Source organism: Oryzias latipes, chromosome 6 (assembly GCF_002234675.1).
Source record: "Oryzias latipes chromosome 6, ASM223467v1".
In the NCBI taxonomy this organism is placed as follows: Eukaryota; Metazoa; Chordata; class Actinopteri; order Beloniformes; family Adrianichthyidae; genus Oryzias; species Oryzias latipes.
Genome location: NC_019864.2, coordinates 28,180,111 through 28,324,289, shown reverse-complemented (window position 1 = coordinate 28,324,289; position 144,179 = coordinate 28,180,111). Strand labels below are relative to the sequence as shown.

Here is a 144,179-nt window from a genome sequence, read left to right as displayed (position 1 = left end):
ATGCTAACTCCAAAGAGTTCAAAGGGCTGGAAAACAACAGCAGCTGGTTGTTTTTAGCAGCACAGGCTGTTATAACCCACAGTTTGTTGTTACGACCCTTAAAAGTCAGCACAGGATTGACAGAAACCAGCGGATCTTCTCATGATGCAGCAAAAAAAAAAAGAAGCCAGTGAAGTGACACGCTGAGTGAAACTGAGTTCTCAGCTGTTGCCAACCTACAGCCTGTTGTTCACCACACCTCACATTTAACCTGTTGTTTCACATCCTCCTGCGTTCGGCACACAGGAACTCCTTGTTAGCTGCAGATCAGTGGCCATCACTGCTGCTTTGCTGTCTAAGCCTTCGTTTGAAGTGTGTTTTTTATTTATGGCCGTTAGCTGCGTGGCGGATTCGCTGCCTCTCAAATGCCCCACCCTCTTGATTGTGAGCCACACCGGTGGAAGTTCATTTGAATGATGAGTAAACTGAAATCCATGAGGTGTAAACCCTTCATCTTTTCACTGCTCATCTTTTCCACCCAAAGTTACAGTGAAATATTTATGTTCCACTTCAGTGAAAATTGTGTTTTTGGTGTTTTCTCTGTAGCATTTTTCTGATGATGGAGGACCTTAAATAAAGAAAATCAATTTTAATTCTGTTTTATTTTTTTTCCTCAGCTCGCTTCCTGGGAGCTCAATGAGCCAAAAAAAAAAAAAAAATCCAGTGTGGGTCCGTAGGCAGGAACCTTTGAGCTGCTGCTTAATCTAGTCCCCCTGTGCCTAAAAAATGCAAGATTGTGTCGGGAAGGGCATCGTGTGTTAAAAAAAACTATCTGTCGAACCACCTGTGGGGTCAGTGAAAGCTGATTGGCTGTGGTGGACGCCTGACAGGAAGGAGGGTCTAAGGGCAGTTTAGTTTAGTCTGTTTAGAGTCCTATTGAATTCTATGCATTTATGACACTTTTTGATTGTATGTCTACTTTACAATTACCGGTACGAAACCCATTGAGACGACTGTTGTTGTGAATTTGTGCTATATAGATAAAATTGAATTGAATTTAATTGAATTGAAATGCCAAAAAGTGAAGAGCATTTCTGAGGTGTTTTTTTAGTAATTGTTCAACTGTTTTTGAGTGTTTCTTTTTACAAATCTTTGCAAATCAGGAGCAGACAAAAAATGCTGTTTGAAAAAGCTTGTAGTCGTGACGTTAGTGTTACAATCACCAGACCACAAGCTCCGTGCTCCGCTCCATTCTGATGCAACCTCTTGCAGACAAAGAGATCCATGAACCTATTTTTTTTTTCTTGTCGAGCTGTCATCTGGATCAAAACTGTGATATTGCTCCCCATTTTTTTGGCGGCGGTAATGTTAAGTTGGGACTGTAAGCTTGTGGGAAAGCAAGTAAACAGATTGATGATGGCAAACGGGGGCGGGCTTGCCTCACTCCCAACAGTTCCATCCTCAACTCAGAGGTTAATTACAAATGAACTCCTCCCGCTCTGCAGAAACTATGTCCTGGACACAGGTTGTTTTTTTTCTACTTCGGCTTAAAACGACAAGAGACTTTAATCAAGCAAGGACACCCAACCAGATAGGCAGTTTATTCTGTTTATGGATCACCAAAGACAGAGTTAGTCTCCTACAATCTGAGCTTCTGTTAATCAGTGATGCAGCCTTCCGCTTGTTTAGGTCCAGTAAAATGCCCATTAACAGTAGAGACACAGATTTCAAAGAATCCTTCCATCATTCCTTACAAGGCAATTATCAACCAATCACATGGGAATCAGTCGCCTTCTTGTCATGTGGGCCTATTTTTCCTGACGAGGGTTAAAGTTTAGTCAATCCCTCTGGGAGTAAGAGAGAGTTTTTCATGAGAAACTCAATCACATGCAGGACCTTTTTTTTAAGCGACTACATGAAGAGGAAAACAGAAGAACATCTCAATCCAAAATAGCAAACAGCAGTGGACTGTTGAAAGGCATGCGGAGCGATTTCAGGTTCAGGAATGTCTTGTTGCTTATGTCACTGTGAGGGTACAGAAAGGCATTTTCAAAGATTTTCATATTATATTGTGGCAGGTCATTGATACATCATGGGCTGTTTGAATCAAGACTATTGAACCCATTGTTAGACTTCACAATATTGATATTCCTTGCAGGGCATGTCTTTGTCCAGAAAAGCTGCGCTTTCATAAGAATGCATCTGAAAATACTAAATATTTCTGTGCTGTGAAATATGCTTTGCGTTTTGTCTTTACAAAGAAAACAATATATGCATTGTTTTCTGTTATTTCTGCTCTGAATTGGTTTCTTTTAACACCCAAAAAACAACCCCTGCAGGCCAACAGCTATTCTCTTTCCTGCGGTTGTTTAAAAAATCTGAAACAAAAGACTGCACAAAAGCTGACCAGTGGTTTTTGAAGCAAAAGTTCAGATGGAAAAACCCCTTTAGGACCTTTTGAGCACTAAAACATTTAAATGGCTCTACTGGATGAAATATACAAACTTATTTATATAAACCGTTTTCATATTTTACTGATTACATGACAGCGAAGGATGCTTAAAAAACTGCAAAGAATCCTGGATAACTCCACCCATCCCCTCCATCAGCTCCTGGACCAATACAGCGAGACTAAGACCCTTTTTAACTACCGGTAGTACTGAGAACCACAGAAGGTCTTTCTTTCCTTCCTGTGGCAATAAAATCAAATAACTCTTCAAAAAGCATTGGCCTTAAGTAATAAACATTTTTTAGAATATCAGCAACTGAAATCCCTAATAAGTGCAAGGTTTATTAATCCAAGTCATATAAAAGGAGAAAAGATTGGAAACCCCAATCTTTTCCATCCTTGCTCACAGTAACCATAGCCTGGTCCTCAGGCTCACCGTCCCTTGGCCCCGTCTGGGGCCTCCGCTGGTCACCTGCGTCCGCCTTCCCAATCGGGCGGTCGGTTTCTGCCACTTCCCCCCTCTTGACCTCGGTGGGGTTGGCGGGCAGGTTGCACGGGTGTGCAGTGTGGGCTGTGCTGGCCTGCCTCTGGGGTTGGAGGCGGGATGGGGTCTCAGGACACCCGGGCATTGGGTATAGGCCCGGTGCGCCTTGGGGTGGGGGGAGTCCCTGCCGTGGCTCCGGCTCTGCGTATTCTCTGTCCCTCCTTCTCCTCGGCCGGGGGGCTGCTGGCTCCTGACCTCCGTCTCCGTTTTTCTGTTGTGGGGGTTAGGTGCACGGGAGGGTGGTTGCTGCACTGGGGTGTGGGGTGCCGGGCCTCCTGCCTCTGCTGGAGCATTTAGTTTGATCAAGGTACACTCTAACAGGCACACATTCATTCAACCCACCCGCTTACTCACCTATGCACAAATACAGGCATGGGTATTGTTTTTTTCTTCTTTTCTACACCCCTCTTCATGAATATCGGTAATGCCAATATTGTAAACTGTAAATAGCTTTCTCTCTTTATTCTATATCTGACCGTAAAGAGATTTGGTGATAGAAACCTTTCTATAAAGGCAATTTCCCCCTGGATAAAAAAAAAGAAAATAAAAATGGGATCCTTGTTTTGTAATGTCAATTTTTTTCATCAGTCCGTCAGGGAAAATTAAAGTTGTTTGAATTGATTTAATAAAAGGTTCATCTGTGACAAATTTACTGCTTGAATCACAAAATGCACGATTTGTCTGAAAGATCAACTGAAACCTGAGAGTAGAAAGGCTTTAAATAAAATTCAAGTTTATCTTGTAATCACATGTGACCCTTTAAAGGGTTGTTTTTTTCCCCGTCTTTTGGACCTTCCCATAGAGAGCAGTGATGTTTGGGAGTTTTTTGTGGATATAACCCCTCCATCAAATTCCTGGTTCTCAGTAAGCCATTATCCCTTTTTGCACCATTGCAGAACCCCATGTGAGGTGAAAGGAAGTGTTACGATGCCACTGCTGTTGCATCTCTGTCGCTTCAGCAGCCGGCTGGAAAGCCATGACAGATTTAGAGACAGGTTCTGTGTGAATGCTGGGCAACATTCATGCTCCAGCACATTATTTTTGACATTATTGTTGCAAAAGTGTCAGTATGTCCTTTCACATGTGGTGCACAGTGACTGAAAACAACGGCCACACCTCCTTTGATAACGACGTGAATAAATCCAGGATCAGTGTGAACGTTTAAAAGGAAACACTGTGGTCATCGCCACCCGCTTTGAGCAGTTTCTCTATGTGTAAGTGCCCCCTGGCTCACATTGGTACGACCCATCTGTGGAATTGGTTCACAGGACGGACACTCTACCAGTATCTCACTGACATGGTGCTGAAAACGAGGAAGCGAGAGTGAAGTGTGGGATCGAATTTGAATTCATCTGTGGTTTCTGAGACGTTTGCCTAACAACTTTTTAAACAAACAAGACTTATGTTACACATTTAAAAATAAACACTTTGAATGAAAGTTTTATGACAATACTTCCTTTTTTTTGCTTCATAATCAATGTTTCTGTATTTTCCTTCTATATATGACAAAATACAGGGAAGACTTTTTATTCAGTAAAATCATTAATGTTGTTATAAAAGAGATTTTCCTGCAAACTTGGTGACACATCAAGTCTAACTGTAAAAATAAGAAAACATTCAAACTGAATCCAATTTGGAAAATATATGAGGGTTAATGAAGACTTTTTTCAACGATACAGTTCTCAGTTTAGGGTTTTGCGTAAAGCCAGAAATGATTGTATAGTTTGATCTTTGCCAGTCTGAACTTACTAAAAAAACATTTTCCCACAATTCAGATGCTTATCTCTCTTCGTGACTTCTCCGGAATTAGGTATTTTTTGTTTATTAGCTCACTTGTGAAGCCCCAAACTTACTGAACAGGTTTCCACTGCTGCCGTATGGACTAAAATGGCGGCACTTCACTTAGAAACCATCGTAACCAGGCTGATTCTGGGCCGCGCCACGAGCGCCTTGGTTGTATTTGTCCAGGTGCCGTCACCAGAACATGTTGATTTAAGAGAACGTTAGACCTGTTTTGCCTGTAGTACAGCCAGTAAATTTAGCCAAAAACACAGAAAAAAAATCTACATGCACATTTTAATTATTTTAAACAGCAGATGTTGCTGTCTTTACTGTTGTAAACATAGATATTAACTTTGATAAGTTATTCTGTAAAATTACATTGGGATAAAATAAGTCTAATTTCTGAATTTTGGGTTGTTTTTTGTTGTTGTTTCATAATACACAAATTATATGTTGAACCAAAAAAAAACCCATGACCCAAAGTTTAAGGTTTGAACCAAATTCGTCTGAAAGTGAATCGTTGCTTCAATAATAATGACATGATTTTCTCACCTTTGGGGAAAATATCAAGACTCAAATCAAATATATTCTGCACAAATATCACACAAGTGCTGCTCTTTCTGAAATATTCTCTTCCTCATGACAGTGTTATTGATATTGTTAATTTATTATCCCAAAATCTTCAATGTTTTTAACCATTTTGTTTGTAAAAACAATGTGTTTTTTTCACTCAGTCAGTATTACACATTCATTCATCTTCTAAGCCGTTTTGTCCCTTCCGGGGCCACGGCTGGAGCTTATCCGGTCCACTTGTGGGCGAATGCAGGGGACATCCTGTCACAGGGCCACAATCACACACCCATGCACGCTCACATCTATGGACAGTTTAGAGTAACCAATTAACCTATGAAGTATGTTGTTGGACGGTGGGAGAAAGCCGGAGAAAATCCACGAAGATGCAAACTCCACAGAGAAAACCCCCCCATTGGTGTTCTGTTTTGAACCGGGGTCCTTCTCGCAGTGAGGCAAGAGTGCTAACCTCTGCGCCACCATCAGCATTCAGTCTAATGTCCAGAACAGATACAACATGATTCCACATCCTGTACAAATTTAGCTCCTAGTAATCCTAGTAGCCTAGTAATCCTAGTAGTGACAGGGATAAGTTGGGGGGTTTTAGATGCAAAAGTGACATTTTATGTGTCCATTTCTGCACCCCCATCTTTTCTCTTCGTGATTCTGTGGATATGACACTCGACTCGCTCCCAAAAGGGACGGCGTCCCAGGTGTTTCTGACAACAAGGTTCTGTCTCATTCTGATTTGCCTGAACAGATGTTGAAGCATCCACCTTCCGTATAAACACCGAACTTCTGCAAAATCCCCCAAGTGTCAGTCAAAACTGTATTAAGTTATTGGGGTGGGGGGGAAGGGGGGGGGGGGTAACATTTGACTTATGCACGAGTGCATAGCAATGGTGGATAATTATGTTCTGAATAAGCTCCAGCTTCACGGCTCACAGGACAGCAAGGACAGCTATCAAATGAAGTGGGAATTATTAAAATAAACTGACGGGTGATGCTACAACATTTACGAGTCTGGCCTGCACATTTCCCTGTGTCTATTTTCTCCCAAACATCTTGCAGCGCAGAGATGCACACCCCTCTCGATGCGAGAGACAAATATTTAAGGCACCAGAAGGTCATCAGGTTTCTCTGTGAACTCGGCAGAAACTCTCGGAGGACCACAGATCCATACAAGAGTTTTGCAACTTTGTTGGCAGCTTGTTTTGCATAAAAAGGCGAAGGGAAGAAGCCACACGTCATGAGAAATGAAAGGGTGAGCGTGTCGTGGATGAGGAATGTGATGGATTAAAAGGCAACGGGAGAAAACAAGGAGCCAAAAACAACAGGCACATTTAGGGTTTTCCCCCCTCCTCCTTCTGCAAGTAGAAATGTATTCAAGCCACACAGACCCTACTGTGTCATGGCGTGTGGCCTTGTGTGGGTCAGTAAGTGACTGGACAAAGCATGACTCAGCAGAAATGCAGAGCAGCAAAAAAATGCACTAAGTGTTCCCCTTTTTTTTGCACATTTCTCTTCACCTTTACTACTAGTCAGATAGATCTTGATCTGTTTGAAGAGCTACGTGGAGAAGGACTTTTCTTTCCCTGTCGAGGTGCGAAACGGCATCACTAACGGCATCACTGTCACAACCTGTGAGCCGTGATCAGCACGTTCTGAGCTTATATGAAGGGAAATTACTCTAGAGGGTGTCTTTCAGCTGAGTCAGAAAGTGAAGTTTCCCTGAAATGACTTGTTGTTTTGTGCCCACTCCTATACATCTTCTACACTAATGATCTAAAATATTAGTGTAGAAGATGTATATAATATAATATATATATTTCAAAATATTACTGATGTTAAGTTGCATTTCTATGGTGATGACACAGTTATTTATTGTTGTGGTTCAGCTCTAGTTCAGGACATTGAAACCCTGCAGAAAGACTTTTTTGTTGTCCAGAATTCACTTGTTCACTTAAAATTGGTCCTTAATGCTGATAAGACTAAGTTGATGTTTTGTAATTCTAAAATTTTTCCTAAAGTTCTTCCTGTAGTGTCCACCTATCATCAAGGTAGTTTATTAATATAAGTACCCAGGTGTCTGGATTGATGACTCCCTCACTTTTAAACTACACATAGAAAAACTTGTAAAGAAATTCAAACCAAAACTTGTTTTTGTCTTTTGCAATAAGCAACGCTTTTCTTTTGAAGTGAAAAAGCGACTTGTTGCTGCTACTATTTTGCCTGTGAGCGATTCTGGTGACATTCTGTAAATGAATGGCCCGTTATCATGTCTTCAAATGTTAGACGCAATGTTTCATTCTGCTTTGAGGTTCATAACTAACTGTAAATCGATGACACACCACTGTGACTTCCACACAAGAGTAAAATGGCTTTCCCTGGCTCTTCTGAGGCAGTCCCATTGGCAAACTTTTGTTTATCCACCTTTACATGTGCTCCTTACTGTAGAGGAAAAACATTAAATCTCACTCATTGAGATAGGATGAGCTGATGCTGTTGCTCGCACAGAGCTTTCTAACCCTACCTGGAACATCTTCCACAAAGATTGGAAGCTGTTAGATCTGCTGCCTTTAAATGCTTTTAAAATGCGACTGAAGGACTTAGAGACTGCTTCATTAACTTGCAAGTGTTATTTATAAATCATTTTAATGTACTGTAATTATATTGTTATCTTTTTTAGATACTGTTGCTTCTTTGGAAATGAGGTTTTTAATCTCTTTTAATCTTTTTAAATCTCTTAACCAGGGGACCTTCCTGGTTAAATGAAGGTTAAATAAAATAAAATAAATCAAAAACTTTTATTCAGTAAATTTTTCACAATCTAACTAGATGATTGTGAGGAAATACTTCAGAATACATCAATTAAACTCATTCTGGTCGCAAATATTTATACGAAAAGTAAAACATTTTAGACTGTTGAAGAATAATTATGAACTGGAGCCACTGTTAGAGGTGACTGTGAGCTCCCGTTTACACAAGCGTCTTCGACACAAGCACGTTACTGAAGCTACTGAAGCCATTTTACTCTTGTGTTGGAAGTCACAGTGGTGCTTCGAACCTCAAAGCAGAATAAAACATTGCGTCCAACATTTGAAGACATGATAACGGGGCATTCATACACAGAATGTCACCATGCAAATTATAGAGAAATCTCAAATGTGTAATCACATTTGATTAGGAATCGAAACATTTTGCCAATTTGCGACATAGAAAATACGCTTGTTGTCCCACAATCTCCCAGCAATGGGGAGAGGAATGGGGCTTACTCTGTGTTATCAATTCCACCAACGATTCAGAGCCAAATTTCTGCTGAAAAACTGCCGCTCTGCAGAAACCATGTCTTGTAAAATGAAACAGGTTTTTTTTATTTAGGGTAAAAACGGCATAACTATGACTAAAAGACAACTCGAGCACTTTGAAAAATGGATCAAAAGATGATCAGAATGTCAAAGTTTCAGTTTCTTGCTTTTGTGTTTTGAGTTCACTTCCTGTTTTATTTTGAAAGGTTCCTGTTTTGTGTCTTGGTTTCGAGTTTTACTTTTGGTTCCCCTCTGTCCTCGTTGTTTCTACCTGTGTCTCATTTGTCCGTGTGCATTTAAGTCTTATCTTTCCCTTCCTCCTGTGCTTGTCGATAGGTTGTAACTTTGACATCCTTCCTTTTCGAGTGTCTCACGTTTCGAGTTTCTAGCCTGCTCAGCAGTGGTTTTGGTTTATAGTTTTTGTCTATGTTATTAAAGCTCCATTTGCCTGGAACCTCCTGCCTCCTCCTCCTCTCTGTTCCTGGGTGCTTCCCTCAAACCTGTTCACAACACAGAAGTCCAAAAGCTTGTTGCGCTTGATTTCCAAATCTGACTTGATGAAGATTTTATCCTGAAAAGGGCAAAACTATGTGTACTCTCCATTCAGCGCTGTTGCCTTCAATACAATATTGTCAGTTTGTGACAAAATGTGTTAATCGTTGTCACAAATGGCTAATAAACTGTAGCATTTTATCAATAAGACCTGTTGTGCTGTCATTAAGAAAAGACGGTTTGCTATGAAGCACACTAACATTTCATTTACCTGCTTCCACGCCATGTGATCTGTACCTGTCACTCATTATTGCCATCTCAGGAAATTACAAGACAGTGTTGGATTTTAAAATATATTTTCATTACTTCTTTATCATATCTTGGTGTTCTTGTTTTTTGCCAAATGCATTCACATTTTTCAAATACTCTCCGTTTTTTTATGTTTTTTCCCCTTTATGTAAAAGTATACGTTGCAAACTTAAAATAATAATTTTTACATTTTGTAAAAGAAAAAGAAAAGTTTTATTTTTTCTGTTTTCATCCAAGAGCCAAAATTCTTTCATAAATCAATAAAACAAAAGAAAGTGAATTTAACTTTTTTTGGAGTTTTGGAGGCTTTATGGAAAAATTAACAGTGTGCAATTCTTAATTCACATATAAATTAAAAATGTCTATGTGTTTGCAATTGTTAGAATGAAGCATCAAATAGGCCACTAGTCTGTTGGGAGTAAAAATGATTTCAGTTCTGAGATTTGATTAGGATCCCTGGTCAAATAGTCGTGGCACTTTGGTCCAGGAGGTTGACTGTAACAAATCTGTCTTTTTAATAATCAATGAACAAATAGTTGAATGGGTTTTGTGTGTTGTCCTTCTTTCTTGTGTGTCCATTGGCAGGCGTGTTTGTGTCAAACACTTGCACTCGCAGTTCCTGTTTGGGGAGATCCTCTGCTCCTGGCAAACAGTGTTTGGTCTTATCTCTTGTGTTTTATGTTTCTAGCAAGCCGGGGGCACAAGCAGCCCTTTGTGGCCAAGGGGTTACTGGTCTCACTCCAGACAGAACCACGCAGCTGTTCACCACTGTTGGTCATGTCCATGTGTGTGCATGCTTGTGTGAGGAGCTGCTTTTGTGTACGTGTGTCTGCATGTATTCACTATGTGTGTGTGAAAGCACTGATGTCCATGCAGATTGTGTTTTAAAGTCCACGATCTGCTTTGGATCTCGTTAGCCTAACAGTTCTGACCCGATGCACAAATTAGTATTTTATTTTACACATTTCCTAACCCTCGTTCTCGAAACCTTCATCTACATATGTTTTAGTAATTTTTCTCCTCTACCAAACCTGCCTCAGATCCTGAATCAGTTTGAAGTCTCTGCTGAGCTGAAACACTTCAAAGATTATTTAAAAAAAAAGCTTTATTCACGAAGCATTTTTATAAGTTATGCCTTATAAATCACAACTAACCATATGGGTGTATACAGGGCAAAAAATAGGCAAACCTGCAGGTGGTCCACACAAAATGTCAAGGTCGTAGTCCACTCTGTTGGCCCAGAGAAAGAAAATGTTTTTGATGCTGCAGGCATGAGGTCATGGTGGACACTTTTACAACATGCAAAGGTAAATAAGGGTGAAGTAGGTGAGATGCAGGTGTGATGTGCAGATTCTTCCTTTTTTCAATCCCCCCAAAACCCGTGGATTGTGCAAGGAGCCCATTATTGCTGTTTGTGTGAAAGGTGCGCGCCCTTTACGTTCAGCATAACTGTTAGAAAAGAGGAAATTAGAGAAGCAGAGAGAAGTTTTTATAAATATGTAGAAATCACATGCACACCTCGTGCCTTCAGTCAGGAACCAGGACTAATTATAATAACTGTGTAAAGGACACCATACAACAACATCACTCATACGTCATAAGTGCGTGTGACTCACAATATTCTTTCAAACAGTACACTCACCACACACACGACAATGGTACGTTCCATTTTCATGACGTCCCATGAGGTGAGTGGGTGCTCTCTTTAAGAGGCGGCTGCTCCTCTCTACGACCCTTCATGGACCACGACGACCCAAAAACTTGCAGCCCCTGTACAGGTCAACCCTCCGTACATGTCTGCGGGACTAAGGCTGTAAAACAGCAACAAAAAGTGATTTTCAGAACAGAAACATCTTTCAAGCTAAAAACCAAAAGCAAAGAAAAGATTTTAACATTTAAATAAGAGAAAACTATAGAAAACACCCAACATAGGAAAATATAAAATGGCTAGAAATAGAAATAAAGATAAAAATATGGCTTGATACAGAAATTATATTAAGCCTGTAACAAAGCAGATGCTGCTGGCAACAGCTGAATAGCACAGATTCTGTATCATAGACTCTATAGCTGCGGTTGCATGCGCAAAAGATCTTGATCGGATCAATGGTCGGATTAAAATTGAACCGTGTACAGTGGATCAGAAAAACCTTTCCCATTTTGAATGAACGTTCACATGGTCACACTTTTGGTCGGAATAAATCATTTGGGCATGCGCAGTAGTGTTGAAAATACCGGAAGAGGAAATGAGTCCCACAGTAAACAAACTGAGTTGCCATATACATTTATGCAGCAGCTCGGTAATATACGAGATGTAGTCGTCCAATGCGGAGAACAAATTACACACATCTAGGTGTGTGACAGATAATGGGACTTTAATATGATGTCATACCTGATTGAAACAAGGAGCTAGACCTGGCAAAGACGGTGGTTTTGTAAGAGAAACATTTGGCCGTAAACTGCTAAAAGTAGATCATTTTAGCTCTTTTGTGTTTCTATTTCACTGTGAGCATTCTCTAATTGTTCTGGCCTGGTTCACCAATGACACACCAATGTGGTTCCTTTCAGGATCAGAATGAGAACCTGTGTTTATTCTTGAACTGTTACTGTTTTGGTGAAACTGGTGAGTGGAGGAAGGAACACCTGTAATAAAGATATAACCTTTACTAAAGACAGAAACTGATGGATTGGATTTTTGACCTCTGATCCAGTGTTGTCTTGTTTTGGTTTACCTGAATCCTTAGCCCCACCATAGTTCTGCATGCTCTGGAAAGTGTGTTTTAGCCCGTCAAAAACTCCTAAAGAGATGGGCTGCTGAAGCCAGCACAAAGCCACGTGCTGTGCTGGCAGCTGAATGCAGAGAGGAAAAGAATGTGGCCCCCACACTCAGCCTCTAGTAATCCAGCGTGTGAGACACAGAGACAAAGAGCGAAGAATATCAGGCATGCTCTGCAGCTTTCATGACATTCTGAGCCCAAAAGCTTCTGCTCAGACCCATCGACAATGTTCTTTATGCCCCTCTTTTGCAATCTCATGTTTCCATTAAATTGTAATTATACAAAGAAACACAAACCAACTCATGTAATACGTAAGTCATTCAAAAACATGGTCATGGATGTGAACAACACTTTGATTTACAGTAGATACAGTCAAATTTCTGCCACAGCACTAGCGCTCATCATCATCTATCAAATCGGCGTCTTTGAGCGGCGAGCTCCTTATACGTTGGAGGGGCTACGGATAGAGCCATTTTGGTAAATGGTGGTTGGTGATTTTACAGTAGCTGTGGATCCAACAATTCCATGTGAGACGCTCAACTTCTGATTAGCTGTGTGATGCTGTGGGACCTCTGTTGGCGCCCGCTGTGCAGCGCCCAAAGCGGCCAGTTTCTATCTAGAAGCGCTCTGCTGTCCGGTTGTTGGACAAGTCTCTCATTTCATTGGAAAAACTGTTTTCATCGCAGTTTTGTGAAATATGTCAATTTAGATAAACCTCAAAAACCAACTGGGGCAGCAGTGGCTCAGGCGGTTGAGCAGGTCATCCAATGGTCAAAGGGCTGGCGGTTCGATCCCCGTTCACCCCAGTTAACTGTCGTCGTGTCATTGGGCAAGACACTTCACCCTTCTTGCCTCCAGTGCAGCTCCGCTGGTGTGTGAATGTGTATGAATGATCCCGGTGATGGTCAGAGGGGCTGTAGAAACAAACTGGCAGCCACACCTCTGTCAGTCTGCCCCAGGGCAGCTGTGGCTACAACAGTAGCTACCATCACCAAGTATGAATGATAATGGACACACTGAGCGTCTGGAAAAGTGCAGATAAATCCAATCCACTATTAGTAACTCCTCCAAGTGCAAACACTTTTTTTTTTATAAATGCAACTTTAAATGCAAGTTTTTCATTTTTTTTTTAATTGTGGTGTTTCCATTAACCCTTGTGCTATCCTAGGCACTTTAACATTGGGAGTTGGGTCATCGAGACCCACTAGACAATGCTCTAAACCTTTTTTCTTCAATGATATGTGATCTTCACTGGTGTCCATGAAATCCTCTCCACCTTTATCCACCTTTGTCGTGGTAGGGAGAACACGTCAATGTAAGGGTGGGGTCATCTAAGATAGCACAAGAGTTAAGCAAATTTGTTATTGCAAATCCAATCTGTGCAATTTTATGGTCAGTGGAAACGCAGCTATTGGGCTTTATCAATGAATCGTCTGCAAGAGTAGCTCTAATTTAAGGTAGAAAATTCGGCGTTTGCTACTTTGAATTCTTCCAGAAACTTTTCTGGAAGAATGTGTGTTCTTCCAGAGGACATTTAGGTAAACAGTGCAATGCTCAGAAAAGTTAAAGGAAGACATAAAAATGTATTTCAGATTTCATGAGCATCAATGTTTACAATCAGTACAGATATTTATCTGAAGAAGCACTACCTCTTGATGAACCAAAGTATTTCTGGAACAGTTTCCTTTGGCCACATGAGACTACACTAAAAATGTATGGCGACATACTCTTCAGTTTACTGAAATATAGTCATCTCTGTACAGTGAAGGTGTTTTCTGTCAAATGTGCAGGTTAGGTTGGAGAATCTCAGCATCTCATCATTTTTTCTTTCTTCTTAGCCTATTTAAAATAAAACTGGAAGATCTCCATCATTTTGGATATGGTATATATATCATTATCATAGGTACGTGTGCTTTTTTTACTTTTTGCAAATGAAAATCAGCCCTATTCAGGCTTTTTTACCTTTGTATAATTGTGTGTTTTTTTTAAATTACACTGTCCCATTTTAAACAAACATTATTATTAGTAGTAGTAGTAGTAGTATGTGTTAATAAATTTCTTTACGTCTTACAAAAATCTGAGACTATAACGCTTTTGATCAACATTTTAATATCCTGAGGAAAATGAGTTTCTGCAAGTCTTTGGTGTGCTTTTTACTTTTTAAAGACATTTTAAGACATTTCTTTTTTTTTTTAAGTCTATGATTGCTGATGGTTTTATTTTGTGCACGTTAAGTGTTACTTTTATAGTTTTTATAGTTTTAAGATAGCTTTGTATTATAATGTGAAAAAAATTAATGAGTTTTTATTTCTTTTATGTTTTATTATTATTATTATTTTCACATCTCGTTGTAGCACTTTGAGGTTTTATTTAATGAAAGGCGCATTATAAATATAATCTATTATTATTATTATCATTATTATTATTAAGTGCTGGGGTGTGGAGGTCGGTGTGAGCGACTCTATCTGATCTTTTTTGATTGATTATATAATACCATAAATTCCGAAACATAGAAATAGGAGAAACTAATTCCTTCTAATGATCATAGTTGGTGTGTTCTGTATTGGCTTGGCTGCTCTATATATTTTTCTGTAATTAATACTTAATAAAGAAAAATTGATTTCTTTTGAGCTAAACACTTTGTTACAATTTTTTTCCTCAGTTAAATCAAACACAGATTTGTTTTTTGTTTTATTGAGAAAAGACAGTTTAGTTTGTATCTTATTTTTTGTTTAGACGCTTTCTGCCTCTTCCTCTGGATGTGGGCAGGTCAGTAATGAGTATGAAAAAAGAACTCATACAGTACAATACAGTTTGTGTGACAAATATGTAAACAAAAGTGTGAGTGGGGTTTACGACGGTTAAAAACGGATTCATGTTTGATTTTAAAATCATGGAAACATTGACAAGTGGGACCCCTTTCAAACGACTGTAAAGCTAAGTTCAACGGGATCATTGCCTCGTGTTTTATGCGTTATTATATCTCATTTTTAGTAAGCAAAAGTAAAGGATTGTGTCACCAGCTTATCTCAGTTTCTGAAACCACACCTCTGTAATAACGATGACTTCAACGTACATTTCTTCATTCCTTTCACAGAGAAGCTCCATGATGTTATTTTGCATAACAGTTATATTAGTTTGCAAGATTTTCTTGGTTCCTTCTTAAACGAACGTTGACCTTTAAATGACCCACAACAGTACTCTGTTCCTTCTGTTTTTGACCTTGTCCTTCTTTGTGTTGTCAAAATATTGTTTTATAATGTAGTGTGGGATTCTGGGAGTCCTGCTAAGCCCTGTGAACCTCAAACTCTGCACAAAAAATCTCTAAAAGCTGCACAAAAAGCTGCTTAATTGATTGACGAAGACACGTTATATTTCTTTAATCGTAACATTACAGGGTAATCAATAATTTCAAACGCTGAGATGAATTTTATTTACAGAGATTACATGAAAAGCCTTCAACATGTTTTTTTCTGTAACCAAAACGACACAAATAATAATGTTCCACATAAAAATCTCTTTAGGGACTTTAATGAAAGAATTCCAAAAGGGTTAAAAAAAGGAGATTTACAGCAAATCTGTCCATTTTAAAGCAAACATTGTAAATTAAAGATGTATATTTGTGTGTGGGTGGATGGGCACATCAATGAACATCGATATGAGGAATGAGAAGCAAAAAAAAAAAAAACAATCGAATGAATCAATAGAATAAAAAGATTAGACTCTTTTGCCTCTCAAGTGGCTCCTAAGAAGATTTTTAATTCCTTTTTATTACTTCAGAAAATATGTAAAATGAATTACACAAATTAAACATATGGATATTTAAAATTGATTTCAAATTATTAATACATGCTCTTCATAATTTTATCACTGAGACAGAAGTGATCTTCCCTGGAAATCAAATCTCTTCTAATGAAACTTTTTGCTCGGTTTATCTTATTTATCCCCTTGCAGCTTTTTTTTAAAGACCCGCTATGATTAAAAGTGTTTTGGGTGTTTTTAACAAGTTGTTGTGGCATTTTACTGACGGAGAATGGCATTTATAAAGAAAATTATTTAGAAATTCTGAGTATTTCTTTTTTCCAAACCATGAATCAGGAGTGACGTAGAAACTACAATCGGCAGACCACAAACTCTCAAACTCCGCTCTGATGCATCCACTCGCAGATGAATAGATCCACGTACGTCTCTGTTTTCCTCGACTGAGCTGTAATGTTAGTTTGGGGGTGTGAGCTAGCGGGGTAGAGTGTCTACAGAGAGTTCTCAGCAACAGAAAGGAGAAGGGGGCGGAGTTTCTTTGTGCCAAATGTCCCGCCCACAACTCAGAGTTGAATTTCCAAAAACTATGTCATAGAAGACAACACCAGTTGTTTTTTTGTTTTTTTTATTTTGGCAAAGAAACAGCATAATCATACTTAAAAACCACTGGGAACGCTTTGAAAATATAAAACGATGATAATTAAAAATGATGTCATTGTTGAAACAGTGAATGAAGTTTACAGGGACACTGACCTTAAAATTGCCAAACATTCAGTTTACACAGATATAATGCCCCCCCCCCCTCCCACACACACACACACACCTACACTCTGTCTCACACACTCATTGGAAAAGGTCCCAGCTTGTATATTAGGACAGGAATCCGTGTCTTTGTTCTCTTAAGTGAATACAACTCTTACTTTCTACCTCTTCTACTTTTCTTTTCTCCTTCTGCGGTCTTTATACCATCTTGATCCCACCTTGATTGTTAAATGATCTGAAACATCTCTGTCAACATGGTCCTGTGTGTCTTCATGCATCAATAAGTCATGCTGACCTCTATGAAGGAACATCTGTGTTGTCATGGGGGATGAATTCTTCACAGGTCCCCAAACAAACCGATTCACAAAGAGGAGCGAGAACGACACTGGAGTCTGCCAATCAAAGGGCTTTTCCTTTCTCCAGAAAAACCAGGGGTTGAAAAGATAGGTGAGCCTCCTTGAACAAATGCTAAGGAGACCAAAGGGCTGACTGAATGTTACTCTCAATCTTTTCCTGGGTGGCGACAGGATCTGCTGTTTGCTCAGGCTTAGAACTGACTCGCAAATCAAAGCGCGTCAGAATGCAGAGATTAGGGAGCCAGAGCAGGTCTGGGATACTACCTGCACCCGTTGTCTCTTTGTTGTCACCCACCTGGATGAACTGTTAACATTGTGTAACGAATACGCACACACCAAAAGCCCCACAGACAATAGAGCAACTTTCTAATACCTTGATAAAATGCTGCTGTTTTTATCTCCTTCAGCGAAGAGGCCCATGTAAAGGTTGTTTGAAGAACTAATGAGTGTTCAGAGAGGGATTCCCCTTCAACTCAGGCATTCGCATGCTCTCAGTGTGGCCTGTCCCTGCGGCGCTTGTCATTTTTAGGACACGATGCAGACCTTAAGCCTCATAGTACACTGAGCGAGCACTCAGACGTGAACCTGGAGGGAAAAGAAGAAGAAAAAACAATGTACAAACAAGATTACCTAGTTTTAAAATGAAAGAGGAACCTCTAAGAAGTAGCTGCCAGTTTTCAACTGTAATAAATATTATCACATGTCATCCGACAGGTTTAGATGGACGCAAAGCAAATATTCAAGGCAGTTGTTCCACTGAATCAAGTTTCCTGGTCTTGCGTTTGTTTATTGAAAAGTTTGTGAGGGATGTGCTGAGCCTGGAGCTCAAGTTTCAAAGACAAGCCTGGATAATGGAAGATATTTAAAAAGCCATCTCAGACAATACAGGATCTTAAGCACTGCATGTCTTACTCATCTTTCATCTGATCCCATTTCCTGACTTCTAAAGAATGATGGGTCTCAGTCAGACCTCTGCTTTTCACCTGCTTTATGTTCCCAGTGTATTGATTTTTTTTTTGACAACTTCACACTGCTCTCTTTTTTTCCCCCGCAATGTTGCTCCTTCACTCCTAACACGTCCGTCCTCATTCTGGCAGTGAAGCTGGCTCTGTAACACGCTGAGGTGAAAGGGCCGAAAGGCTTCCCTGCATCGCTTTTTGAGCCTGCATTCACGCAAAAAGCCCTAAAACAAAAAGCTTCACTTGAAAAATAGAGGTACAACGTGAGGTCAGTTTTCTCCTTATCTATAGTCTTAGTCTCATCTGCCCTTACAGGCAGATATGGGCTTTTCGGAGGCGAAAAATGGGCAAACCTGTGTGGGATACGCACTAAAACATCAAGGTAGTAGACTGCTCTGTGAGCCTTTAGGGGGAAAATGTTTGTGCATGTGTTTTGCTACATGCTGCAGGAGACAGGTGGTAGTAAACACCTATGCAAGATGGTGTGGCCTTCAGATTTTTCTTTTCTTTTTTTCTACTAAGTCTCCAACATTAATCCAAGAGGGGAAAAGTAAAAACAAGACTAACGCTAGAAGAATTTTATTTAAAATTGTCTTGGTGAAAATAAGAAAAATATAATAAAGTTCGGGAGAACCAGTCCCACAACAGCTCCCCTGTGTCTGCCAACCAGTCACCATCCCGGTGTTAAGGTAGCTGATTGCACAAGCTGATCGTGTCCCATAACACGTGACATGTCCAAAGATGAGTCCCTGATTGGTAGATGCAATGACCTATGACCTTGCCAAAGGTCGAAGATTTGAACTCACGCCGCCCCCAACGCTCAAATTGCGCCGCAGGATCTCAGATTACAGTAGTCGTCAACCCTTGAACGAATGCATGTTACCAAGGCTAATCTAATGAAAAGGCTGTGATTGCAAAAGTATTAGGAGAATGGCCTGACATCAAAAGACATTTGACAAACTTTAAATGTAATAAAACAATTGTCTCCTGTTTCTTATTGGTAATATTTGCTGAAAATTACTCTTTTTGTTCAAATATACTCTGTTCTGTACTGTTTGACTGCAGGTTTGAAGTATTTCCAGCATCCTCCCTAACCAATACTTTGTTTACTGTGTTTTAGGATTGGGATCACGCCAGGGAAGAATGCTCCGGAGGTTGTTTCAAGTGTTATCAGGTAAAAAAAACTCTGTTTTTTGACTGGGAGATGCTGGTTGTTTTATATCAACAGACTTATAGCTCTGAACCTGCTTTCTATCTTTTCACTCACATGATTTCTGATCAACGTGTCACCTGAATTACGGCCAAGCAAAGGTTGTCTCTGTGACTCCTGAGGTTGTGAGCATCATCTGAGTGATACCTGTGTGGTTAGCTGCGTGTGGGACTAATAAAGGTGATAGATGGGACAGAAAAGACCATGAAGCTAGTCTTCCTTAGATTTTTGTTTTGTTCTGTCTAGCCAAATCCCTTTTTTTCTGTAGAATAACACTGCAGGTAGATTTCTGGTCTTGTCGTAGTTTCTGCTTAAAAAAAAAGAAAAACATACATGAGGGTGGAGTGGAAATTTTTGCTCTTTACTGTTTGCACGAGGTAATTTTAGAAATGAAACTTAGTAAGACCGATCACACTACCTACAGTTTAGCTGATACTAACTAATTAACTGAAATGTCTGTGTTTTGTGATTTCACTGGATAAAATTGAACTCCTTTGACATTTAGCAGGTGAATACTCCCCGAAATTGAAGGAGCTTTCAGTGAAGCAGACAGTCTATTATTGACCTTGATTCTCCAATTTTCAGTATCACAATGAGGTGATACAGCTCATGCCTTTGACTATAAAACCCCAAGCTTGGATTCCTGTAAATGTTATCTGAGGTGTTTTTTCAGCTTCCATCATCTTGTGCACGATGACTTGCATTTCTGCTAAAAGCATCATCATTCACTGTCATGTTTGTATCTGTTATTGATTTTATGGGTGGAGAATATTGTCAACTGAGTGTCATTGCTTCAGTTTACTTGGGCTTGGAGAGGTATCTTGGATTGATTTGAGTTTCCAGTGAGGTCCTTGTAGGTTTTGCTGCAGTAAATGTTTGTCTAAAGAGTCTCCCCACCTGCACAACAAACGAAGAGCCCCATTGATGTCAGACATGTGAGGAGGAGACTTCTGCAAGCACACATGCAACATGCACCGATTCTGCCCCGGCTTCCTCTCCTCCTCATCCTGTTGTGTCGACTGTGCACTTTTTTCTCCAGGTTACCATGGCTGCTGCCATGACCAGCCCTGACAGCTGCTCTGCCATTGTAACCTATCTTTCCTGTATCTGCCAGTATGTAGGTTTTCAAAAGAAGGGATGAATGAATTTCATGCACAGATTTACTTTTTTTTGCGGCCACTTTAGAACCAGCAGCATTCGCCGCATCACCTTTACCATTAATGCAAAATCCTTGTAACTGTTTAACAATGTTCTTAAGGAGTTTTTGTGATGTCAGGAATGCTTGGCTTGCTCGCTCTTTAAGACCCCCATAAATGTTTTCTGAGGTTGAGGTCAACCGTCACTCGAGAGAAAGGAGCATTATACTCTGCCTGCTTGGTCTTCTTTGGTCTTTAAGTAGTTCATGCAAATCTTTGCGATCTGTTTGGGATTCTGCAGGGGCAAAAACGTATCTACACAAAAGCACAACCCAGATGGTGCTGGAGGCATTACACCCCTGGTTTGGAAGGTTCTCTGCATTTATTTAACTCCAGATATGAGAAACCCCATTGGCTTCCCTCATTTTCAAGTCTTTTTAAGTTGTCACTATGTGTGACATCAATGGCTTTTCAGTGTCTCTTTCTGTCAGCTAATAAACCATCTTTTTGTGACATGAATCCCATTGCATTCCATTTTTAGTGCAGCTTACATTACATCCATCTTTAACTTTCCATAGAACTTGTTTTCACATCAAACTGCAACTTGGTAATCATTTTTTAAAGGAATCATAACAAACTGATTAATGTATTATTTGTTTTGCATTTTGCTGCAACAGTATTTTTATGCCTCTGAGCAGGAAACAAACCTTGCACACATCAGTGCACATGTGCAGTTTACTTCGTTTGCAAGATTTATATTAACGAAATTCCTATTTTAAATTCTGGCTACAGAAGGCAACATTGAATTTAACACATAGGGCAGTTGACGATGAGCTCAAACGTACTTCTAAAACATCCAATTAGGATGAAAAGGAGGTTCAACCTGTATTTGAGACATAAATTCAGCTAAATGTTATAAAATTTGTTAGAATTTATCATTTCTACTGACACATGAGAGAGCAGGTTTGCAAAAATGTAGATCATAAGACCAATTTCCTTTTTTAACAACATCCCAAAGATGCTCAAGATGATTGAGATCTGGTTACTGTGGAGGTCATATAAAAACAGTCACTTCATTGTTCTATTCACAAAACCAGTATGAGACAATCTGAGCTCTGAGATCACGTTTTTTTTCTACTGGAAGTAGCACTAAGGTCACGTAAACAGATTGAAATCATTTAAATAATTGACACATGGACTGTAAAGCTATGTACACACAGGGCATTTAACGTGCGTTCAAGAGCGTGCTAAACACGTATTCTTGAACGCTCATTTAGCCCATGGTGGACAAGCAGGAAGGGGCTTCTTCATCATTTCTACTGTCTCCTAAAGCATGTGCGCTCCTACAGTTAGAAGAAGTTTAGTTTAAAATGTCAAACTGGTGTAAATCTGGTAAGTTTCGCTCAAGGCTTTTTCTTTCACAGCTCTATTCCGCTTTATGAAAATCTTGGGCTCATACAATTACAGCCAGGCACAAACGGCAATTATCAATTTATTTTCCATGATTGGTTTTCAAAAAGGTCGGCACTTCTGTGAATTAAAAAGGCACTTCCCATGCGTCACTTCCAAATCTGAGTCCCTGATTGGTCAAAGTGCGAGCTGGTTTAATGTGCGTTCAGTGGCCATGTATCTTGTGCATAATGCCCAAATACAGTTTTAGAAACTTGCGTAGCTACGCCTAAACATACAAGACTTTTAAACATGGAAGCCCAAAACATGTTTACATAGACCTTTTATTAGAAGTGCCCACTTCAACGCATGTTGCCAAGGGTGATGTGTACATAGCTTATAAGGCAGGATCAGGTCGCCACCCTCCATTAGAAAAAAAAAAAAAAACGTTCACCATCTTGTTTTTCACTCTTCACTCTAACGTGGAAACAATCCTTTCACTTTGTGAAGTATTTCAGTGATAGAAGAGGCACAACTCTATTATGAACAACATTGTTGTCATAGATGCCAATTTGATATCAGTTTTATGCAGAACCATGTCTGTGTTCTGTAGAATTACCAAAGGGGGAACATTAGCGATTCCAAAAATTCCCAAAAGGACCAAACCTCTTAGATTGCACATCATCATATCATCAGTCATACAAATACAAAGGCTTTTATAGCAAATGTTCTGCCATTGTGGGTTTTTTTTTATTACAATGTCATCCAGTTATATTTAGAGACATCAATGAAGGTTATGATGAATAATTTAACAGGAAAAGATCAGACCACAACCTATAGTAGAGGTTAAAAAGACAATGGTGGTGCTGCTTTGGATAAGACTCCAGTCTCACAGAAATAACTCCTCTTTAGACATTTCAGGAAAAAACCATCAACACCCGAAAGGAAAAAAAAGGCAGCTTTAACCCTTCGCAGGAAGTGTGTGTGGAAGAATTGATAACTTCCTCCATCTTTTTCCCTCAAGGGACATGAGGACAAAGTCTGTGTGCTATACTTAGTGTTCCTCTGATAAGTTCGGATCTCATTCCTCCTCCTACAATATGAAAGATTAATAATTTACATTTCCTCTATTCCTTCTTTTATCCAGTTGTATGTATTTTTATCCACAGTTTGATTTTAAGCCGCTCCATCAAAGGCGTGACAGTTGTGGGTGCAGAGCTGGGGTCCTGCTGGAGGGTTCAGTGGTAAATCATTCAGGGCTAAGGTCATATTTTTCACTAATTGGCAAAGCTGTTAACCTAAACAACAAATTTGGAGTTTGCCTTGGGCTAGAAAAGCCATTCATTCCGTCACTCTGCTCACAAAGAGGCTTTAAAGGCAGCCTTCAATTATCTCATTGTTTCTGAAAGTACAGGAAGCATCATGTCATCCTGCAGAACTGTTACAAAAGACTGTTTGGCAGCAAAGTCACTTATATTTTGAAGTGGTGGATGTTTTTAAAGACTAACACAAAGCAGTTTACAAGATGAAGTTTTGCTTCTTGAATGAATTTATTTTCATGTTCACATCAAAGAGTTTTTGTGTTTTTTTAACGTAATTTATAACAAGTTTGATAGCCTAAACTGCCCCAAATAAGTCCTTGAAGAGAGGAGCATGGGAAACAGTTGCTGTTGTGGAAACTGCTGGGAAAAAAGGCTTGATTCTCATTGGAAGCATTGGGGGGCACTGTGGCTTGTGAAGGAGTTCAGAAACTATTCTGCTCCCCCTGTGAGGAGGAGGAGGAGGAACCCAGACAGAGCAGAAGCAGCTCTGTGTAGATAGAAAAATGGATGGTCAGTGTCAGAAAGCTTCAAGAAGTCAGTTGGACTCGTGTCCAAACTGTGCGCTTCGACAACTTTGACCCCACCTTCTGTGACGTCAGCTCAAGCAGTGGTGGCCTGCATACCGACATACCAGGTTGATGGTGGCCAGCCCATTAGCGAGCCCCGAGTGGAGGAGCCCACCCAGGACTGCCGGCCCTCTCCTGCCCACCTTCTGCTCACCCTCCCAGCTCTGGCTTTGGATCAGAGGCAGGCCACACGTCGGGGGACAGGGCTAATGATGGCTGCAGCCATGCCATCTCTTTCAAGCTCCAACCCAAGAGTACAATTTTGGCTAATGCTATTTCCTGTAGATAAGATGAAAACAAGATTCTTTTGCATTGCTTTCCCAATCCGGGTTTTGGGAAGAGAAGGGCCGGTGAGCGCTAGCAAAGTGCACGACTAAGCCCCCGCTGTGTGTCTCCACCACCTGCTCAGATATTGCTAGGCGTTATTATATCCACCACGATATTTGCGCAGATAAGCGATAATGTAAATCAATAGAGTGGCTTTGGCCACTGGTCCGTCCGCAAAACGCAAACTACTTAAACGTATCAAACCATTTTGCTCTCATCAGCCCCTAAGTGGCTTAATCAAGCCTGTGTTACGTGATTATTTTACTCACCCAAGGCTTCTAAATTGTTTCCAGCTTAAAACAAGATTGTCAGAGATTTTTTGCTGCAAGGGTCTATTTTTAGGACTGTTTACACAGTTGTTTTTAAAAGCACCAGATTCTGGCTTTTCTTTAATCAGAAGAAAATTAAAGTGAAAATGTTCTTTATAAAGATGCCAGATTTGAAAAAGCACAAGTGGAGGTTATTGTACTTGCTTTTGCCAGAAGACATTTAGCTATACAGTTAATCATATCTGGCTGTGTAGTTAAATGTTGGTTTTAGATTCCTCTGTACTTTGATAAATGCCTAAAATGAGTGACCAAATATTGCCAAATTGCCCAACAGTAGTTGGGATAGGCTCCAGCAGCCTCATGCCAACGAAAGGGATTCAGAAGGGTCAGAGGATAGATGACTAGATGGATGACATCGCCAAATCAATACAGATCTTCAAAGGAACAGAAAAGTACGTTTAGGTGCTGTGTGTCTTTGCGGTTGACAAAAGATGCCTTATAAGCATGTTCAGAGGGACAAACTCAACAGAGAATACTCATTTGTACTCATCCCCTTCAGAAATTCACCCAAACAATTCTTTATCCACTGCAGTATGTCAGGAGTCTATTCCCCAAATCATAATGCGATGTCAGCTGGTGCGCATACCACAACATGTTTTTCCTGTCTCAAACAGTAATTCCATATTGTAGTTTTTTTCTCAGAATATATTTTCATATTTTTTTCCAAACATTATTCCAAGTTTCATTGCACTGCACTCAAAAGAGAACAGTTCAAATGTCCCTCTGTCATTTAGTCCGTAAAGACTGTAACGTACCAGAAAGTACACACAGAGCAGAGTTATTCACATTACTTCACCATTTATATTTAACTGAACAAGAGCAGGGAAGGGTGTGTCCCCAAAAATGAGTGCAACTCTTATCAACTGAACAAATGAACATAAATTTATACTTAAAAAAAACAAAACAAGTATGACGACATGCAAGAAGTTGTGTGTTTCCTTATTGTTTTAACTGCTGACCAAACTGAAGCTTTTTTTTCACAGTAAAGTCTTTTTGATCCTTTTCTTTTCCTTTTACAAATCACTTGATTTTTTAGCAAGACATGTACTTTTAATGAGCACTTATTATCACTGAACTTACGAAAATGTGAAAAATTGCTATCCAAAAAAATTACATTAGGGAATAAAATATTTTGAGCAGAACAAAGTGAAAAAAAGCTTTCTGAGATTGATTTGGAATTGGTTTACTTTAAGCAATTAAAACAAAAAATACTAAGGAAGTCAAACAAGATTGAGTGGGAGGAAGCAAATTTATATAATCCCACCTCTCTTACGCTTTACTTTTTCATTCACCTTTCAAAAAGAATCCAATACATCAATCTTTTCCCTCTTATCTGGTATATGGTCATATGTGCTCTGAGCATGAAACTTTGAAGACACCTCTTCCAGTTCTGCCTTGGAGACCTCAAGATGTGTCCAGTCCAACAGAGAAAGCCAGTCTGTGAGGGAAGTCCTAGAGGTTTGATTATTGGCCGGACTCTCCCCTCCTCTAGAGTAGATTGTACCAGAGAGGTTAAGTAATGTAATTACCTAAAGTAGAAACACATCGTCTGGTTCCCTTTCTTGAAAAGAGGGACAACCACCCCTAGTCTACCAGTCCAGAGTCACTGTGCCAGACTGTGGTTTGGCAAAGACAGACTCTCAACATCTATAGGCTTGGGGTACTTAGGGTGGTGGTCATCAAACCCTGGTGTCTTGTCACTGAGGATCTCTTGGGCTGGGTTCCAAGCCTCTGCTTCCTCAGGTGAAGCTGACCTGGTGGGATTCAGGAAATCCTGCACTTCTTGACTGTGTTGTTGGTCGAGGTCAACAGCTCAACCCCTGCACTGTAGACAGTACAGGCAAAAAAAAGGGACTTTCCCCTCAACAAGTTTGTGGCTGCCTGATACATAACATGAATCTTGGTTTTAAACATTTCTAAATGACATGTTTTATAAACCCTGTCATTTAGATTTGAGACTAAAATTTACCTTAAAGGACTGTTTGTTTTTTTGTTTGACTGTTTTTGATTGAGGCTGCGTGGTGGTGTGGTGGCTAGCACTCTCACTTCACATCAGAAAACACCTCTATTTCAAATCCTAGTTTGGACCTTCCTGTGTGGAGTTTGCGTGTTTCCATGGCTTTACCTCATCGTCCAACGACATGCTTCATAGGTCAATTGTTGTTTCTAATAAATCCATCTTTGTCTGTGCGGGTGTATGACTAAAGAGTTAAAGAGTGAACTGGAAAACTGTTCACCTTTACATTTCATTATTTTCGCTGGCTCCAGCATCCCCTGTGACCCCCAACGTAGATAAAGTGGGTTTAGAAAATACTTACCCTCTGTTAGACATTTTACAACAAGTTATTATCCTTTTTTACTTCACTTCATTTCTTTGGTTCATGAAGTGAACGGACCAGGACCGGGGTTTGCTTGTTTGGTCTGTTTTTTGGTCTTTTCAGGTGACTGCCAAGAAATACCGACCATCGAATCCTAATGCAAACCTTCCAGCTTGAATACATCCTTACTTTTGTCTTAAAACCGGAAACAGTTGTCCGTTTTAGCATATAAAAGAATGACAGATTAATATACTCCTTGTATATTTGAATCATAGTTTAACAGTTGTACATTTTACCAGCTCATGATGAACTTTGTCTTCATTTTCTCCTAGAAAAAGGTTAAACGCCATCATTGGGTAAATCTTTCCCAACATTCTCTGCTTCCGTCTTCTCATACATTGTTATTTTGCAGTTATTGCTTATTGCAAAAAAGCCTTAATCAGCACCTTGGTAAATGCTACATTAAAAATGAAACCACTCAGCAAATAGTGCACGGCACACTTATTCCTACAATGCAAAGAGGAATTGGATTTTTTTCCAAAAGTTTTTCAACATTTTCTTGTGTACAAATCCTAAAAGAACCTCCGTGTTTGTTTTAGTGGCGATTCTTGACCGTTTCCATGCATGCCTGTTTGTCACACAGGTACACTTGCACTTACACCAGCAGCAGCAGCAGCAGCAGCAGCGTGTTCGGTGCAGTCACTGAACACAATGACTCAGTAAAATTTCCACTGAGGTTAGCTGTCACCCCTTGCTCAACAGTGAACCCAGAAGCCCTGAGTCACACACGACACACACGCGCACCATCACTGTCCCTAACAGGATTATATGCCGGCAAGATTTATTTGCTGAATGTTTTCAACCTGGCCATCAAGAAACAACAGTTCCTTTTGCCTCTCTGTGATGGTTTTGGTGTATCGCCGTAGATACACACACACTGTTGTGCTTGGCCTTCTCCCTGTTCAAACAGCCCTTCCATAGTAATAGGCTACAATGGAGTGGATCAGCTCCAGCTAAGACACCCTTTCACACTTCCTCCCTTCCTTTCTCCAGAGCCCTCCCTCCTGTGTGACCGCAGGGCCTTCCTTCCTTTCCCTCTAACACAGAGGCCTGGGGGAGTCAGGATGGCCGGATATGTCCTGATCAGACAGACAAACAGACAGACATGCAGACAGGAGGATGCTGCTGCTACTGTGGACCTTGGGCTTGGTTTTATTCTCATCCGGAGCTGCTAAGAGAATGACATAATTCCTGTTTTGATAGGACAGCAGGAAGGTGGAAGGAGTTGGAGGCCTTTAGAGTGTGTTTGGTGACAGAATGAAGGGCTCTGGAACACTAAAGGAAACAAAAACACTGTTGTACTTGTTCAGAGAATGTGCTGTAAAACACAATTGCAGATATACTCAAACACAGGATAAGTAGCCCTAATCCTAATATCAGTATCACTTTTTTACATATGTTGATTATTTGCTGTCTTAAAATGTTATTTGTTAGCAGAGAGGATAAACACTTTAAACAACAGCTATGGCAGGAGTTTGCAGCAGTAAAAAAGCCATTTCTTACTGATCAAACCTAGTAGGGGTCTTATTTTACCTTTAGGAAAATTTGATGCTGCTTTACATTACATTGTTATTTTTATAGCAAATATGAATTATATATATTTTTGGACATGATAAAAAATAGAAATATACAGAGAAACTGGCATTTTCTTAAAATGTGAAATAGTTTTTTTTGTTACCTTTGACCAAAGCTCGTGTTACTTCCTTTCAAAATAAAAGACTTCCTGTGCCAAATAGGATCATCCCAGTGCAGCTAATGACAAAAAGGGCATTTTCTCTTATCATACCTTAGGTCTACTTTGAAGAGCCATCACCCTTTTTTGCATGTAACAAAGCTGTTAACATAAACATGAATTCACTGGTTTATTATCCAGAAGAAAAAGTACAGTATATAAGGAACATAGTCACCTTTCTCAGCAACAAAACAGCAGATTTATATTGATTACATAAACACGTCACTACTGTAAAGTGTTGCTGTTTTTCTCCATGTTGAATCCACTGGAATTACGTTAATTGCGTAAACGGTTGCAGAGTTACAGTCGTGGTGACACAGGGTTAAACTCATAGAATAAAACTCATCCATGGAGGTCAGACTTTTATTTCAAAGTTTTGTTTAGTACTGTGCTTTCTGGAGGAAGCATAAAGCGAATGAAGCTTCTTGATGACAGCAGGGATGCAAAACCTTTCCATTGTTTATTTTATTTTAGCCATAAACTTAAAAACCTAAGTTTGATTCGATTAATTAAATTTTTATTGAGTAACCGTTTAGAAAAATTACTTTTTTATTTATATTATTCCTGCAGCCAGAGAGGCTCTTCAGGAGCCGGTTTAGCTCGTGCTGGTTTGCGGTGCCTTCCATCCGTGAAACCCAGGTTCAACTCCAGGCTGCTCCCTGTTCCCCTCCCCACCCCCAAGCCCGGATGCCCTGAGAGGGCTGCGTCAGGAAGGGCATCCAGCGTAAAACATTGCCAAGTTTCTCATGCGACTCATTCACTGTGGCGACCCCAGATGGGAAAAGCCGAAAGAGAAACAACAACTGCAGCCAGAGAGGCTCTTCGGAGGGGCAAGGCAGCCACATGTGGCTCTGGAGCTACAGGTCGCAGTCCCCTATGGAACACTGAAAGTGTTGTGCTGTAACAGTGATGTTGCATTGTCGACATCTCAGAACAAGAGCTGTGACTGTGCCAGCATGCCAACATATTTTTATCTGTAAAACACTTTAATTGGCCTCATGTGCATTTTTTTATATATATTTGGGCACCAAGACAATTACCTCCTTTCCTAATCCTAATGTGTAAAGTAAATATGTTTTTTCATTTTGTCTTTGTTTTATGTCTTTGATATTTTATAACATCATTTCCTTGTTTTTGCAGATGACATTAACAGCATTTAAAACAGCCTGGGTAATATGTATTGTAATGCGTTCTCTGTTGGGGTTCGGTGCAGCCCACTTCCCACAGAGGTATGCCTTCTTAATGAGTGCAGAACGGGTTCTGCATTGTTGCATGTTGTAAAATGCAAACCGAAGTGTAAATTACCTTTGACTGGGGCGCTGACACAACTTCAAACTGTTAGCGATTACACTGTGGATGACCTTTTTTCTATCACTGCCCAGGAGCACATGGTGCCCCTCTGTTCAAAGAGTCATTGCATGTTCTGCAGTCGCATTTTCAGCTTTTTTCGGGTTTGGGTTTGGGTTTAAATGGAAAATACCAGAGTTGGAGGTGCAGGCAGCCACAGATATTCAGTCATTTTACATTTAATGTCATGCCGTTCTGTGCAGCAGCTATGCATCTAATCATTTTACAAAACTATTGCTCTCAAATTCAGACTTGGAGTTTCTTTCCTGCAAGGTGGCCATTCCTTGCCCTGATTTATGAAAGGAGCAAAGAAATGACTGTAGGGGGCAAATAAAAGAGGAGAAAGTGAGGATCATAATATTCCTCTTTTCCTCCTCTTCTATTTTTTTTTATTCTTGCTTGGAAGAGTTTACATTAAGTAGCAGCTGTGCAGCCGAGCTGCTGTACAGTCCAGGCTACTTCAGAGAAGTCAAACTCAATGCACTCCATCTATCCACCTCATTGAACTGCCAGCTCTGGTAATCAATTCTGAGCCTTGTGCTGTCACTGTGGGCCTCTACACACAGCAGCTGGCTGCAGGAAGACAAGCGCTCTTCCACAGTCTGTCCAAAAATCAGCTGCACCCAGCTGTCCAGCAGCAGCCCCACTATTCAGATTGCCGCTGCTGCCGCTGCCGCTGCCGCTGCCGCTGCTGCTGGGGAGGGAGGCCTCATTCATTCCTGTCACTGGTCTCTGCTGTCCCCTCCACCACACTTTCTTTTTCACTTCTTCCTTCCTAATTTTTCAACTGCACAGACACATCCGCTTCTTGAGCTGCACATATGTCTGTCTGGTCTCCCTTTCTGACGTTTTTTTTTTTTTTTTCCCCGTTCTGCACAAGTCAGATCGTCCATCTGTCACTTCGTTTACCAACTTTGTTACCATTTTCTCTCTGACTCATTTTTCTTACGCTTTTAAAGCTGAACCTCTTGGAATATATCTTCTTCTTCTTCTTTCCATTTGATTCATCCACATCCTTTTTGACTCTTATTTTGAAGCATTTCTCGTTGTCTCCTTTGTTGGTTGCCATGTCTCAGTTTCTCCCCTCCTTTCTTTGACCCCCTTTTGCCACTTACTCTTATTTCTGCACAATTTCCATCTCATTCTTTGTCAGAGTTGTGCAGTCTAAACTATACCCCCTTTTTTTCCAAATGTCACAATGCTGTATCTTTTCTCCCCCCTCCCTTTTCTTCAGAGTAACTTCTTTTTCTGTCCCTTTTTTTTTGGCTGTATTTTTTTCACAGGTGTCTGTAAGGCGGGGATTTACATTTTCTCAGGACAGGCTGCCCGTGGAGAGAGGCCTGCTGGCAGATCAAAGGCTGCGGCTGTAAAACGATCTGAAAGAGTCCGGCATTAGCATCCATCAGGGTACCTTGAAAGCTCCCTGATCAGCCGAGAGGGAAGCTGAGGGCCCCCCAAAGTGAAAGCCCAGTCTGAAGAGAGGTGGAGGGAGGGTAGAATGAGGGTTGACTGAAAAGGGAGAGGAGGAGAGGAGGAAGGGAGGAAGAAGGGAGGAAAATTCCCATAACAAGCAGCAAATGTTATGATTTCTCTGCTGGTTTCATCCTTCGTCTCATTTTTGTTTCTGTAGTTCTCAGTTTCCCTTTTCTAGATGTTGAGAGTCTCTGCATCTTTTCCCCTTCTCGGCACATCGCCTCTGTTTAGCGTCTTGATGTGGGCTCACATTTATTTGTTACAGGAAGGGGTGTGTTGGGGAAGAAGACTGAGAAAAAGTTAGAAGTTTTTCTTTCTATTGATAGATCGTTACATTGAGAAAGTGACAGGAATGCCATTTGTTTGGTGTAACTGATTAAATACTTGATCATTTAAAGCCACATATTTACAAACTGAACTCTCCTGAGAACTCCAACTATTAAGGGCTCCTATAAAGATAAAATAATAGTGTAAATGCACACAATAAAACCCTATTTTTACTAAGATTCTCAAGGATGCCTACTTTTTTTTACTGAGCATAAAGTACATCAAAATTGCCAAAAATACATATGAGTAGGCCTGTACAATATACCGCGAATTTATCGTTATCGCGATATCAAGCCGTGCAATATGCATATCGCAAAAGTCATCACAAATCCCAATAAATGGTTACCTTAAATATGCTAAAACAATCTTATGGCAGCTTGAAGCATTTAACGAATCAAATAAATCCATTTATGCATTTGACTAATCGGATGGACCCTTTTATGTTAGATGTTTGCATCCTACCTCGCCGAGGTTCATTTGGAGTATACATTTTAAACTGTTGCAGTGAAATGGGAATGAGGCTTTTGGTTGTTTTGCTATTTGTTTATTTACCGCAAATTATATCGTTATCGCAATATTGATAACCCATATCGCATATCGCAAGTTTTCCTCATATCGTGCTGCCCTACATATGAGTTTAAGTTATGATATGAGATATTATGATAAATCGTTTCGTACATTTGTAAATGTAAGTCGGACAAAAACAAAACCAATTTTGTATCATTTGACGTTGTCTTACATTTATTAGTCATCTTTTGCACAGGAGACAAAAAGCAAAATGTTTTTAAAAATACAAATTTTTGCAACTTTCCACTGATTTTGTCCCAACACCACCAGTCTCCTCAGTCTCCGTTAGGGTTTGAACTGTGGATGAACAGATGATGTGTAGAGAAACATCGTTTTGTTGGGCCTTAGTGAAAACTGGCCTTAATAAGGGATGTTAGCAGGTGAAAAATGGGCAAATGTCAAGGTCCTAGACCTCTCAGTGAGTAAAAATGTTCATGGACGCTATTTTTTATGTGGATGCTGCAGGCGACAGGTTGTGGAGAACTCATATAACATGTAAAGGCAAAGAAATCTTGTACAGATTTGTCAGATTTTCAAACCCAAAATCCTGCGGACTGTGCAAGGAGCCCGTTAGTGCTATTCAAGTGATACATGCGTGCTCCTTCAGCAAATGAGGAAACTAGACAATCAGAGTAGTTTGTGTGGATACGGGCACTTACGCTTCACGTGCATACCTGTGTGCGGCGTTGGCGTGGTCAGTGAAGGGTCTGTACTCACACCTTACTAACGACTAGAGTGTAGCACACGACAGCATCAACTGTACAACATAAGTGCGTGCAACTTCCAATAGCCTCACAAATACTACACGATACACTTGCTGCACGCACAACAATGGTACGTCCCATTTTCATGACGCCCGTTGAGGTGGCCGTACCAGCCTCAAGGGAACTGCAAGACGAACCTGCGCTACCCATTTGGTATTTTTATTTTGTGCATTCCTACACTGATGTACATTGTCTAGCTCAGTTCATTATAGTTGAATGATGCCGTGGTTGAATAATTTTCTTTGCCAGTAATCTTTGCAATGCCAGCCTTTTTTTAATGGGTTAAATGCATTAGGAACATACTGAGCTGCCTAACCATAAACTGTTTTTTTTGTTTGTGTTTTTATTTAATGTGTGAAGAGTTTAAATTTCTCTGATGTTTAGCTGAACATCAAACAGATCTGTGCCATCATTTCAAGTGCAGATTTAGAGCTAATTCCTGTGTTTGATTGATTTGGGAGTTTGAAGTGCAATCAGCCACGTGCAGAACACAAAACAGTTCATAGCTGGAATAGCTGCTGTGTTGGTGTGAACACGCTTGGCAGCCTGATCCCAGATCTGAAATCATCTCATGAAAAGTGGGCATTGCGTATGCCATTTTTCACTCACATCGGCGTGAAAAGATTATCTGTTTGTGTGTCTGTGTGCAGCTCCTCCTCCTCCTCCTGCTGCTTGCAGGGTCGTGACTTCACGCCACTGTCTCAGCTCAGTAACGGACGTCTCATTTGTCGTACACAGATAGACAGTGTCAGGCTACGCTTTGGCCGACCCGTTCGCCAGAAGATGAGTTCCTTCTCTGTTTAGGGAAAGGATGTGATCTCATTTACAAAAAATCCAACCTATGTCCCTTGCTACTCATGACTTAATCCAGGCTTCTCCTTTGTGTAGCGTTCCCTCCCCTTCCCTTCTTCTCATTTTAGCTTCTCTCTGTCTTCATGCCGCTTCTGCTCATTGATCCATCAGTCTGCCCTCTTGTTGACCGTTTTGATTGATACTTTTGAGAGGTAAAGTATGATTATAAGGGGTTTGTCAATTGAACTAAACTACTAAAATCATTTTCTTTTTGTTTTAAATCCCAAAAATATCTTTATATCTAAACATCTAAAGCAGGTTCCAATATGGTTGTTTGAGGTTAGGAAACCACATTTTTTTAGATAATCATTTACCTTCATTGACAAAATAGTCAATTTAATAAAATTAAAATACAACAAAAGTTTATACAAAAAAGAAAAAAGTATCATCTTTGGATTTAAGGAGTTTATAATTTGTCCTGCAAAGTTTTTATTGTGTAACGAAATATATAAGTTAACATTTTATTTTATTACAAACCAAATTTTCTTAATACGTCTGTCTTACAGCAAAGGTAAAATATTTGATGTTATGGTTGAAAACTTTCATGCCTTGCCTTTCTATTTTTTCTTCTTTTTTTTTGTATCTCTAATATCAAAATTAATTAATGGAATATTGTTTCATATCCTTCTTAACTCCACCAGACTTGCTGAACAAAAAACTGTTCCCACTGCACACAGTTTTGTAAAGTCACTGGGTTTGACACATTGTGGAAGAGGTCATTGAACTTTATTTGTAAAATACCTTGAAGATAATACGCCTTAAATTGATGTGTATATGTGTCCAATGAAATAAAATACATCTCAAAATAAACCCACTGTTGTCAACCTATTACTGAATTTGAGATTTAGTATATCAAGTCATACACTAATGTGTAACTTTATAGTGTTCAGTGTCTTTTTTCATCATCCAGTTTAATCATCTTTCTTTTCTACCAGCCTGTTGCCAAATTAATCTGAAATATCCCCGAAACGCTTTTGGATTGGATAGTTGATCTCACAGAGTTGAGAGCTATGAAAACGTTGGAACGTTTTGTTGTATTTGTCCAGCTTTTATGTTGATCTGTTCATTTTATAAATTACATCCACTTGGACTTTTCATTCAGGTGAAAAATCCTTTTTAAGACTCATTTTTTGCAGAATCAATAGCAGAATGAACATCAAAACTGCAACATATTAATGCAAATCAATTGGAAATGCAAATCAATAAATGCAATGTCCTTCCCTTTAAGCTGGTTTTCCTCTCTGCTGTCGCCCTTTGCTCGATAACAATAGAAATTACACAATGTAAGCTCTTGGGCATTTATATAGACCTTCATTAAATGACGATTTATCGTATTTCGGGCAGATACTCGCTGCAGTGTTTTACAGGTAAATACCCTAGGGCGGTTCAGTCAATTAACTCACCTGCTCAGCGTCCCATTTAAGCCCAGGTGCGCAGTCGTTCATTCTCTTTCTTACCTTCAGCGCTCATTCTTCGCCCCACCCTCCTCCCCGGCTTCCACCTGTGGGCTCCGTAAAGGGGGGGTTTTGTTACCCGAAAGTGTTATGGAAATTTCTCATGGAATTGAACGGAGCCTTATGCCAAACGAAAATATGTGAATGCCAACTTAAAGAATGTGGAAAATGTCAAATAAATATTTCTTACTGCAAGAGTTGTCTGACTGAAATTAACAAATTTGGCTTTATTAGATTGATCTGGACTGAATTGCTTTAAAACAATCTCTTATTTTTCTTTTCTCTTCAAATTTCTAGAAAGACCCTTTAGAACTTGAGCTGGATGGCTTTATTTCAATTCCTTTAAAATTCAAAATCTTTTACCAAAAATTTTTTGTTGCAAATAGACTGAACACCCTCTGTTTATGAATTGTTAAGCCGAGGATTAGGACTAAAACAACAAACAGTTTTTTCTTGATATTTTAAGAAACAAAAGTTTTTTTCGTTTTCTTTCTTTGTTTGTTAAAATGGAAAATCTGTGCATTTTTCTTTTTTAGACATCTCATCACATTCTGGAGAACAGGAAGCTGGGAAACACAAAATTACATTGTTTGTTCATTTGCATTTTGCATCAGAAAGTAACGTCTTCAGCACTCAAGAACTTTATTTACTTTATCAATATTCTAAAAAAACCAACATGTAATGTAGACCTTTTGTAATATAATCGCAAACTGCCAAAAGTAGTTCTTTTACTGCCTTTTTGTTGGGTTTTTGTTGTGTTTGACTGTTTGTTTCCACACAAATGTGTTCATGATAATAAAGAAATTACATTTGCATGCGTGAAAGACTGCTTGGTCAAATGATGCGTTGACCATTTAGTTAAACTCTTGTTAGATTCCAGCATTTTGCGTCAACAAATTGCATAAACATTTGAAAAGTTGTAATAGTTCAAAAAGTGTGTTTTATTTTGTGTTCCCAACAGTTCTGGTTTTAAAGGGTTGATATTATAATATAATATATGATATGATATTATATGATATGATATGATATGATATGATATGATATGATATGATATGATATGATATGATATGATATGATATGATATGATATGATATGATATGATATGATATGATATTATATTATATTGCCCAAGATCACAACAATAGTCATCCTGATTTCCTTTGCGTTAATATCCCAAATCCCTGTCAAACTCAGCTGTAAACTCAGCAAACGAGTATTTTTTACATTAGTTGTGAGTCTTGCATTGACCACACAGTGTGCCCTCATCAGAGTGCACACAGTCAGCTCAGGAATGTCTCTCACATCAGTCTTATCAAATGTTTTGTCTGTTGCGTCTGAGGGGCATCCGAAGAGGTCTTTGCGTTATAACTGATAGACGTTTTGGAATACAAAGCACTGCCTCTTCCTTTACTCATTCCCTTCCTTCCATCAAGGACTTGCCTCCTTTCCTTTTTTTATTCTTGTGTATTTAAAATTTTCATAGAAACAATTTAACTTTGAACAACTCCCAACTCTAAGCTGAATCCCCTAAACTAATTTACATGTGTGAACATTATGAGGATTTGCATTGTTTACCCTTCAATGGAATATAGCTATACAGTTGTATTTTCCAAATTCCCCTAGTTTAGACGTTTGCATTATAGATGCTGAATTCCACTGCAAATATCTTTATGTAAAGATATCCCATCCTATACTGTTACAAATGGTGCCTCCCAAACAGTGGATCTAGTTTTTTTTCCTTGCTTTTTAAAGACCAACTCTGATGAAACTGTGTTTTTGGGTTTTTTCTCATGTTCTTGTTGCATTTTGCTGATGATGGGGAACATATATAAAGAAAGTTAAGATTAAAATTGTATCTCTGAGTATTTCTTTAGTCAAATCGTTGTGAATCAGAAGCAGACTAAAAATGCCGTTCGAAATAGCTATTTCCTAGAAGCTGCAATCAGTGGGCCAAAAGCTTCCTGCTCCGCCCCATTCTGATGCATCCACATGCAGATCCGTGTACGTCTTTGTCTTCCTCATCTAAGCTGGCATCTGTTTCAGAATACAGCTGATAGCGCCAATATTGCTGACAATTTTTGTTGCCCCCCAAACATTAGGTTAAGGTTGTGAGGGGCTGTAAGCTAGCGGAAGAGAATGTAAAAAAAAAAGGGATGATGGGAATTCAGGTAGCTTACTCCACGCTGAGAGTCCCGTCCACAACTCTTTCCAATAAATTCCTGCCGCTCTGCAGAAACCATGGCCTCGATTTTGACAGTATTTTTCTTTTTCTTAAAAACGGGATAATCATGACTGAAAGACGACTGGGAGCGCTTTGAAAATACATTTAAAAATGATCCGTGTGGGACTTTAGCAACAGCAGAAAGGCTTTCAGGGCAGGAACAGCCTTCATAGTGGTTTAGGCAGCAGACCTGGTGATTTCTTTGTCTTTCCAACACTGAAAAACACTCAAAATAAAAAATAAAAAAGATTTTCACTTTGAAGATAACATTCAGACTATGTCTGCATTCATTTTTGGAGTTCCTGAAGATAACAGAAGTAGAAAAAAGGTGTACATGGTTGGGGGGAAAAACAGAACATGTGTCTTCCTTCTTTACAGTGCAAATAATTTATGCTTTATGCAGCCTAACCTCCCTGAAGTCCCCTTTAATCTATCCTGGTTTGTCTTGTGCTGCTAAAAGTTAACCTAACTCTGACTTCTGTGTAAAAAATCCACGATTTCCAATTTTTTTATTGATTTTAATCAAATATGCAAACATTTATATTGAGAATTCTTTATGTTACAGCATTAACTCCTGGTTTTATAGCTAAATTTAAAGCTAAATCCATTTTTTCAGCTTTGAAATTAGGTTAATAATTTACAGTAATGCTCATTTTATTAGATTGTTCGCAATTAAACTCATCAGCTGTGAGACACACACAATCCAAGTAGGAGTTCTGCATTCGCTGTGGCCAGGTTTACTTTGATTAGCCTATTTACTTGCTTTTTTGGTTAGTGTAGATTAAACAGGGGTGTGTGGGTTCAGTTTCTAGTCAAACAAATATATGTGATGACTGTGCAACATGCATTTTGTCACGCATTATAATTCTGCGTAATCTGCTGCACACCGGAGAATAAAACAAGAAGTAAAACTTCTGAAAATGCATTTATTTATTTAATGTTTCACATGGATGTGCCAGTGTTTGCTGCAAAGCTCATTTTGCAACTGACGCATGCGTCCTGCATGGGCGAGGTGGAGGTTTGCCAACAACAAACACCAAAAAATCATGAAATCAACAATAAAAATGACAATACAAAAAGAGTTTGGAAGTTAAACAGAGTTGTCTCTGCACAGTTTTAAAAAATGTACATAAAATTGACAAATTATCTACAAAAATGAAACAGTTTAAATGGTTGAAACGTACTCCAACACTGACATACAATTTTTTACAATGTTTGGATTTAAACCACATTTTGAGGTTGATCACTAAATGAATAAAATGTTTAACACTCTTTTTGGATGACACTGTTCCTGACATTAAGGCCCTTACAGGGCCTCTACCATGCAAAATCAAAAACCAGCTTCCTGAACACCAGCCCCTCCCATTCCATGAAAACGAGCAGGTTCTCACATTATGATCTCACAAAGTGAGGAACAGGAAGAGTCTGCGCAGCCAGCACCGCCCTGAGGCTAACACAAACACAAACACCCACTTTCTCCATGGAGCTAGCGGTGTTTGTCAAAAACGCTTTCATTTTATATTCATAATGTGCACACCCATCTTCGTAAAAGTTCAGATGTTGTTTGTTTTCGTGGGCGACACGCTGCAGAGGCCGACTCTAGGTTGACGTCATGAAATGGGCGGCACCCACACGGAGATCGGGTTGTCTTACATCCGGTTAGGAAAATGAACTGCAAAAATAACTAATATTTCATTTAAAAAATTGTTATTTAGTGTGCCAAAGGTAATATATTATCGTACATATGGATATAGTGAACTCCTGAAATGCTTAAGAAAAGCCTAATAAAGGCTTTAACAAGGAAAACAGATGGTCCAAAATTGATACGCCTGTAGGGCACCACACAAACTTAGCGCGTGCACAGCTGTAGATTTCAGTTCAATAGATTCCCTTAATGGAGCAGGTGCAAGTCCATGACGGATTTTTTATATTGGACATGCAAATCTAAAGTATTAATAATTTTGAAAATTTCAAAACCTTGTAAGTTTTCAAGATAAAACAAGAACGTGGATCCATTTTTATTTTATGTCTTTGTTTTGTACTGTTTTTTTTTGCACCTTTTAGTCTTTGTTATAAACATGGATAACAGCCTTGAGGCTCAATTTGACCTGAAACCTAATTTGGATTCAGAAAAACCTGCAAACTTGTCTTCCCCCTCACCTGCATTCATTGAATCACCAGAAGTACTAAAGGCACAGAAAGCCTTGGAGCAGCTGATTTAAATGCTGTTTGTCATAAAACCGTGTCAGCCTTTAAAGATTGTTCACATTTTTCTTTTCTGTTCAAAAGACCTCTTTGTTTTCCCATAACTTTAATTGGAGTAATATGGCTTAGTGCGTTTTTTTCATTACTCCCTCCCAACTTTAAAGAAGTCATTAAATGTTTTTGCTGATGCCTAGATTGGCACAAGCCCTTTATTCTTTTAAAATTCCACTGGCCAGTCTCTTGTTACCTTGTTCCCAGGCTTAACTCCTTGCAGCACCCGTACCCCTGACCCGTAACAACCAACTGATTTATCCTGGATTGCTCGGAGGCCTCTGGAGCTGTGTCTCAATTGGCTCCATATGAAAATAGTGCCAAGAGGTCATCTATACCAATCATTTTCAGTTGCTCATTATTCCCAAGCCAAACAACCCAAAGACTCAATTTCCTACCACACTGTTCATAAAAGTGACAGATGGCCAAAACCTGGAAAAGCTTTGCTATGATCGTTAGGGGGCTGAAGCGGCAAATACAATGCTCTTTAGTACGCTGACGGTTGCTTCCCACCCCCTTGAACTCACCAGTTTCTTCCACCTTCTCTATTCTGTTCAGTTTTTCCAAAGTGAAGAACGCGGAGGAGAACCCCGTGGGTTTAATAGCTTCAGGCCATATTCCACTCCGCTCAGCCTTAATGTGGCCCACTGTCAGGAGTCACATATTGCCAGGTAGTTTGTCTCTCTCCCTCTTAACATTCCCTCTACTTTAACACGGGACCACACTTAAAGTCACATGGGCGGACAGAGACCAAGACAAGGTCCCCTTTCATCCCACAGACCTGCCGCTCTCTGGTATTCAGGGTCATCTATAGTCACTTGTGCAAGCCTGCACCCCTCCGTGGCTGCCTGCAAGGGTCTTTTCTTCCCGGGCAAGTGCCTGTGTGATAAATGTGCGGCTTGGAACAACAGCTGAGAATAAGACTTGGCTCGAGTCCTCCTTCTTCCCTGTTTCTGACACAAGTGTGGTTTCCTCATATCTTGGCTCGTTTTCATGAATGACCTCTTTCATTTCCCCCCCACCCCCAACAATAACTAAACTCTTCTAGACAGCATTTAAGAAGAAAAACTTTTTGTCATATTTGTTTCCACTTCTGCTTTTTTGGCAGGAGTGGTATACTAGGTCATTCTGGAGAGGTTTTTTTTGTGAATGGTGCTCGGATAGTGAATGGCTAAAATGGTGTTTGGTAATCAATACCTTCCCTGTAAGAATTTCTTTTTTTTTTCACACTAACTCCCACTCTTGTGGCTGTAACTGTGTCCTCGTTTTCAGTTGAAAAACATCTACTTCCAGAAAAGCTTGATCTACCAGTGCGGCGTTCAGCTTCCAAACTTTTGTGCAGCATAAATCATCCACAAAAATTCCAGCCTACTCACTTAAACCGCTTGCAGGTTTACCTTCATTCAGTTTATTCATTGTGGTGCCACTTCAACCACTGATTCATCTTAAGAAAACAGGGGGGCCGAGCCCCCATCTCCTTCAGCCATCTTTCATGCCGGTTTTGCGGCTCTCCCGTATGTGTCTAATCTCTCCCTTGTGTCTCTGAAATGTCAAAGCGGAGGAGCAAACATGTATTTGCTCGCTATGGATTTCCCATGGAATGCACCATTTTCAGTTCACCCCCGCCGTGGATGTTGCCTGTTATGATAGGAGGTGATTATGGAGTATTTATTTTTCTACTGGGTGTGGGAACTCAACCTGTTGGTACACTACCATTGTGAGTTTGCTTCCTCTGAAGTTGTGACTCATGCCTGTTGATGCATTCTCCAACAATTAGATTAGATAGGATTAGATAATATCTGTAATTAGCATTCAAGCCCACACTGAAAGCTACCTGTGGTATTTTGTTGACGGTGAGCGATGAAAAAAAATGAAGTGCACCACTGGGATTGTAATAACTAGAGGAAAGAGGATAAATCCGACTACAATGCACTGTACGTAGCATATTTACACTTGCCTGACTGCATAATGGCGGGCGGAGGAGCGGTTCACGCCGTTCCTTGTTTGTGTTTATGCGATTGAAGGTGGGGGAGAAAACACAGCAAAGCCGCAGAGGTTAAGCTCCTACTATCTAACTCATTTGTGAATGGGGCTAGCTGAAGATTGGGGCTTAGTGGAGGAGGGGTTAAAAGAAACGGAGAGAGTGAATGGTGGAGGGAGGGGAAAGAAGGGAGGCCCCCGCAGGACAATTCCCCCGACGTTGGGTCATTCATAGACACAGGAAATGCTTGACCTCACACTCTGAGAAATGTCCACAGCAGCCCACTTGTGTTAAAGGTGTAATTGGGCATAATTAGAAGCTGGCAGAGAGAGAAGTAAAGATGGACTTGCACCCCCACATCTTCTCCATGCCCGCCTCCATCTGGCAGCCTGGGACACACGGGAGCCAAACCGTCTTACCAGCAACAAAAGCTCAGCTCAGCTGCCTTAGTTGGTCACACGGGGCATTCTTGAACGCCCTTTCAGCATATGGTGTTCACACTGGACTGCCGCTCCCCGATACTAGCGCTTGAACTTACATGTGGAAGAGGCTTTTGGTGCGACTCTCGTGAATCTTGCTCCAGCTCTATTCCAATAAATGAAGGACTTGGGGTAATAGAATCCCACCTGGACATGAACCGCAATCCTAAATTTCTCCTTCATGATCACTTTTCAAACGGTTGGCCCTTTCGAGTTTTAAAAAGGACGCTACCCATACACCACTACCATATCCAATTCCCTGATTGCTGAAAGCAGTTCACGTCCGTTTACGAAGACCTTTCATTGGAGGCGGCCGCTTGAACGCATGTTTCCGAGACTGATGTGAACATATTGTATTTTTTAAAACATTTGATACGGATGCCGTGTAATCTAGTTCAACTGCACACATCCCTGTTCGTTTGCCTCTTCGGTCTGACCCTTTACCTTGACATCAGCTTCAATCCCCTTATTGTGGAGTTCATAGGAATAACAGCCATATGTGGCGTGGGAGCGTCTCCGCGCCCAAACCTCCTGGGCTCAATTTCTTATGAATGTGTGTCTTCCTCCTCTCCTCGCAGCCTGTCATACGATGCCTGGTTCTTCCCTGCGCAACACGTATGTAAAACACCACGGTCTCGCATGAAGGAGCCAGCTGCTTCCTTTCAGAGCCGACGCAGGAATGCACTTTCATTCGGATCCTTCATTCATAAGAAATAAACCATCGACCCACATGCCGGGGTTTTAGTGAGAGTAAGGGCTGTCAGCCATTGATGTGATGGGGGTTGGGGTTGGGGTTGGGGGGGTGCTGAAGGGTAGGTGGGTGGGCTAAATCTTGGGAATGGGAGCTTGCTGCACTTCTCTGGGCAGAAACATGAGGCTCCTGAGACATGTTCCAACTGATGATTTGGCTCTCTGGAGCGATGGTAAAGTCTGATTTATCCTATCAGATTTAGAGGAACCACAAAGGAAAACTGTCGAGGTGTTGAAGAGCCAAAACAACCACAGAATGCCAAACGGATGTGTGAGGTGTGTCTTCTTTTCGTTGTTTTACCTGCACCAGCAAGTAAAAAAACCCGCCGTGGCGGTAAATCGGAGCATGGACGTCTGCAAACCAAAATATCTGTCTGGCCTCAACCTGGACATGAAAAAAGAGCTGAAAGGGGGGAGGAGGAGGAGGAGGAGGAGAGGAATGGTGAGTTTGTGGGAGAGCTGAAGGGTGGAGGGGGGCTAGGCATGAAGTCAGTGATCACTCAGGAGGTCTGAACCTCTGACCTCCGACCCCACAGCAGAGCGGATGCCACCATGGTGAAAATGTGAGAGGTGAGGTATGCGAGCCCCCTAAACCCTGGCGGAAACCCACCCCCCACGCCACACCCCCTCTACCCCAATGATGAATGGGATGTTAGCACTGACACAAATTGGCCCATAATAATGACACAACGCCGCTACGCACACAGAAACAGAGTGACAGAGTGAGAATTACAGAATGAACGAGCGAGCAGACAGAAACAGGAAGAGAAGAAGAAGAAAAAAAAAGATGGAAAATGGATGAAAAAGTCTTGCAGGAAAGCATTACTTTACCCAGAGGGACGGTGAATGAGGGGGGAGAGCCAGATTTATGGCCGAGGATGTCTTTGGTGTTTTCTCTCCACTCTCCTGAGCAGTGGGGTTGCAGAAAGAGCTTGTGTTCAGAGCAACACACAGAAGCTCACACAACCACACACACACAGACAGGTTGTTGGTTTTGCATTCTTGCAGGCACCACAGTTGCATCATGTTTTCTCTCCCCTCCCCCCTTCATTCAAAAACCAAGACTTCACATCACTTCCACAGCATACATTAGATGTCCTTCTAAAAATAGTGTCAACTTCCCAGGCTGAACCAGGAGAAAACTGCGGCATCCCTTTTTATAGCTTCGACATGACACAGCATGTTGATGCATGCTTCTCTTTCCCCCCTTCTGCTTCCCCAAACAAGGCATCCCTCTGTCTTTTAGGAAACACATGTATTAGATTAAGCATGTTGGGAGGCAAGGGTCACACTCCTGTCAGTAATTGAAATGCGATTATGTATGAGCTAACATGATTACGGGCCGAGGGGCTGACGCGAACGGGGGGCTGATTGAAAGGTGAATGCCACCCTGTGATGTGCGGCTGCTCCCTTATTCCACTGTAGACATTCCAGAGGTAATGGAACATGAATGAGTCTGCCGCCGTCATGCCAGTGGGGAATGAACACAAGTTGAGTTTGTGTGTATTCCTTGCAGTTTTTCCCAGCCCCTCAGGGAGAAAAAACACTTTGAAGAACCTACTGTGGAATTACATTATACAGCATTGCTTCTCTGACTGGTCCCTGTTACCCCCATGGAACCAGCACTTGAGCTTGGACTTGATTTACCAAGTCAGAACAATGAACTGAAGATAGTGGGTTATCTCCAATTCTGTACGTTCCAACATTTGTGATGACATATGCATAGGATACAAATGGCAGGGAATGAGTTCATCAAGGAAAAGGGTGCATAGTTTCAGGTGAGTGCAGCTCCAAAACACCTTTTGATTTTTCACATTCGACACCAAAGGCCAGTGGTTTTGTTTTAAAGTCAACATATTTTTTGCCCTTTTTAATTATCTTCATTTAAAGTCCCACTCCAACTATATTTTTTTCTATTGTAAAATTATTCCCAGTCGTCTTATAAATATGATTATGGAGTTTTTAGCCAAAATGGAAAAGCCTGGCATTTTTAAGACATATTTACCCCTACTCATTAAAAAATGTGCTTTTGGGTTGTGGGCGGGACAAAGTTAGCCTAGCTAACTTCCCTTTGTGGACACTTTCTTCCCCCTTAGCGACTAGCGCCTCACAAGCCCATGCTAACATTAGCGTATAAAAAAACGGCAAGCAAAATCCGAGTTTAGAGCCAGACGTTAGAGGCGACGTTAATGTATCGATCTGTCTGCAAGTGGCTGCATCAGAATTGTAGCGGCCCGCCCACAGCTGTAGCTGCGTCACAAGTCTGTGCTTTTTCAAACATCGGGTTTTCTGATCCAACACAATTTGAATAAAGAAGTACTCCAAAATGCAGTTCAGTCTTAAATTATTTTATACATGTGCTGAATTATGAATAAAATGCTACAATAGGTTAAAAACGCCAAAAACGCAATTTTCTTTGGAGTGGGTCTTCAAATAAATAAAGCAAATATGTGTGAATCTAGATACTTTTTCTGGTGCTATTTAAAGCCTTAGTCACAACAGCCCTTACGGGTGGATATGGGCTACCTGCGGGTCAAAAATGGGCAAAACTGTATGGTGCTAGAGCGGATAAATATCAAGGTTGTAGATTGCTCAGTGAGCTCGTAGTGAAAAAATGTTCATGTAGAGGTTATCTACAGGAATGTTGCAAGCTACAGGTCCCAGCAAATGCAATTAATAAATGCAAGGGTACAGTAAGGGTGTTGTAGGTGGGACGCAGGTCCCACTACTTGCTTTTTATGCCACATTTTATTCGAGTGTGCCGCAACGGCGTCGTACGACAGGAACACTAACGCCTCATAAGTGTGTGCAACTTCCATTAGCCTCACAGATACTTCACAATACACTCACCGCAAAAAAACGACAATGGCATGTTGCATTTTCATGACGTCCATTGTTGTAAGAGGCGACCGCTCCTCTCTACGACCCTCCACGGACCCGAACAACCCAAAAACCTGCAGGCTTAAAGAGTTTTAGGTTTTTGTTTATACTATTCTTAACCAACCACTAGAACTTGACGTCACAACCGAACCATCCGATCTATACCAACAGAAAAAAATTGGTGGGTTGTCAGAGCAGACCCAATGAGGCAGAGCTGAAGTTTTTCAAAGCCACCCAACTGTTGGTTGTTGAACTGCCCTGGCACCGCTTATTTTTGTAGTTTATTTATTTATTTATTTATTTATCAGGTGATAAAAGTATTGGGATGGGTTATAGCAAAATTTGCTAGTTCCACCTGTAGTCGCTTGGAAAGTAAAACCAAGTAAAAGCAAAACAAATAAAATCAACAATTGTCAGCAACTGTGCTTATAGTGGACAATAAAAAGGAATTATATGTTTAGAACCTATGCAGAATCTCGTTCTCTGCCCATTTAGGCTAAAAGTCTTCACTGCTTTGCATCTGGATTATATGTTATAAATTAATGGCAGCTTTCTCCTAAATGACAAAGCAAGGGACAGATCTTGATACGAGAAGGATTTAAATTCATCTTCGACCGTTTCTTCCCTTTCAGGGCTGCTGGAGCCTATCCCAGCCACTTGTGGGTGTAGGCAGGGGGCACCCTGGACAGGTCTCCAGTATGTCGCAGGGTAGAAGGATGTAAATGTCAATTAACCAGAAGTTTTAATAATGATAATGGATTGGATTTATCTGCGCTTTTCAAGACACCCAAAGCGCTTACATTGTGTCCATTATTCATTCACTCCTCATTCATACTTGGTGATGGTAAGCTACGATTATAGCCACAGCTGCCCTGGGGCAGACTGACAGAGGCGTGGCTGCCAGTTCGCGCCTACGGCCCCTCTGACCATCACCGGGATCATTCATGCACATTCACACACCAGTGGAGCCACACTGGAGGCAAGGAGGGTGAAGTGTCTTGCCCAAGGACACAACGACATTTTTGGCTGGTAGGAGCGGGGATTGAACCGCCAACCCTTCGATCATTGGACAACCCGCTCAACCACCTGAGCCACTGTCGCCCTCAAATTTTTATTTATTAAAAAGCTTATTAGGGTAATATAAAACAGAAACTAACAACAAATAAAGCTTCAGTTCTATTTCAAATCATCATTCTGCTTTATCTTCCCCTTTGTGCCAGTTAGTCCTCCATATTGTAAAGCTCCTGACCAAATTTAATGATTTAACAATACCTAACTTATTTTTGGACACAAAAGCCATTTTATTTCCGAGGAAGCAACTCCGTCAACACAAACTCAAACAGTGCAATTGTGATGCCACATACACACCAGGCATGTGATGAACTCGCTGAACTCGGGATCTTGAGGCGTACAGTTTTCACGCTGGACTGTTGCCACCCGATACTGGGTTTATGTAACGTCAGGGTTTATTCTGTGTTTCTGCTACAAAGCCTGGATTTCTGCATAAAGGGTCCAATGCCACAGCATCACGATTTCATCACTGAAAATACTCCAGAACAATTAAATAAAATGAAAAACATCAAACATTATTGATAGTTTTATTGAAACCAAAAAAAGGTTTTCTAAATGTGTTTAAAAATACATTTTCTGAAGCATCTTAATGTAAAAAAGAATGTGGGCCAACCGGAAAGTATGAATCAGTATTTGGAAACTTTTTATGTCAAACAACAAAACTAACAATTCCTCATTTGTTGATTAAAAGAAACAGAAGCGTCTCATTGGGTGAAAATCAGCAGAGGATGGGTTGTCATAGTGAAACAAGATTGGGACACATTTTCCTCTTTTAAGTTTCCTCACTATCTTCATCAGTTGCATTTAAAGCAACTCACTTGGGTTGCCATGGAGCAGCAATTTGACAGGTGTAGTCTTTACATGTGGAGCACTATTGCGCATGCATACATTTTGATTTGATTTTGATTTGAAATGGTTTATTTCAAGCAATCAAATAGAAATAATACACAAAAGCAATACAACATGCCACACGTGTGCAGCATAAACGGAGCATTTGCATTTTGTGTTTAGAGTGTGTATTGAGATGCAACTGGAGCTTTTATTGACTGTATTCAGAATATTGTTATATCACTCAGGACAGTTTATAGTATGCAGATCTAATTTCTGTCTGATTCAAAAAAGATAACCATCTAAACTTCCTGATGCCATCTCTTGTTCATAACCAGCAGATCAGCACCTGAGTGTTGACTAAAAAACAAACTGCTATAGATGTGGCTCAAAGTGCACCTCTGCTCATATCCGGCATTTTCCGAATCAATACCTCCAGCAAATGTGTGCTCCAGGTTATTCTAATTGGGTATAAATAGTTGTCACACTTTCAGAAGGCAGACAGAGAGAGAACGAGCACATCTGCAGAAGCACAGTTGATAGTCTGATAAGCAGAAGCTCCTCATCAGCTGCCGCAAAGCAAACAGGTGCAACCGACCAACGCATAAACAGGTCGTTTGTGAATGACCCCAAACTGGGTTCTCCTCCTCTTAACTGTTTGATTACACAATGATACCACGCTAGATAGTTATGTTTGTGTGTGTTTGGGGATGTGCCTTGTGCAGGATTCCCTGTTAGCTCTGAACGTCATTTTGCCAGCTTTATAATTCAGCTTTGCTATTAATTCATTCAACATTTGTTTCCGTTTTTGACATTTTTTTCCCCCCAAACTCAATATTTGCAGCACTTTAATGAACAGTTTTTATTGCTTCCCAATTTTTTCAAAAAGTGTGTTTATAAACACACACACATATAAATGTATATATACATGCATAGATTCTATTTAGCTTCTCTAATTGTGTTAGTTTAGGTTGTAAAGGTTTGAAATTAAATTACTCTGCTATTTTTTTTATCTATCCACAAAGTGGTAAGAAATCTAAATGTATGCACTTTGACATAAAAATGAACCGAATCCATAGTATGAGTCATAAAGTGGATGAAATTAAAAGTTATTTCTTTCTTTAACTCGTTTTCAAACTACGAGGTGGAAAGTTTGTGTTTAACAGTAAAAAACAACAAAATCTATAATTCTACAAGCAAAAAGTATTTTTTCATGTTATTATTTTATCAAAGCAGTAATGTCTTATGACTTCATTGTGTGTTTTTCTAAACAGAACACATCAATTTAAACATGTATATATATATATATATATATATATATATATATATATATATATATATTTGTGTGTATATATATATATATATTTGTGTATATATATATATATTTGTGTATATATATATATATATATATATATATATATATATATATATATATATATATATATATTTGTGTGTATATATATATATATATATATATATATATATATATATATATATACATTACTCAAAAATGTGTTTGTCAAATCCAATCTAATTGTTGATTTGTGGAAATAAGGAAATAAAAAATAAAATTTTGAATTGTAAAGCATTTCTAAAGTTTAAAACTTTGACCTAACTGCAAATAAAATTTTCACAGATATTTCAGATGATTTTGCATTTATTTTAGTACAAAAAAAATGTATTTTTCTTAGATAAATATTTGTAATTTATGTAATATATTATATAAATATATGTAATAATATTCCCTTGATGTTTGGGATAACTTTGTCATCTTTATTATTATATGTGTTTATACAACCTAGAGTAACAAAACTGTTTTAAGAAATTGTCTTTATTCCAGCTTCCACAACCGAATGCAGAAGTGTCCAGATGTTTAATTTTGCACCTGAAACATAATCATTTTAAACATATTTTGGTTTCCTAATTTTAATTTAATGTTTGATTCAGATTTGTTTTTAGTTTAAAAGCCCCAGGTGTAATCATACATTATTTCCTCTGTATAATATTCCTGAAATGAAAATACATTAAATTAAAAAAAATCCTAGTTATTTTAAATAACTAAAGAAAAATATTTTATCACAAGTTTCATTTTTGATCGTCATCATTTTAAAATATCAGCAGAAAAACATGTCTTTAAAAATATAATTAACCCCATTACAGGCATTCTAATGACAACAGCAGGTATTGTGAATTAAAAAATGTGACAGTCTGTGAATCCGTTTTTTAGGGGTTAAAGACAGAGAATGTCAGAATGACTGCAGAAGAGCAGGAGAAGGAGTTTAAGTCCTGGTGAGGATTGGTAAGCCAGGAGAGCAAAAGGCTGTCATTGTCATCCTTTAACCAAATGAAGATTAATAAGATAAATATATCAGATCTTATGAGCCAGAGCAGCAAGAAGAAAGATTTTGGAAAAGATTTATCTTCCTTACTGCTTGTTATGCATCACGAAATGATTGATCTGACCATTTAGAATATTATTGATACTGTTTATTTTCTTTTGAGTAATTTACTATGATTCTGTTCTGATTGATACCATTCACATATAATAGTTTCATTTTTCTACTTGCTCGAGTTATGCAGGAGTTATTGGAATGAATGAATGAATGAATGAATGAATGAATGAATGAATGAATGAATGAATGAATGAATGAATGAATGAATGAATGAATGAATGAATGAATGAATGAATGAAACATTTTATCACATTATTTTATTATCTAATTAGCAAATATGCAGCTTTAAGGAATAGTTTTGGTTATTGCAGAAGAAACTTTTCTTTTGTTCTTTAGAGCTAAACTGAAATTAATTTTGGGTTTTGTTTCCTCAATTTTTGTTTTTACATTACTTACTTCAGTGCCTTTTCCCCTGCTCTGTTCATTATTCTCAGTTTCTGTGCTTTTTAGTTGAATAGTTAACTGACCCATGTTTTTCAGATGTAGATATTGTCATGAATATTTCCTGTTTTGCACCATTTTTACAATCATTTAATTCAAATTTTTGCCCTAAATTCCCATAATTGCCATCACACACGAACATCCCTGGTTATAAACATCTTTTCTATGAATCACCAAAATTAAAAAAACATAAAATTTATGTAAATTTATTCTAATAAATTAAAAATGTCCAGCAGTTGATAAGTCATTTGTGAAGCCTCACAATATAAAGGTGCACGTATGAGCAAAGATAAAGGTTTTGTTGAGTTTTATTTATTATTATTTCTTTTCTTTTGACAAATCAAATCTGGAATGCAGTGGACTGATATGTTTGTGTCAAATTAGGTCCTAAAGTCCTGAAGTGAATTAACACTTAGATTGGAAAATAAAATGTGTTTTAAAATCTGGGATCCCTTTTTCATTGGGAGAACTTTTTTAATGTTTCACATTTCTTCAAATAGACTTCTTAATCTCAGTTTACTCTTTAACAATACATTTGTGTCAAAAACACACATTTGCAAATAAAACTTTCACTTTAAAATACATTTGAAATAATAAGAAAAAGCCAAACTAAAATGTTTTCATTTTCAAAATACATTCGGTCAACAAAGGGCAAACATAAACTTTATTTTTTTAATGACCGGAACCAACTAGTAAACTGAACTGCAAACACAGCGACACGTTAAGAAACAGCAAAGCCTTTGCAGAACACTGGAGTTGTTTCCCTGTTGTAGCTCCTATTTTTTTATCCTGGATGAAAGCTCACCTGAGCTCAGGTGACAAGCAAACGAGCAAACCTCAGTGCTCATTTGGTTGGTTCGACAATCCATTTGATCAAAACCAGTAAGTGACCTCGATTCTATAAGAAGAATAACACAGAAAACATAAATAAATAGCATAAATGGAAAAAGTTGAAAAAATGTCTTCTTTGTAAAGGAAGAAAGTAAAGACTGGTCAGGTATCGAACCAGCGTCCCGCTGGTTTTCTATGGTCAGGTATCGAACCAGCGTTCCCGCTGGTTTTCTACTCTTCCAGCTCTGTGTACACTCTAAGCATTACCGCTGCCAAACGAGAACCTGTTGTAACTGCGTGACCTTTTGGGCAGTTTGCTCTCGAGAATGCAGTGTGAAAGCAAAACAACCCCCCCCTCCAAAAAAATGAAGGTTTTGGTTGTTCCCTGCCTAATCGAATCTAGTCCCCCCGGAACCGTCCCAGAGTGACGGTCTTTCCCGGTGTGTACACTCTAACCCCTCCTGGAAAGCAGGGATCCCTGCTCCCATTTATCTTTGTTTCACCTCTCCATACCCCCAAACCCGCCCTTCCCTCTTTCTTCTCCTGTAACGTGTCAGCTGTTCCCTGCAGGCAGGGCTCTGGCTGAGTGTCTGCTCTGTTATGGGTTCATTGGGCTGGTATGCAGCAGGAATCTTTGGATCAAGGTAATTTCACACTGTTCAACTTTTTCCCAGGCTGTTAAGCTTCCCTTTACCTTTGCGCCACTCAGAGAGGGAGATAGGGAGCGACACATGTAGCTGTTAAAGACACACACACACGGCGGCTCAGCTGCTGACGCCACCAGCAAGAGCGCCCGGCCAAAGGAAAGACTGCGAAAGATACAGCCTATGAATTACAACCTCACTTTCCCCAAAAAGGCTCAGATTATTGCAGCTTGATGTCGGGCGCTGGGGAGGACGGTGCACATTCATGTGCAGTGCTGTAATGAAGCTTCACGCCTGCCAGGGGAGCCACTGTGTTGGGCTCCCCCCTCGTTTGTTTCTCTAGCTGATGGCCAAGATTAGATTCTCTACATGCAATTGGGGCAGAGTGTGCATGCGTTTAGCTTTTTGGGGCTTTTCTTTTCTATTTTTGACCTCGTCCCCCCATGCGGGTTTGCATCTGCATCCTCACATCACTTCTTTATTGAGATTCTCACCCAGAAAGTGGAGCTAGAAATAGGTCCGCACATGATGCAGTTAAGACGGGAGGGAAATGCTCTGTAATTGTGGAGGCAATCTTGATCGCATCTGTGCTCGCAACGCTTTCTGTGCCATCTGTTACCACCTGCAGCAGCAGAAATATAGAAACAAGGGCAGCAGGAGATGCACGTGAGCGCTGCTCTGCCATCGTAGGCCCACGTTTTAGCTTTGAGGCTCAAATGAATTGGCTTTGCTTAGGATAAAAATCAACAATACACTACAAATTTACTTTAAAATCTGTTATGTTAGCATTCACCTGCCAGTTTTAAAAGAGTAAATTTCTTTAGTCGTCATTGGGATTGGTAAGTGAATCATAATAGCCTCGAACAGTTAGTTCACCATGATCACAGCTACTTTTCTGCATCCCTTACACTTCTTTAACCCTGCAAAGGCCTAAAGAAATAACCAAAAATTTTGGACTGAAAATGCTTTTTTGTTGTTGTTGTTGAAATCCTCCAAAAATGCAATATTGTTTATTTAACGAGGTATAGATAGTATCAGTTATGATACTTTGGGCGATTTGGTAAGTTTTTGCAAACAATGTTGGTTTCAAATGCAAAAATGAATTTTAAAAACAGAGAAATAAGGCTCAAATTTAAGGTAAAATTGATTTTATATGATATAGGTCCTTTAAGGAAAATTTTGATTTAGATTAAGATAAATTTTATTACTCCCTGTTAAAAAACATCATGATGATGAGACAGGGGTCTCAGAAATGCCTGTATCAAATTTGATACAAAGGGTTGAAGTCCCACACATTTTAAACGGTTCCCAGTGGTCTCCGATTATGATTTTGCCGCTTTTAATAAAAATAGTGATATTGAAAATATCCAGCCAGATGCCAGTTAAAATGAGGAAAACCAAGACGCACATGGATCTATTTGTCTGCAAGTGGATGCATCAGATTGGAGATTGTGGCAAACATCACAAAGACGATATTTGTCTGACCTGCATTTTTTTCCTCTGCTTCTGGTTCAAAACGATTTCAATAAATAAATTACTTAGAAGTGCAGTGTTAAATATAATTTTCTTTAAACATGTTCTCCGTCCAAATGGCACAAGAACATGTAAAAAAAACAACACAGTTTTCATCAGAGTGGTTCTTTAAGTGATCAGATTAGCTTGATTTCTGATCTGTGTCATTACTCAAATACCAGCAGGCTTTGCTGATAAGCTGCTGGAGCTCTTTGACCTCAAGCCCTGTCTGTTTTAGTCTGAGCTGGTCGTGATTCCAGGTGGAAGTCGTCAGGATGTTGATCCTCCCAAAGCACCAACAGACACAATTTTAGAAAGTTTCTTTGCACAAAAAGTCCTTGCATTCTGTAAGTGTCAAGGTCCACGTAGGATTAACAAATGCCTTTGTTCTTGATGTGCAAAGCCCAAAGAAGGGGGAGAAAAAGGCTGCAACAGTGATGTGGTATCAGCGAGCAGCTGTTGAATGAGTGACAAAGTCAAGGGCTAGCGATATGAACATGGGAAAATCCTGAAGGAGCTGCAAGAAACAGAGACGGCGGCGGCACCTTAGCCCGTTTGAGAGGGGCCGCCATATTGTCATGAAGAAAATGTGTGAGCAACCGACAAGAATTCAGCTGAACTTTTTTTAAAGGAGAGGAAAGGTTTCAGAGCAGCTTTTTGCAGAACAATATTCATATTTGGGTCATCTAGCTCATGTTTTGAGAAACATGTAAATAGTCAGCAGTGATTTTCGTCAGACGGGCAGGCGTGTGAAAAAAAAAGAGAAAGATCGAAGGAGACAGGAGGAAAAAAGGTACACGAATACCAGACTGTAAACCAGCAGACGTTGTTGTTGCAGCGACGCGCCTTCAACAACAATTACCCTGCAGAGAAACGTAGCCTTCTATCATCAAGCTGTCACTGATGTCTGTGAGGGGCTTGAGACGCAGCAAAAGCTGCTTTTGGTTATTAATGATGCTTCCACTTTGTGTTTCCAGATGTCGTGAAGCGCCGTTTGTGCGTGAAAAGGTGTACTCCGTCTTTTCAAATGAGAAATGTTGTTGCTATAGTTAGCAGAGCTGTTGACAGAGAGCAAATAGCAACAAGCGATCAAAAGTATTTTCCCATCGTGGCGTTGGAACAGCAGCCTGGTCGAACCCAACCGGCGTGCAACATTGATGCAAGTCGTCACGTTCCTTTTTTTAAAGTCTTACTCCCATCTTCTTTTTAGTTATTTTCGAAGCGTTTCTGCTGGTCTTTCAATTCTGATGATGACGGCGTCATCAGAATGTTTTCTAGCTAAAATCAAAAAACTTGTGTCGTTTTCTCGGACATACTGCAGTTTCTGCAGAGCGACAGAAGTTCATCAGAGATTCCCCTCATCCATCTGTTTACCCTCTCTCCCTCTAGCTCACACCCCCAACCTCACATTAGCGTTGGCGAGCAATATTGGAGCTATCCAGCCAGTTTGGAGTTTGGAGGCTGGTGGCAGCTCAGACGAGAAAACAGAGAATGGATGAATCAGAATGGAGCGGAGCTGGGAGCTCATGACCCACAGTAGCTTCTACTTCACAGCTTCAAGCTTTTTCCAACAGCATGTACTGTCTGCTAACCTGATTTACCACAATTTGAATAAAGAAAGACTCAAAAATGCTATTTTAAACCTAAAGGTTGGATTTCTGTGTCTGAAGTCCAGTCCTCTCCAATGCAAGGTTTAAGCAGGAGTTTTATTTCCAGTCCGTCAATTTTGCGGTAAAAAGGCCAGAAAAACAGGAAACAGGTGCGAGATTCAAAATTAGAAATTCTGTTGTACTTTCAAAATAAAACTCAATAAAATTGTATTTCCTGTTTAAGGTGATGTGCCCAAGGAATTACGCACGTTAGCACGGCAGATAACACTGTGTCCATTTTCACGACGGACAACAAAAGTTACATTTTGAAAGAACAAATACTTAACATAATTTATGACCCAAAACATGGATTTAACAAGGACTTTGTGAGTAAGGAGAGGGCATGGGGCCTGATTGATAAAGTTTGACATGACATGGGGATAGAAGGAGGAAGTACTCCTCCAGGAGCCAAGGATGAAGAAGGAATGAACCGGAGAAGAAACGGAGCTAACGTAATCTAGCTGCTGCTGTTGAGACGCAACGGAGATGCACCGCAGACGGATCAGTGCAACTTTGGGATAATTTTCCCCGTCATCAGAAAAATTCCACAAGAACGTATTAAAAACACCAAAATCATCATTTTTAATTAAAAGAGTCTTTAGAAAAAAGAACACTTCATCGGCTTTTGTGAGGATGTGTGTCAAAAAATGTAATGCTTCCAGGATTTTTACATAAAAAAAAAAAATTAAAACATATCAGACATCAGTAAGTTTTAACCTGAGAAATATGAACATCAGTGCTGGATTATTCCCCTAATTTAAGTTTAAATAATACGGTCCACATGCAGAGTTTAAGCAGAGCAGATCTAATGACAGGGAAATGTCACTTTAATCAGCTACATTTTTCATAAAGAAAGTAACCTGACATGTGAAATGGAGAGACAGGATCCTAAAACATGTTTGTTTGGTTCAAGCTCTTCTGCAGTAAAACATTTTATTTTAATCGAATATCAAATCACAGGACACAACAAGCTTCAGAGATAACACTGTTTAGTTTTACTACACACTTGTGAATGTTGTCTGCCTCAAACCTCCAGAGATGATGTCAATCAGGGGAGTCCTATACGTCAATAAGGATCAAGCGCCATAATAAATACATAAACCCAAAAAAAATGATATTCTTGTTTTGTTGTGTTTCAGCCCATCGTCACCTTCACCGTGAAGTACGTCACTTGATTGACATGCAGAACGACCATTCTGATACATACTTCCTTCTGCATGTTAGTTTAGGTTTTTTTTTTGTTTAGTTTATGTTAATGTGTCACAAATAATAAATCACCTCCTAATTCAAAAATGGACACCCCCCGAAGCAGATGCTTATTATCAGGGGTCCAACATTTTAGCCAGCATCAAAGAACGAAAATGAGTGTCGGAAAAGGAGAATATAATAACAAATAAATAAAACATTTGTTTCCACTAAACTGAGTGCTACGCTCCACTAGCAGATCTGGAGTTCTTCTTCCTAAACGTCAGAAAGGTGTGAGCGTTCAGCGGCAGCATAGTCACCGAGGATGGAGCTGCTAATGTTAAAATGTCCAAATAAAAAACATGTGCTGGTAGTAAAAAAGTTGTGCATATTTTGGATAAAGAAAAAAAACCTGAATTCAACATTTAGTTTAACGTTGATACGTCTGTTTTGAACACGACCTTTCTTTACCTTGAATATGAAATTTACGACAGAGTTTTAGGGCCAGTTTAAAACACCAAAGTTGTGTGTTTTATCGGAGCCCCGCTTAGTTGAAGATGGAATTTGTGGAGCATTTTGTGAAGCTTTATTTCCGGATAGGTTCCAAGAGCAAAAACAATTCTGAACCTTTTGGCGACTCACAGTCAGATTGTTGTTAGTGTGGCCGGCTTTCCGGGGTTTGGTGTCGGTAAAGAGGAGTTTCATATGTAAAATAAGGAGCTCAGAGGCACGTTTGGGTGAAGAGGACCTGTATTTTGTTCTGCCCATTTCATTCACAGACCCAGAAGTTCATTTATCTCATTAAGGCATGAACTCCTCCAGATGAAACGTCCCGTTTCTACTTAAACAAAAAATATGAATGAAAACAGCCTATTATATTAGCATAAGAATGCTGAAAATGCTAAAAAGTGCTCCTCCTCAGACGGTAGCATCACACAGACTTAGAGATCTGGTCTTTGGTGGAGGAAGAAAGGATTGAAGTGGACATCTGCAGAGATACCGATGGCTTCATCAACGGCTGCAGAGATCCTGCAAGCCGCCAATTAGTTTTAACAATTAGTTAAAACTTAGTTGAACCCTAAAATTGTTTTAGGTTTTAGGTGGCCCTAAAACTCCGTCGTAGAAATTTACCCTAAATCACTGTCAAAAATACATCACAGGGTCACAGCCATGTTTATCGAGTTACAAAACATTGATTCAGGCAGTGCTTGTGCATCTATACAGTACAGACCTTCCCATTCAAATGAATGGGAAGGTCTGTACTGTACTATATATTTTTTTTAGATTAGTACAATTACAAAGATAAAATAAGCAGAAGTACAGAATTGAACAGCTGCTTTCACAGCTCAAAAATGGCTTTAGATGAAGTCACAGTACTTATCAAGCCCTTTTTCTTTTTTCTATATTCCAATCTGAGAATTTGACTACATTAACAATTGACTATAATAAGAGAATGTCCGCCATTAAAGGCTCCTCTCCTCTGCATTGGACAGCAATCACTTTACATGTTTTATAAATGATTTTATTACTTTATTATTTTTATGTGTAGTTCATTGTTCAATTACACAATAATACAGCACATTTAAGGCTGCGTAGATAAAGCTAAAACAGAACAGGCTTTCCGTATGTTAGCAAGACATTTGAGAAACAACAAAAGTTGGGTATTTTGATCTTAGTGACGGGACCTGTTTTTGTTTCATCATTCTTTTATGATCCCCCTTTTTTGACCCTTTTCTTAGGTGTAGTAGCGCGTCTGCTTCTCCTTCTGGACTATCTTCCACCACTTCTAGATTTTAAAACAGTTTGTTGGTGCATCGTTTACACCATCAGCTGTTGTCACTTGGCAACAACAAAACGCCACTGGAAAAGCGGCGGAGGACGCTGCTTTATCATCTGCATTCATTTCCCCGCTGTGGCATCAATACAGTTCAATTCTATCCTTTTTTAGTTCAATAAATGAGTCTCAGTATGCATCCGCATTTAGTTCAATCCATGTTTTGTGGATTAATAAACATGCCTGTAGCCCTGTGATACATTTTTGACGGGAATGTAACGGGGGACAGAGCTTTTTTCTAGACTGAACCGAGGTCAGTCACTCCAAAAGAACCTCGAACAGAACGCACACGGAACGCTCCCGTTGTTTCCTCGCCGTTGACATGACAATTATGAGCACACGCGTCCAATTAAACAATCTGTAATCTTACATATTCTTCTACATTTATCACTTTAGTTCAAAGTATTTGTTTGTTTCACTTTAAAATCTGCTTTTCATAATACGTCTGTGCATTGAAGTACACAAATGTGAACAATTTGATTGTAGGATATTTTAATATATTTTTTTATTGGAGTGGGTTTTTAAAAGGTTTCTCAGGTTTTCTAACCTTCTCCATTTTAGTCTGATGTGTTCATATATTTTATTTTCAACTTTTAGGTATGGCTGTATTCATTCTTTGACTTTTTTCCAGAATATCCAATGAATTCCTACGATTTTACTCATTTTTCATGATATATATATATATATGTCAGGAACATCAGTGGTATCCTGAAATTCCTAAATTAAAGCTTTCCCAATTCCTTCTTCTTCTTAGTCCTCTTTTTTTGGATTTTCTTTCCCATAAGCCTTTGTAACCAAAGTGATCAGTGCTGGATGCAGTTTCTCTTCGATCATGCAGACACATTTCAAACGATTAATTTGGTTCTCTGTTCACCAAGCGCAGCTGCTGTGTTGATGCGATTCAGAAGTTTCACCTTATTCCTCAAACATCTGGATTAGGATGGAAAAGTGATCTAGTAGGTTAGCGGACGTTAAGGGGAAATGGATTCTATCTGTCAAACATTTGGTTGTTTGATCGCCTTTTACTCACATCAGAGGCACAGTCTTTCCAATTTGGGACACGCAATCCTCTGAAAAATCTGTCCTCCAAAGCTGATTCAGAAGCTGGTGAAACATATTTACACATAGTTTTAGTTCCAAATTGGCTTTATTTATAATTAAAAAAGCAAGCATGTTTTTTAATCAGACTTCAACAGAGAACCATTGACTATTTCCTTGTTTGTGTTTTTGTGATTTTTCCTGAATTTGTGAATTCTTATCAAATACTTGAATAAAGACAATAGTCAGAAGTTGAGAGTTTTTTATTGCAAAAACCAGCTGTAAAACAAGAAAAAGGTCCAAAATTGAGAAAAATCTGGCTATAAATCATATTTGACTGCAGAAGTGAAGGGCTTGACTTCAGATTACGTTTTTTTCCCCTCCACTTTAATTCTGATTTTAGTCATTTTAACTGTTTGGCCACATGATTTCAGACATAAGTATGCACGTTTTTAATGTATTTTTGCAGTTCTAGCTTGTTCTAATATAATAAGATTGAGAAATACTTTAAAAAACAAGCTTACTGATAAATTGGTTGCCACAATCCAGCATCCTTAATCTGTTTTTCATCCTTTAGATCACTTTCAAAGAAGGAAAACCCTCACTTTAGAGGAATTAATGAGCAGATTTCTGACATTAGAAAAAGAAAATTATGCTGAAATAATTTTTAATGCTCAAAAACTACCTGAAAAGCAAGTCTTTTTTACTTTTTTTTCCATCATCAACACCTTTTTTCGAACAGTGTCTGCTCTTCATCTCGTTTTTTTTTTTTTTTGTAAACCTTTCCAGCTAAGGGCTTGCCTCAAAGAATTTGGGAGGAGATGCTTGCATAAAGAATTTCTGAGGGAGTTTGCAGTGCAAGTGCTCATTGCCAAAGCTGCATTGTTGTAACATCATCCACGGAGGGGAAGAACAAAAATCCCACAGGTGGTTGGTGGAGATGTCAGGGACAAGCCTCCTGGCCAACGCTGGAAGCATTCACTCTGATCAGCATCAAAGCAGGCGGGAGCTTTAAAAAAATGGAAACATTTTAATGAAATGTGGGCAGATGTGAGTTTCCAGATCATGTGGAGGTTGACGTTTCACTTCAGCTCCAAACTTAAACGTAATTCTTTTTAGGAGTTTGATGCCTCTGTGCTCATGCAAAGCGCAAAAACCTAACGTGTTTTTACTTTGGCTAATCAAAGATGCTTGATTCTATTTAAAAAAGTGGACTAAACCATTCGAAAATCCAGGGATCCTAAAAGAAAAGAAAAAGCAGGTGGATCTCCGCAGGTTTTTGTCGGTTAAACAGATTTTCTGTGAACTTCTGCATGAAACCTGTTGTTGTTTTTTCGTGGACGAGTACATTTGTTCTACATCGTTGTTGTTTGATGGACACATCTGCAACTATCCAACCAGAGAAAAATACAGCAAAAATGAGGAAATGACAAGTGATTTGATGCAATGTTTGTGTGATTTTTTAATCCAACCGGGGTTCAGCAGCAGGTCATCCCACCTGCTCACATTTATGCATTTATTTTTCTCTATATTAACAAAAAAATAAAAGAATTTTTTGTTGTTGTTGCTTCATGGATGAAAGGTTCTTCTAAAAGTTCAAGCTTTTGACCAAATCTCCCCAGCAATTTTGTGGCTCAGAAGTTTTTTTGGTTTTAAATCAAAAACTTTTAGAAAATAATTACCTGTTTTGGTCAAATTTGACCCAAAAACATTTATATTTTTCCTACAATTTCTCTTTGGGAACTTTTGATCATGGATGATTGTGTACAGTGAGTGTCTTCTTTGTTTGTTTTGATTTTGGTCAAAGTGCTATTTTGTTCAATTTTGAGTTTGGATTAAGTTGAAATAGAAAAAGAAAAAAGGGCTTGGACTTAACAAATGCTCTAACTTCATCTAAAGCGCTTTTCGAACTGTGAATGCTGTTGTTCATCATTGTACTTCTGTTTTTGTTTATTTTTTAATATTTTTAATTTGACATAAACTACAAAAGATAAACATTGTTCAATAAAAAATAAAGTTGTATTTTTGGTTGGTTTTAGGTTGTCATTTAATTTAAAACATGAAAGCTTTAAGCATAATACTCTTTCAGGAAGTTATAACATCATTGATTTTAAAAATAGAAAAAAATAAACTTCCTTTTTTTGTTTTGGGAAATTGTATTTTTGAGCCACAAACCACATTTTTTATAAATTAATTTAAAATATTTTGTTTGGACTTTTTATTAATTTAAAATGTTTTTTTAAACATTTTTGATGGTTTGTTTTTTGTAAAATAAAAACAATATGTATAACATTTCTTTTAACATGTGGAACTTGTTATAAGTGAAAACATGATGTTTTTGGTGAAATGCACAATTAAATCAGACCCAATGATCAACATAAGTTTTTCAATTTGTGTTTAACATTTAATAGTATTTGTTATTGTTTTTATTTAATTTAGATCCCCAAAACTGAACATTCCAACCAAGAGTTTTACTAATAATTTATTTTGAAATCATCAAATGAATCTTTTACTTTTTTGTTGAATTGTTTGAAAGTGGAGTTTCCTGCTGCAGCCTCTAATCTGTTCCTGCAGGGTTGTTGTTTTGGGTTGTTTTTTTTCACATACCTGTGGAGATCTTGTCAGTTTCAGCTGCTTCATCTGCAGCTTTGTTCCTGTCCTTTTGGAAAAGCTAAAAGTATATATAAAAAAAAAAAGTTTAGATTCACTGTAGGTCAGAAGGAATACAGATGTTCAAGCAAAACTTGCTCTGCATGAAACTGTTCTTTTGTTATTATTATTTACACAATTTTGTGTGACTCAAATTCACTAAAGAAATATCTAATTTGTAATTTATGCATAAATAAAATAAGATATTAAAGTTCCATCTTATTTACATTGCTCAGAAAAGTGAAATGTGTTTTCTGATGGTAAGTTCTATTTCACAAGGCTTTGATGGTTGATTTCAAGTTCTCATTTGTCGCTTTGTTTTCCGTCCAAACGCTGCCTGACATCAGATGCTGTCATTTCAAGAGTCTAATTTTTTTTTTTGCCTCTATGGGACTCAGAGCCAAACTCCCCTCCGACGCGTTTTTGGTGCTGTGCATCAGTTCTCTGACTGTCAGGTCGCCGTGTTGTGTCGGTAACAGCAGATGAGGGCGGCGCAGAGGCTCTGTCACTGTCGCGTGGTGACTGCATGTGCGTGCTCGCGTGTTTGTGGCCGCGCGCTGCGGATTTTAACTGAGGAAGGTGCGGTGCTCATGACTCACTGGCCCTCCTCGCTGCAAAAAATGACCACTGCTGTTCCTTTGCACGTGACTTACTGCATTTTTTGTGGAATTATTATTGAGAGTAGTGTATAAAGTAGTTATTAGTGCGTATTTTGTTGTTGGATTTTATTTTAAATATTTTGTATCATTTCTGTAAGGTCCTTTAAATCGGTTTATTCCATGTTTTTCATATGGAATCACAATAAGAACCCAATGAAAAGTGTTCTTCTTTTGTTTTGTCCCATTTCTATTTATAATTTTAAAACTTGCGGCTATATATATAAAAACTCATCCATCCCATCATTTCTTGCAGTGTGCAGCGCATTTTTTTCTATAAAGTTTTCCAAACTATTGCATTTGTTGGCATGGTCCTCTCCAGATGCGCCTTTGACTGTGGGGTCTCCAGATTCCTTATCGTTTGGAAAAGACAGGGTGTGCTCTGGTTTTATGCTGATGTGATAATTGAAAGCTTCCGGGCACAAGAATGCGCCGCGGTGCTTCTGATCTCACTCAGAGGAGCGCCTGTCTTCAGAGCTGAGCTGCAAGAAAGAAAGAAAAAGGGACACTTGGGTTCATTCAATAAATTCCTTAAAAATATCTATAAAGCTTAACTTTCTTTATGTTCAGTAAAGTTCATCATTCAAACGTTTTTTTTTTTAGAAATAAAAACGAAATATTTTCTTCTTCTTCATATTTTTCTTTTAGAATAATATTTTATATTTTTTATAAATAAAAATGCTTTTGCAGAACTTTTTTCTTTCTCTCTATGTAAATACCTTTCTCAGCTGTATTAAAGTGAAAGCAGCCGTTATACCTGCATCTGGCTGTGGGGAAATGCTGAAGGCGGGGCTTGCAGGTGCGTAATTGCGCATCCTGTAAAGTTTGGAGGAGGAGATGAAGCGGAGATCATCTGATCGCCTGTTCTATTTTGTCTGGCACTCTGAGAAACTGCATCTCAGCTTTGTGCGCTTTGGCGCACGTGTGTATATTCAAAGTTATATATATACATACATATATATATTTATATATATATATATATATGGTTTAAAGCACGAACTTTTAACAAAATAAATTGTCGGATTTTACGCATTTTGCGCTTCTAAAGTCCCAAATATATAAATGTGATGTTGAGCAAAAGTTTGAAAAGTTTTTTGTCTTGCAGCCAACTGCCATATTTGGCATTTATTTGTCTGTCACGTGTAACTTTGTAAAACGTTCATCCACGATGAAGACTTGGAAGGCTGTCGAGGCAATTAGAACATCCTTAAGGGACCGAAACTGGCAAATGACCGCCAAAGTTTGGGGAGGAGAGACAGGCAGGAAGGTACAGATGAAGTCTGCCCAGTAACAATCGCTGACGAGCTATTGGCTATGCAAATAGACTGACAGGGAGGAGGAAAAGAACTTAGACTGGGGGATAGAAAAAAAAACTTTAAAGAGACATTTACCCCACTTTCTCGAACATATTTCTACAAAGCCAAGAAACTTCAAGTGAAAAGCAAAAGCTGGAAAGCTCGGAGGACTTGATGGTCCCCAGCCTTCCCCTCGCGCACTGATGTCTTGCTTTATTCCGGACTGTGTCTTTGAAGTTGGCTAAGAATGGGACGGGGATTAACATATTTACCCATGCAGACTCTCTTTGTGACTGTATGTGAAGCCAAATCATTTGGCAGTTATTTTTTAATTATCTGTTCAATGACTGGCGCTCTCGACTCCGTTTCCACCTGCTTGTTTTTTCCATGTGAATGACAGGAGAAGTCTGCTTAAAAAAATAGTGATTAGGACAGGAGTTGGGGGATTTCATTGGATGGAAGGAAAGCTTCTACTTCACCTTTGTTTTATCTTTAGGAGCACATCCTGTAAAGGAGAAGAAGAAGAAAAAGAAAAAAGCCAACCCAGTCTAAAATTTCCTAGAAAGTTATCTCAAGAGCCATAAGCTGTGGTTGCTGCTCAGAGTTAGTGTGTGTGCGTGCATGTGTGTGCTGTGCGCATGTCATTGTGGGTCGGTGGGTGGGTGGATGTGTTCTATCTGGGCGCGCTTGCATGCATCTCCGTGAGTGAACGTGCAAGATGACTTTATGCCACATGTCCACAGTTTATGCATCAAGACAGCCTTTGAAAATACAAAGATTGTGTATTTACACCTGAATAGAAGAACACAACAGTGTCACAGATGAGGGATTTGGACTCTTTTAGCAGAAATGAACACATTTGGATCATTTTTACGCAAAAGTTATGCTTCAGAGATGAGAAACAAGTCTATAAATAATGTGCTAAAGAATGTCTTGCAAAGATCAAAATGTACCCATAAACTTGTTATAAAATGGAAGTTTTGTTTTATAAAGTCATGAAATTACAAGTCAAATAGTAGAGTTAGACTTCAAAGTTCGTGTTTCTGCTTTTCTCTGTCTCTTCAAACGCCTTTTTCTGTGTTTAAAACAAAACCTTAGCGGCTCGTTGTCTTGTTCACCAAGACTAAAAGAGGGGCAGGGGTGTGCTGTGCGTTCCGTCTAGCCTATACAGAGGTAATGAAGAGAATTGCGTCAGTGGCGCATGCAGGCTTGAAATGCGCTAGGCGGATGAAAAGTAGAGGCGCACTGTGGGGAGAGAGGAAAAAAAGTTCTCAACAAGGAGAGGCAGGACGACTCTGACGGAGCCCCTGCAGTCTCGCTTTTTATGCCTCTAGAAGACTCTTCCTGCCACTTTTTTAGCCTTTCTGCTCCGCAACTCCTCGTTTCCGACGGAGAAAAGCGACTTTTTCGCGCAAGTGAAGCCGCAGCACCATGGAGCTGCTCTGCCTCGAAATGGAAACCAACATCAGAGCACGTCCCGACCCGAACCTCCTGTGCGATGACAGAGTCCTGCAGAGGCTGCTGACCATAGAGGAGAGGTTTCTACCTCAATATTCATATTTCAAAGTCGTCCAGAAAGATATTCAGCCGTTTATGAGGAGGATGGTGGCCACTTGGATGTTGGAGGTATTACGAAAACACCAGACTGTGCTGACAAGTCCTATTTCCGTGGCCGACTTTAAAGCCACCCGATCTGTTGCTTCAATGTTCACGGTGATAAGTGCACATTTCCAGCTGTCTATATGTTCTGCGGATGTTCAGCTGCTCCGTCTTCATGTGTCGGCTGAAAAAAAGGCTTTTCCTCTTAAGTTTAAAGTCCGGTAAAAAGCGGAGTGCGTTTCTGAAACTGAGCTGGGATGTCCCTGACCCCACAGGCTTTCTGCGTCGTGCTTTACGCGCCGTGCCTTGTCTAACAGGCGCCTGTTGATTTTTTTATGTTATTATTTTAGATAGCCTGAATATTTCCATGCACACGTATGCACTCCCCGATGCAAACTGCCTTGCGCTTCGCCATGTTGGTTTTTACAGGAGCGCGTGCGCTTTGAACGGGGATTTACAGTGTCATAAACGCAATACCATCGCTGCAAAGCCGTCGGGAATGACAAAAGAGGGTCTTGGCTGTCCATTAAATCCAGTAGTGATCCATAAAAGAGCTGCAAACATTTTACATATCTGTTTGAAATGTCGGAAGGGCGAGGGCCTGAGCTGTTCTTCAGGTCTTCCTCCCGTCGCTTCGCTTCTCTCCGGAATTATGTTCCATTTCTGTCATTCCATCCAATATTTTCGATCAAAGTCTATATGTAAACAACCCAGACACTCTGCGCTTTATTTTCATGTAAATATAATCTAAATCCGACGTACAGGGTATTTTTTATTAATTTTTGAAATGATTATATCGGTTCGGCAGTGACGCACCTCAGAGCAGCCGCTCGCTGCTTTCCTTTAATTTTGAGATTTTTTTCCTATTTATCCTTCGTGATTTAAGATAGGAATTGTCGGATATGATGTGGATGAAGTGGAAGGACATTGTGGTGTTAAAAAAACGAACCTAGATATTTTTTTTATATTTTTAATTATTTTATGAAAATTTGACGAATGAAAAAAAAACTTGTTTCCGTGTGCTTCGCTGTCGGGGAGGTTTTTTTTTCTTCTTTTTTTTCAGACTCGGCTGATTGTGACTTGAATTCGTTTCTTAGTGAATGACGTGCAAGCATAGGACTATTAAGAGCAAGCAGACCTCATTTTGTTCGTTATTTTATTATTTTGTGAAGGTAATTAATGCAGATGCGATGTCGCAACAGTTTTGGGTTGGGTGCACATTCTTGGCTGTGCCCCAAATGTGCGTGTCATTGACTTTATTTCTGCTCTTTATGTGCTTTTGTTTCTTTACACCAATAAAGTTTTAAATGAGTTTCATTTGAGATCTGGAAAAGAAGTCATGTGACCGCAGGCGCTGCAAATTCTCATCATTGCCTCATTCTCTGTTCCCTGTCTTCCTTTTCTTTCTTTTCTTTTCTTTTTTTCAGGTTTGTGAGGAGCAGAAGTGCGAGGAAGAGGTTTTTCCTTTGGCCATGAACTATTTAGACAGATTTTTAGCAGTGGTACCAACCAAAAAGTGCAACCTGCAGCTGCTGGGAGCAGTCTGCATGTTTCTAGCCTCCAAACTGAAAGAGACACGTCCATTAACTGCAGAGAAGCTTTGCATCTACACAGATAACTCCATTAGACCACAAGAGCTGCTGGTAAGCAACAGCTACTTTAACATATTCCAAATTCTGCGCATATCTTCATGTTTTCTGCATAAAATGCGCCTGTTTGCCGCATGTTTGTTTGTTTGAATACATGGTTCATTTGCGCCCAGCACCCTTTTATGACCTCCAAAACTTGGGATCTATTGCGCTGTCCACGCGCCACTTTGGACTGCGTTGTCATCAAAAGCGCATAAAAAGCAAAAGCCCGGCGGTGAATCGTTCCACAAGGGGCTCCCTTCAATGTTTGGGCTTCAGCCTGCAAGGCTGTGCAGCCAGTGGTCTCCATCGCCATCTAGCGGCAGATATTTGCATAGAGCAGTGAGGTCAGCTGAACTCCAGCCAAAGCTCTGACTGCGTTCCTGTCAGCCAGAGAGGGGGAGTCATGGAGAAATGCAAGTTGGGCTTTTTACAGTTTGCTTTCATCTTAAAATAACCACAGATGTACAAACGTATATTATGTAATGCTTTTTTTTTTTTTTTGGGATCCACAAACATTTTTGGTCGCAGGTTGTGGATGGAAACAATCACATGACTCTTGATGAAGAGAGAACTCATAATTGTTGGCAATAAATCTTGTGCATCCAGCTCATTTGATACTGCACTGTCTGGATTTCGGCTGTTTTTTATTAAGGGTGATCCGATCAGTATTTCCACACTGCTGTGTGGTGCTACATAAACATTCCTCAAAAACATCAACAGCCTATCTCACCCATGTTGTGAAAGAGACCACATATAAAGAAAGTTTCAGACATCGCTGATGGCCTGCCGTTCACTGCTGCAGTGTGTGCATCGAGAAGCTGCTGCTGGTCAGTTTGGAGTGCACACATGAATGCAAAAATGCAGCAGAAGCTGCAGATTTGTGCAAAGTTGCATGAAATCCCCACTTCGTGAGTCTATCTGGTATTTATGTTCAGGCTGAAACACAGGCGGCAGTCCTTGAACTGGTGTGCTGCGGCCTGCTTTCTGTGTTTCTGTATAAGGCAGTATTTTGGCTGATGAGCAGATACAGGAAACAGAGATCAGCTGCTGAGGGCATGTGTTCGTTTTTGGTCCTCTTCTTTGGTAACAATTTCTTGTAAAGGGAACCGCAAAAAAAGGTGTGACCAGAGGAAGGTGGAAGCAGAAGGAAGTGGGTGCCTCCCTGTTTGCCACTCTGTCAGCACAGTGACTATGTTGCAAGTGTTGTCACTACTTTAGCCTTCGCCGAGGGGTTAGATGTTTGCTTGTCTGCATTGATGGTAATTCCCTTGGAGATTTGGATGCAGAGCGGCAGTCAATCATCAGCAGATGGATGCAAATGCAGCAGAATTTGTTTACATATTGGTACAAGCCATATTTGAACACTGTTTTCACGCTGAGATTAGAACAAATGCTCAAATGAAAAGATGAAATCAGATCCGGTAGATGCAGGGTGGTAATACTGCGAGGGGCAGCCGGGTTTGAGTCTTTCTCTCTGAATGACTAAATGAAGAACATCAAGTGTCCCAGTCACAAGGCAGCGCTGCAGAACTAAAAAAAAAAATGTTCCCAAATTAGTCACCAAGTCATCCTTCAATCAGCTTTTCCTGTAAGAGGTGAAAGTAAGTGTGTGTTTTTAAGGATCGTTCCACCCACTTGGTCCTATCTTCATCTCGACCACAATGTGTCATCAGAAGTTCTGTAAATGTCGCTGAAGGCTGTTGATGGTGAAGATGTGATTTCTGATCTTTTCTGTATTGAACGGGTGAGACGAGAGATGCAAAGCTTTTAGACGAGCTTATCCAGCTTAACCACCTCAAGCCTCCCGTCTGCTTCACTCTGTGCGCTCACACAGAGCAACCTCTGGTGGGCCTCTTTAGGAAAGTCCCCAGATGCCGGAAAAAGAGACAGATGGGAGAGAGACGGTGCTGTGAGGTCACCTGGGTTGGTGGCACTCGGCGCTGCAGGCCCAGCCAAGCAGAGCCTAACCTGACAGCAGTGGCGCTTAACGTCCACAGGTTCACCCTTCTGCAGGATCAATGCGAAGAGGGGAATTTCCTGCCAGGCTCATTTTCAGTCATTTCCTCTGTTTTCTACTTTCTTCTCTCTTTCCTTCTCCAGGAATGGGAACTGGTGGTTTTGGGGAAGTTGAAGTGGAACTTGGCAGCAGTAACGCCAAACGACTTTATCGAGCACATTGTGAGGAGGCTGCCGCTACCCGAGGATAAGCTGGCACTTATACGTAAACATGTCCAGACCTTCATCGCCCTCTGCGCCACAGGTAAGACACGATAACAGCAAAGGTCATGTTGGTGGATGTGAAAAAACAGTGACATCATAAAGTCACTTTATTTCTGGATAATGCCTCGTCTTGGATAGGCTGCCAAGTCAAACCAAGGGATGATTGGTTGCATCAACCTATTGCAAAAATCTCATCTGTGTATTCTTCTCTATCAAAGCCCCCTCCTCCTGGTAACATGCAGCAACATCTCCGCTCAGGCCAGTCTGAGCTAGCTGAACTTTATTGATTTGCGTCACTGCTGACGGGAAAATAAGAAACACACTTGACTTTCAGACAAGATTTTTTAGGTTTAAGCTTTCAGAACAGGTGGCAGGGCGCTTTACACTTGTTTTATCTACAGCTGTTTTCAAAGCGTTCCCAGTGGTCTTTTAGTTATGATTGTGCTGTTTGTAGCCACAATTTTAAAAACTGTCTCGTTTTCTCGGACACAAAGTTGTGGGCGGGACCGTTGGCCCTCTTCCACCATTACTGAGAGCTCTCTGTTTACATGCTAGCTTACAGCCCTTAAAACCCCCCAACCTAAAGTTAGCAACAAAAATGGCGAGCAATATCGGAGCTATCCAGCCGTGCAGTTTTGAACCAGATTCCAGCTCAGACGAAGAAAACAATCAGAATGAAGCGGAGCAGGGAGCTTGTGGCCCGAATCACAAATATGATCTTCTTCAAATACAATTCAGAAATGACATTTTTAAGCTTTCTTTTCACAAAATATGTCCTCTATAATCAGAAAAATGCATCAAGAACATGTTTGAAAAACACCATTTTCGTCAGAGTGGGTCTTTAAATCCCAATTCAAGGGATCCTCTGAAGATGCAGAGATGAATAAGATGCAGGAGGAACTATGGGAGTTAAAGAAAGCCAGAGGAGTGTATTGTTTTTTAGTTCTAAGGTATGTCATGTTTTTCCACCTCCTTCTTCACTCTTTCTCTCCCCGTTAACTTCTCACGCCTCCCTGCCCTACAGCTGGTGGATCATGATAGCTTTCCCATGTTGAGAATCTCAGTAGGGCATGTTTGTGTCCCCTCCAGCTCTGTTTCAGCTCAGCTTTAGGAGTGATGAGCAACAAAAAAAAAAACCTCCACACTACTTTTTCAAACATTTATTGACTTTATTCTTTAACAACTGAATGCTCTGTTTTTATTCTTTTTTATTTATTTTTTAAAGAAAGCTGGAACGAGTTCTCACCCTTTTCTTCCTTCTTTTTCAAATTCAGGATGAATTAAAAAAAAAACAATTAAAATATTTGTCTTTTTGGGCGACCCCCCTCCAGTTGCAGTTGGGTTTCCTGCAGGCCAAAAACCGGAATGGCGACTGCACCCCCCATGGGAAAAAGGCTCCTAACGCTGCCATCCTTTAGGGGAGTGTCGATAGTGAGATGAATAGATAGGAGGGAGGGACAAATATTGACAGCATTAGGCAACAATTATGCAACGAGTGTGGTAGACGGTTTTCAGTTCGCCTTTGCAAAGCTTCCAAGCAGAAATCCTCTCGCTCTTTCTCAATTTTCTCCATTTTCTTCCCCTCGTCTCGCCCCACATCCGTTAGCCCTCAGTTTGTGCCAGCGGATTAATGCGTGGAATGATGGCACGTCAGTGATCAGACCTATTCCCAAAGCAGCCTTGTGAAAGCCTCAACATGCACTTTGTCCTTAATTGCCTCAATGATGCAGCACAACCAAATTTACGGGCCTCCCAAAATCGCCCTCCAAACTTTGTGTGTCAGGGGAAATGCTCTGGAGCAGCAACTGGTCATTAATCTGCACATGTTCGCCTCACGCCTGGATCCAGGCGAAGAGAAAATTAGGGCAAAACAGAGAAGGAGAGTTCAGGAATGAGTCAACAATTTGGTGCATCTGAAGATCTCTGGGAATTCAAAACCCCATTTGTGGGAGGTTCCCAGCCGTAAATCTTCGTGTTATCTGGTGAAAATCCTCCCCGAGACATCCTCCGAGCAGAGTTGAGAAGGTGAGGACGAACTTAGAGGAGATCACTCGGGAGGATTTACATCTGCAAGACCGTTAACAACAGGTCATCTGTGGCCTTCCTGTGTTCTCATTCAGCTCACCACCCGCCACTGCTGCTGCTGCTGCTGCTCCACTTAAAAGGACAACATGCATAAAAGCATGCTTTTTTTCTTTTCTTCAAGAGCAGTAGAGAATGAGTTCCCTCATTCCTAATGGCTCCTCTCTTTTGATGAAACAGTTCCGTTTGGGCCACTCGGTGGGATTTTGTCAGGTGGCGCAGGCTGGCTCTGTATTAATTAATAACATTGGTCGGCCCATTCAGGACTATGCAAAAGGGCTCAGCCAGAGACTGGGAGAAAGGAGACAAAAGGCCCGGCTCTTACATTTCATATGCAGAACCATGTGAGGGTCGGCGCCGCAGGGCAACTTGATAGGAAACACCAGCGTTTCCCTCCGGCATGCCGCCAGATAATAGTCCAGAAACAAGCTCATTAAGGGAGATTATCAACCTCCATTCCTGCACACAGACACCAAGCACTGGGAGCTTCCTCCTCCATTCTCATTCAATTGAGCTAAAGTGGGAGAATGGATCAGGAGAGCATGGGGCAGACAGATGCATCCCAACCTGTCTGCTTGGGTTATTGAGCCCCATCTTCTTACCATATTGGCAGGGATAATAGTAATCTTAGTGAACACGGGATCCAAAAGTAATGGTATGCATTGAGTGCTGACAATAGTCACAGACGTTGATCAAAAGCAAATCCTGGATAAGAGCCAACACTGTTGTCCAAAAAAAAAAAAAAAGCCTAATTGTCCTGAAGAGTATAATAAAGATTTTGCTACAAGTTGGGATCCAAATAATGACTGATTCTGGTAACTGATTACACATTCTTTTATCCCCAAATTGTATTTAATTACTAATTTCTGGTATGTGGGGATTTCTTTGAACTGTGGTGGTAGTAACTTGATCATTAACTGCTTAGTTTCTCTCTGACAAACTAATGATTCACCTGCTGACAAACACGGAGCCTTAATGCCGCAGAGGATCACTTTTCTTTTTCTTTTTAATTCTTGCAAATATTTAGTAATGAAAAATGTAGTTTTATCTTTATGCTGTGACATATGTTTTCCTAAAAGAATGTGGAGTTTTGTGCTCTCAAACAGCTCCTCCGTTGATGCACACAAAGACAGCAGCTCCTTCCAGCATCATTAGTTGGACAGATTCAGATTCTGTCCTAAAAGTTTCAGCCTCAAATTCTTGAGGTTAATGTATACTCAGATATTGCCCTGTTTTACGCTTAAAACCTCTGTGGTTCAAAGGCAGGGAATTCTTCCCGTAGCTTCCTTTCTGAGTGACTACTACATGGAGAATCCCCTCCAGGCTAAAAGTTCAAGAGATGAATGATTCATCTCAGATGTGGTCAATAAAAAAAAAGTCTTTACCGGTATTTGTTTACATTTGACCTCCTTCATCTCTCATGAGTCAGAACCCCAACCAATTTGTCACCTCCTTCTGCAAATTATCATTCCTCTACACACTCCATTAATGGGAGGAATCCTGTCCGGTGGCAGCAGATGAAGCAGGAAGAAACTTTCTGAGTGTGAGCCCAAAAATGTGGCACAGAGAGGCTGAATCATCCTGTGGTATGTCCTGAACGTCCCCCCCTTCTTTTTCAATGGTGGAATCAGCACCACCTTCAGTGTAGTTGCCAACTGAGTCACCCCAGAGTTAAAAAGGTTTATTCCTTCAGATGTTTCAGTTTTTCTGCCAAGAAAGTGTAAAAATCAAGCCTTTTTTTTAGCCTTACATGTTTACATTGGAGGTCACGTTGATCAAAAACCTGAATATTTGTAATTTTAAGTAAAGTAAATGTCTGGGTCTTCTTCACTCTTAAATTTTCTAAAGAAACAAAGAAGAGAAAGTTTGCCTTTTTACATAAAAATAATACAGAAAAATTAAAGTCTTCTATTCTACAAATGTCCTTGATAGCGTAGCTACTAAACACATGGCTAGTTTTGAAATATATCTGCGTAAAGGCAGATTCTTGATCCTCTAAATAAGGCTTAAAAAGCAACTTAGCAAGGCCAAATCATCAACCCTCCTCTACCATGCTTGATAATTGACATGAGGTGTTTTTTTTAGCTGATATTCTTTTTGGAAAACAAAGCTTAAAAGGTTTTTTTTGTGCATAAAGTTGCTCTGGATAAATTTGTTATAATAAGTTTGTCCTACAGTTATAGAGCCAAAAGTCTCGTGTTGGAGTATTTACTGGCTGAGGTAATGAAGTGTGAGGATAGAGATAGCTGCTTCCAAAGTCAAAGGTGTTAATTAAACTATGCCAAAAACTTTAGTGTTGATAAGAGCTTTATTTCAACAGGCAAAAACATATCCATGGTGTTTAATACTTCAATAATAGATTAAATTAATACTAGCTCGTTTATTTGATCTTGCATTTTGGGAAAAGAAATACATTTTTTTCCTTAATTTTTCCTCCAAATTTGTTTGGATCTGAACTGTGTCATCAGCAGCGCCTCAAGCTGCTGCTGCGACAGGCTAGATGACAGGGATTTCTATCACCAGACGTTGCATTAGTTTGGGAATTAGGGATTTTTATTTATCATGCATGCTCTTAACTTCACTTTCAACTGTCTTCTTGACAGTTTGTAGATTTAAGCTGTTATTTGCTGACTAATTTCTAATGGACGACATAAAGTAGCATCCTAAGTACAGTTAGCTAGCTGTAAGCTTGTGGGAGCTGCACCGTCTGGACTGAAGCTCGCCACAGAGCTTGTTTTGACTACCTGTCTGTGTTGCATTAGTGGTTACATGTACTGTCATGCCAAGCCCCAAAATTATTTTTGTTTTTAATCCTAATCAGTCAACAGGTTTAGGGTCCCTGTAATGCAACTCCCTTAATAAACAAAAACCAATACATGAAGTCTAGAAGACAAGACCCCATTGACAGAGACGGCGAGCAAAGTTGACCTTTTTTATTTATTTATTTATTTATTTGGTCTCTTGGCTGTTGTTGAACTTTCCAGCTTTAATTAATCTGAAATTTTAATGTGTGCACTGTGCATCGCAGCCACCCAGACCGGCTGACCAGAAGAGCATTGATGAAGTTTCAGAGGGCAGAAACGTGGAGGAATGGAGACGAGGGGGCAAAGGGAGGAGAAAGGGCTATTGAAGGGGGTGAGAGGCGTGCAGGCCAGACAGCCGCTGCTCGCAGGGAGCTTTCCATCGCAGGCGTCCCCACTCAGCTACCTACACTGTTTATCCCCAACATGAATATCAATGAGAGGCTCCTAAAATACAGCCATTCTTCCTCCACATGCAGCAGCCACCAGGCCACATCGGCTGCACGCGCACGTCCTTGTTCTGCCACAGACATGTCTTGTCTCCAGTGTGAAAAATCAGCCTGCTGCCCACTGCCCGCCACTCAGCCCTCTCACAGAACTGCATCTGTGCTCCGCGCGTGTCGGTCCGTCAGCGTGCGGACGCTGCTGCATTGTTTGACACATGAGTCTCTGAGGTGTCTGTGGCCCGGTCTCTCACTCTGTGCTTACAGTAAATCTATGTTTGTCTTTGTGTTTCTTGCCCCTCCATAGAAACTTTGCTGCCTTACAGCAGTGATGTAATGTGGTGGGCTTTGTGTGCTCCTTCCTCTTGGCTCAAGGTGGCCTTTAATAAATCGCCTCTTGGCAGAGGCCCAGCAGCTAACACAGGGGTGTATAATAAGTTCATTTATTTGTCAACACTGAGCCCACAAGATGAGAAAGCGCCTGGCTGTGCATGTTAAAAAGGCAATGAGGGGCTGCCTTTGCAGCAATCAAAGGGCCTACCTCTTTGATTCGCCGTAGAAAAAAAAAAAAAGGAGGAAGACAAATCTCCTTCAGAGCCATCACTCGCAGTTTGCTTTGCAATTGAATATGGCAGTATGTTAATGTGCAAGCTGTTTCAAAGCCCCCGCTGCACACTCCTCAACCCATAGGTGGCCCGAGAACAGAGGAACACTCGCAAGAAGGAGGGGCGGCGCTTGGAAAGGAGACAGGAGGTTAGGGTCACCGGAGGGCGACTCTTTTCTTCTTCCAAAGCCTCACGAGGGTCTGGACGCAGACTTGAGATTGATGTGCAGCGGGGATGTCAACCCCCTCTTGCCCGCCACCTTGCCCTCCTTTCCCCCCTCGTAGCCTTGTCACGACACCGTCCATCCCTCCCTCTTCATCTGCCCCCACCGCCGCCGCCTCCCCGTCCCCATGTCCAGCCGCTGTCTTTGTCCAGCCTGTCTCACTAAATTGGGATCAGCGGAGTGGGGATGGATGCTGTGTCTCTCAATTGGGTGAAATGAGGTGATGACTCTGGACAATGGAGTCACACTCTCGCGGCTTCCCTCTCGCAGGCCTGCCACTCTATTAATATGCTAAAAGATAGGAGGGCCGCCAATGCAAACCAGTGCCTGTTGTAGCAACAATGACTGGGGCATGTGTGCCATTCACTGCGCCTTCTGAGCAGGCCATGTGTTATCCAAAAAGAAAGGTAGAAGTTGAGCAAGACATAAAGAGAGAATAGAGCAGCCAGTGTGTTTGTGAGGAGAAAAGCTCTCTGCTGGTCTGTCTGTCTGTCTGTCTATCTCCCTCTCACTGTATGCCAGTTGCCTTGCCTTTTTGGGCTTCTGGCCCGTTCACAAGCTGTCTCATTTGCATTATGAATGACAGTGAGGGGAGCTAACAAGGTTATTGGTCTTTGAGACGCACGCCTGTGACCACACGTGGAAAAAGGACCTACAGCAGTGCGCATTGGCAAAGGCACTGAGCCTCTTTATTCCTCCTTTTCCAAGCGCTATGGGGCTTTTTTTCTTTTTTTCAGCGAGCACACGATTTACTCAGGAGATGGAAGAAAAGGGGCCGGGCCCGGGGAAAAGGGGGACAGGATTGGGGAGCGGGTGAGGGAGGCAGCTTTTCAGCTTCTTTACAAGCCAAGTGAACCCTCATTATCAAGACCCCTGGTCATTAGTGAGCGCTACCTTCATACACGGTGTAAAAGAAAGAGGCATTTATTAGCTGACTGCCAGATTACATAATCATATTATCTTTGGGTGGGACACCGTGGATTTGCCCCCGTTGGTGCAGTTTATGAAATCCACCAGGTGAAAAAAAGAATCCAGTGGTAAATCTTTAACTGTTTTGCGTCCATGTTTCACCCAAGAAGACGTTCTTCCTTTGATTATTTACAAACCAACTGCACGGAAAGACGCATTGAACTGAATTGTTGTATTCTCCCCTCCAGATTTCAGATTTGCCATGTACCCTCCCTCCATGATTGCCACAGGAAGTGTGGGGGCTGCGATCTGTGGCCTACAGCTGGACTCAGCCGACCAATCACAGTGGGGAGACAGTCTGACGGACCTGCTGGCCAAAATCACAAACACAGAAGTGGTGAGTTTCTTAAAATTCCCAGCGTTCCCCGTGGTCTTTTAGTTATGATTTTGCCAATTTTGACCCACATCCAAAAACCTGTGTGGACATAGTTTCTGCAGAACGGCAAGAGTTCATTAGAAATGCCCCTCTGAGTTGGGAGCAACCCCGCCCCCTTCCCATCGACCATAACTGACAGCTATCTGTTGACGCGGTCTCCAGCTAGCTTACAGCCCCTCACAACAACAACCTAACATTAGCGGTGCAACAAAAATGCTGAGCAATAGCTATCCAGCCGTACAGTTTAGATCCAGATTCCAGCTCCGTCGACAATCCGTGGAAAGAGGTTCACGGATCACAATGGAGTGGGGGAGGAAGGGAGCTTGTGGCTCGCATTTTCTACATCACCAATACACTTTGTTTCAAACTGCATTTTTTCGTCTGCTACTGAATCACAAGGATTTGAATTAATAAAATACTCACAATGCAAATTTGAGCTTAATTTTCTTAATATTTGTCCTCCATCATCAGGAAAATGCTGAAAGAACAGGTTAAAAACACCAGAAGCATAACTTTCATCCAAGGGGGACTTCAAACACTTGCATTTGAGAGCAAACATAGATTGTATTTTACTTTTCTGCAAAAGTGATTAACACTTTTGTCATCTTGCGTGGAATTTGGCAAAAACTCTACTATCTGGATAGTTAAAGGGGTTGTTTATTAGTCATATTTAGATAGAGTGAGTAAGGATGTCAGTTCGGTTGTTCACTTGTACAGAAATTTCAGTGATTCAAGGGTGAACCAAAGGCTGGTAAGACCTAAAGTATCTTATCAGTTTACTTTTCCCTGAAAGGCTCCACATAGGTCCCACTAAAAAAAAGTGTTTTGCGCCATATTACTGTTATCTACCATGAACAGGAACATCCCCAACAGACCTTTTATTTTCTCTACGTGAAGAAACTGTAGTTCTGAAATGACGCCCTCATTTGTTTTTTCTTAGTTTTGACATCCCATAAAGTAGTTCTTGTAGTCAACGAGGACCAATAATGAGAACCAAAACCGTTGAAACTGAAACCAAAAGTCTCTTCTTTTGAAAGCGTGGTGGTGCAGGTATCTGCTTTGGTTCCCATGGGCGTTAAAGGTTGGAGAGCTCTCCATCAGTCAAGTGTGGCCATCAGGGGCGGTGTAAAGGAATCCGCTGCATCGAGCCGGCCTTACAGCGCATATACTGCCCGCTCTGTGGCTGTTGTGTGGCTGTCCGGGTTGAGTAAATGTTGCAGAGGTGGATGATTTGAGTCCAAACACAGGCATGGCCCCTGCTGGCTCTGGGATGCCTGGCTTTCATCAGACGGATGGGTACTGGGGTTTCTGCAGCTCACTGCCAGGGTGAATATGTGGGCGAAGCGGCACAAGCTTTGGAGAATGAGACTGTGGAATGATAAGTGAGGTTATTTTTTATTAGGTCCTCGTGGAAAAAGAGCTGTGAAGAGGTTTCGGGGGCAGAGGGCAGCCGCGGAGCAGGGACCAGCTCCGGTTGTGAAGCTGCTGGCTTGGCAGGAGTTCTCAAACAGGATGATAAAGACGTTTGGTGACTCACAGCAGACGGACTAAAAACATTTCAGTTAATGTGTGCACAGGGAGGAGATGGGCAGGCACAACACTGATCCCAAGCTTCGACTCTGGTATGTTAAATACTGTCCCAAAAGGAGGCAAAGCAGCAGCAGCAGAAGTAGGAGGAGGCTGAGGAAAGCTGTTAAAGTGTGAAAACGACACGGAGGGAGTGTCATGCCTCCCCTGCGTCAATGAGGCCTCTCTTGTCTCCTCCTACTGTCCGTCATGCATCGCTGCTGGAAAGCATGGCTCCCTCTGCTACGGGGCTGTGTGAAGTCTCGCTCATCAGTTGAGGAAAAACAAACAGTTGGCCTCATCAGCGGCACAGTGCATCAGTGTGTTTGGCTTGCAGGGTTTAAAACTCTGGGAAATTAAGTCGCTCTGTGATCAACTCCTTACATTCCTGCAGAGGGCATCCCTCCAAATGTAGCACACAGGAGAGGCTGCTAACCGAAACTCAGCACAGAGCCTGTTCATTTTCTGCAAAACTCAAAATTATTCTAATTTCCTCTCAAAGGTTCTTCAAGAAAATCTTAAACGGGGAATTTTCCAAACTCCTACCAATAAAACAAGCTGTGATAAGTTAAAAAAAGTGAGATTTCATCATATTTTAAAAATACTGTCTAAAATAAAAATGTCTTCAATATTGACTGTAAGATTATTTCATCATATTTTAATTATAATCTATATCATTTTCCAGCAATAGGATGTGTTTGATAAGACTTTTTTGCAGGGAAGTTACATCTGTTTATCACTTTCAGTGTGAAGCGGATATGGTTGAACGCTGCAGGGTTTAAGCATGAGCTTAATGATGGCATGTCTTGATTCAGTTGACTCATAGCCATATGGCTTTTGGAGATTATTTGAAATAAACGGGCCTTTTATGGGAAATCCATTAGAGATGCTGTAGTGTAAAAAATATAAAAATAAAAAGTGGCGATTTGTCGTTGGCCTGTTTTAATGTAATCGGAGGGCCTCTGACAGAAAAGTGACTGATGTGTGAACAGCTATATGTGGAAGCTTTGATAAGCTGATGAATCTATAAATGTTTCTGATGTCACGAGTGAAAAAAGACTTTGGTTGTGGTCAAATACAGAATATAGCACATACACTTGAAGCTCAGTTAAACTGAGAAAGCCTAAAGATGCTTTCATAGAAAGCAACACTGGTTTTAGTCAATAGCGTAGGTGACATTTAAACTTTATTATGTGTGTGTATATGTCTATATATATATATATCTATTCTTTCACTGTTAAGTTAAAGGACAGCCCATATCCACAAGGTTCCTTACTATGTTAGCAGTAATACTCTTCACAGTTTTCCAAAGTAGTTCCAAAACACTTTGACAGATTTTTGTGTGCTGTGTACCACAAAAAATCAATTTGAGCCAGAATTCATACTTTAGAATTCATACTTCATACGGCAGATTTTTTTATTTTTTTTTAAATTCATGGATTGGAAAGGTTGGTGTCACAGCTTTGATTTAATTTTAGTTCGCTAGATTTAGGAATTTCTGGCTGAAATGAACCACAAATTGAACTGAACTGCTGATTATTGTTGCATTTAGATGAGTGGCACAGGGTGTCTTTTATTTTGAAAGGAAGTCATGTAAACATTTGTCAAAAATAGGCTTAAAAAAGGCGTATTTTCTTTTTGTTTGATTTATGCCAAAACAAACAATAGTTAATTAAAATTGATCATAATAGTAACATAAATACATTTCAGTGCCTTATTTTTCTAAAGTAAGACTAGTAAAGCCGCCATGATGGCAGAGCGGTCCCTGAGCCGAGGCGCCAAGCAAAATATGGAGGGTTTCAGCGGGCGTTGCAGCTGCCGCTACCAACAGACTCCCAGCCAATGCCACCACCCCCCCCCCGGCATCCTTGGTATCCAGAGGCTGCGGTTTTTCAGTGGAAATGCGATAGGGCCGAGTCACCATAGTAGGTCACTGGAAGAATGTGCATTGCCTCACACACACCTGGTGTGGCCTAAAGGAGGGGTGGCAGACCGGGTTACAATGTGCAAAGAAAAATATGAAATCCGTGTGAAAGTGTTCTTCTTCTAACACTCGATCTGTCATGAGGGGTGGAAGTGTGTGCAGTTTTTAAGAGTGGAGGAGCATGTGGCTGAAGAATGGGGTTTCTGTTTATCTGTGATTTATTAAAACAGGATGAAGAGGTTAGAGAAGTGCAAAGGTTTAAGACCACCACTTCCTAGATTTTGTTGCTTCAACACTCAACCTCTCTCTGCGACTCATTCATCTTTTTTTTTTCTCAGTCAGAGTAACACAAGGTCAAAGGAAACACATTTTCCCATTTTTTTCTCCTTTTCGTTCCTGTTTTTGTTCCTCTTTTTCATCGTATAGGTCCGCATTCACGAAACCAAAAGTGGCGTCACATTAACTCACATGTGCAGGAACATCTCTGCATGTGGGGTTTGAGTTCTGCAGGCCAATGAAAGGAAAAGGTCACATTTGTTTTGTAACACGTGTAAACTCCAGCCTTGTTGTGACTTGGTGTTTCCTTCAGATCTGTGTGTGTGCTTTGTTTCTGCTGTCTCACCACCCAGTCATCCCAGAGTGCAGTCAGCAGTGAAAACACATTCCAGGGCTTCACACGGTTTTTTTCAATTTTTGGTTTTGTCTGTCTGTGCCAGTCCCCCCCCCCCCTTCGGCTGCTTCTGCTGCTGTCACAAAGGACACCCAGGTTTACACAGACTGTCTGGAAGATCGTACCAGCAGCAGCACACCAGAAACAGCTTATTCACGGTTGCAAAAAGAGATACACAGCTTGATGCAAATTTTTGCAGGACTCCTGGTCCCAGGTTGTCCAAGTACCCAGATCTCCTGTGAAAACAGCGCCGGTGTTTCCAGTAGTCACACACTGGAATCATTAAAGTTTCTCAAATAAAGCCCATGGGGTTTGGCATGGGATCCGAACTGCCGCGCTGCGGAATGGCGCAGACTGGGCGAGAAGGCTTTTTAAGAAGTTGAGGCATGCATTTTTGCGGTAAGACACAGGCAGTTCCTTTACATGTTCTGAACTGGAGTTAATTTCTCACAGGATCTGAATTTTATGACCAATAGGGCTCACGTTGGTGGGAAGATTCTGGTGGGCAGCTTTTTGAGCTGATTGAGGACAGACGCCGCTCAGCTTTCCTTCATGGCAGAAAAAAAAATGGGCTCATAGAAGTTTGCAAACCTGATCTGAGAAAGCTCGTCTGCATCAAAACTAGGTAGAATGTGAGCTATTTTAAGATCGTGACACATAAAAACAAAATCATTTGTAGATTTAGCTCCAATGACAGCAAATAAAAATTGATTTTTTTAGTTCTATTTTATGTTAACCCCCCCACTTTTACCCAAAATTCAAACACTTGGGTCATTTTCTTGCACATAGTTTCTCCAGAGCGGCAGTAAGTGGCACAGAGCAACCCGGGCCCCCCCTTTCCATCGACCATAACTGAAAGCTATTTGTTATTGCAGTGTCTCTCTTTTTCGTCTACTCCTGATTTACAACGATTTGAATAAAGAAAAGCTCAGAAATGTCATTTTAAGCTTAATTTGTTTTATACATGTCCTCTATCATCAGATAAATGCTAGAAGAATATGTTAAAAAAAAAACGTCATTTTTGTCGGAGAGAGTGTAGAATTTGTGTAATCCCTCAGGTGGGAAAGCTTGGTCTTTACTTTTTATGAATGTTCCACCCTGTAATCTGTCCCGGCTTTTGCCCTTTGACACCATGACCTTTCGTTACTCTGCCCCGTTCATCTCTATTAGGATTTCTGAAGTGACTGCGGGCTCAGTTCTCAGTTCATTGAGGCTCAGCGGCACCAGAGGCTATAACACAGGCTCAAACTGTGGCACATCAGGTTTAGATTAGCTGTAAATTTTTCAGAGGAACGTTTTCCTGCGTCACAAAAGCCATACTTTCTTTCAGCCATGAGGAGGCGTGTTTTGTTGCAGCTTTTGCGTGTATCCACCAGAGAGCGCTGTTGGCTCCTCATTAACTCTTTTGTATTGGTTCTTTGATGAACGCACACACTTCCTCTTTTCCTCACAAAGTTTCCCTCTCTTCCTGGGGCTGCGCTGTCCCCGCTCTCAACCCTCCATCAGATTGAGGATGTGAGGCCTCCTTGCTGCCGAGGCCCTCGGCTCCCACGAGGGTTCTCAGATTGCCGCAGCCGCCTTTGATAGTGAAAGCCGAGGCGGCCGGGTCTCAGATGGATCCCCTGCAGGCAGGCGGGCACGCAGACTGGCTCTTGTTAAAAAAGCACCACCTTTGTGTTCCCACAGGTGGATGCAATTAACATAGCTTTAGTACTACCTGTGTTTCCAGCTGCCGTTGTCAAGGCTACTTCTGTTTGGGTTTGAGTGCGTGTTTGGGAATGGCAAAGGTGGCGAGATGGGGGAGGCGGTAGCAGTGTGTGTGAGCGCATGGGAGCGATGGGGGTTGGTATTCAGCGCACGACCCTGGTGGGCTGATGTAATGCTCGGGCCTGGCACGTCTCCGCACTTACTTTTTGCATCAGTCAGAGCAGCTTGAAAGTTGGTGGTCATTTAGAATCACTAAGCTGTAATGGTCGGGGGCCCCTGTAAAAACACACAAAGGGCCCCCGTTTTTATTTACAGGTTACGATCCTCTGACATCTATGTACCCCCACCCTCACCACCACCACCACCTTTCATTGAAAATTGGATCCTAAAGTTTAAAGTCCCACTCCGAACATCTTTTGAACTATTTTGTGGTCTTTTCATTATGATCATGCTGTTTTTTAGGCAAAATCAAAAAAAAAAACTTGTTGTTTTCTAGGACATAGTTTCTGCAGAGAAGCAGGGGTTCATCAGAAATTCGCCTCTGGGTCGTGGCCTGGACTGTTGGCGCAGTGTAATCCTACCAATACATCCCTCCTGTTAGCTCACAGCCCCTCACAGCCTAACATTAGCGGTGCAAGAAAAATGGCTAACACTATTTATTGCAGCCGTACAGTTTAGATCCGGATTCCAGCTCAGACGAGGAAAACAAAGGCGTTCATGGATCTATTTGTCTGCTTGTGGACGCATCAGAATGGAGCAGAGCAGGGACACTGTGGCCTGCCGATGGTAGATTAACGACAACAAACGTTTTCAAAAGGCAGTTTTTTTTGTTGGCTTCTGATTCATCATTTGAATAGAGAAATACTCATAAATTGAATGCTTAATTTTCTTTGTGTTGTCCTTTATGAGAAAAATGCCATAAGAACATGTTAAAAACACCAAAAACAACACTTTCAGTGCAGTTAAAGATATTTTAGAAAGTAAGAACATCTAAACAGAGACAGTGGGGGGAAAAAAATCATTTTTCTTTTGTTTTTGCCTTATCAGGACGTTCTCAAAGAGTGCCAGGAGCAGATCGAGTGCGTGCTGGAGAGCAGCCTACGTGAGGGGCGGCAGCAGCAGCAGCAGCAGCAGCAGCAGCAGACTCAGAGAGGGCCCAGCGGCAAAGGCCTGGACGAGCTGGACCAGTCCTCCACCCCGACAGACGTCCGCGATGTCAACTTGTGAACCGCCGGAGGGCATCCGTGCACAGGATATAAAAGCAAACAAAACAAAAAATTAAAAAGAGAAACCTCATTAAAAAAAAAAATTCAACTTTCTTTAAAACCAGAAAAAAAGAACAAAACAACGGAAAAATGTTGAAAAAAACACAAGCCCTTTTAACAGATGAAAAACAATGCTTGCTAGTTTTGTGAACTATCTGTTGAAAAGCACCCGCACATGTAATCGATTATCTACAATCTGGTCTGAAAGCAACAAATTTGCATCAAGATGAAGCTCTGTGGTGCCTTGGATATACAGAAGGGAAGCCAATCATATTTGCATTCTGCCTTTGATTGTATAGTGTGACCTTTAAGTTATATTTTAACCATAGCTTGATGATGAGGCTGTTGAAGTTGAGGAAACCATTAAGAAGCTGCATATACGGGATCACTGCTGGGCTTATGTTACTTTTGCTCTGTTCTCTTAGTATTCATTGTTGATGTAAGAGATGTCACATGTTCGAGCGCCTTGAACCTCATGACACCCACAGGTGAGGCAGAGGAAGCAGGGAGAACATAGTGCTGAAAACGATGGGTTCTACTTCCTGGCTGGGACGATATTAATTATTAGATAATTACTTGTTGATATCATTATTAATATTATCATTGGACATACGTTGGAATCGAGTAGTAGATCAATAAGCTCCTTTTGTCAGGCTGCTTGTGTGTTCGTTGGTTTGTGTGCGTGGTTGCATCCGTGGAGCACGGATGTGCATGGTGTGAGTGTTGCGTGTGATCCTCCATCTATATTAGCATTCTGTTGCATAAGGCACTTGAACAAAGCGGCAGACTTAACACTTTTTGTGTGTAAGGCGGGGCTACGCATGCTCTTTCCATCCATTTAACGGGGCATCTACGCTACGTCACTGCCTTCACGCCTTAATGCGGTTCACTGCCGGCCGAGAGTGAACCGCCTGAAACGTGAACGAGATGGAAGAGGATTTAGGGTATGGGAGAGCGGACGCCCATACCTGTCTCAGAGCATTTCACCTCCGACTGAGAGACTCTGTGAGGTTTATTACTGCCAATGCAATGGTGAAATATCACATCATTTTACTTTCTCAGCTTCTCGTTAGGGCGCGGTGCGTGTCCTCGGATCTTGGAAGCTGTTTCGAGTCTGAGCAGAGGAGTTTAAAGTTTCTTGTAGAAAGATTTTTTTCTCTTTTTTTTGTGTCATTATTTCGTACTCCTTTGTGTGATTTAGCAGTCAGGAAATGTAGGGAGCTGAGGAAAGATTTTGAGAGGCAGGGACATCTTAAGAGTCCTTGGGGAAGGGCAGGAGGACCGTGGTAGTGTAGGAGCATGCTGCTGTTGTAGGAGATGTGGATGATGTTCAGCTAGAGGCTGGAAGAATTCAACAAACAAACAAAAAGGCTTCGTTATTAAACTCTGATGCCTTCGTTTGTGGGGGGGGGCATTGACATTTTTGCATTGGGGTACTGTCAAGTGAAGAGTATGTGCTAGTTTCCACTTGCATGGAACTTGCATGAGGAAGTTAGACAATAGGCTAGATCATGTGAGGACTTTGTTAGAAGAGTACAACGCTGGTAAAATACTGTCAATGCATCTGGAGTCCCACACGGAGCTGTTTTCGGCTCCCTTACGATTTCAATGGTAAAGCACTTTGAGAACATGCTCCCCAGGAGATTAGAAAAATAAACGCGCTGGGTGGTGTTTTTTTTTTTAGGTGAATGGATTTTTGTTTTGGTTTTTTTCCTCATTAGCCTTTTCTGTGGTTTTATTTTGTAGGGCTGGTTTCCCAAAAACATTAGACATACCCTTGTCAAGCAAGAGTCCATTTTAAAAGCCTCAATGTGCTATGAGGACATTCCGAACAAAAAGAAGAAAAAAAAACATTCCTGCTCAAGTAAGGATTTCAGGAGAATTTGGACATAAAATGCCAATACAACCTGGACAATACCTTTACAAAGAATTCTCTTCCATGGGGTCAAGAAATGTTTTTACTTGAATTTTTATTTATCTGCGTCACAGCCATGGAGAGCTGCGTGAGGCTGCAAAAAAAGAAAGGAGCTAAAAGACAGGATGGAGGTTTTTGCACATGTTCTTCAAAGGGCAATGACATTTGCGATGTTAAGACGCAGCGCAGCCTTTGTTTGAAACCAGCGTAGCTAATGTGCGAGATGGTCCGTTTTTTCGTATGGTGCTGGCTTGCGTTGGCGGCGAAGGCATCTGTCGTCTGTGAGGCAGACATCGGCACAAACACAGACGGTTTCTGTCCGTTCACGTTCATCACGGTTCTGCCGCAGCAGGATTTGATCTTTTTAATGACAGTATGAGAAAATGTGGGGATCTCTCTCAGTAAAACTGAACAGCTCAGTGGCACATTTGCATCATCATCCCCGTTTATCCAATTCGATCCCTTCGTTTTGCCTCATGTTAGCTCTCTCCCAAACTTTAATGGCTGTGTTTTTTTTCTTTTTTCTTTTGGCAATTATTGTTGCATGTGTTGTATATTGATGCCGCAGATCAGTTTGTGTTTGGTATATTTTCTGGGGTGACCAGACCCTCAAAAGGGTTCTTCTAAGATTTTAGAGATACTGTATCCCAAAGTGAAGAGAGGATCAAGGAGGAGGTGTGAAGACATCACATCAAACGAAAAGTGTCGATATTTTTATTGTCTTTTTGCGCTGCTAAAAGCTATGAATTTGTTTCATTAATACAAAAAAAAAATACCATTACCTAGTCGTGATGTGTCACATGTGTGCTGCTATTTTATAAACATTTGTATTATAATATAATTATTTTACTGCTTAAAAGATACTTCCAGAAAAAAAAAGTAGATGGTGGTAGAAGAACATGAAATGAGTATTTGACTGGAAATGTTCATTGTACAGTTAGATAGCATGTTCATTTCCCCTTTTTTTTGGTATCTACTTTGCATTTCTTTTTTTTTTTTTTTTTTTTTAAGTCACATTCTGCGTCAGTGGTATTTTCCAAACCTCAGGATTACTGGAGACAACAAAACTCAAATTCATCACCTTTGCTTCTGCTGTGAGGGGGCCTGGGATGGAGAAGAAGGAATAAATGGGGGTGAGGGGAGGGAAACGACAAATAAAAAATTTGTTTCCAATGGGTCAGCTTGTAAAAGAATTCACAAAAATTCCACTTGGACTGAAACCTGTACCAGGGGGGGCTTTACCTTTCTGTCTTTGTAACATATTGGTTGACTGCGTCTCTGAGCGTGGTCTTTTTTTTTCCTTTTTTTTTTCTGTTGTGTCCGGCTTATTGTGTGCTAGAGAGGGAAAAGCAGCTTTCCCATGATAGCCAAAGTACAGTTGTTGCTTTATACATCAGCGATCTCAATGAATGTCCGTGAATCCAGTTAGAAACATTGTGTGTCAGTGTCAGTAAATACGGTGATTGTGTACCACTGGAACCACCACATCTGTCACATTCAGTCTTAAATATTCTGATATCTGGAAGTTTCAATGGTGCAGATCAGATTTCCCTGGAGTCCAACCCTCCCTGTACACCCCCCCCCCCCCTCCACTATAACTCAGATCATGTACCTCAAATGTCTGTTGCACAACCTTTTGTCAATAAACTTTTGCTTTAAAGGGTGTGACACCACATCAGCTCGCTGTTTCTCATGCCTGCTCCTTTGTAGTGCCTGGTTGTGTTTGGATGAATACATCAGTTTGTGTGGTAGATTTGGATGGAAGGAAACAGAGTAGAAAAGCACAACAGAAAATATCTACTTTATGCATGCGCTTTTGTGGCTTTTTGTCACAGATTCGACCATATAAAAAAACATTTTCAAATGTTTTACAAACATATGGTGGGTTTTAGCCAAATTAGGATACTTGACAAGTAAAAGTAACACCAACAGGAATCTTTGCAGACGTAATAGAAATAAGAACTTCAAAGAAAATGCAGAGAGGCAATAAAACCTTGAAGAACTGTTTCTTAGAAAGACTGATAGTGGCCATATGCAACAACCATTTCCGGTATCTTTGAACTGTGTGATGAGATTGTAACGCCAAGCCTTTTTACAGATAAGAGGGTTGTGCAATCAGTTTATTTCCTCAAAACACACGTAATAGCTGTGCAATATTTTAATGTTCTGAAAAAATGTTAAAACCTTTATCAAGCTGTGCATCATTCAAACTAAAAGCTTCAGAAAAACGTATTTAAACAGAAATCAAATTAGTTTTTAGCCTTGGAGAACCCAAAGCAGTTTTCTTCTGGGTCAAGTTTTGCAGATGGCCTTTTTTATTTATAAATTCTATTTTAATATTATTATTTTTTATGGTTTGTTTATTTATTGCTTAATTTCACCCCTATTGTGTAATTCATTTGTATTTTATATATTATTTAGCTGCTGTTAATTTTACAACCTAAAAAAAAAAAAAAAAAAAAAAATAATAATAATAATAATAATAATAATAATAATAATAATTTTTTCAACATTAGGAACCCAGACGGAAGTTGTTCTCGGGTTCTCCAGAATTAAAGCTCCTATCATTGAGTTTGGGTCAAGTTTTTTCTGGTTCTCTTCTGTTCTTCCACACCGGTTGACAGTTGGACCGGATTACAAAACCAGATTTCTGGCAGCTCCTCCGCCACTTTGTGGATGGAAAGGTTCTGCTAATGTGCGGCCCAGCAGTCCGGAACCTCCACAGCATGAAGACGCTAACGTTTGGACTAACTCTGGTTCGACAGTAGGTCCATTTTATGGCTTTTTGACAAAAGTTTAGCGCCACATAACGTCTTAAACTTCATGACTTTTTGTCGAAAGTGCACACTGAGTAAATTACGTTTAAAACTCTTGAAATAATCTCGTACTTCATGATTCGTGGTTTGTGTTTTTTTAAGGAGCTTTTATTTTTTTTTACATTTGTTTTTATGTAGCCTAGCTTAAGTTAGCCGCGTGCAACGTTGGTATACATGACAGGTGGTTTTAGCCGGCGAATGTAGTTTAATCATCAATTTGTGGAGGACAGTGGGGTAAAACGGAGCATTATGACGGAAAAAATCATCTTAAACAGTTTAACCCCCCAGATAAATCCAAAACGTAACTTTGAGGTTATTTTTTATATAAATTTCATGCGTTTGCCCTGCAGTTTCACACATTAACCACAAGAGGGCACAATTCCATAATATGTAAATAAGGAAAGATTTTAAGGGCAACACTTAAAAACCGCTTTTAGCTTCAGTTTACTGCAGGACAAATTACAAATATCATCTGAGAAACACAGAATTTTTATTTTATAGTCACCAGGTGGCACAATAATAACGTAAAAGTAAACCCAAACAATTAAATTAAAATGAATGTCACACATTTAAAGAGGTTTACAGACATGTAAACTGAGTAAGGAATGATTAGTACATTTAAAAAAAATAGTTTTCTGAAATGTTCCAGGATTTTTTTTTTTCAACCAGTTTGGTTATTTGTTCCAAAACAAACTCAAGGGTGCAGGAATCCTCTGACAGGGAGAATCTGTCAGAATATGACTTTAAAATCATTATAATCAGATCTGCATTTTCTCAATGATAAATAATTCCTTTTCTGCAGTGGCGAAACACAGTGCAACAAAGAGGGCCGTTTACAAGGTAAGAGTATGATTCCAAAGACAACAAAATTCATCTTGTGGGGATCAGTGTTGATCTAGGTCCCGTCTCCATGCAGGTCAGGCCATAGATTCTCCTCTATCTGAAACTGGGCTGCAGCAGGCCGAAGCTGCAGGACGTTACCTACGGGAGGTCAAGTTCAGCCACGCGTTTGCCAGTGATATGCTGCGCGCCAAGCAGGTAGGCACAAACATCAAACAAAAGCAGCTGGTGTGCGTTCATATTTTTAGGTGAAACTTCTTCAAAAACAGACGTGACCAAGTTTTTCAGGGGTTGTCCAGTTGTAAACCGAACCTGTCCCCTTTCTTTTTGTTTTTAGACGGCTGAAACGATTCTGCAGCACAACAGCAGCAGCTCCGGTCTACAACTCGCCGTAGACTCTTTACTCAAAGAAAAGGTGAGCCCTGTTTTTGCAATTTGCAATTTGTCACCTTTTTTTACTTGAAAGCCGGATGGAGTCGCTTGTTGGACTTTTCCAGAACTTTGGAATTGCTGAAGGAGGACGCGTTCAGGAATTCAAAGACATGGCCAGAGCGGCGGGTAAGTCCTTCATGGACTTCACCCCCCCACAAGGGGAGACTCAGGAGCAGGTAGGACCACAGATGGCGACGTCCCGTCCTCTGCTTGCCGTCCTAGTTTTCCCTAAATGCATGTGAGCTCAGCCCACGCATCCGTACGTTTGTCTACCGCCTCTGCACGAAGCCGGTTCCACGCATGAAGCAGAGCGAGGTGATCTCCACCTAGTTTAGAAAGAACCAGATGGAAGTGAAGGGCAAAACGCAACATGTGAGCTGTGGTGAGTCACCGAAAACTGATACAAAAAAAAGAGATTCTGGAGGAGCTTGTGTAGCTGCTGCCTCACAGGATCCTTGAAACGATGAAGAAAGCGTTATTGGAGTACAACATCACCTCTTCTCTAACGTCAAGCTTCATGCTGCATTTTGTTTTGCTGCCTCAGCACAGACGGAGAACAAGAACTACCACAAAATGGAGCAAAAAAGCAAATACCAGAGGCTTTGATGGAAGCTTTAACGTTATGCAAACGACCAAACTGAAGACATCTCATTTTGGGGATATTTTAGCATCTCTAAAATAAAGTTCTCCTTTTTTTATTAGTATTCATTCACTTTCTATACATTTATCTGACAGATTTAGTCCAGATGTTTTGTTTTTAACCCACCACAATCCAGATCCATTTTTTCTAAAAAATAAATTCATGTGTATTTTACCACAAACCAAATGGGTGCTTAATGGTTACAATTATTCTCAAGTACACCAAAGACATAGCTATTTTTATGACATTTCCGTAAAAAACAATTATTTAAAAGTTTGTATCTTCAATACCTGGAAACATATTTTTTCCTAGAATATTTGTTTTCCTGGATGCTCAGATTTATTTTGTCTTAAAGATTTAGATTCGTCTCATCCGACCCATGTCATGCACATTTCCTGCCACTAGGTGGCAGAAAACATTGTTTATTTCAGTGACTTACTTTAGCCAGGTTGTGATCTTTATCCCGCACCGTTTCTACATTCCCCCCTGATTGTATTTCTTAATTATCTGCAGATCATTTGAAGCGAAAGCTTAAAGTACTTTTTCTCCGTCCTGATTAAGAAGCGCAGGCACAGCTATGTGTTTAAAACAAAGTCACAAAAGCTGCACGATCACTCTTCAGCCGTAAGATTCTGGCTTGACCAGGACCTCTACTACAGCTCCGTTCGTAGCCAGCACACGGTGATGCAGATGTGCAAAGATGGGTCAGACGTAAGCGCACAGCTCCCCGGTTGTTTCCTGTCAGGCACCTGCTGTTGTGAACAAATTAGAGATATGTGCGTAACAATGATGTACACTTCAAATGGTAAATGTCCTGCTGGGTTTTGTTGCTTTAAATATAGTAACCTATGACTTCTCCCTTCACACAGCGTGAGGTCAGAGCAGAGAAAACAGACAGCAGGACAGAACAGGTTGGCTTCAGGTAAATGAGTGCAATCCGCAGTTTTGATAAATTGAGTCCTACTAGGTAAAGAGAGAAAAGTTTTACCATTTAGACCAAAAAAACATGAAGCGTTTGTGACTCAAAAGAAGCTGCTAAAGTGAACAAACAAGCTTCTACTGAAGAGGTTTTGCTCCTATAATGACAGTAAATCTTAGCTTTATTACAACATTTTTAAACTTGAAGCCAAAGCCCTGACATGTACAACCAAGTATTGGGGTCACCATAAAAATATGAGAATAACGTTTGGAAATTATGATTTTTGAAAAGTAAACATTTTACAAGAAAAGTCATACAATTGTTTTTGGTGTTTTTTAAATCTACATTTTATGAGAATAAAGTCATTTTTTTAAAAGTCAACAATTTATGAGTATAAAGTTGTACAATTATTTAAAAAGTTAACATTTTATGAGTAAAATGGACAATTTATGATATAAAAAGTTGTCATTTTAATAGGACAGATTCTTGCTTTTTATAAATAAAAATTGTACATATACAAAAAAAAATAAAAGTAGATTCATTGAGATTTTTGAGCTGTGTTTACCCAATATTTCTGTCTGCTGCATAAATTAATGTTAAATGTAAAATTTATTTTTGAAAAAGCAGGGCTTTTATCTCCTAAAATCAAAACTTTGGAAGCATAAATCTATGACTTAATTCTTTTAAATATATGACTTTATTCTTGAACATTTCTCATACTTTTACAGTTTTATTCTCACATATACAAGTTTGTTTTTCTTTTAGTATGGTTGTAGAACTGAAACAAAAACCCTTTTTCTACATTTCTTAACAACACTTTTATTTTGTACAAATTATGTACAAAAAACTGAATCCACAGGATCACATTACAAACTAGTTTCCAGATTTGTGTTTTATTTTTTTTATCAAACAGTGGAGAGTCTACAGTCCACAGCCAAGTTTTAATCTGTTAAAAATGATGACAATTAAAGACAAGTAAAACTCTACATTTTCTCTAGAAAGGAAGCAGACAGAAGTAAAACTGCACAAAAAACTGATTCAGTTGAAAATATTACCTGCTGACCTTTAACAAACACCCATCTTAACTCTGGATGTAAAAACTCGTGCAAAAACATTTGTATTTTCTAAGTAACCCTTGTGCTATCCTAGGCACTTTAACATTGGGAGTTGGGTCATCTAGACCCACTAGACCGTGCTCTGAACCTTTGTTCTTCAATGATTTGTGATCTTCACTGGTGTCCATGGATTACATGAAATCTTTCCACCTTTATCCACCTTTGTCATGGTAGGGAGACCATGTCAAAGTAAGGGTGGGGTCATCTAAGATAACCCACACTTCTGAGTAAACCCTGATTTCTGCCACTAGGTGGCAGAAATGTTCATTGGAAACAGGTTTTTAGGAGGATGCGAGCTGTAAGTTTGCCTCCTTGTGGATGTTTGTCTTTTTCCTCTGCAGAGCTGCCCGTAGGGGAATCAGACAAAGGACAACGTCCTCCGCTGTCAGACTCCTGCAGCCGTTGCTTCCACTAAAAAGTCCCTCCGCAGCTTTGTGGTGTTTGTGTCGAAGGCTGTTTGGGAGGACACTTTGTGAGGAGATTTTCCATTTTTTAAGACTCCATCCATAAGATTCTGGCTTGGACAAATTCTGCCGCAGCTCGGTACGCGAGCAGCGCCTGGTGATGCAGATGTGCAAGGATGGGTTAGACGTAAGCGCACAGCTCCCCGTCAGGGACCTCCTGCCTGCTTTATGTGCGTAACAGCGATGCATGATTTCACGGTAAAGGCCGTGCTGCGCGTTGCTGCTTTGAAAACCACAACCTGTGACTTTTATCCTCACACAGCGTGAGGCCGCCGCAAAGACGCTGGACCGCTGGTCATGACAGGTCTGTGTTCTGTTCAAGGTGAAGGAGCGGGTCAAAAGGTTCCTGGAGAAAATGCTCCAGCAGATCGGAGCTGAACGCTGGAACCGCGGAGAGCCGGACAACACCTCCACACCTGCGTCACCGGAGGCGGCTCCCATTGAGGGGAGGGCCGGTGACGGGGTCGGGGACGCGGCAGGCCACGCTTTGGTCGTCACCCACGGAGTGTACATGTATGTGGCGGTGCGCTACTTTGTGGAGGAGTTGCAGTGCAGCTTACCGCAGGGCAGTGAAAGGGCGCATCTGTTTTCCCTAAGTCCCAACACTGGGATGTGCAGGTTCACAGTGAGCACGACGAAAGAGGGCGACCGGTTCGTTCTGACCCGGATCTGCTGCGTGTTCCTCCACAGGCAGGATCATGTCAAAGATCTGCACTGAAAGCCACGTTTCTTCATGCTCCACAGTCTCTGAGCTGAAGAAACAGCTCGGTCACTCCTTTTTGGTTTTGTAGTCTGGAGAGTGTGAAGGTGAGTGAAGATCGCTGCCTGCTCAGCACCTCCAAAAATATGGAAAAAGAGTTCAACTCACGTCAAATATATTTTAAAAAAATCTCATTTAAATGCAAAACAGGAATCCAATGGAGAACTGTATGCCACATGCGGTCTTTTTGCTCTGAAAGAATACTTATATTTATTCAAAGTGATATTTTAACAGTTTTTTTTATCATGGAGGACATGTATAAAAATAATTCAGCTCAAAATTACATTTCTGAGTATTTCTTTAGTAAAATTGTGAATCAGGAGCAGAGGAAAAATGCTGTTTGTGACGTAAGAAATACGTGGGGGGGGGGTCACAAGCTCCGCTCCATTCCGACGCATCCACTGCCTGACGACCAGATCCCAGTATGACTTTGTTTTCCTTGTCTGAGCTGGAATCGGGATCAAAGCTCTGCTATTAGTCGCTGTTTTTGCTGCTCTGGTAATGTTAGGTTGGGGTTTGAGCGGCTGTAAGATAGCAGGAGAGTGTAAACGGACAGCTTTTAGCAACAGGACGGAGAAGGTGGGGACGGGGTTGCTCCACGCCAATGGTCCCACCCACAAGTTGGAGGTTTCATTTGATTTGATTTGAAATAGTTTATTTCAAGCAATCAAATAGGAATAATACACAAAACAAAAACAATACAATCATCAGTTTTACATTCATACAATAACTAATCAAACTTAGGATAATTAGATAATTAGAGGTGAATTTCTAGTGAATCCCTGCTGCTCTGCAGAAACTATGTCCTAAAAAAAAGGACACCGGTTTTTAGATTTTGGCTAAGAACACCATAATCCTGATTAAAGGCCACTAGGAACTCTCTGAAAACAGATCTACAGATGATCGGAGCGACTCTTTGAGTTTAGTACGTTAAGGCTGCACGGTGGCGTCGGGGTTGGCGTCTTTGCCTCACAGCATGCGTGTGTTTTCTATTCAGGCCGAAAACATGCTTCAGGTTATTGGTAATTCTAAATTGCCCCTAGGTGGGCAGATGACTGTGTGTGAACCCCGCCTTCGCCTAGCCGTCGCTGGGTTGACGGCAGCAACCTTGTGACCCTAAAAAGGGGATTCATCGAGTTTTAAAGATGGATGGATGGATATTAAAAGGTAACTTTTCTGTGACTTTTTCTTTAATAGAACAAAGCTCACAAACGTTATTGATTTAGTGGTAAAAAGGCGATCCATCCCTGCTGTTGAGATACTTGCATGCAGCCGGTAACTGGGGGGGGGGGGCACATTGTTTCTTCTTCAAACTTCCACTGGCGCAGCAGGGGAATGTCCTCATCACACCGTCTCCGTCCGTCTGGCTGATCATTACTATAGGCGGGGGCGGATTTGTGCCCCAAAGAGTGTTTTTTTTTTCTATATTTAGCCCCCATGTTTACGCAGGAACACCGACGGAACCACAAGACTGCTTAGCTTTAGGAAATCAGTGACTTTGCCATTGTTGTCCATTCACACTTGGGTCAACATGAGCTAACGAAGATCATCTTTTTCGGAGCCTCACTCCTCAAAATAATTGACTGCAGATTAGCGCCGTTTCCCAACAGTCATAAAGATAAATGATAATATACATGATTTGGAGCCAATCTAAGTAGGGCTAATATTTGCCAGTTACATAATCAGTTTGTTGTGTGCACGATAAGCAAAAAGGGTTGTGTGACCTGTCGAGGAAAAGCAAACTCTTTTATTTGACTAAATCTGAGCATAAACGTAGAGGGACGCACATTCTTCATGTCATCCGTCATCTTTTAGCACAGCTTTAAGTACAAGTGACAAAAGTGAGCAACAGAAGTTGTTGTTTGACTGTCTGCACAATAAAAGAAAAGTACAAATACAGAAAATCTGCCAATGGGGTCAGAAAAAACAAACAGAAAATCCATGAAATAGTCATTTCTTTTTTTTCATGTCAGAAACAATACATTGTGAAGTATATAAATAAAACACCAAGCTAGAGTCACGTTTACACATTTCAATAAATAAATAAATTTCATTGCTGTGACTTTTGGTGTCCAGCACCTGATCTTTTTCCTTTTTTTTTTTTTTAAAACATGAAATTGACGTTCATTCATAGACAAAGACCGGGAATTACGCCTCGATTGGCCTATTTTATTTATGCAAAACAAACATGGCCTCATCTGCTTTCTGGATTAAAATTTAACAGATAAAGTAGGTTGAAGGACAGCAGGAGGCTGGATCAAACTTACGTCAGATGTTGCCAGATTTATCAGAGGTCTGTTCTTCAAACAGAACGAGGCGCTGTGATGTAACCAGGTTTACCGGGACATCAGGTAGTTTTGACACCAGTGAAGCTTCGTGTCGTGAACGCCAACACATTTGACGCCTTGTAACGATGGAATAAAAAAGTGTGAGTCTGTTATGCACAGAAACGTCAGGGGAGGATCCGCTCCCCCAGTGGGACCGGTTCCCCTCAAGTCTCAGTTTTGCTCCGCGCGGCCTACAATGTTGGTCTTGACGGGGCTTCCCGAGCCGTTGGGCCTCAGCACCCGCAGCGGGTCGTCGCAGGACGCGATGGTTTCCTTGGACACGGCTCCAGCCTGGTCCTGCTCCGGCTGGCTCTTATCTCCATCTTTGGCAGGAAGCGACGGATGCGTTTCTGACATGAGCGGGTCAGAGGGGTTCACCTCCTTACTCCTTCTGTGCCTCTTCGCCCTCTCCAGCAGGACGGAGGAGACTTCTGGGGGCTCGTCTCCTCCCCCCGGTTTGAGCAGCTGCTTCCCACTTGTTGAGGAAAACACATGGCGCCGCTTTGCCAGATTTAACCTGAAGCGCTGGAGAAAACAGTCCGGTCTGTCCTTCTGTCTCTGTTGACCAGAGTAAACAGAAGAATGTTGGAAACATGCAGCGTCAATTTAAAATAAATAACAATAACTGTGGTTAAAGTCACTCACAGACTTGATCAGCTGTCCCTTTGAGTTGGAGCAGAGAAACTGTTTCGTCCTCAAGTCAAATATTGACACAAAGTTGCTTGTAGCTGTTCTCACTGGAACAACAACTGTGGAAAAAAGTTTGAATGGACCAGTTTGCATGTTTATTTGCTGGCCAAAAAAGTCACAACATGCAGAAATTTGCTTGAGATCAATTAACTCCTGAACAATTACAGAATAATGAGGCTGGTGTGCTTTTATTCAAAGTTTAGATCTTAGTATGAGAGAAGTTAACCGAACTAAACGGCTTTAAACAACTAAAAATATATGAAAATTGTGACTTATTGACATATTTTAGTCAGAAAACAGATGTGTGCATGCAGACAGACTCACCCAGAAGGCCTCTGTAACTGCCTTTTTTCACTGCTGCATTCAGCCCCCAGTTCAAACTTTTTCTTCCCGTGGTGGAACTCGAGCGTGTCCCCGTTTTGTTGCTGCCCGTCACGTGCTGCCGCTGCTGCAGCTGAAAGATCGCCCTGCAGTCTGCTTCTGCAGAAATGTGTGCGGCAATCAGGATCAATGAAACAAAGACCGGTCGCATGTTCAGCGCGGATGAATGGCTCTCCAGAAGCGCAAACGTTGGGGATGATGTGTGAGCAGCTACTGGAGGAGGAGAAAGTCCAACAGCCCTATTTAAACGGAGGGTCAATAAACCAGCTAACTCATTTACCCAAATGACTAGAGGCTTCCCCGCCTTTTTGTCTTTTAAGAGCTGGCCGTGTTAAATTAATAAAAACAAATTAAAGTGCAAAAAGAGTTGTTTTTATCCTAGCAAGATAAACTAACGCTACAGATGGACCTTTTTATGATGTAATGCAGACACTAAACCTATAGAACCAGAAGACAAAACAGAGAAGCAATAATGACAAAATAGCAAATGAACTGAACCCTAAATTCCAAATTTTCATCCCAATTTTAAGTAAAAAATTATTACATGTGGAAGACAACTTAAAAAACAGGATGATTTTGCTAAACGATGCAAAAAGATTGTGTTTGCAGGAACGTTCATAATCGTCTGGCATAAAGCTGTGGTGCAGCTGAGACACAAACTGCTGATGCGTAATGACACTTCAGGATTACATGTCATGGTGTGAGCAGTCATTTCCCAGGAGAATGATTTATAGCTCGCTTATTAATTAACTATACTCACTTCCGCTGCTCTTACAGAATGCACATCCTGTATTATTTTGCTGAACAGCTTGCCCTCATTTAAATTGGCGTCTGACTTCACAATTTCTAACCACCAAGTTGGTTGTGACAAACTTCCAATGGAAAGATCTTTTCATCGGGTTTGTATTTTTCTGAAAGTAAACTTTAGAGAGCTGCAGCTTTCAGGACTTGGTGCTGCATGGATGTGCTCGCTTCTATTCAGCTTTAATTTGAAATGATAAAAGACGTCTTCTCAGTTGTTGCACTGGAAAAAAAATTCTTCTGCTTAGAGATTAGACTTAAACATCTGCCATTTATTTCCTAGCTTGAACTTATAGTAAAGTGAATGATGCAGAGGAAACCCGAGGCCCTGGGGCCACATGTGGGGCTCTTTGACCACTCCAACGTGGCTCTCTGTTGGAGAAAAAAAGAAAAGAAAATGTTTTTAATTTTAAAAAGTAACGTAGTCTTTAGATCAGTGTTTTTCAACCTTTTTTGAGCAACGGCACACTTTAACCTTGTCAGAATTCCCGCGGCACACCAGCATCCAAAAATTAAAAAAGAAAAAAAGGAGAAACTCATAGTCTGCATATATCTACAGCCCCTCTGCAATCTCACATGCGTTTTTGTGATAATTGTTGCAGAAAAAGCTGGAAGCTGCAGCCGTTTTTCCTAAAAGATGTAATAAAAGTAAGTTAGAAGATTTAAAAACTGTTTGTGTGTTTGTTGTTGTTTCAAGACGTTTAACAAGAAAGACTCCTTGTGCGCGGAGACACTGTCACTTTAACCCAATGCATCATGGGAGATGTAGTGCAAACAGCCGCCGAACGCAAACAGACTCACGTCTCTGAGCTTCATTCTTTTGTTCACTTGTTCCACGGTCTGATACCGGATTCTGTGGAAAGCTACACCGCTAAAGACGAGCTTTAGCTGGTATTTTTGTTGGAACTGAGAGACTTTGTGAGCAGAATGAGAACAAGGAAGGGAAGACTTTAACCACTTCTGATTGGTCAGACTGATGACGTGTGATTAAGCCTCCAAGAATGATTGGTGGAGACAGTTAAAGGGGCGGGACTTTTCCAAAAACAGCTGATGCTAAAGCTAAATCGCGGTACCGTCATTTTTATCAAAATGTCTTTAATTTAATAAAATAAACAAAAGGAAAAGTATTTTATGATTTTCATATTCCTAACTACTCAGTGTTTTATCAGGGCCTGTTTGGATGAACACAGCTGATTTCCTGGAGATGGGAAATGTTTTTAGATCAGTTAATGAGGGCAATTTCCCACGGCACACCTGACCATCTCCCACGGCGCACTGGTTGAAACACACTGCTTTAGATTTAGACTACAGGATACAACAAGCTAAACAAAACAGTCCGATCAGTCTGACAACACATTCACAAACAGTAGAGCGCATCACTTTGTGAGGCTCCTGACTCCAGTACCCATAATGGTCCAGATTGTGAGGCGGATTTCCTATGGTTTAAAAATGTGAGGATTTTAAGTGCGCCTCATGTTCCAAAAACCCTGATACGGGTCACTTGGCTAGTTGCCGTTTCCCAATTTCTGGCTGAGATGCACCAACAATAGTACACAAATTTATATTTTTCACTGCTGACATCACACTACCTACTACTATGTTTGCTGCGTTGAAATGATCCTATATGTTACAGGGTGTATTTTATTTTGAAAGAAAGCCTTTTGAACGTCTGTCAAAAGTTATAAGCATAAAGAAAAAAAACGGCTGTTTTCTCTTAATGTTTTATTCATGTCAAAATAAAATATTTAATTTATATAAGAAATCATATAAATATAAATCTGTATTGTATTTGTCTAAAGGGTGAAGTAAGACTGTTATAAATCGACCCAAAGGGCTCTTTGAGTGTTGGAGGCTGCAGACCCCTAGTCTAGAAGCTTAACAAGTGATAAAAGTTACTACAAGAATGTGTATGATATTAAAGAGTTGTTTTTGTTTGTTTGTTTGTTTTTCAAGGTCAAAATATATTCAATTATTTTCGGGGATGGATCAGTTCTGTCACCGTGGAAACCCTCCAGCCATCGGTCACCTTCAATTGTCATTTTCTTTGGGTTTCTTTTTTTTCTTCTTCCAAGTTTCTAAATCCTAAGCCTTTTTTCCCCTCTGATAAAGAAAAACCTGGTAACCTCAGGTCAGTCTTGCTTTACTTCAGCGAAACCCTTAATGTCGCCTCCTTTGTAATGCATAGATGCTTGGATCATTGATTAGATGTGTATGTACCACAGTTTTCCAATCATTATTGTTGGATTTCTCATCAGAGAGTTACAAACTGCTAAAAGTTCTAGTTTTTAAGTGTTTTTTTTATTTTCAACCTGCAAAACTTTTCACCTTTTAACCAGTTGAGGGCGCCCTAAACCGGCTTATCATATTTGAGATTCTTCTGCCTAAATGAATTTTTTTGTTGTTTTTTTGGTCAGAATTGATGCAAATTTCTTTTCAGCTTTCAAAGTTGTGTAGAGTGTGTCTGCATGTGTGTGTTTGCCTTTGACGGAAAAACACAACTTTCAATAATTCGATCACAAAAGATTTTACAAAACATCCTTTATTGTCATCTCAGGAATACAGTTGACTGCTGTGCACAGCACATACGTACAAAAATAAAAGGAAAATAATTTGTAATATAATTTTTTTTTTACTTGTCATCATATTTTTCAGAAACAAATGATTGGAGAAGTCTGTTGTTTCAAACAAATTTACAATCATTTCAATAATCGGAACTAAGGCAGAAGGTGAGGTATATGTTAAAAAGGAGGGGGGACTCAGAGGAAGCACTCTCACCTCAGTGCAGGAATAGATAACTGAGAGAGAAACACAAAGGCTGCCGGCACACAGGGAATCACACTCGCGCGCGCGCACACACAAGTCTGATCCCAGATCTCCCAGAAGACCCGAGCTTCCTGTGAACCGACGCGTTTTTTTAAAAACCAGGACGATGGCGACAGCGGGTCCTTTAGTCAAAGGGGTAAGACATGACCAGTCCACGTAGAACTCTACATGCAGATTGAGGAAATGAGGAAGTTAAAAAAAAAAGAAAGTTCTCACCATTGACTACCACTGCTCTATTTTACAACCTTTTATGCTTCACAATAGCATCATGCAAAAGTCGTAGAATAGAAGTCAGTCATTCTTCCTGCAGGTTTTCAGTGACGAAGCTCAACTTTCTCCTTCCTCTTCTTCGCAAACTGAGCTCGTCATCAGTTGTCAAACTGTCTCTTTGCTAACCAAACCTGCTGTGCAGACAGCGTCCTCTGAAACGCACCAAAACGTTTCCAAGTCGAAAGGAGACGGGCGTTAGGAAAATGGCATCTTCACTTACAAAGAAAAAGACAAATAATCTCCCTTAATGCCAAGAAACCAGCAATGAAGATCAGTGACATGATCAAGAAAAATAGAATAGAAGTTTCTAATAGTGGAACCCCCTCCATTTGAAAAAAATCTCTGGAGTCTCTAGTGGTTCTTTTGGATCACAGTATTCAGTCCATCTGATTTTTAAAAGCATCTCTTTGCTGGAAGCGTCTGAATCATTTTTCTTGTTGCTACAAAACTACAAACCAAAGCTCATTCAGTCGTCTTCTTTGCCCCCCCTTCCTGTGCATGGGTCCACGCAGTCACATATAACCATGGTAACCAGTCACGGTAAAGCCATCACACTCAGTCTTCCACTTTGGCAGCTACGGGACACGTCAGGGGTGTGTTTGGGTCTGCGAAGGACGGTCGATTGGGTTTTGGGTCACTGCTGAAGTCTGCTACACCAGTGGTCCCCAAACTTCTCCAGGCCATAGACCGGTTTCAAGTCAGACAATATTTTCGTAGACCGACCTGTACGAGGCTGAAATTGGCGTCTATCTTTTATCCTTTAACTTTTGAAGGTAAAGTTTATCTTCATCTCTTGTAAAAATATATAACGCTGCTTTATACTTTATACATACAATTGATTTTGAGTAGGAACCATTCAAATGTGATATAGATTTTAACCCATTACTGTCAAACTGGAATCTAAACAATCAGATGCCAACTTCACCCTCGTCAGACTTTAAGGTGCAACGGATGAATAAACAAAATAGTCACTAAAATATAACGATAAACGTAGATCGACAGTTTAAATAACTTTATTAGCAGCGTCCTGAAAACACTAGACAGCTGGTTGCTGAGTATTCTAGGTTAATATTGCGGTCTTTGTCTGTTAAATGCAGCTTTCTTTTATTGTAAAGTTAGTCTCTGGCTCTTTTCTGCTAAAGGAAACTTTTCAAATAGGTTTGTTTTTTGTCAACTTTGAAAGTTTGGGGGTTTTAGTTTGGCGGTTCAAGAAAGTAACAGATGGATTTTCGACATGTGACAGAGGAACTTGACAAGAATGAGTCAAATGTGTTGGGGAGAATCCAGTAATTTTCCAAAATAAAACTTCCTTCAGAATCAAAACAATGTAGGTGGTGTTTTATTTTATTTTTTTTGTCTACGGACTGGTACCTGTCCACAGCCTGGGGATTGAGGACCACTGTGCTACATATACACAAGCTGGAGCTTAAAGCCCGAACAAACTCCCCCAAAACGCCGCCGAATTCCTTCAAAGTTAGTAAAACAGAGCAAACCTACGAGAGCAGCACCACTACTATCTGGAAAACCAATTCCACTAAGCTGACGCCAAGACGCTCGCTGCAGTTATATTCCAGCGCTTCGTCTTTTTATGCAATAGTTGTAACGCTCCACAAAGCGTCAAAACGATATTGCAATGGACCAGAACAAAATGCCAATAGGAGTAGCACAGGGGAAAGAATGCTCACCTCCCTGACCCCGATCCAAAAGTGGCTCAGATGCACAGGATTCCTGGAGCCCTGCGGTGACCGTCCGGTCTGACATCTACCAACAAGGAGGCCACAGGTCTGACGCTTCGCTATTTCAACACCAAAGGAAGGAACCTCACACAGATCCTCTGTCCTCTGCTGGGTTTTTCCATCATCTCCTTTTGTTTCCACAAAGGAAAAAGTACAGCATCTCAGAGAGCGTCAGTTCAAGTTTCCTATGCTGCATTCAGAAAGCCTGAATGAACATTTGTATTAACACTGAATAAATAAATAAATAAATAAATACCCTTTGGTTGAAACGAGAAGCCCTACTGCAGCTCATCGATCTGTCCGATTTATGCATAAATAGCTTAAAAACAGATAATTAATCTTGTTAATAAAAAGTTTTTTAATTTAAACGCAGGATCAGTTCCAGGTATCTTCTAGACAAACTTTGACACTTAAACAACTTTGCGTTGCTGCAGAAGCCTGTTGTATTTACAGGGAACTGCCTGAACGCGTTGGTTTCATCATGAATGCTACTTAAAACGGCTGTGAAAGTCGAGCTGCTGCTTTAGTCCGGTGCATCGTCGCGAGACGCCAGCAGCTGTTCGGACGTGACTCAATCCATCACGCGGGAACAACGTTGAGTCAGGTCTGCGGTGTTCCGATGAGGGAAAAATTTAAAAAACGACCAAAAAGTCTGAAATATACACAGAGAAAACATTTTGGCATGCATCCTTTAGGTAAACACGCACATACATGACACAAACACTCATTCTGGTCTGCGACGCAGCTGGTACACGAGAAAATAAAACCTGGGATTGTCAAAGCTCCCTCGGGATGAGACGTGGATCAGCGGAGCGCTGAATCCGAGTTTCCCTGCTAGCTGGAGGCTCCACTGTGTAGCATAGAGTCTGGATTACTGAATTGATCTAACTATGGAAAGAGAAACCTCAGACCCTCGAGGAATTGGGTTAAGGTCCCCAGTGGGGTCTGAGGGAGTAACGACTTGTGCATCATTCCTATTTCTGACTTGAGCACCACATTTCTCGCATGCAAGGGTAAAAGGGGGGGCCATAAGAGGGAATCAAAGGCACAGCCACCTCATGACCAAGCAAAGAATCAAATTAAAAATACTCCACCAAGTGCTCAAGTTGCCCTGATATTGACAATAAAATATAGAAGATGGGAAATGTATTTCCTACTGAATGACAACAAAACACTTTAAGGTAAACAGACACTCCTCTGAGGGGAAAGTTCATGCACACATTTAGCTTTTTTTTTGTACATTTTCTTCTCAGGATATGTTATTGTGAGATAACAAGATCTCCATTTTGTTTTCCTAAGTAGCCAAATGGTCGTCCACTATCAGGGCAGGTACACAACCAGCTCCAGCAAGCACCCATTAAACAGAAAGGGACAAATCATACTTCTTCATCCCCCTTCAAATCACAAAATGGTAAAACTCATCAAAGCAGCACAGAATGGCATTTTCTAAAATCTCTAAAACAAAGTAAGCTACCCAAATATACATATAAAGTTTGAATAAATACTGTCAGATATAACTGTGTTTCTTGCTTTTGCAGTCCTCGTTGTCTTTTGTGTTTGTACCTATATGTATTTGTGTTACCTGGGAAATAATCCACATGTGCAAATAAGTTTTGTTATTGCCCATTTGTCTCGTCAAATTCGGGGTAGGAAGTGCGTCACGGTCATGGCAGTTGTGGCTTTGTTGCCCTTCTTCACGCGGCCATGCTTGCTCAGTGCTATGTAGGATCCTCTGTAGACCAGGGACTCGTAGGCGTTGTAGTTGTTGGGGAGCAAGCTCTCCTTGAACTTGCACTCGTCATGGAAGACTGTCTGGAGGAAACAAAGACACAGAGACCATGGCTCAGGGTCAGCGTCAACAGGAACGGAGGATGTTAGCTGCAAAGGAAGGGAGAAATCCTAAAGATCTGATGTCTGGTGCTTTAGTCACATGGACGTGGGGTTGACCCGTACTGGTGCTGTGGGTTTTGGGGCTAAGTGGGCCCGAGGAAGCTTAAGGGGTTAGTCATATGAATGGAACGTACCATTGTCGTGCGTGTGGTAAGTGTGTAGTGACATTTTTGTATGGTTAATAGAAGTTGCACGCACGTATGACTTATGGTTGATGCTGTCGTACGACTGACCGCACTCAAAGCCGCATGCTCGGGGTCTGCACGTGATACATAAGGGCCACAAGATGCCCACGCAAACTACGCACTGATTGTCTAATGAAGGTTTGCGAACTTGTCACGTGATCTGCACTAACGCGCTCCTGTCTCCAATCCCATCTCACCTACTTCACCCTTACTTAAGGCCGTGTCGCACAGCCACACGGCTGGAAAAAGTGAGAAAAGTTCACAGATGTATCACTAGTGAACCACGTTAAAACCACGTAAGACATACAAATAAAATATGCAAACCGACATAAAACGTGAACCCTGCGTGATAATTGCGCTGTTTATATGCAATTCAATACGTGTAAACCGTGTAATTCTCAACCGACCCAGAATTTTGAACTAATCCAAACCAAACTCGCATAAAGATCCGTCAGCTGAAACCCTCGACGGACATCTGCGTAAATCGACAAACGACAAACGCAAGAAACATGTATGAATTGCTTGATATGCGTAGTTGCTTTGTGACACGTCCTTTACCCGTGTGTGTTGTGTAAGTGTTCCCTACGCAGCATGCCCGTAGAAAAAACAAACATTTTTTGCTCTACACACTCACTAGGCGGCGTACAACCTTAAAACGTCATGTGCACAGCACAGCTCCTCCACATGTTCCTAAACATCTGCTCAAACGTGACATTCAAGCTTGCCTAGTCGCATCTTTCAGGTAGAAGCAGCGACATCAAAAACTACATCTCAATCCCGTCAGTTAGCTGATTTTGGAGAAATGCACATCATAGACATTTTCAAGCAGGCAACTCTTCAGGCTGCTTTGTGTAGTAAAGCACATCATCAGATCATGTAGGTACAGTACAGGAACAAATCCATGTAATATGGAGACAGGGTTTAAATTACAGGTTTTGACAGAATAGAGGGATGGAAATGGAGAGGAAAATATTCGTGGATCGAGTACAGAAACTCGAAGATGCAGATTTTCAGGCTTCGTTTCATTGAAACAGAAATCAAAAACTATTTCTGGACTAAAAGTCTGTGCAGAGGATATAAAGAAAAAAACTGTCAAGCATCCTTTCATGAATGTCCGACCTCTACAAAATAATCAGCTTTAACAGCGGAATTCCTGTTTGGAAACACTCAAAATTTAAATTAAAGTGGACTGGAGTTCAAAGTTGTTGACTGGACTATTAGAAATCTTTTTTTTGTTTTTGGGAGTATTCTATCCAAACATTGAAGAAATTGACATCCAAAAGCTTCTAAAGGCAGTTTCTGTGATGCTATCCACATTTATGAGGCCACGGTACCCTTAATAGGAAACATCTTATCTTTTCATTATGTACTATTTCAATCTTATCTCGGCTGTTTGGGTAAAATAATTCTAAAATGTCCTTGCATTTCAGGAATATGACCCAATTCCAAGAACAGAACTGTTTGGCTCAAAAGATTTGATGCATCATGGTTTAAAAATAACAACAAAAGCGGTAAAATCTTCACAAACAGACGATTCTTTGAAGCAGCTGAAAGCCAAATCAGTACAAGCGTTTATGGAGTTTGTAAAACAAATGTTCTTTATCAGAAACGGTAGCACAGAACCTGTTGTGTTTTTTTCCACCACGCCTGCCAAACTGAAGCCAGGATGACAATTACCGTCAAATCGCCTCCACCAGGAGACCATGCAGCCTAATTCAATCTCTTATCGGATGCTCAGCCAGCTCACAAGCTAACGCTTCATCACTCAGGAGCTTTTAAGCCGCTCACATTCTGCCTGTCACAGCGCGCAAACGAGCAGCCATGTGTCGGCGAGAAGTCACTTAACACAACCCACCCCCCGACTGTGTCCTGGACCCGAAGACAACTATTATTTACCCAATTCATATTATCAAAAATATGTTTAAAAAAATGTGACGACTTTTTTCCAAAGACTTCAAATGACTTAAAAAACTGATTGTTGCCTTGCAGTTTATTCCTACAAGTCTGAAGCAGATTCCCCTGATCAGGAGCTTTTATTTTTAAATCTGAGACTAGAATTTAATCAAAAGAAAAGAACAGGTTTGATATTTCTCTCTTCTTTCTCATTGATTGTTTAGTAAAAATACTTTAAAACTAAATAACTGACCCAAGAACTGTTTCCACTTTTAACCATTTAAAAAAATGTAAAGGAAGAGAGCCGAGAGCAGCAGCCTATTAGCAAAAAGTATAGTATGCTTGGACTTATTTTTATTAATTATACTCGAGTATACATAACAGATAGTATATAGAAGTAACTTCTGCCTCACTTTTAGTGTGACCACTTGTACATAGACAACTTTTTGTGAAGGAAAGTGGTAAATGTGTCTGGACTGATATTTCCCACATCTCTGAACAGTTTCCTCTGCACAGCAGACTTGATCTGATCTGAGACTAAAGTAGAATTTAAGCAAATCAACAGAATTTAGTTTTACTCCAACTGATTTATAGTTTGATCTCTTTATTCGAATTTTCCATCTAGAAAAAATACTTTGGAACTAAGTAACGGAAACACAAACAAACACAAGATGTGTGTGTGTGGGGGGGGGGGGTGACCATTTGACTATTGTTTTTAATTTAAAGTTCAAGGAACAAAAAGATTTGTCCATTTTAAATCATTTTTTGTGTTAAAGAAATGTAAAGGAAGAGAGAAAGAGATAAAAAATAGCACACTTTATGCTTTAGTTTATACTTTTTTATGGATACTTCAGCACAATAAGTATCCTAGACCATGTACGTGTAATTTAGTAAGTATATTAACTGAATACTTGTTTAGACGAAATTGGAACATTTTAAATTTGCTATATAAATATATGGTAAATAAAAAGTAAACTTCAAGTGTACTTGTGCTTAAATAGGGTTCTTTTTGCTAAGGGAGTTTTTTGAGTGTAAACAATGTCCAATTCTGCCAGCCACCTCATTTGCTAAAGATGCGAGGCCTCAGAAGCCTTTGTGATGCTGCAGATCCCGCATCCCATTTGGAGCGCGCCGCGCGCGCGTGCGGGAAACATGCGCAAAGCCCTCCAGAGGCAGCTCGCGCCGTTTAAATCGATTCTCAGTTCTGCTGACAGTTCCCTTGGCGTCAGTGGGGGTTTCCCACCTCCACTCGCGCAGGAGCACATTGCAGCGGCCTGGGTCCTGCATCTGTTAACCTCATCATTATTTACCCATAGGCCCTGTACGCCTCGCACGCTTCGCTTTAAATAGAGCTTTATAAATTCCATGTTGGAATTATTATATATGGATTTCACAACATGTAATCCGACGCTGCGGGGCGAAAGAGGACCAGAGCAAGACATGCAAATAGAAGAAAAATGCAAGCGGCTCCTGATTCCCCATATTGTGGGACAATAAAGGAAATTCTGTGCATACCTACCGTTCCGTATAACCTCCCACGGCTGTTCATTGCGACAAACAACTCACTCTTGACTCCATAGAGGCTCACCACCCCTCTCTCCACCGTGGAGATCTCAATCAGACCTGATGGAGGACACAGAAAGATGACATTAGACAGGAAATGAGCGCAACAGCCTCCAGGACGGGCTTTTTTCTCCCCCATCATGGTGACTGGAGCATCGTGCTTCTCCCTGCCTCTATGGGTGTAACCTTGCAGGTTGCTGCGCAGCATGCCGAGCCTTTGTTCTGCATCCCTCCTCTGCATCCAGTGCAATTAGGCGCATTCTGACTATTGCAATTATCGGCGCGATTGCCTTGACGTGCACGGCCGCCCCGTCCCTGGACCGCCCTCACAGCGCTGCATGCGTAAAAATAAGTTGTCTAAAAGCGTCCATACATTCACGACATGGTTGAGCTCGGGAGGAGGGGGGAGGTATGGGGTTATGGGGGGGTGCAGTGCTGATGGATACTTGTTTTTATTAGATATGTTTTTGCCGCGGAAGAAATTCAATTCTCCCAGAGAGTCGGATGAGATACGGTCATGCAAATGAACGGAGGGGAGATTCTAGCTGCGCGTCGCGGATCCAGGCGGACTGACTGACTGACCGGCGCTCTCCCGTCTATTGAAATACATTGGTGGAGGAAGAACTCACTGTACTGGTTTTCATTATGTACACCCTTTATCCTGCCGTCGGGGAGGACCTGAAGGTGAAACCCGATGCCCACGTTGCAGTAGAGCCTCCGCACTCTTTTGATGCCCAGCAGATAGTCGCTCTCCCAGTTCAGCTCCGGTTTCTCCCCAGAGATTCCCAGCACGGAGCGGGAGAAGAGGCTCTCCCATCGTTTCTCCAGCAAAGTTGCGTTGGTCCTGCTGCTCGGTAACGGGTACGCTGACACCATCCCGAGCAGGAAGCCCAGGAGAACCGCCGCGGTCAGCGTCCAGTGCGGCGTGCCGGCCTCGCAGGACATACTGACGAGGAACCTTTGCGCAACGGCCATCCGGTTTACCTTCGGGCCACGTGGTCGAAATTAATGACCCTAAAAATACCGCTCTTCTTGTTTTGCTTCCTTCGGCATGCTGGCTGAGGGTTATTTTTGGGCTTCTGAGCAGGGCTGCGGGTTTGAGGCGCGAGCCCCGCTGCAGAGGAGGAGAGGAGACGGGAGAGCGCGCGGCGGAGCTGGAGGTGATGGTGGCGGTGATGATGGTGATGTTGGTGGTGGTGATTACCATGTTTTGTAGCTCCTCCGCGCGCCCCTCTCTCTCACACACACACACACACACACACACACACACACACACACACACACACACACACACACACACACGCACGCACGCTCCCGTGCTATCTCTCTCTCTCCTCCGTGACGGTGTCTCTCACGGCGGGAGAAATCCTCCGGGCAGACTCTCACCCGAAACCGGCTCATCCAACCTTTCCAAGGATATCGCATCCCTGTGACATCACGCTGACCTCATCGCCGGGGAGAGGACGCGCGTGGCGAGAACGCAGCAGGGCAGCGGTGGGTTGAGGGGGTACTGACAGCCTGCATTGGTGGCAGGGTGATCAGCGGCCTGGGACGTGATGGTGGTGGGGGGCGCACGGGCTGCTCCCAAATTGGGTGGGTGGTCATATGTCTGTCAGAGCGTTTCCTTATTTAGAGTGAAGGTGTAAAAACGGGCCCACTTGTCACCGGAGAGCAATGACAGGGCTCTTGTGGTTCCCCTTCCTACAGTTCAAAACTTTTCTCAACAAATATGCCCCCCCCCCCCTTTCCCTCCCCACTGTTACACTCAGCTGGGGCGCAGGCGCAGCGGGACACCTGCAGCAAACGATCCGCAAAGAACAGAGTTCAAGACCTCAGCGCGCATTCGCCCCCCCCACCCTTTTTTTTAAAGCACTACCGAAAAGCTGAGGCCACCAGTGACGTGTTACCCCCCGCGCGCCCTCCATGCGTAAGAACTTGGAAAGGGCGCAGGAAGCCGTCACACAACGGCACCTTTCCAGCGCGCGAGCGACCGTCGTCGGTTCAAACTGTTTCTGCCGCCGGCGGCTCGTCAGTGCGTCAGCGGGGCTAACGCTGTTGCGCACCAGGCAGCACGCGCCAGTTCCTGCCGATATCCAAAGGGTGGCGCTATTTCCATGGAAACGCCACTGCGTTCTGAGGGTTCACAGCAAAGACGGTCTTTAAAAATCAAAGATTTTAAACATAAAAACAAAAGTAATGAGTCTCACAAAAGTCACTCTTGAGCCGATCTTCCTTGTCAATGCAGTAATTTTATTTGGTATAAAATCTATTCGCTGACTGCACACAAGGTGCTAGAGATTTAGGAGTTTTTTTGGTCGAACCTGAATGCACCAGACAGTTTAAAAAAAACTCAAATGTTGTAAAAATAAGAATCTCATCCAGACAACATCTCCAGGCCTTCACAGTCTTCAGCATTTGGCACTTTGACAATCGTGACATCCCTGGAAACACACAAAGATGATGCTTCCTCCCTGAACTCAAAGGTACACAAATCCCCCAAAATGCACTTCATTCCACCAAGGGAAAATAATCCATCAAATGTTTCAACTGTCAAACAGATATCAAGTTTTCAGTGCATACACACTGCAATTATAGTGAAAAAAAAGCCCAACCCACTCTGAGGAGGTACCAGAGCAACAAGATAAAGCATTTGAAATAAGTTACAGCTTTAAAGAAGCTTTCATAGCAAATCTGTAGAAATAAGTTATCTTTTTCACAGAAACAACCTTCACCCGTGCACCTAGAAAAGATGCCCAAGAGTCTTATAGTTTAAAACACAACATTTTGTGATACAAGCATAATAAATAAATACATATTTATAAAAGAGGTTTGGAAAAAAAAAAGCATATCCAGGCACTTGCATAATTTAGCTTTTTTTCTGGCAATACAGCTCCTGCTAAACAATATTTTAAAACAGAAACTGGGTTCCCTGCTGTGATGTCAACACGACTAACCTAGCTTTCCAAGCTCACCTGCCACCTTCCGACAGGTGTGGGGTACCTAGTGAAAATCTACAAACCCACACGAAGGGTGGAGGGTTGAGAAAACTCTGGGGGGGGGGGGTTTCCAGCCGAGAGCAGTTCTGGTTCGGCCTTCCTCGTCTTAAACGGATACAGTGTGAAAAACGACACACACTTAGTTTTATTAACCTCCCACCTGAATAATTGCTCATGTTTTTTTCACACTGTCCTCCACGTTACACAGGCATGATCAGAAGTCGGCGTGTCCCTGCCTTCATCCATATGACGTCCACATTAGCATAAAAGCAAATGTTGTCACCCACCGAACCCTTTCTATGGAATTTTAAAGAGACAAACCTCGCACTAGTGCCGACTATTTGCCACCAACCTTGCATAAACCCGTCTGATCTTCTAGATTGTCATATATTAAATGTTTTTTTTATTTTATTCCAGAGGTTTAGGCACCAGAGAGGGTGGTTTTTCTTTTTTATAAAGCAGCAGTGCAGGTTGGAGGCTTAAGCAAACCGAAATCAAAAATAAACTATACTACATTGCTTCAAATAGTCTGAGGGGGGGTGGAGCTACACAAAACTTCAACAGGCTGCCTAATAACACTCCCATAGGGATTAATATATAGTTTCAAATGTGTAACAAAAATATTGTCTATAGATGGCACAATTTGTTCATAGGGAACAACTAAAGGGATGATGATGATGAAATACAGCATTCCATTTGTACAGCTATTGTACAGAGTCAGTTTTACTCATCATGGAGAGCACTTAAGTTCACCAAAAATCTGTGTCGCTCAGGTTTGATGAGAGATGCCACAGGTTAGCATTATGGGAAATGTAGGATTTGTCATATGGTGCTACTTTTTTTTTTTTTTTTAACCCTTGTGCTATCCTATGGAGTCAAGATGACCATTGAGGTGTTATCCATGACAAATGTGGATAAAGGTGGAGAGGATTTCATGTAATCCATGGACACCAGTGAAGATCGCAAATCATTGAAGAAAAAAGTTTTCCGCACTGTCTAGTGGGTCTAGATCAGTGTTTTTCAACCAGTGTGCCGCGGCACACTAGTGTGCCGTGGGAGATGGTCAAGTGTGCCGTGGAGAAATTGCCCTCATTAATCATTCACTGATCTAAAAACATTTCCCATCTCCAGGATATCAGCTCTTTGTTCTTCCATACAGGCCCTGATAAAACACTGAGTAGTTAGGAATATGAAAGATCTTAAAATTACTTTTTCTTTGTGTTTATTTAATTCTATTAAAGACATTTTGATAAGGATTACGTTACCGCGATTTACCTGCAGCTATGACAGTTTGCGGAAAAGTCCCGCCCCTTTAACTGTCTCCACCAATCATTCTTGAAGGCTTAATCACATGTCATCAGTCTGACCAATCAGAAGTGCTAAAGTCTTCACTTCCTTGTTCTTAATTCTGCTGATAAAGTCGCTCAGTTCTAACAAAAATACCGGCTAAAGCTCGTCTTTAGCGGTGTAGCTTTCCACAGAGTCCGGTGTCAGACCGTGAAACAAGTGGACAATACAATAAATCTCAGAGACGCCAGTCTTTCTGCAAGTTTTCGGCACTTTTCACACTACATCTCCCATGATGCATTGGCTTAAAGAGCCATTGTCCCAGCGCACAATGAGTTGTCCTTGCGAAACGCCTTGAAACCCCAACAAACAGTTTCTAAATTTTTCTAATTTAACTTTCATTTCATCTCTTAGAAAAAACAGCCGCAACTTCCTGCTTTTCCGGCCACAATTATCACAAAAATACACGTGAGATTGCGGGCGGGCGGGCGGGGTGGGGGAGGGCTGTCGATCAATACAGACTAGAGCCCTGCGCGGGACTATTTTCTTCATCCCGCTCCCGCCCGCGCCCGCTGAATTTCTGACCAATCCCACCCGCTCCCGCAACGTATGCGTTACACTCCCGCCCGCACCCGCAAAACTCATAGAATTAAGTCCCGCACAGTAATAGAGATGCATTGATTTTGTATCGTCTCCCGTCCCGCAGGAAAAAAACACGTATTTTGTTTTGATGATATTAAAGTTTAATTAAGAGATTCGTGTCCCTCCTCCAGCCTCATATTTTCATGCATTCCTCTTTTTTGAAATTTGCAACTTAATTATTAAATATATTTTTACAAATTATGTTCGGTTAAAAGTGTGCGTGTGTCCGCGCGCAGACAGACGGCCTGAAGCACGCTGAACCAGCCGGTAAAGATGCAGGTCAAAGTCATTTGAATTTATGGAGGAAAAAAACATTAATGGTTCAACAGAGCTGAAAATCTATGAATTAATTTTTTCCTGACAGAAAAATACTTTTGGCTTCAGCCTTTTCCAGTTTTGCTGATTCGCAGATCTGAGAACCATGCGTGACTCACGATGAACCTCGTTTGAGGTTCTTTTCTGCTTCATCCACTGACATCATGTCCCTGCCAGGTAACCTGCTCCATCCTTATCCGCGCAGTGTTGCCGGATAGATTGACAGCTCTTTCATCCGTGTGCTGCGCTATCTACCCTGACTATCGTGTTAACCTATGATGACCGTATTTTGCGCTCTCTCTGTAGAATACACTGGGAGCGCGGGGAAAAACAACTGTCAGCTACAGAGTATATGAACAGGTGAACAGGTAGAGAGGAAAAGCAGGTAAAGAGGCGGAGGAGGGGCTTTGGCTTCAAACTCTGTCAGAGAGATGGAAACACGGGCGTCAGATTCAGACGCAGCTTTCACTGCGGGAGTTGAAGCAGACTTTCGCTGGGATGATTTTATAAACCCAAACATGGAAACATGATTACCAAGTAGAACTCTTCAAAATTATAAACCTGATCTCTCCACATTCTTGGTGTCTATCATGCATTTTTGCACACATCGCTCCATGCAGCGATCAGACCAGAACCTCTAGCTGGTAGCTCCGCCTACACGGGACCGCGGTATCAGGCTTTAAAGAACACACTAAGAGGCGGGGCGGGGCGTTGCACACCCCCAACAGCAGGTTAGATGACAGAGGCCATTGGGCGTCTCTACCTGGTGCCTTCACGGAGCTTCAGTACATAAGAATCCAACAGCCGCTCAGCCTAACGTAGTCTGCTAATATATATTCACGAGATATTCATGGCAGCACTGATCCCGCGGGTTTTTTTTTCTGCCGCCCGCTCCCGCCCGCAGCACAATTGAAACCGCCCAATCCCGCGAGATTTGGGTTGGGTCCCGCGGGACCCGGCGGGACCCAACCCAATGTAGCCCTCTAATACAGACCATGAATTTCTGTTTTTTTTTTTTTTTTTTTGGATGCTGGTGTGCCGCGGGATTTTTGTCAAGGTTAAAGTGTGCCGTGGCTCAAAAAAGGTTGAAAAACACTGGTCTAGATGACCCAACTCCCAATGCCAAAGTGCCTAGGATAGCACAAGGGTTAAGTCTGTTAAAAAGTGACCATGAAAGAGGACAATAATCTGTGAAAACAAATTAAATAAAATAAGATGACCAGTCACCACCATTCTAAAATTAATAACAGAAGATGAACCCAAAGCCAAACTACGCAACAGGTTTCTAAACCAAAAGTACATTTAAAACTGTGGGGTTAGCTCAGGAGGAACTTAATTTAGAAAGAAAAGTTTGCGGTTTTGTGTGTGAGGTTGAAGAGTTCTGCAGGTAAAAGTGGCTGATGGGGCCTGAGGAAGAGGATGGGCACCAAATGGGTCAATAAAACGACTTTACATACGGAATTCAAGAGCTCTTGGCGGATCTGACCTGCACACATGGCTGAGGTCATTGACTGTATCTGAGAACTGGACTGAGTGTGACGTCACCCATAGAAAACCCTTTCTGATCTAGAAGGCCACACCCCTACCACTTTAAAAGTGGGATACACGAAATCTGTCAAATGTTTAGAATGTTGGACGTGGGGGCCAGCAGGCACCTCCTACTTTCATTGAGGCATCTGATTGGCCAGTTCAGAAGTTGATTAACCTGCACTAAATTTAAAAAAAAAGTGAAAACAATGAGGATTAGCAAGAATATGTTAAAAAAAAAAAATAGCAGAGCAATAATGCCTATTCTGACCAATAAAATGACTGAGTAAGTAAAAGCTATTTAGGAGTCCATTGCATTTTGGCTTTTTGGAGCCATACCTGCTTGGAACGACATGGGGAAGAGGGTCACTCAGTCCAGTTCTCATATACAGTCATCGGCTGAGGTGGTTGGTAAAGTTGCTCGCTGCTCATCACCCAACTATTGGGATAGTTACTTCTTCAAAACCTACCAGACATAAAAACGACCACGAGGCATCCGTGGAAAAGTAGTGCATTCTTGAGCTCTATCTGTAGCAGCTTTACAATTCAAACACCAGCACCCCCCACCCCCCCATCTGTAGCACCAAGTCTCAACGCCTGAGGTCTTTTTGGTCAAAGACAACGTGATCGGCAAGGTAGATGGCCACAGCTCCGAAGAGGGCGGAGCAGGCGATGTAGGCAGTGACTGAGCGGGAAAACTGAACAATCATCCCCATGAAGAAGGAGGGGAAAACCTGAGAGAGGAGGAAGGTGCTGTCTAGGATGGCAAAGTCCAAGCCCACGCCGCGCTTCTCAAATCCTGACTCTGCTTCCTCCTGCTCGACGGCGCTGGGGCGGAGAGACGGGCCGTTCTTCAGCTGTTCAAAACTGCCCGGGCTGAAGAGGGGCTGCTGATCAGACGACCTCTTTTTATGGTTCAAAAGGCCTTCCTCTTCATCCTCCTCCTCTCTCGTAGCAGTCAAATGCACAGAATCCCGGTTGGCTGTTATTCCATTTTCACGCTTGCTTTTGGTAATTCTCTTTGGCATGTAGAGCTGAAATTAGAAAAACTTTGGTCAATTGTGAACATTTGGTCCAAACACATTGACATTTTTACCGTGGGTCACGTACCTCTTTCTCTTTGTGGTAATGGCAGGTGAGGGTGTAAGGCAGAGTCTGCAGCGTTGCATAGGCATAGCCGGTAAGCGCCGTCATTGCAGTGACTAAAACAACACTTTTGGACAGGCAGATGACCAAAGCAGAGACAGTGAAGCTCCACATGCTGCTCAGGTAGACCCATCGGGAACCAAAGCGGCGAACCAAACGCCTCATGATCAGAGAGAAGAAGGTCGAGGTAGCACACTGTAGGAACAGGCCCAGACTTCCCATACGGATTCCTGTAAAAAATAAAATCACCAAAAAAATGTAACTTCTCGCAAAGTCAAGAAATAAAATGCCTGAAATGTACCACCATCGTGAAACCAACATGTGCTACAGCCAGCCTGTCTAAAATGCTTAGACTAATAAAATGAGACACTTGATTCAGACTCTACGCTTTAGTTTTTTTTGACAAAAAATGATTTCATAGATTCTCTTGTTGGGGTAAATAATTCGGCTGGTATAGAAATATTTTTGCAAACAGGACTAATAATCAAGTGAGTTCATTGCTGGAACAGCAAAAGTTGCCAAGAGCACTTTTTCTTTGGTGCTACATTCACATCGGTCGTGTTACACATTCAAGAATGAGCTATACGCAGCTTTATGAACGCGCATTCACCCCATGGTGTGCATGTCGGACAAGCCAGGCAGGGAGGGGCTTCTTCCTCTTGTTTTATACTGTTCACAAGTGCATTTCCATCACTTACAGTTGGAAGAGGTTTGGTGCTATATGTCGAAGCAGAGCAAATTTGGTGAATCTTGTTCTTGGCTTTGTCTTTCACAGCTCTATTTCGATATATGAAAGACTTGGTGTCATAATTCCAGCTGGGAAGATCATGTTTACAACAGTTGACACTTAATCCAAGTCCCTGATTGGTCAAAGTTCAACTATTTGATGTTCAAGCGATTGAAAGTTCAGCTGGTTAAACTTTCAGCGTGCGTTCAGCGAACGTCCGGTTTGTTCTTAGAGTCCCAGAACGGAATTAAAAACTTGCATTGTGACGCCTGGACGTGACTGTTTTGAACGCAGAAACCTGAAACCCGGCGGTTTTCATTGAAAGTGGTCGCTTGAACGTGAGTTGCTGCGGTCAGTGTGGCTGTTGCTTAAGCCTTATTCACAACTGGCTTTACAGGTAGATACAGGCCTTTCACAAGTGTAGAATGGGCAAACCTGTACGGGTCACACAGGTGGCCCGCACAAATTTTAAGGTTATGGACCGCTCAGTGAGCCTGTAGACCATAAACAGCCCATTGGTGCTGTTCACGTGATAAGTGTGCGCTCCTATCGTGCAGCTTGACTATTAGAAATGTGGAAATTAGACAATCGGAGTGTAGTTTGTGTGGAAATCCTACCCGCACTTCTGCATCACGTGTGCAGCATTGGGGCTAAATCATAATTATAAGCTGCCAGTACGTGCAGCTTATAACAACTAGAGTGTGGTGTTAGGGCACTGTACAACATCATCAACCGTATCATATGTCATAAGTGCGTGTAATTCATATTATCCTTCCACAATACACTTACCACACACACACACACAACAATGGTACGTTTTGTTTTCATGGCGGCCACACAAGCCTCAACAAAACTACAAGACACGCCTGTGCTCCATATAAGATGTGGCTGCACCTCCCTACGACCCCTCACAAACCCGGACAACCCAACATGCTGCATGCACCTGTACGGGTCAACCTCCCGGACAGGTGCATGCGACTAAGGCTCTCCCCAAACCACCATATTTTATTATTAAGTATTCTAGAAATGATGCATATCCATTCTTTCCGTCTGTTTTGGACCTTCACAGTGCAGAGAGTTTGTAAAGAGTTCAAATGTCGATACACTCAAGTACTTGGTTTTGTGAAGTGACAGCCATGAGTATAAAACAACACAAATTTTTGCACATAAAAACTGCAGAGTTCCTGTCACTCAATCTAAAGTTTTACAGAGTTTAAGCCCATGAACTGGCAGTAGGAGACAGCACAGCTTAGCTCAGTCTGAAGTTAAGTCAGACTCTGTCTTAGTGGATGCTGCTGTCCTTAGATAAACCCTTCAAAAGCCTAAAAAAAGGAAAACACAGAGGCGTTCATGTTAAATGGGGCCGTCTGCCTCCTGGCTTCAGTCTGGCCAGTCTGACCGAGCCAGACTGGATGCTTTAAGCTGAAGTCTTCCTGACCAACAAAGGTGGAATTTAAAGTCCAAACCACAGAGGAAGGAGTTTTAAATTCCTTTGCAAAATAGGATCTATGAACGATGAATTCCTTCGTCGCTTTTGCATCATGCTGGTTACTCATAAAATGAAAAAAAAAGAAGGCTTTAATCTCATTATTGATCAGTTTTGACTGGTGGAAACCATAAAAAACACAGCGAGAAACACAGAAAACATGATTTTGTTTTGGTAAACAAATTACTCCAGAGTCCCGTACAAACACCGGCCTGATCCTGCCGAACTTGTGGTTTAATCGAAGAGAAAGGAGATTTTAATTTTCATGTTCTCAACGAGTCATCAGAACGGTCTCAGTAATCTCCTTCTCATGTTTATGAACACACTTTTCCTGACAGACTGGGTTGATCATTGGAAGCAGCAGTGACTTCATTTCTGCCTCCCATCAAACCCGATAAAAACATCTCAGACGTTCACCAGCAGAGCAAACGCACCGAAGAATAGAAATCATTTCCCAGAGTAACAGAATACAAGCATCTACTTCTGATCTGTAACACTCCTCTACAGGAAAGTTGAATACTCCAATGTGAATAAAATCACTTTAAACAAACAGACTATTCTTATACAGAGGAAAATCTGCTGAAGCAATGATGCGTTTCCACAAGATCCGCCTTATTTCAGGTGAAATAAACCCAACTCAGACTTCTAAACTCCAAGACTTTGCCCTCTACCTGATCTGGAGGAACAAGCCGATCGTTCTCCGACTCTTTGACCTTATTTCTCTCCGAGCGCCGCAACCCATGGTTGGGGTCCACCAAGTTCAAACAGCAGAGAGGAGATGTTGAGAAAGACAGGTGGACAAAATGTGAGAAGAATGTCCATGAAACCGTTTAAGGGACTTCAAATCCACCGTGATTCATTGAAATTGAGTAAAAATAATAGGAATATACCATCAGTCAAAGGGGGGGGGGACATGATGCTGTGTAGTGAACAAATCCAACATGTTATTAACAAACGTTTTCCCTTCTTATACTTCTCGTACCACTTCATTACTGGTGAAAGACAAAAGTGTTTTTATTATCAGATGTTTGGATGTACCTCCTCAGTGTGATCACAGCACTAAACCTGTGAGAGTAAAGAATACGGCGCTCAGGATGTCCGTCACAGTTTGTGATAGTGATGATGAACTATATTTTTTTTACAGCCTTCAACTGAGTCTCCTGCTTGCTGAGGTCTAAAAATGATAAATAATGTGGACAAGATGAACATAAACTGTGTGTGCGGTTCAGTGCAAGAACATCTAGTTACTGCTGTGTAGGTCGGTGTGATGAGTGTGTGTCTTATCATGTCTATCATGTTAGACATGAGTATTACTGCCTAAAAGCTGCATCCACAAGTTCACAAATCAATTTATTTTCTTAATTTCCTGGTTGAATATTGATTAATTTTGTGAAAGTTACTTTACAAATTGGCTAAATATCGATTCATTTTTAAAATTAGGCTCGGTGTGATGATTATGGGTCTTAATAATGGGAGGCGTTCTGCATAGACATGAGTATTACTGCCTAAATACTCAATTCACAACTTCACAAATTGCGTAATATCTATTTTTTTTAATTTTCTTCATAAACTGGTTGAATATTGATTTATGTTAAATGTCCTTCTAAAACAATTTTATTTGGTTATAAAGAAAAACTTTTATACATAAAATCAAGAATTCTTAAATTAAAAACTAAATGAATTTGACTAAACCAGATTGATTTTATAAATAAAGTTTGATCATTTTTGATCAAACCCCGGTCCTTCATGTCTGCAGTTTTAACCACGCGGGGAAACATTCGGATGGTCTTCTGAGAAGATCGTCAGCTTTACCGTCTAATCCACATGAAACTCAGCAACACCTTCATAAAATATATATTGGTGACAAATATTTGAAAATATTGTGCGAAAACATATCTGACCTTCGTCGTATCTCTGTCTGGACAAACTTCCCGGTGACGCACTTGGTACACCCTCATATAATCCTTCTCCCACAAAGTCTGTGTAGAAAAGCATGAATGACATGACGGCCATCCAGCTGCAGAGCTGAGCCACACACAGCTGCTTCATCACCCTGGGGACGTGGCAGTAGCTCCGGAAGATGGCCGGCGTCACAAGCCAGCAAGTTCTCAGAAAGCAGAGCAAACGGCCCGCTTGGAGCAGCCTGGGTTTACGCTTGAGCAGGTGACAGCACAAGCGAGGGACGCTACAGCGGCCGGCCTCTGCCGCGCCGGTCCCCGATTCCAGTGAAGACCCTGAAATCACCGCACCGTTGCCCCGAGAGGGTTCCTCCGACACGGTCATGGTGATGAGCACGCTGGAAATGAAGATGAGGATGAGTAGGGAGAAGAGGCACTCGGCCTGGCCCCCGAGGTAAACGGAGAGCACGCCGCTGCTCCAGTCCAGTGCAGGTAGCAGGTATCCCACGCAGCCTCCCAAGCTGACCATGAAAGAGAACATAGCGAAGGCTTGGCCGCAGTCCTCCTCGTCGCGGTACAGGTCTGACAAGAGAGCCTCCAGCGGGGTGAAGCACACCTGACCACAGAAGTCCAGGAGCCCCACACCAAGGATAAGAAACCCAACCTGGAACACATGAAAAGCATTTCAGCTGTTTAACTCCCACTTCTGATTGAATCTAGCTGTCACTTTGTCAAGCGTACAGACTTCTCTAAGTTACCTGAAAAGTTTGGCCTCTCCAGGACAGCAAGGCTGCCAGGTTGTCAGCGTGGGGAATGATTAAAAGGGCCACAAGCACTCCCAGAGATAACAGCCAGATGAAAGGTCGCCGCCTGCCATAAGAACTGTTGCACTGGTCACTGGCCGAACCAATCAAAGGGATGAACAGGAGCCCGAGAACTGGACCGATACCTGGGGTGCAGTTACAGATATGCAGATGACACCAGGAATGGTTCAGTCAAGATGTTCTATAAACACGTTAGGGATTGAACACACAGAGTGAATGTGACGGTAAAAATAAAAACAAAAAGCATAAATGTTCAAATACTTTGAAAACTTCTCCAATAACTCAAAAATTTCTTACCAAAAGGCTTTTTCCCCACACAGAGCTGGATGAAACATTTTCGGTTTTAGTTTCTGGTTCAGCTTTGTACAATAAAGCAACTTCTAGTTGGTGCTTCCCCAAAAACCAATCCGAAGGATTCCGCATCTTCAAGTTGAAGACCAGGTTCCGTAACAATGGAGCACCAGAAATGGCGTGCAGTAGACGTCCTTGCAGCTAACCTCACTGTGCTGATAGAAGACCAGTCAATGGCAGAGACATGCCATCTAACGAGGCTCTTGCACTCAAGCAGATTGGCCCTCGTTCATGTAAAGTGAGGGGACTAATTTTGAACAACAGAACTGACAGTTTGAAGCCTTATTCACGGGTCGACCCGTGCAGGTGCTGCAGATTTTTGGGTTGTCTGGGTCCATGGAAGGTTGTAGAGAAGAGGCTGCATCTTAAGAGGGCGCAGGTGTGTTTTGTTGTTCCCTTGAGGCTCTATGGCCACCTCAAGGGAAGTAATGAAAATGGAACGTACCTTTGTCATGCGTGTGGTATATGTATCGTCGAGCATTTGTAAGGCTGATGGAAGTTGGATACACCTATGTACGGGTGATGCTTTCGTACGTTGTCCTTACGCCACACTCTAGTAGTTGGTAAGGTGCGATTACTAGCCTATTACTGGCCGCTTGTGAGCGGTGTGCAGGTCATAAGTAAGTGCCAGTAGGACGCCACACAAACCCCTGATTGTGTAATTTCCTCCTTCCTAAAGCTACGTTTACACCGCCCCTGTTCAAGCGGCCACTTCCAATAAGAAGTCTAAATAAGAAGTCTATGTAAACACGTGTAAGCGCGTTTCAGGCTTCTGCGTTCAAAACTTTCACTTTCACGCATATCTACTCGAGTTTTTACAACAGTTTTTGAGCTCCACATACAGAACGCGTGGCCATCAAACGTGCGTTGCCAGTTAAAACTTGCCAAACTCTGAGCACTTCGACATTTTGAACTAAGCCTCTTCCAACTGTAGGTGGTCTACATGCGTGAGGAAATGGTCGAAAAAGAAAATGGAAGAAGAAGCTTGTCCAGTGTAAACACCAAGGGCTAAACACGTCCTCACTTCAAATGCCTGGTGTGTGGGTCGGGCTGCAAAAAAGTAGTGTGCACTTTTCACGTGAACAGCGCGGACGGGCTTTTTGCAAAGTCCACCGGATCTTGGTTGGTGTGGGGGTGAGGATGTTTGAAAAAATGAAAAATCCATACGACTCGTCTGCATCTTATGTACCTCACCTTTACTGTTGCATTAGTGTTCACAACAACCCGTCGCCAGTAGAGAAAAAATGTGCATTAACATTTTCGCTTCTACAGGTGCTTTCATACAGATTTGCCCCTTTGTTTTTTAGCCACAGACTGCCCAAATCCTCCTGTAAGGGCAGCTGTGACAAAGGCTCAACTAAGCAATGTTTTTGTGGTTGGCTGATAAAATTATCTAATTTAAAAAACAAACCCAGCAAGGAACAAGACTGACCTCAGCAATAAGGGAAGTGTTGTCTCATTTCCCCAAATCTCACATTAAACCCCGCTCACATGAAAAAGCTGTTACTATTGTAACAGTAAAATCGCAAGAGGCCTTCAGCTCCTGTCTGTTTGCTCAGCAGCTGGACGGGACAAGTAAGGAAAAATAAATGAAAGCACTTGAATAAAATGAGCTGTGGACGCATCGATGGGTGTTTACTCCCACATCACTCTATAGTTTTGCGTTGCAGTGAACCGTTCGGCGCACACAGGAGTTGGGTTTTGAAATGGACAAGGACCGTTCTGCTCCGGCATGAGCCTCCTCATCCCTCAAATGTATCTCCTAAAAGTGTGGCACCATTTAATGCAGTACAAGAATTATGTCTAAGGAGCCTCGTACCAACAAAGAAGTAACCAAACATGTTTTTCTTTTACATCTTCGGCTGTTCAACAAGGCAATACTCACTATTTGGTGCGATCGAACGACATAGGGTCCGCTGTCAAACACATCGTAGACATGCAGGCACAAGAGAACCCGGAGATCTGTGTGATTCTTTGCAGAATCTAACATTAACCAGCTGCTAACATACAGATGTTTCAGTAACACAGACATAAAGTTGATTCCGAATATCCAACGCTGCTGTGGTCTCTGCCGTCATTTAAATAACGGTTTGGAAACCCACTAAACAAAACAAAGATAAGAAAATGTGAATAACCTCCATGTCCAGATAAGCCAACAGCCTCTCTTTGCTGTCATTTTCCCAGCAGCTGTGAAATATATGCGGTGTGAGTGAAAGTGTGTGTTGTTCCAACTCCGCATGGTTTTTAAAAGCCTTGTCTGGCGTGTGTGTGTGTGTGGAACTTTTTTGTCTTTTTTTATGGGTTCCTTCTAATTCTATCATCTGCACAGTCACAAGGAAATGTCTGAAAGAGCCGCTTTTTAGTGAGCACCATGTGAATGGCATTTGGAATAGTGCAACTATTCACAACACAAGTCAACTTGTTACAGTGTGGAAATCCACAAGTCATGCAAATACGGCGGGGGTTGCATGGTGGGGTGCTGGTTAATCCCGGCAGCATCCCAGCAGAGTTTCTATGTTTTCCACATGTGTGGATCCACTACATGTGTTCCACCGACTCCCACAATCCAAAAAAATGTATCACAGGTTAAGCCTCAGCCCCAGATGCCCTTACAGGTGTATATGGGCTGTCTGAGGGGGGAAAAATGATTAAACAGATCACAGAGGTGGCCTGAACCAAATATCAAGGTCGTAAGGAGCCTGTAAGTGAAAATGTTTGTGCAAATTCTTTTCTACGGGCAGCAAAATGTCATGCTCCCCCCATAACGCAGTTTACAGCAGAGCATGAAGTGCGACGGTCACTGCTTTCTGTTTTCCTTATGAAACCCGTCATCTATTTTAATTATGTATTACTACAAAAATAATACTAATACACACGAAATAGCTCCCTCCTCACAAAGATTTGTGTACCTTACGGTGTAGTTTTTGAGCTATTGGAGATAAACATAGTATTTTTGACTGAAGATATATTAGGTGTTTAAACTTTCTAATATATCTTTCTAATGTAGCATATTTACTGAAACAGAAAACAGAATTTTACCACAAGTTGGTCAAAATTGGACCTGTGAGAAAGATTTATCCTGAAATGAAACTGTCCGAAAACTCCTGTTAAATCTGTCAGAGTTCACCAAGCCTTACCTAACACCATGGTCATGTAACGTTCCTCCACCCCAGCCTCCAGCAGGAGGGGGGGCACGTATGTAATCCCAGCTGCCACACAGATCTCCAGGCCACATGTGAGGGAGTTCAGGAGGACAAGATGCCACTGAGACCTCCATCCAGGCATATTTACGGGGGTCTGTTCACCTTTCTCTCTTGTTGGATGTCCACTATTAGAGGTGAAAGAAGGTGGGCGGGGTGACAGATTATGTCCCGGCGAGGCAGAACGACTGTCGTGGCAGGACAGCAGCACAGACACGTGGATGTCTCGGATGGCCTGAAGAATTCATTCTCTTCTCAGCATCCTGGACCTGCAGAGTGGAGGGAAAAAAAAGAACATGGAATAAATACCAGAGGAAGTGGGAAAACTGCAGGAATACATTTAAAGTCAGTCCAGAACTACGGCTAGGAGAAGGACCGTTCATTCAGAGGCTATCGAACATCAGGGAACATCAAGTGCAAAAAGATTATCACTACTGGTTTTCTTCAAACATTTTTTAATCCAAACAAAATTAACTTTCAAAGCATGGAAACGATAGAATTTTCCAGATTTAAGTCTTTAATCTGCTGCTTAAACGTAGCAGAAAAAACTCCAATTATCCCAACACATGGAAGTCCAATAACTAAAGTAAATATGAGACACATCTACTTTAAATTAGACCTACAAAATAAATCGCAAATTTATCGCAATATCAAGCTGTGCAATACACAACGCAAAAGACTGCAAAAATGGCAGTTAATAGTGCTAAAACAATCTTATGTAAGCTTGAAGTATTTAACGAGTTAAATAAATTCTTTATACATTTGACCAATCAGATGGAGCCCTTTTCTGTTTTTATGTTCTATGTTGTGTTAACAGGCTAATCATCAGATGATGTTGGGGACCTTGGAGACCCTCCTATCAGTCAATTATCCCGCTGCTGCCTTCCTGCCACCGCGCGACCTCTAAATGTGCCCTAACGGCCATCGTCTAGTCACAGATGAATTTTAAATTTTGCTTAAAACTACCTGCCAAATTTTCTGAAAAACGTGAAGAATGTAAGTCGCTGAGCTGTGGCATTTTGACCAAAGCGTAAAGCACATCACTGGCCACAATCTTTTCTCTCTGAAGAAATGATAGGACTCCATTTATACACTGATTTATTTGATTGTATTTTTATTACAATATTTCAAGTTAAAACACAAACATGTTTACTTTAGTTTGCAAGAGGACCCATTACATTTATTAATCTGCTAGATTCCTCATGAGGATTGGATTAAAGTTTATACTCTTGAAAATTACAGCCTGGAACGACTGTTTTCTTCAGCAAATGCAGTTAGTCGCTGAACATAAAACCCCTAGATTGATGTAAATATGCACCAAACTGCTTTTGCTGCAAATGCATCCTGAATAGTCTGTGTTCTTCCACTACCAGTTAATGAAAATCGCTTTTTCATAACTGGAAATAAATTTCACAGAGCACCAGACAATACAAAATACTCGCTTGTCCTTGTTATTGCAAAACGGTGTTTTCATGCTAGAATGGTCCAAACTTCCACATCCAAACCGTCTAAATATGGCTTAATGAAAATGTTTGTTTTCAGACATTAAATTCTTTGATCATTTAAAATACAAATCTTAATCTGCATAAATGCAATACTAGACCTCAAGGTAAACTGAAGATCGAACCACAAAATGAAACTATAGGAAGTTGTTTTGGCACAGTTGTAAAGAAAATACGATTAATAATGAACGTTTTTTCTGACATGATGACATGGCATGACTCAGTTTTCCATCCAGAAATCTTTTTGTGGATCATGACCCAGCTGGTTGTACGTCAGCAGCCCAGAGCAGACGGGTAGATTAAGTCCCTGAAATTGGGAAAATGGGTCACTTTATACACAAAATGAGGACCTCAATAAAGCCTTCTTATGACAGAGCCTCTAAATATGAGCTGGAATACCTTTGTGTGTCGTAACAGAGAGCTGGACTTAACTGCAACAAATGGCTTTTGTTCTATCGTCCACACTTTCTGAGACATACGTCCACCACACCTAAACGCCGTCATTCTTTTCATTGAAGGTACCTGAAGTTCTTCATTTCAGGCCTTCTAAACGTTAAATAACAAAGGTTTTTAAACCAGTTCAGCTACACGACTGAATGATAGACTGAATTCGATTTCCAGTTTTTTCGTTTGAGAGAGAAACAAATGAATCGTTCAATGAACAAAAGACAATTCTGATAATGGGATAAACACTTTTTGTTCCAAAGAAAAACAAAAAACAGCTGGTTAATAAAAGCTGAAGGCCTTGTTAATGCAGCCGGTTCTAAAAGTATTTTAAAAGCAACAAGTGAACAATTGGCATTACCATCTTCCCGGGACTTGTTTTTCAAGCAGGACGAAGCAGCAGTCTTCATAAAAAAAAAATTCGTCCATCTGTCGTCTCCAGGCACAGGAATAGATGCCGTGTGGAACAAACTGACTAACCACAGAGACGTACCCACTACACTGGAGAGGGTGAGGATTTAAAGTACCACGATAAAACAAAACACATGATCAAATACTCTGACTCATTGATGGTTGCTGAGGATTTGATGGCGTTTACGATGGTTGGCACTTCCGTGTTTTGAAAAGGACACGGTCCACACGTCACTAGTCCCTGATTGTCCAAAATGCAGGTGATGTGTAGTGACGCGTGAACGCGAGAGATCTGTACGCAAAGGCCAAAAACGGACATTTACACACTTTTTAACAGACTTTTCACCAAGTGGTCACTTGAATGCATGTTTCCAAGACCAGTGTGAACGTAGCATTAGGTTGGAGCTTGAACTATTAGTCTGTTTTATTCTTTCATTTTTTTCAAAATCACAAACATCAGAATAAGTTTAAGCGTGGTGAGAAAGATCTTAAGCTTTTACTTAAGTGAAAGGTACCGATGGAGAACAGTTGAACTGTTGTGAAGCCAGAAAGGCTTTGCGGCTGATTGTGGAGCCTGGATGGGAATACATTTGTACTTTGAAAGGGAGCAATTTTGTGCGTTTTTACCACGACCGCTGAAAGTTTCTTGACTTTGAAAGCTTGCTTCTGAGAATTTGAAAAACAATGCGGCAGTGTCAGCAGTCTGGACCAATCCAAGGCCAAGGTCACAGGGAGGAGGGAACATTTCCCATCCGTCAGATCCGATTCCCTCCCAGCCTGGACACACTGAAAGACACCCATCAGGGGACCGGCCTTTTTCCCCTTCTGCATGTCTGGCCGCTACAACCCCCTGCCTGCACATCTTCATACTCTCCACCGCCTTTCTTCCCAACCCCAGAGGTCAGCATTATGTCTGACCTGCTCTATTATAGGAGCTTTTGACATTTCTACCTACAACTGGTTATGCCTTTATTAGGCTTTGAAATCCAACTCAATGCCTTCAATTGCAGCCCCAGCTGACTTTCTGTTAAACTTTCTCAGAGAGATCACAAGAGTCTCCATGCGGTCAAAAAAAAAAAAAAAAGAATTTGAATTTGAATGTTTTGCCCCCAAAAAGTGACTTTTGTCCAAGCAGGGGTCAGGAGGAAGGTGAATGAGCTGAAAAAGCAACTGTTCCAAAGAAAAATCATCAACCTATTAATCCAAACTAAATTATACAAACACTACTTTAGTGATGTGTGCATAAACACATGCACTCGTGATCAACTATATTCTGCTTATGTCCTTCACCTCCCGGTTGGTTTGGAGACAAATGCAAGCAGTCTCACGAACTTCCCTGCTTACCGTGGCGTTTTAGCACAAAAGCTTGAGGGTATGTGGCCATGGGGAGATGGAGAGTGGTTACTTTTGTAAGGTCTCCAACCTCTCCTTTTGTTTAAGTCCTATTCACAAACTCTTGCCTCCCCTCAAAGAAGATTGAGTCCTAATGACTCTGAGTGGCATTGAAATATAAAAGAGGCTTTGTGAACTTTGTCGTGTCAGGAAAAGTAATGCTACAAAGTGAGGTTTCAAATATACGCTACATTCATGGAGCATTCATTGGGGAGTGTCCTGAGAAGAACCCTACCTGCAGTCACTTTCTGCCACTATTCCTGGCCTCCTGCATTTTGGGTCCCACACCACCAGTTCCTGACACTGATTCCATTTACAAAGTCGCTCAGCAAGAGGTAAACCGTCCATTAGTCTCACCTAATGAGGTTTGTGAAGTCACACCCTCCTCTGTGATCGGCCCTTTGCAGTTCATCCTTTTTATTGTTTTCCTTCACAAGACTCTTAAACATGATGCAACCGGACAGAAACAAGCAGAAAAGCACAAGCTTTCTGCAAACATCAACTATCAAATAAATTCAGACATTGGATCATATTTTTTTTGGTTTTGTATGATGCATCATAGGCCCGCACAATAAATCGCAAATTTGTCCGTATCACAATATCAAGTTGTGCAATACGCAAATCGCAAAAGACGGCGAAAATTGCGATAAATGGTTAGCTTAAATGTGGTAAAACAATCTTATGGCAGATAAATCCCTTTATGCATTTAACCAATCAGATGGACCCTTTCTTGTTGTTGACCAATTGGGATGGAGCCCTTGATGTTAGACAAGGGTCATTTGAAGCATAATTAAAGTTATATTGACTCTTATTTAGATTAAACTGTTGCAGTCAAATGGAAATAATTTTTTGGGTTGTTTTGCTATTTGTTAATGTATCGCAAGTTCAATAGTCATTGCAATATTGATAACTAACACCATAAATCGTGAGTTTTCCTCATTTCGTGGAGCCCTAATGCATATTGATCTAGCCCGGAAAATGTTAGGTCAACGGCTTCGGCTTCAAGCAACCCTGCAAAGTCGTGACAGGGAATCGTCTCCTTCTGGTCCAGCAGTTAGACGTGTTAGACTTTAAAGACATTTAACATTGTGGAGCCCACCACCACCACCACCACCCATTCAGTCTCTCCCCCTCCTTTTCTTTTTGCCACTTTCTCAAATATCCATCTGTGCCACATGTTCTAAATCATCCTCTGCCCTGTCATGCTGACGGCTGTGCAAACAGACCACCGGCAGCACTATTTTTATAAACATACCTTTTCCCTCTGGTCCTGATAACTAGATAATATAAGACGGAGCCTCTCTGACTCAGTTCAAATACAAGGTTAAGTATTTGATTTGTATGTTTTGTCTGTTCACTTCAAAGATAGCCTGGACCGAGTGGTACCCACCCCCGCTGGCCCATAATGTCAAACCCACATCCGTCCCTCTGACCCCAACCCTGCCCTTCTCAACAAATCATATGACCAGCCAAACATTTCAAAGGCAATTCCAGCTGCAGGATGACTTCTCCCTAATATTCCCTTCATGAACTCTGTCGCCTGCTGCTTCAACCAAACAGGGAAACCTGTCAGTTATTGTAGAACCTCTGAGCAATGGAGGGAGATGTGTTTTTCTACATGGTCCTGCTCAGGGGTCCCACTGCTGGGCAAACTTGTTAATGCTGCTCTTCTGTAGGATTAAGCGATTACCAAGGTAATGACTGCCAAGTGTGAGGGGCAAAGCGCCACTGTTCAAATCCTGCTTCCATGGTTGGGACACTCACTGTAAAATAAAGTTATTGGAGGTAAACTTTATGGTTAATTGTGATGTTTAATCTTTCACTCCAAAAATATTGAACAAACTTCAAACATATTAAGACTTAAGATATTTTTAAAAAACATGTTGGCTATAAATTAATTGTAATAGAACTTTTCTGCCGGCTCCCGGTCCCAACCACAAACCAATTTTATCACCCGCACAAGAACCATAACAAAGAATACAGAGAGTCTACAAGCAAAAGCAGCGTAGACGGACAACATACGCCTTGAAAAAAACTGTTTTGAAGTGGGCTACTGTGACATGCTAAATTATTGTAATGGCAGATGTTAACACAACCAACGCACGTCTGCATTGAAAAAAAGTTCTAGATAGAAAAAAAAACTTAGCCAGGGTATGATTACAAAGAAATTATATGGCATTACTTGTGGTTTTGTGCCAGAGAAACATGCAATAAACTAAAGTGAAACAAAAATATACGCATTAACATTACTTTTTTTTTTTTACAAGTAACATCCCACTGAACAGGCTTGGCTTCATAGAAAGAAATGTCTCTTTTCCTGTTTATTTGCTTCTTGTTTGTGATCTTGGTCAACTTTCTTAGCATCTATCCCTTTACTTTTGTCTCCTTCGTTTTAACTTAAAACACTACAAGGTGAAAAACGTAAAAGAAAAAACTCCAAGTCTGAGTCTTTTCATGAGGTCTTTCTTCATAATGAAACCTAAAAACTATCACTGGGTTGACACCTTGTGATGTTTGCACAATAAGCAGTTAAGAAGCAAAAACCATCCAAATAACAACTACTCCCTCAGTGTCTCCTTCTCTTGTACTTCTAATGACCGCTCCCTAAAAGTCCAGTATAATGTCTGAGCCAGTATCATCTTCAGCTGCCTATCAGGGCCCGGGCTGCTCTCCAAAGCTCTCTCGTTACCTCCAGTCTTCCAGCTCATACCCCCACATGACAACTCGTCGGTAGAACGATTTAACCCATTATTCCTGGTTCACCAACTCAGCCAGCAAACGCTCATTTGATGAGACATAAGCATGCACACAAACACCAGCAATGGCTTTAATGTACACTCACTCGATTGCCTGACTGGCTGCTTTGTCCATTATCAACGCCTGCAGGCCAAGACCACCCTTACAGAAACAGGCTTTTAATTTGATAACCGAGAGAGACGGAGAAGAAGAGCAGGGAGATCTAAGGGTGGGGAGGGCCGGTTGTAGCAGGAGGGTGGGTCGGGATGTTGAGTAATGTCATTAGACTACAAGTGGCTGTAAGGAATCTGTATTTCTGGATATTAGACGATCAATAAAACAGAGTGCTGAGAAAGGCCGCTGGCAGCACTTCCCCTCTGCAACAGGAGCGGTTTGCCCAGAAGTAAGAGAATCCTGAAAATCCCACTTGGGAATGGGACTTGAGCTCACAATCTCAGCCGTTTCCTGCCATAACCAAAGGTACTTCCTCCTTTCTGCTTTGGCCCAAAAGCTGATAGGAAGATCTGCTTCAACGTTCATCACAAGTCAATCAAACCTAAATCATCTCAATTGGCAATAACCAAACCTATTTGCAAATATACATTTGGACTGGAAAAGGGTTTATTTCAAGCAATCAAAACATTAAATACAACTATATTTGGATTAAGAAACTTTTTTTTTAAACAATCAAAACAAAAAAACTACATTTAGATTCGAAAATGGTTTGTTTAAGCCACGTGTCGACAACCGGCGGCTCCGGAGCCTGTGTTGTGGCTCTCTGTGTTTTTGTAAAATAAGTATCATGTTCTAAGATTGAGAGTGCAGCGTGACCGCGCGGATGGGGCGTGTCTGCTGCTGTGAACGCCAACCAGAGTCTGTTATGGGATGGAAAGTCTTTCTGAAAAGACAGTCAGTGGGGATCTCGTAGGGGACACATGAACGCCCCCAAAAAAAGCCTTTTCTTCCCCTAGACTAAAACCACCAATTTCCCTGTAAAATTAATTAAATTTGTGTTAGGGCGCCCCTACTATCCTATCACCTTGCTGCTACGATGACCTTATGTCGCTCTGTGTAGAACACGCTGGAGCCCCCCTCCAGCGTGCACGCGGGGGAAAACAACGAACAGGTAGTGAGGCGGGGGCGGGGCTTAGACTCACCGCTTATGATTCCAGATCCCGCAAAAAAACTAACAGCTGCTTCCTAATAAAAAATAGTTGTCATTTTGTACTACATTTGAACCTTACCGTAATGATAAACAACCAGTAAACTTGTTGCTTTGTGCTGCTTCATGGTCTTATCCCCCCCCTCCTATTATCACCCTCTTACCCCCCCCCCCCCTCTCTCTCTAACATCCCTCTCCCTTCTTCCCTTCTTTCCTTTTCCGTCCGGTCCAACACTAAAGATTTTCAAACCTGATTGGAATTAATAAAGTTTGGCCTCAATTACAAAAGGGGTTTATTCAGACATACCTCTGGTTTGTCTGAAGATTAATAACCCCTCTTGTTAAAGTAAAATATGTCCAACACAAGAGGCCCTCAGCTCTCATCTGCCTGCCTAGCTGTTGGACAGGACAAGTTAAAAAAAATAAAATAGTTGTCATTCATAAAATTAATGTAATTTATTGGGTTTACTGGATTTAAAGAAAAAAAATAGAAAGGAGTCTGCATCAAAGTAAATTTGTTTGGACAGACAGAAAAGTCTATTCAAGGTTGTGGAAAATGGACAAAAGATCAAAGGAAACATCACGCTCATAAAGAATGAAAATAATTAAAATAAATAATTACATAAATATCCTGACAACATTTTGAATCAATCCAAGTATAGCCAAATGAACTTTCGCAATATATCGGGAAAAACATTTTTCCAACACCCCTACTGTTGCGGCTCCCTGTGCCTTCATCTCAGTGGGAAACTGATCAAAATGCCTCTTTGACAGGTACAGGTTGCCGACCCCTGGTTTAAGCAATCCAAACAAAAATAAATTAAATGTGGAAGATGGTTTATTTCAAGCAAAACATTAAGTACTACATTTGGATTGAGAGGTTTTTTCAAGCAACTAAACTACATTTGAATTTGAAAGTGGTTTGTTTCAAACAATCAAAACTAAATTTAAACTAAATATAGATTTGAAAATGTTTTTTCTGAAGCAATAAATAAAAATAGATTTGAAATTCAAGCAATAAGAAAAATTTTAACTACTTTTGAAATTTCTGATAGAAATTCTCAGATTGTTAATATTTAACCAAGTATCCTTTTAAAAACCTCCATTGTATTTGACTCCAGGTGAAGAATACAGAAGAAGAAACATGGGATGCACAGCGAAACAGAGGACATCTAAAACTTAAAGTTCCTCACATACCAGACAGTTCCGTCTACAGAAAGGGCCGTTACTTCCAGAGCCAACAACTACAGTAAAACTTTGCATAACGTCGAGGCTTTTGCATGCCTTTTGAGATATATCTGTCAGTTTCTGTCACGTAAAGTCCAATGCCGCTAATTTCATGGTAGCCTCGTCCACAAAGCCATTTTCTCCTGCCAACATGTCCATAATATGCAATAACACACAGCCGCACTCTGCTATGATAAACCATGCAAAGCAAAACACTGCAGCAAAAATAGACTTTAAGGGCCACTAAAGCAGGGAACCAATGGATCCTAAATGTCAGCAGCATTCTGCATACCAGGCAGGAATAAATGGGGGAGATTGAGCACTCATTATGTTTCTCTAACAACAAATGAACCTTCAATCAACCAACTTGACTTATAACTTTTCATGTAACAATATATAACAGTCTTTTAAATGCCCCAAGTAGAGCAAAGTACAAACTCACAACAATTAAAAATTGACAAATGGAACATAAACTTCAAGTTATAAAAAGGAGTAGGTTATAAATATATTAACATGAATAAAAAGATCAACTAGACTTAATGCAAATCTAACCTGAGTCAAGTTTTGAGCTGTTTTTTTTACGTAGATATTTTGCGTAGTTTATATGCAATTATTGCGTAAAACTTACACAATTGTGTGAGATGCATTCGCAAATGTGTGGCTTTCTACGACCATTCCACGTATGTCTCAGACTTTACATGCATGTACCACCAATGTACAACTTTATATCGCATACGCATACGCCGCACATATCACGTTAAAATTACGTAATTGACGCACAAATCACTAATGAATTGCATATGAACTGCACAATAATCACGCACGGTTCATGTTCTACTTTGGCTTACGTGTTCTTTGCATGTTTTATTCACACTCCTTCAGTGGTGTTAACGTGGTTTATTCGGTATATATCAGTGAACATTTCACGCAAAGACCACAACTTTTCCACATGAATTCACGTATGAACAATTATTATCCGTACAATATGCCCAAAATGTATGTATAGGCTGTGTGACACGGCCTTAAGGCTATATCGCTCTGAACTCTGAGCAAACACAAGTTTAAATGATTCTTGAAAGAATCTCGTCTTCACAGAGATCAACTTATTCCTGCTGAAAATACTTGTAAGGAACTGAATAAAATTTAAATAGAACAAGAATAAGTATTGAAATAAATTAAATAAGGATTAACAATTAAAAAAATCATTAGCTTTCAGGTAAATAAAAATAAATGCTTAATTAGTTATTGAAAATGGTTAAATTGATTGATTTCTAATGATACTACTTCACTTGCTCCAAAAATGTAAGAATTGATTCATGATTTTTCCTAATGAAACATAATTTGCACATAGTTTAACTTTTGATACTTGATCAAATTTTGCTATGAAAATCTCTGAAACAGTGTTATGTCTATTTTACTGATATAGTATTATTTTTATCAATCATATAAATGACTTTTATAAGTAACATAATCTGCATATATTTTGGATAAATGATCTGCATTTGCCATGTTGATTTCTAAAAATTTTTTTACATAATAATTTAAGTACTTCATCTTTGCCGTGTGCTTTATTGATATTTCAAGATTCTTAATTCTGTCTGATAAAAGTTATGAACCAGATAATGATAAATCATGTAATAAAATGGTTACAGTAGAACAGGGCAGGGATTATATAAACTCTCTTCCTTCCACTCCCTTTCAAGCAGTATTTATTAATGTCTAATTATCCTAAGTTTGATTCGTCATTGTATGAATGTATAACTGATGAACTTATTGTTTTTGTGTATTATTCTTATTTGATTGCTTAAAATGAACCATTTCAAATCAAATCAAAATGCAATCAGAAATATACCTGAGTCCTGTGTCTACATGTGAAAGAGTGTAGCTTTCTACAATCATGTGCTGTTAAACTCATTTTATATCACAAACACAGCCTTTGTGTTAAAGATCAAGCAGTCCAAGAACCAGAACTGTTTTCTTCTGTCGGCGACATCTCAACAAATATTTGCTACCTGAACACATGACATTAAATAACATCCGGCTGCGCAGGAGGATGTCACCTTACAGAGAAGTAAGAGAACAATAGCCCAGTAACGTTCAAATATGTCAGAGACAGAAAATTATTTAGTAAAAGAAACAGGAATCTAAATACACAGAGACCAAATTACCAGGACAGGATCGAGCTGCAAGTTAAATCATGAAACAAGGTGCAACTAGACAAGGAACAAAACCTGACATTAAAGCTAAAACATAAACCAGGATGCTAACCCTGACAGCCAGAGCTGCTCCTTCCATTGTTCTGGTTCTGCGAGTTTTTCATGTTTCCCTGCACTCTTCTTCTATCTGATCTCAGCATTAAGAACACGACGCCTCATTTAAGTCAGGTGTGTTCGAGCATAAACATGAACAGGGACTAATAAAATATCAAATGAAAACCAAGATCAATATTTGTTCAGGTTTCAGTTCTCACATAAGGGTGGTTGAAGTGTTTCTTTTATAATTGGTAACAAATTTAGCTGTGAAATGTTCACAGGTGATACAGATGTGTTTTAAATTCCATCTTTACTGAAGAATTTTAATGTTAAAGGCATTACAAGAATCCAAACACCAAACAAAAAGTTACAGTTGATGTCCTGCGTCTATCCTTGGTCACAACTGCCCTTAAGGGTGGATACAAGCTTTATGCAGGCAAAAAATGGGCATACCTGTACAGGGCACACAGGTGGCCCACACCAGGTCGTACAACGCTTGGCGAGTCCGTAGAGGGAAAATATTTATGCACATGATTTTCATTTCATTTCGTTTTGGTGACAGGTCGTAGTAAACACTTATGCAACACCTAAGGGTGAAGTAGGTGAGGCAGAGGCATGTGATATATATTTTTCCTTTTTTAGCCCCACTTAATACTTCGGACTGTGCTAGGAGCCTGTTAGTGCCGTTCACGTGATAAGTACGCAATCTTTGCAAGAAGCCAGACTGTTTGAAATGAGGAAATTAGACAGTGTGTAGATTGTGTGGGCATCCTATGCCTCGTTTCCACTGAGCAGTGCGTTATGGTCCCCTCCAGTCCACTATTTTAAGCATTCCATTATAAAATAGTTGCATTGAGCCGGACCAAATCGTACCACTTTTTGGACCCCCGTTGGTTGTAGGTGCATCACCTGAATTGCCCTGGACCATTCCAAACCGGATCAGACCAAACCGAACCAGAATGTACCGCTCACTGGAAACAAGCTTTACTGTCGTCCTATGGACAGTTGTACGTATCACGTGCACAACACGTGCATGCAGTCTTTGCACAATGGGTACATGTGATGGAGGTTTCCTTGACTGGAGCAAACGGACCTAGATGTTCTTCAGCCACTTCCCGCAAGGAACCCCAATGATCAAAACAAAAATACCTTTTTACCTGTAAATATTCTGGATGGCATCTTCCAGCAGCACAGATCTTGTGAATGAATCTGCATTAAAGTGTTGCTCTTTTGCCGGCCAAACCAAAAACCAGATGGTTCCAGCAGAGCAGTGCAGCATTCTTGCTGCCTCCTCAGACTTGAACACCAAACACGCTCTGTTGAAATCATTTTTAGCACACTTCCTGCCATCTGTCACCAAGTCTTCTGTGGAAGAGCAGCAATCAAAATCTAGCCGTTCCCTCAGAACCAGAAAACTTTACAAAAACACTGTTGCACAATAGGAGGGAGTCAGCAGCATCATCATCTTTGTGTTCGATTCTTGGAATGCTGACTAAAAGGCAAGAGGTTACACATGGCCTTTTGGGAAAAAAAAGAAATGTCCATCATCAGCACTGCGGGAAGTTTCCAACAAAAGACTTGAGTAATCAAAATAAAAGATTTCCTTTCATTTAGGTCACATCCTTTTAAACAAGAATGAAAGTCATCAAAAAGCCCAAAAAACTTCAAAAAACACAACATTTTTTTAGAAAAACAAAGGTGGAAAAACTATTTGATTAACTGAGTAATATGTGCATACCAAACTTCTAACAAAAACGTTCTTGCTTGCATAAAAGATTTTTGCGTACTTTGGTGTTTTAGCAAAAACTACCTGAAAGAAGCATTTGAGATTAAATATTAGTCCAGCGAACATGCATTAAATCGCACACTCATAGTGATGCAAATCCCAAGCTTGGTCCTTTCAAAAAGTGCATAGAGCATCTCACATATCAAAGGTCCTGTCAAACACTCAATAGCATCTCTTTCATGCCTTCTACATGAAAGAGAACACTGTGGCTTCCTTTAATAAGCAGTTTTCCCATTCACAGAGCCAAACTTCAAAGGTCAAGTTGGAAGACTTTCACTGACCGTTTTAACCGGCATTTCCTCATAATTGTTGTACGGAGTTATTGAGAAATTCCAGCCTCAATCATAATTTGGCACAACAAACACGTTGCCAGGTTTTCTCTTGATAACTCTTGAGTGTTGCACACTGAGAACGACCAAAGAAAGCATCAATTTGGAACATCTGGCCAAATCCTTATCACCATGGGAAACCAGAGGAGACGAGTATGTGTTACAATCGCTTCATCTAAACCCAGACTCTGCTTCAGTTTTGTTACTGAATACAAGTCTTTGTGGAGCCAGTTATTAAAATAATCGTGCATTTTGTGGTAAAAGCACCAAATTTGTCCCATAGTGTCCCCTCTTTAAGAAAAGAATGTTAGCTGCAAGAAAATCCAAGATTTCAAAATCTTCATACAAAATTGTAATATGCATAAAATAGTATTCTCTAGGTTCTCATCAAGTTTAAAGATGGCATTTTATGCATGAACAGCCCATGTTGTTGAGACTGGGGCAAAAAGTCATTGAATATTTTTGGAAGAATTGGCTGCCATCTTTACAAATGGCCACCATTATGGATGTCTCCAACATGCTTTTTTCAAAAGAGGAGGCATCCTAAGGCTGCTGAATACAGTGCGTGTACCACAAACTGCACATTGGGTTAATATCAACGTAACCGGCTCTGCTATCTCCTAAATGTAGAGTTAATTTAAAAAAAAAACAATTTTCTTCTGTGTTGACTGCTGGCTTTTAAAGGCAGATCTTTGGTTGTTTGCTGGTCTCCTCCAATGTAATGTCAGCTGGTAAAGTCAGTGTTTTTTTCTAGTGAAACCAAAAAGTGTAGCTAAATAAGCCATGATATATAAGAACATGGATATTCCTCAACTAAGAAAACTTCAAGTCAAAAGTAACACAGGAGAAACAAACTGGTTTAGGTGTTCTATCAAACTGTTGTAGTTATTTTGTTTTGGACCGAACAAAAAACTTGAATATCAATTACTATTCACTAGTCATCTTCTTTTTCAAATCTAAAATGTTGTGCTGTTTCTACGTCTAAGCAGACACACTTATGCATTTCACCGGACGAATGCTAAAACATCAGTTGTGGCCTGTTTTTGGCAAGTCGCACTAGACTATAAGTTGCAGTTTTTGGAGAAATGTATTTGACAAAATACAGAACTAAGAATGGGCATTTCCTCTTGAAAGGCAGATCCTATTAACGGAATCGATGACAATAATAGACTGAATATTAGCGCGCTTCACCAACATAACCGCATTCAGCTTCACAGAACATGGAAGGAATTGCAAAAATGTTTGGTGTGGTAGATTAGACCAACATAACAACCTAACTCTTAATATCAGTTAAAAAAAATCCACATAATCCATTTAATTCTTTGTCATCTGTGTCGCTTTCAAATATTATTTTTTTTAAATCACATATAAGTCAGACCTGAGTATAAGTTCCACCCTGGCCAAACCCAGCAACAATAACTAAATAAATAAATGCTGCTTATGCTCCAGAAAATACAGTAGGTGGATGTCCCAGAATCAGGGAGTATTTTTTGGGTGTTAATAATATTTTTTGCCTTTATGTTTACTTTAATATATGTATTTCTACTTAAAATATTTGGACAAGTACTAATAAGGTCTGACAAGTCAAATCTATTTTATCAGGTCATTGTTGGTTTAAGGAAGTTGACTGAGGAAATGAAGAAGAGAGATGAAGATGGGGGGTTTTACTGAGAAAATATCTCGAACTCTGTGAAACGTCAGTGAACCGAAGCTTGAGATTTAAAAAGATAAAATAAACTCGATAAGAAAGATACACGTTGAACATAAACACAAAAAAAACTGACTGCCAGGTTTATGCAACTGCACAAAATTAGTCTGAAAACCCATTTCTAAAAAGAAATATAAATGACCACTATTACAATCACTGTAATTAAAGGTTAACTTCGCCAGTGATTGCTTGATTTCCTCAAACTCTTAACATCTTAGAATTGTATCTAATGATTTGTTAGAAAAAGGAGAGTCAAACAAAAGCATGTCTGTAAATGTTTTGTTGTTGTTGTTTTCAGTGCTGTGCCGTCTTTTACCCATTGTGTGACCGTGCATTTAGGTGTGAGTGACAGAAAAACAGACCACAGCACGTTGGGATTAAAGAGAAAAACAGTTGGCCGGAGAAGTAACCCGAGAACTGAGCCGGTGCCAGTTCCCCCACACATTCTGGCTTGGAGTGATTTCATACCAGACGCAAGAGAAGATAAGGAATATTCCTGCCTTCAACACACTAGATACATGAAAAACACTCGAGAAGAGCGAGCTGAAAGGCATTCTTCTTCATTTCACATCATTTTAGCTGAGAAATGATGTCACAGACAAAACTAAACCCCATTACATCAAAGCCAAAAACCTGATAAGTGCACTTCATGAGGCCAAAGTTGGAATAAATAAGAAGTAAAGGTTCAGATTAACCACCTAAACGAGCTTGTAATTTAGAACAAAAATCCTGATGACACATTCCTCTGCTCATTTTTCTTTGTTTCGGTTAAACTTGGGCTCATTAATGGTCCGTCTCCTGCCCAGCTGGTAGTGGATGGCTGTTTCTGAGAGGCTGTTTGACCCCGTAGCCTACAAAAAATAAATAAATGAATAAAAAACCTTCAGCTTCTCTGCTTCCCATCATTGAGAGATAGCAGAAGCAGACAGGTTGGTTATTATGCCTCCATATTCTGGGTGTTGGTGAAATTTGAAGCCCTGAGATCATCTATTCCTGAACGACCAGTAGGGTCCTCCAATTCAGGCAGCAGGTTTTATCCTGGTTTTAATTGAAATTGATTAATATAATTAATTTAATCATTTGCTTAAACTACCTCCAGTAACTCACTATGATTTGACTCGATCACTTCGGCATAAAATGTGAGATTTGATTGCGAGGACTCATTTCAGAGGGCTCTGAAAGGCCCCATGCGTGCAAGAGGGATCGACTTCTGCAGAATCTGAGTTTCCTCAGAGACAAAGGAAACTAAAGCAGAATGGATCTGTCAATGAAAAGGCGACAGCTCAAGTTACAAGAAACCCCAAGGCAATTGGTCCCACTTCAAGCCATACAAGGTTACAGCCCCCCCCCCCCCCCCCCCACACACACACACACACAAGCAAAATAATAAATCAAAAAGTGTACATTCTCTATCTAATGCAGAACACTGGATCACCTAAAAAATGATCGAAAAACTTTAAAAAGACACCAAATGTAAAGTTACAAGGGAGTGGTGACCCAGACGGGTCAAAAAAAGTTTGATATCACTTACGTGTTTACACTTAAGCATGACAGACGTGACGAGATACACAGAACTATAGATAGATACGCCCAAACAACCTTCACGGGGACTTTATAAACATGCAGGAATGTAACTTATCACCAAAAAAAAAAAATAACAGACGGCAAATAAATAAAGCCTTCTGAAGATAATACCGCCCATGGCTGATTAAAACAGAAAAGCCATTAGTCTGTCTAAGTAGCTTGGTGTCCTCGACGGCGGGTAATTATCCTCAACTTGGCTGGGGGGGGGGGGGGGGGGGGGTATTAGATGGTCAGAGAGCAGTTAGAGAGAAGACAGCTGGTGGAGCTGCAACATCCGAGGTGAAGAAGCATTTCCTACGGGCGTGAAACAGATGAGCTCTGCAGAAAGTACCTCTAACCCCTCCAGGGGCGACTGGAGAAAAAAAAAAAAAACACCGGTAGGGCCCATCAACCCCACTTCATTTAAAATCAGACGCTTTGACCATTAGCGTGTTGTCAAACATCAACACCTTTTGGAGTTTTGTTCACCAGCCCCCCCCCCTCCTGTGAAAATAAGAGGGTCCGGTTAACAAATTCATGCAAAAGAAATGCCGGAAGAATTGTCCACACTTAAGTGCTGTTCGGGGAGAGCAAGGAGCTCTTTGTGTTGTGGCAGTCATGGTGACAATAAAAGTGCCTCTGTCATGGGTTTGAGCTGTTTAACCTTTTGATCCTTTCTCCACCTAATATGGGTTTTGAGCTTTCCCTGACGTTTGTCAGACAAAAAGATAAATCAGATTTATGCGATTAAAAAAAAAAAAAGAATCTGCCAATCTGGGAATTGTTTAATATTTAAACGCAGTTCATCTCAAAGATTGTTTTGCTGCAAATGAGGCAAAGAATATGTTACAATCAATTATGAACTGTTAATCTTCTTCAAATGCCACTGATGGATCAATGGGTAAACCCTAAACTGAAAGGTTTTGAGTTGCGTTCAAATCAGTCAACTTTTTAAAGATCTTGGTTATTTAAAACATAGCTGAAGTTTTTGACATTTTTGAAAAAATGTGGGATATTATCGAATAAAAATAGTGGGGAGATTGCTGGTATGGATGTGATAGGTTGGTGGAGTCGGAGCTGCTGCTAAAGCAAAGAACTCGTCAGTAAAATTCCGTGCGGGGTGTCCTGAACGCATCACACACCTCTTCATGTGTCACAGGGGGTTCAGCGTAAAAATGCACCCAAAACTACCCAGACTTCCCCGTTGCTGCAGGCAGAAACGTGCAAAGGGACTGAAACGTGGAAGCCCATCATCAGTCGCAGTTGAGAATCCCGCTTCAGTCACCTCCGACTCCGTGGAGTGGAAAAAAACTTCCAGAAAGAGGAGCAGCGCGAGGCTGGCGAAGAAGCGTACACCTTTCGGCCTCGAGCATTTTCCCGCAATTCGTGTCTCGTCTTATTTCATTTCCTGCTTAAAAGCCAGAAAAAATGATGGTTTGGTCAAATATTTCATCCCGTAATCCGCTGTGGCGACGTGATAACCCGCAGGGACAGAACCGCATGCAATAGATTTCCAAGACGACTAGACTAAAGTACCACAGAACCTCCTCTAGTAGAACCCGCAGCTCCTGACCTCAGGTTCTCCTGCATCCTCTGAGTTTGGTCTTACCGTGACTTCAGCGGAGCTTCCACCAATCTATGCTGCTACTTTCACGCTCCAGACGCTGTTGCTCAACTTCTAGTGAGCCGACTTACCCAGCTGGATGACAACAGCGGACCAGCCGCTCTTAAAGGCAACTTCAGTTTCCGGTTGTAGATTTCAAAATAAGAGAACCCAAGCCAAAATATCTATTTATCTGTGGTCAAATTGTTTTAATGACGTGTCATACATCATTTCGGGAGAGATCTAATAGAGAATAAAAAAGAAAAACACAACAATATTTACAGTGCAACGCTTGTTATTGGTTATAAGTATAGAAGCAAAAGGTTTTATTTGCTGAGTGGAAAAATGTGGCAGGCAACAGTAATGGTACCAATCGAAGGAGTGTGAATCCAGCACATAAACACAAGCTGGCACACATACCTAAACATTACTAAAACGTCTGTTCTGTACAACTAGGCGTGAAGGTGGTCAATTAAACTAAATTAAATAATTGATAAACCAACAAAAGCTCCATGATCAAAAGTTTTCAGACCGGATAAAAGCCAACGCCAGCATAAAAATGTTGATGCTTCAGTGATGTGACCATGGCTGTGGCCTTTCTGATGGCAAGGCCAAACAAGACTTCTATCTCTGAATGTGGTAACAAGAAAGCTCTCTGACCTGTGAGTTAATACTACAGTTCCAAAATACTTTTGTCCAATTCCATTTTGTTTCTGTTTTTGAAACTCTACTAATATCAATTACGTTTCATAAATGAAAAATGTCAATTTCTGCACTATTTCAAGTTGTTTTCAGGTTTTGAGCAGTGGTAGAATCTGCATGTTATACATTAATTTAATCAATTTATTTGGACCTAGGAGACAAATTGTGTACCATTTACAAACAGGTCTGTAGACGGTATGCATGAACATTTTACTTTCGTTTGATATGCAGTAAATATTTTTAAAAAATGTTATAAATACGTGCTGTATACATGCACATGGTTTGAAAAAATGAACGTATGTTCACACCGCGATTGGCAACACGCATTTAAGCCACAACTTCCCAAAAAAGTCAATGTAAACACGTGTTAGAAGTTAAACCATGTCTAACTTTGACCAATCAGGGACTCAGATTTGGTAGTGACGTATGGATGCCTCCTTCTTTAATTCTTGGAACTGGTCCCATCGGAGAATGATCAGCCACCAGTTACTCAGCTGCAAGCCTCAAGCCCTGGCCTGGCTTCAGGACTGGACCCAAGTAACGTCAGTCCAGG

General features: G+C 41.0%; 5 protein-coding genes across 8 annotated transcripts; 2 read left to right on the top strand and 3 right to left on the bottom strand.

Annotated features, from left to right (window-relative positions):
* The first annotated feature begins 65,063 nt into the window (after positions 1-65,063).
* On the top strand, positions 65,064-87,543 carry LOC101174910 (G1/S-specific cyclin-D2). The gene is made up of 5 exons (XM_004069839.4): positions 65,064-65,495; positions 66,896-67,111; positions 69,200-69,359; positions 76,631-76,779; positions 83,733-87,543. The coding sequence occupies exons 1-5, from the start codon at positions 65,301-65,303 to the stop codon at positions 83,910-83,912; spliced, it is 900 nt and encodes a 299-aa protein (XP_004069887.1). The 5' UTR covers positions 65,064-65,300; the 3' UTR covers positions 83,913-87,543.
* An 824-nt stretch (positions 87,544-88,367) lies between these two features.
* Positions 88,368-94,136, top strand: LOC101174663 (probable fructose-2,6-bisphosphatase TIGAR A). 3 transcript variants are annotated; one of them, XM_020704252.2, is made up of 7 exons: positions 88,368-88,629; positions 89,484-89,521; positions 89,598-89,719; positions 89,859-89,936; positions 90,019-90,129; positions 93,414-93,604; positions 93,689-94,136. In XM_020704252.2, the coding sequence occupies exons 1-7, from the start codon at positions 88,559-88,561 to the stop codon at positions 93,807-93,809; spliced, it is 732 nt and encodes a 243-aa protein (XP_020559911.1). In that variant the 5' UTR covers positions 88,368-88,558; the 3' UTR covers positions 93,810-94,136. The 3 variants fall into 3 exon arrangements, with proteins under 3 accessions (XP_020559911.1, XP_004069886.1, XP_020559912.1); XM_020704253.2 differs by lacking the exon at positions 93,689-94,136 and adding an exon at positions 91,463-91,515 and having other exon boundaries at positions 88,376-88,629; positions 93,414-93,475; XM_004069838.4 differs by having other exon boundaries at positions 93,414-94,136.
* Positions 94,137-95,578: 1,442 nt separating this feature from the next.
* LOC101158272 lies at positions 95,579-98,671 on the bottom strand. Its single transcript, XM_004070180.2, has 3 exons — positions 97,193-98,671; positions 96,824-96,927; positions 95,579-96,736 (listed from the first exon to the last, which is right to left on the bottom strand). The coding sequence occupies exons 1-3, from the start codon at positions 97,398-97,400 to the stop codon at positions 96,350-96,352; spliced, it is 699 nt and encodes a 232-aa protein (XP_004070228.1). The 5' UTR covers positions 97,401-98,671; the 3' UTR covers positions 95,579-96,349.
* A 1,780-nt stretch (positions 98,672-100,451) lies between these two features.
* Positions 100,452-110,116, bottom strand: fgf6 (fibroblast growth factor 6). The gene is made up of 3 exons (XM_004069837.4): positions 109,040-110,116; positions 108,367-108,470; positions 100,452-104,691 (listed from the first exon to the last, which is right to left on the bottom strand). The coding sequence occupies exons 1-3, from the start codon at positions 109,383-109,385 to the stop codon at positions 104,515-104,517; spliced, it is 627 nt and encodes a 208-aa protein (XP_004069885.1). The 5' UTR covers positions 109,386-110,116; the 3' UTR covers positions 100,452-104,514.
* A 5,212-nt stretch (positions 110,117-115,328) lies between these two features.
* slc45a3 (solute carrier family 45 member 3) lies at positions 115,329-143,540 on the bottom strand. 2 transcript variants are annotated; one of them, XM_011476478.3, is made up of 6 exons: positions 142,931-143,540; positions 124,747-125,078; positions 121,193-121,383; positions 120,438-121,098; positions 116,288-116,553; positions 115,329-116,211 (listed from the first exon to the last, which is right to left on the bottom strand). In XM_011476478.3, exons 2-6 carry the CDS (start codon positions 124,892-124,894, stop codon positions 115,768-115,770), a joined length of 1,710 nt encoding a protein of 569 aa, XP_011474780.1. In that variant the 5' UTR covers positions 124,895-125,078; positions 142,931-143,540; the 3' UTR covers positions 115,329-115,767. The 2 variants fall into 2 exon arrangements, with proteins under 2 accessions (XP_011474780.1, XP_020559909.1); XM_020704250.2 differs by lacking the exon at positions 142,931-143,540 and adding an exon at positions 133,654-134,807.
* Positions 143,541-144,179: the final 639 nt, after the last annotated feature.

Excerpts from the sequence above, each read along its gene's own strand:
- LOC101174910 (XM_004069839.4), top strand. The coding sequence starts at position 65,301 with ATGGAGCTGCTCTGCCTCGAAATGGAAACCAACATCAGAGCACGTCCC. Across the intron at positions 67,112-69,199 it reads TTAGACCACAAGAGCTGCTG|GAATGGGAACTGGTGGTTTT; the intron begins GTAAGCAACAGC and ends TTCCTTCTCCAG. Across the intron at positions 69,360-76,630 it reads CATCGCCCTCTGCGCCACAG|ATTTCAGATTTGCCATGTAC; the intron begins GTAAGACACGAT and ends TCTCCCCTCCAG.
- LOC101174663 (XM_004069838.4), top strand. The coding sequence starts at position 88,559 with ATGTGCGGCCCAGCAGTCCGGAACCTCCACAGCATGAAGACGCTAACG. Across the intron at positions 88,630-89,483 it reads GGACTAACTCTGGTTCGACA|TGGCGAAACACAGTGCAACA; the intron begins GTAGGTCCATTT and ends CCTTTTCTGCAG. Across the intron at positions 89,522-89,597 it reads CAAAGAGGGCCGTTTACAAG|GTCAGGCCATAGATTCTCCT; the intron begins GTAAGAGTATGA and ends GTCTCCATGCAG.
- LOC101158272 (XM_004070180.2), bottom strand. The coding sequence starts at position 97,400 with ATGCGACCGGTCTTTGTTTCATTGATCCTGATTGCCGCACACATTTCT. Across the intron at positions 96,928-97,192 it reads CAGTTACAGAGGCCTTCTGG|TTGTTGTTCCAGTGAGAACA; the intron begins GTGAGTCTGTCT and ends TTTTTTCCACAG. Across the intron at positions 96,737-96,823 it reads AGGGACAGCTGATCAAGTCT|AGACAGAAGGACAGACCGGA; the intron begins GTGAGTGACTTT and ends TCTGGTCAACAG.
- fgf6 (XM_004069837.4), bottom strand. The coding sequence starts at position 109,385 with ATGGCCGTTGCGCAAAGGTTCCTCGTCAGTATGTCCTGCGAGGCCGGC. Across the intron at positions 108,471-109,039 it reads ACATAATGAAAACCAGTACA|GTCTGATTGAGATCTCCACG; the intron begins GTGAGTTCTTCC and ends GTCCTCCATCAG. Across the intron at positions 104,692-108,366 it reads GTGGGAGGTTATACGGAACG|ACAGTCTTCCATGACGAGTG; the intron begins GTAGGTATGCAC and ends TGTTTCCTCCAG.
- slc45a3 (XM_011476478.3), bottom strand. The coding sequence starts at position 124,894 with ATGCCTGGATGGAGGTCTCAGTGGCATCTTGTCCTCCTGAACTCCCTC. Across the intron at positions 121,384-124,746 it reads TTACATGACCATGGTGTTAG|GTATCGGTCCAGTTCTCGGG; the intron begins GTAAGGCTTGGT and ends ACTGCACCCCAG. Across the intron at positions 116,554-120,437 it reads CAGACAGAGATACGACGAAG|GAATCCGTATGGGAAGTCTG; the intron begins GTCAGATATGTT and ends TATTTTTTACAG.